The following is a 141,635-nucleotide window of genomic DNA, read 5'->3' as shown; positions in this document are numbered from 1 at the left end:
CAGGAACAGAAGAAATGAAGACAGTGTGGGGGTAGTGGTCTGTGGGTCATCTGACAAGTCCAGAATGCAACTGTCCTATTGCAAAGCACAATGTGTTTAATTCAAAACAAGGGGATAATCCAGAAATTCTATGTCTGAAAACAGGATAGTGGCAACGAAAGATAATTTCTAGGACACCCACAAAAGGTATCAAGTATTTTGCTTGTTCAAGTTTATTTAGTTCTCCATTTGCAGAGCAAGAGGTCTTCCTGGCCACTTCATTCAAACATCTTCAGAGAATGAAGATTATGATGTCTTTCTCTCTGTACTCAAGGCTGCTGACTTTGTCACCAGCTACGTGTCTAGCATTGCTCTAATGATGACTAAGGAAAGAGATAACCCTGCTGCAATTGAGGGAAAGTGAAATCAGACAAGTCTCATGAGGTCTGTAGCTGTACCCAAATGGTTTGTGTGTTATACAGTATTTTTTATTGCTGCATTTCTACAAGTCCTTATGTTTGGTTAACGTGTAATTCCATTAGCTGTAACTTCATGCCAATGCACATGGAAGGTGAAATCAGACCAGTCCCATCGATTTCTGAAATTCTATCCCGTTGCTGCTTATAGGGCATTTTCATAGTAGCAGTATTACCAGGTCTTCATCTGTCATGGATGAGCTTAATCACGCTTAGCGTTAATGTGACCTTCCTGGAAGCTTCCCTCTAATCCCTGCCAGTATATTTTTTTCATTACCTTTCTTGGAGTCACTAAACAACCTGCATCCACCTTTGTTGCACGGATGGATGGACGGCCACTTTATCTTGTCTGTTTTTACCTTTGTAGTTCTCTAGTATGGTCATGGTCATGCATAGTTTAACCTTTTGCTAGCTCCTAAGCTCTATGCAAATAGACTAATGAGTAGGATAATTGTAGGGTCAGCAGTATGCCTCCTAGTGCATTAACAAACTGCCTGCATGTGGGGGTATGATGTTATGGCATATCCCTTGTGCACCTCTATATAAAGCCCTTGCCTGCTGCCTTCCCTCTCATCATACCACTACACTAGGCATAATACTACAAGCTGTCCATCTCGGCATCCCTTCCTTCTCTCATTTGCCTTGCACCAAGCTTCTTCTTCATCAGACCATGAAGCTTGGAGGACAAAGGAGACAGATGGGGAGGCTCAACAGAGCCTTCAGGGAGAAGAGGGCTAGATTTTACATTTTCCGCCGCTGCGTAGTCATGTTGCTACGCTGGAGTGATTAGATGTTGATCTCCACGGGAGATACTATTTTCCCCTCCATTCTGGATGTTTTTTGGGCACTGCCATTTTGGTAGGGTTTAGAGTTTAGGCATAGTTGCCCTGTATAGGCTGGTCATGTGCTGGTTCTAGTGGCAATCTTTTTTTTTTCTTGCTTGCCTGTTGCTTCAGGCAAGGGTGAGAGATCCAGCTCTGTAATCTGAGATTGCCATATTTTGTACAACTGGAAGGTGGATATGGCAGTTTTTATTAAGGCGATGATAATTAACAATCTCTTCAAAAGTTGTATTATTTTAGACTGAATGATGAACTTTAGCTATGAAGCTATACTTCGTAACAGTTTGAACTGATCCGCATCATATGCTTTGTGCTTTGAACATTTTACGTAAATTAAAGTCGAGATCAGTTTGTGTGGTCATATATATATGCTCGTTTCCCTTCATGCTTTCCAGGCCGTTGCCCTTGATTCATATTTTGAATAATATCTTAGTGAAGATAGTTAAGATCTTGTGCATATGGAAGGGAGAAAAAAGAACTTTTTCCCTGCTTTTCATTTATCTCCTTTTATTTTCTCTTATTATGTGCAATTGGTGTTGACTAGGCACTAAATTGAAGAACGAAAACTGTGTAAATTTGAATTTCTTGATCTAGCACACACATACATATATGGAATCCACTAAAAACGCATTACAATCTTTTTTAGTGGAAGCTGATTAAAACAGTCTTTCTAAGTGGGAGCTGACTAAAACATAACACTGTCTTTTTTTTTTGAGTGGGAGCCTAATCAGAGCAGAGATATTGGCTGAATCGTGTCAGATGTCAATTAAATGTCTTACTAACTGTTGCTTGACTAGACGAATTGTTGCAAATTGCTATATCAATTATGCAAATTCTTTGTTTCTGTGCTGATCACTGCGAGAGTATTTGCTGCCAATTCTTGGTCACATGAAACTGTCAGGCTTCAGTTTGGCATGGGTAATAAAGGGACTGATGATCATGGCCTGCACGTGCCTGAGCGCCTTGGTACGTGCGTGCGCGTGTGCATGCGTTTGTCCTCTTGTTAGCTCGTGTGCTTCTGCTTGGTCACATCCGCTGCAGCTCTGCATATATCCTGCGTTGTTTTCTTCTGTTTCTGGCTCCTTAACCTTAAGAAATGCAGGGGGAGTTGCTCTTCCCGGAAGACAAGGGCCCTGTATTCCTGATGACTAATATTTTGCTCTGCATATCAGACTGCACCAGGTTGATCACAAACTTTGTCCTATCTGTGGCTGCAATATCTTACTGTTTGTAGCCGCTTAGGTATTTGGGAGAGCTGTGATGCGTCCATGCACTGGTACATAAGGACAGTCAAGGACTGCTAATAGGCTTTGGTAGGCTGCCGCCTTTCTGCTAAGACATATACAGCCAGTGCAGATTCCATTTAGCAAGTACCAGTAGTATGCTTAGACATTTGACTAATAATTGCCTTTTGGAAATTAATCCCTATGACAGCCAAGCAAATTAGTTATTTTTCTTATTAATGTAATGACAGGCAGCTGTCCTGCTGTTTGAAAAAAGTATTTAATTAGTTCCTTTGTGGACCTCCTGTCCATTCTTTGATATTGTGCAACCTAGAGGCTACTGCTTATGAGGGGTTCAATCAAGGTAAAGTAATTTTAGCTTTCCATCTTCTTGTCTGCTGGGATAATGTTTATGTTATATACCTGTTTGTAGGAAAATAGTGGTAGTACCAAGCATGATGAAAGGGCTACCTATTGAACTTATTAGGGTTAGCTTTTCTAGGTGGCTGCAGTTCTTTTGTTCATAACTGAAAAATACAGAGTTAACATATTCGTAAGCCATAAATTAAAGGGTCAATTAAAAGGACCCCTTGAATATTAGAGAGAGAGAAAAATGCAAGCGTTCCAGTGCACTGAAGAACAATTTGATTAACTATGTTTGAATTTACTGAATCATTTCTAAGTAGACATCGAGCTACAAAATATAGCATGTACAAAAAATGGTAAGCCACCATATCCCGCTGCTATCTGGATAGCAGAAGGTAAAAAGTGTGGAGAAAAAAGAGAGAGAGCAGAAGTTGCAAGTATTGAAACAAATGCTAGAATGTCTCGTCCTGCCGAGCTTGCTTAGTGCAAAACTGGCACAGCCATGAGAGTGCCTTCCTAGTTCTACTCCTGAGTCCTGACTAGCAGTTGCCTAGCTACAAGTGTGTAACCTCCCCATGGACCCTTGACAGATTCCATGGAGGAAAACGCTGGCCAGAGTTCATTCGTGCCAGCAGAGGAGCATGACGATGCACCGGCGGATGATGTAGAGCCTGGCTCTGTGCTCTTTCAGGGCTCTGGCCACCTTCCCCTTCTGCTTGCTCTGGCTCGCGGTCCTCATGGCTACAAGTTAACTTGATGAACTGGTGAGCTGTGATCAGAGCAGGCGGACACCTTGCTCTCTGATGATTTTGGCTGGAGCTTGCTGTGGTGCAGAACTCGGAAGGACGCTGGGGTCTTTATAGAGAGGAGGCAAGCATGTAGCTCCCCTCCTCCCATGCATGCAAGATGCAACTTTGCTGATATTTCTTTTGCCTCCTTTATCTAATCTCAGGGGACAAATCTCTGAACCTGAATGTAGCTTATTGTTCTTGTCGGCGACAAAAAGCTTAATCTCATTGACGGATAGGATTGTTTCAGATAACAGACAGCTCATCGTGCCTCTGCTCCCAGCATACGTGTCCAAATCTGCAGATTCAGCGGTTCAGCATGGTTGCAACGAAGGTTCAAGGTATCCGGCAGTGCTTCATGCGGCTGGTGTATTAATTTATCCCCTTACTGTCTTGCTTTTCTTCTCGATGTTACACTTGGAAGGCTCACACCACTGTAAACTGTCTGCTTGATCTACTTGTGAGAGTAGCCGTGATCTTCTTGCATTTCCCATATCTTCTTGGAGTTGGCAGTAGTTGAGGAATGTTGAGTACTCTATCCTGCTTGTGATGAGTGAATTGTCAACCGTGCGGTGTGATCGTGCGCTTGATCTTTGGATTACAGGTACACGGGCGTCGAGTGTCGACGGGGAGCTGTCGTGGAGGTGCTGTGGCCGATGGACCGTGCGGTGGACGGCGGTGAAGGGCAGCCGGGACCGGAGCTCGGACCGGGCGGCAGCTATGGCGTCCACTCCTGGATCGAGGGCGCAAGCGGCGACGGAAGGCGGGTTTCTTGATTTACGCCACAAAACCAAGGAGGCGGACGGCGGTTGAAGACGCCGAGTCGTGGAGGCACGAGCATCGGTCTAGGGACTGACGGAGGCGACGGGCGTCGACGGCGTCTAGGGCCTCACTGCGGGCGAGGAGGTGACGGGCGTCGGGCGGCGTCTAGGGCCGTCAGAAGGCCGAGGCGGGAACGGCGTCTAGGGCCACGGCGTGGAGGCGGGAATCTTCCCGCGCGTGAGGTTTTGGCGGTTTTCTCAAAACCGGCCATCTACCCGGGTTTCGCGGACCCTCCAAAACCGCGGACTGGATCTTCATCAAGACGGCGGCATCGCGGAGAAGACTTCGTTTCGAAGAAAGAACCTCGGCCGTCGGATGAGATCGTGTACAGGGGGTGCTGCAGGCCAACCGGTCTGACCAGTCCCTGGCACCGGTCTGACCGGTCTAACCAACCGGTCTGACCGGTCCAGCGTACCGGTCTGACCGGTCCCGCGGGTATAAATACCCCTTCACTTGTGTTAGGTCAAGTGCGGCTTTTGTATTGCGTACGTGAATTCTTTGTTTCCCCAGGCCACCGCCCCTGTGTTCCTTTTCCTCAGTTCATCTCTTTAGGGTAGATTTGAATGTTGTTTGTGTGAGAACTCTTGTGGATTTGATTGGGAAAGGAGGCCCTAACCTCCTCGTGGCCTCTGGGCGGTTTGAATCAATCTATCTCCTCATTTTGTGCCTTGTTTGATAAAATTTCGATTTCGTTTTTGGTGCACTTGGTTGCGAGGAGTCCATGAGTTCTTTGCTGTGATTCCCGTGCTTCTAACCCTGTCCTAAACCCTCTGGAATCACTGGCGTGTTCGAATTTGATTTCTTGAGTTCTTGAGAAAACCCCAATCCCTTTTGATCTCTCCCATAATTCTCACGATTCGTTGATCTTTAGGACGAGATCTTTTGGGGATATATTCACGGGGTAGGGGCGAAGCAATCACCCAAGTTTCATCGGTTTTCGTGGTCGTTTGGTCGAGATTCACCGTTTGAATCTAAGTTTTCGGGGGTTTTCTGGGTGCCACCGGTCAGACCGGTAGGCAAGACCGGTCAGACCGGTCCAGCGCACCGGTCAGACCGGTCCAGGTAGATCAGTTCTGCAATTTTCCCGATTCGCTTTCGATTTGCTTCGTGGTTTCGCTCGCTCGTTCGAGGCCTTTTGTGTTGGTTTAGCTTTTCCATAGCTATTCCAAACTTTGGCCAGAATGCTTGAGGGCTTGGGTGATTTTCGGGATTTAGGCCGACGGTTTGAATTTCGGAAGAAATTTTGATCGGCTCCCATTCACCCCCCCTCTGGTCGCCGTCTTCGGTCCCACAATTGGTATCAGAGCCTGGTTGAGGTTTTCAGTACCTTAACCGGTTCGAAAACCACTCGGCGACCATGGCGAGTCTTGGTAAGATCCTGGTGTTTTCCGGCGATGATTATGCCTACTGGAAGGTTCGCATGAGAGCCTTCCTGCAGAGCATGGGAGCCGATGTCTGGGAGATTACCACGAACCAGCTTTACGAGGTGCTTGCTGTTCGGACCACGCCTCTTCAGGTGACCCAGCACGAGGCTAACGCCAAGGCCGTCAATGCCTTGTTCGCTGGCATTTCTCGTGCGGAGTTCTCACGCGTCCAGGGTTTTCAGGAAGCCCACAAAATTTGGACGTGCCTTGAGAACTACCACGAGGGTACACCTAAGGTGAAGGCCAGACTGTTCGAGACTCACCGGCATGAGTACGAGAACTTCACACAGGAGCCGGGTGAGAGCATTGACCTAATGTTCAGTCGTTTTCAGTCGATTGTGAACAAGGTCAATGCGAACAGATCTGCTGGTGCCCTTGAGTACACAGAGCACGAGAAGGCTCTCAAGTTGCTCTACGCACTTGACCGCTCTATGTGGGATCTCAAGGTGAACACGATCATTGAGTCTGCAGGCTATGAGACTCTGACCGTGAACGAGCTTTTCAGCAAGCTCAAGGCCACGGAGGTGGATAACCAGACACGAACCAAGCTCAATGGTGCCCCTCCTTCCAAGAGCGTTGCTCTTGTGAGTCGCCCAGGTGGATCGAGCTCTAACGCTAACTCTGCTCTTGGCTTTTCTCTTGCCTCTTTGCCTTCTGTTTCAGAAGAGCAGCTAGAGACGCTGGGCGACGACGACTTGTGCCTTCTCATCAGCAAGTTCCAGCGAGTCTACCACAACAGGCAGAGGAAGAAGAACCCCGGGTGCTACAACTATGGCGATCTGAACCACTTCATCGCCGATTGCCCCAAGAAGTCCGGCGGTGGCCAGAACAACTCCTTCGACTACTACCGCCACCGCGACCGCGACGAGGGAGGCTCCAACAAGGAGCGTCGGCGCCATAAGCACTGCAGTCGTGACCGGGGAGGACGCTTCGACAAGGAGTCGCTCAAGAAGCGCTTCCAGTACAAGGCCAAGAAGCGGGAGAAGGCCTTCCTGGCGCAGCTCAGCGACCTCGACAAGAGCTCCGACACCGACCGCTCTTCTTCACCAAACTCCGACGACGACGACAAGAAGAAGAAGAAGCGGGACAAGGAAGCCATCGGCTTCATCGGCCTTTGCTTGGCGGCCGGTCGACGCAAGAGCTTCTGCACCATGGCGGGCGAAGCCGATGGTGCTCGTGCGTCTTCGGATGGACATGCTACACCGACGCACTCCGGCTCTTCTCCTGGATCCGAGAGCGATTCAAGGTAAACTCCATAATTGACCTACTTGATACAGAGGTTAGTGAGTTGCACACCGCTCTCGACAACCAGAAGAGGCTGCTTAAGGAAGCAGCTAGAGAGCGTAGAAAGCTTAGGGCTGAGCTGGCTTGTGCTAGGGAGAAATCTAGTGAGGATGAGTGCGCTGGCTGCATATCTCAGATGAATGATCTTGTTGCTCTCCGTGCCAAGCATGATGAGAACGTCACGAACTTAGATGTTGCTAAGACTTCGCTTTCTGACGTATCTCACGAGCTAGCCAAGGCCAAGCATGAGCTTGAACTTGTCAAGGATGCTCCCATTGTTAGTGATGTGCTTGAATGCGATGAGTGTTCCATTTTTAAGTCTGATCTAGCTTCTTTGCAGTCCAAGTTTGCTACTATTGTTTGTGAACTAGAGGAGCTTAGATCTAGGCCTGCTTTGCTTGGCGCTTGTAAACTTTGTCCCACGCTTAGGTTGGAGCTAGAGGAGAAGAACGCTTTGATCAAGTCTTTTGGAAAGACTAAGGTCATAGAGTCTAGCCCACCTATTGACTGCTCTGTTTGCCCTGGTTTGATTTTTGATTTGGATAATCTTGCGGTAGAGAAAGCCAACCTGGAGAATGAGAATACCTATCTTAGGGCGATTCTTAGTTGGGTTTCTGCTAGTGAGCCGCGGTTGGGCATGATGATCAAGCAGTTCAAGCGTGGTGATGGGTTTGGGGTCGGTTACACATACACGAAGTCATACTTTGACAGGTTGTATGGTAAGATCGGCAAGGCTGCTGGAAACACTACTAGCACGAGCACGCAGCCTTCGCTTGTTGACCCCGCGGATGGTGTGCTTAAAGAACCACCGAAAGCACCTCCGCAGAAGCAGGTTTGGGTTCCAAAGCCCAATGAGCTGAGGAATTTCCTGGACACGCTCCCTGCTGCCATAGCCCAGGTTGCCCAAAAGAAGAGGGCTGCTCCTCCCCGTCCGCAGGCTAGGCCTCCACCTCCTAAGCGTGAGGTGAGGTGCCACTGCGAGTTCTGTGACAGGGAAGGTCACCTGGAGGAGTTTTGCTTCAGGAGAAAGCGGGCTGTGAGGAGAGAGCAGGAGAGACGGAACGCGAACATGTACTCTGCTCGGGTGCATGGTCCTTCTCGGCATGGCGGTAGGCTAGATGCTAGGGCGCGCCGTGTAGGTGGAGGTCAGGGAGACGGTGGTGGTTACCGTGCTCCAGCGGGTGGTCGCTTTGCCGGTCGTGCTCCTGGTCGTTTTCAGTACGGCTATGGACCACGGGACCGAGGCTTTGGAGGAGGTTTTGAGGCTCCACGCTTTCCTCGCGGTGGTGATCGTCAGCCTTGCAGTAGACGGGACAGGGGATACGCTTTGCCTGACTTTGGTTACCCTTATGTAGAGCAAATGGCTCGTCACTGGTTTGCTTCTCACTTCGCTAACCCCAGTGTCGAGACGTTTGCTCCCCCTATGTCTTGTTGGTGATGCAGGTTGGTGGCTTGGAGAACAAGTGCTCCATGGATCTTGGTCTTATGCAGGTTTGATCAAGACTTGATTGTTCTCCAAGACTGATGGATAGCTCGTGGTGGTCTGTGTATCATATGTACATTTGAGTTTGCTCTTTGAGTTCTTTGTACACTTTCTGCTTGTGACTTGTTGTAGATTCTTTATCTCATTCTTGCTTTGCTTGCTAGGTCTGTACTTGTGCTTTGGTGGACTAGCCACTTTGTGTGCTAGTTTTTATGGTTTTATTTTTGTCATGACTCTTGCTAGCTCAGGGTGTGTGTTTTGTTCAGTTCCCCTCATGCTTGTGTAGCTTTTGCTCCTTAGGTCTGGTTGCTAGCTCAAGTATCTTCTTCATATAGTCTTGCTGCCTTGGTTCATGTTGTTGAGTGTCTTTAGACTTTTCTAGGAATATCTTTTGTCTTGATATGTTCTAGAGTGTCTTTTGGTATACTTTTGCATGTAGCTTGACTAACACCTAATCGTTTGCTTGAGTTTTGCTCTGGATTTTTGGAGTTTGCTATTTTCTTGTGTCCTAACTTCTCTTGTGCTAGGTATCACTTGTTGAGGGGGAGCTCTACCTCAGGTGCCGATGATGATCCGGAGTTACTGTGCCGGCTGCAGGCTCCGGCCCCCTCTGCTTCGACTACCTCAGCTCAGGAGGACGATCCAGTACCACTACTTCCACTTCAATCGTTCACCTCTACAAGAACCTGTTCGAGCAGAAGATGGATCCGCTGAGGACGCAGGGGAGGTGACCTCGAGCTTGCTATGCTCTAGGTCCAGCGGGATCTTCATCGAGGTATGAGAGCGTTCGGCTTGTACGTTTTCCTCTCATGATGGACTGGTGGTTTTCTGATTGTTGCCTTTTCCATGGTACTCAGTTGGATTCATTGGTCTAGTCCTGTGTGTCTTTGAGCCGTTGTATTTGCTGAATTCTTTAGTTGCTTAGCTTTTGGCTTTTCGGTGTCTTTCTCTTAAGTTTTAGCTAGGTTAGTTGCTTGTGCATATGCATTGTACATTTTGCATTTTGCATTGTCTCATTTGCACTAGCATTCTTGTATACATTGCTATGATCCTCTAGTGCCTGCTAGTGTGAGTTGATAAACTTGATCATGTATAGCTTGCTTCATTGTGTATATGACATGATCTGAGTTAAGCTATTTTGATTTGAAAATCTGAAAACATGATCACCCTGTCTTGGCTACTAGCATGTTAGGGCGTGTTGATGTGCTTTGCTATCTTATTCATGCTAGTGTGCCTTTTTCATTCAGCAATTCATACTTGAAATTATCTAAATCTGATAAAATTGCTTGAACTGTTCTTGAATTGGATTGAAAAGATCCATGTGGGATTGCTTGTCGCACTGATCGAGCTTTCGGGACGGCTCACTTTGCACTTGTGAGAACCCGGGCAAGGCTGTGCATGACTGAAACGAGTGCTTTAAGCTTCTGATTGTCTTTCGGCATAGGCTTGGCCTCGTTGCTAAGTAAAGCATGACAAGCTTTCAACCCCTGGCATTAAGAATTGCTTGATATAAATTTGATTGAAAAATGAATGTTGGCAACTTGTTTTGGCTGCTTTGGCTCACCTGTATGAGTTTGATTAGCACTGCTTTCCATTTTCTACTTGTTAGTGCTAGATCATGGGTGATGATTTTATTTCTCCTAAACTGAACTTGCCTAGCTCTAGACTGATTTGATATACCCTGTTGAGCTAGATGCAGGTCTAGTTTATGGATGCACACGTGCTTGAGACTAGATATTGCTCATATCTTTGTATCCCTGAATGCTTTCACTTACACCTCCTGCATTGCATTCATTGCATAGCATCTGTTCAGGGGGAGTTTCAGCTTCAGGGGGAGTTTTGGGTCTTGTTAGACTTGATGTGTGCATGTGCCAACAAGGGGGAGAATTTTGAGAGAAGTGATCGAACAAGGGGGAGACTTGTTTGATTTTTTAAAAAACTTGTTGTGCACAGGGCTTTGAGAGTGCATCATTTTGGGAGAGTTGCACGTGTGAGAGGGAAAAGCTTTGTTTGGTGAGTTTCTGCTTTGTTCTTGGCTTCTGGTTTTCCTTGTTTTCCCTCGGCTTCTTGCATGACTGCGTCGAGCGTTACCTCTGTTTTTGAGGAGTCATGTTTTGGATTTTGATTGATTGCGTCGAGCCGTTGCCCTTGTCTTAGGAGATCGATCTCTGCTTGAGTAAATGACTGTTTCTGCCTTTCTGAGCTTTGTGTCACTTGCTTGAGTTCTTCACTTTCTTGCTTCTCATTTTATCACTTCTCTGGTTTCAGGTGGTGAGTTGACAATGCACTCATCAAGGGGGAGATTGAGGAATGTTGAGTACTCTATCCTGCTTGTGATGAGTGAATTGTCAACCGTGCGGTGTGATCGTGCGCTTGGTCTTTGGATTGCAGGTACACGGGCGTCGAGTATCGACGGGGAGCTGCCGTGGAGGTGTTGTGGCCGATGGACCGTGCGGTGGACGGCGGTGAAGGGCAGCCGGGACCGGAGCTCGGACCGGGCGGCAGCTATGGCGTCCACTCCTGGATCGAGGGCGCAAGCGGCGATGGAAGGCGGGTTTCTTGGTTTGCGCCACAAAACTAAGGAGGCGGACGGCGGTTGAAGACGGCGAGTCGTGGAGGCACGGGCGTCAATCTCGGGCCTGACGGAGGCGACGGGCGTCGATGGCGTCTAGGGCCTCGCTGCGGGTGAGGAGGTGACGGGCGTCGAGCGGCGTCTAGGGCCGTCAGAAGGCCGAGGCGGGAACAGCGTCTAGGGCCACTGCGTGGAGGCGGGAATCTTCCCGCGCGTGAGGTTTTGGCGGTTTTCTCAAAACCGGCCATCTACCTGGGTTTCGTGGACCCTCCAAAACCGCGGACTGAATCTTCATCAAGACGGCGGCATCGCGGAGAAGACTTCGTTTCGAAAAAAGAACCTCGGCCGTCGGATGAGATCGTGTACAGGGGGTGCTGCAGGCCAACCGGTCTGACCGGTCTAACCAACCGGTCTGACCGGTCCCGCGGGTATAAATACCCCTTCACTTGTGTTAGGTCAAGTGCGGCTTTTGTATTGCGTCCGTGAATTCTTTGTTTCCCCAGGTCACCGCCCCTGTGTTCCTCTTCCTCAGTTCATCTCTTTAGGGTAGATTTGAATGTTGTTTTTGTGAGAACTCTTGTGGATTTGATTGGGAAAGGAGGCCCTAACCTCCTCGTGCCCTCTGGGCGGTTTGAATCAATCCATCTCCTCGTTTTGTTCCTTGTTTGATGAAATTTCGATTTCGTTTTTGGTGCACTTGGTTGCGAGGAGTCCATGAGTTCTTTGCTGTGATTCCCGTGCTTCTAACCCTGTCCTAAACCGTCTGGAATCACTGGCGTGTTCGAATTTGATTTCTTGAGTTCTTGAGAAAACTCCAATCCCTTTTGATCTCTCCCATAATTCTCACGATTCGTTGATCTTTAGGACGAGATCTTTTGGGGATATGTTCATGGGTAGGGGCGAAGCAATCCCCCAAGTTTCATCGGTTTTCGTGGTCGTTTGGTCGAGATTCACCGTTTGAATCTAAGTTTTCGGGGATTTTCTGGGTGCCACCGGTCAGACCGGTAGGCAAGACCGGTCAGACCGGTCCAGCGCACCGGTCAGACCGGTCCAGGCAGATCAGTTTTGCAGTTTTCCCGATTCGCTTCCGATTTGCTTCGTGGTTTCGCTCGCTCGTTCGAGACTTTTTGTGTTGGTTTAGTTTTTCTATAGCTATTCCAAACTTTGTCCAGAACGCTTGAGGTCTTGGGTGATTTTCGGGATATAGGCCGACGGTTTGAATTTCGGAAGAAATTTTGATCGGCTCCCATTCACCCCCCCTCTGGTCGCCGGTTTCGGTCCCACAGTAGTAACTAGTAACAATGCATACTACTGTACTTTATCCTGTTGTCGGTAGATTGTGTCGGCAAGGAGTTGGGAAACGTTCTTAGAGATGTAATGTTCAGAGTATCTTTGAGATTTCCTCATGTCATCTCGATCCGTTCGGAAGCTGCTAGGAAGGATGGAATGAGTATCCGGATCATCCATGCCCGCTGGCGTATCTTTTGACTGGAAAGTACTTTTGAGTGTACTTGTTTTGGATGATTAATTAAGACATAATCTTTTGTGTGTATTGGGTTTGGGGTGCTTGTCTGTGGAGGAGTGGGCATTTTAGCCGTTTGATGTTGTATTATTTATTAGTGTATTTTCATGCCTTTTGCCTAATTGCCGGTCAAAAGCAAGACATGTACTTGATATATATGTATTATGTATTGGGGTTTTCTGCCTCTTGCCACTAGATAAGTTCTCCATATGTTAATTTTTGTGATTATCTTTGTTAAGGACCTACCATGAATGATAATATTCAGCAGCATATGTTATGATTTTTTTTTCTTCAGCATATATGGATGTATTATGTTTGCTGGGCTTCAGTACTGAACTTGATTCTATGGAGTATGATTAGTGATAATAGGTGCATGCAACACTGGCTGACTTTGTGTTGAATCCTTTGGCTGAATGCTAGTCAAGCATGTGACATACCATGTCTCAATGCTGGTCATGTAGCACACAAGCACTGTCTCATGTTAACCAGCAATTAGGTCCTGGTCAATGGGTTGAATCTTAACCATGTGAGCATCTTTGGTTACTTTCCTTATATTCCCATCATTTGGCCTCCGGATTAACATAATAGTGCATATTCAACACATGCTAAGTAAGCTTTTATGTCTCCTGGGGAGCTTATTTCCAAAAGGGAAGGAAATGCATATGACCTGTCCTAATCTGATTTCTTTTACCTGTACTTCCAGGTATGTACAATTGTATTACTGCTTGATTTACCTGTAGCAGCTAATAACATGTACTAATTGATTCCTCCATTTTGTACACCATGGTTTGTATGCCAGTTTTGAAGATCTGCAAATGTTGTACTGGACCACAGTTACAGTTGGTCTTGGCCTTGTAGCTCAGTGCTTTTGATTCGTTGCCTAGTGCACCACTAGCGATTTGGTTAATAGGTGTTCACTTCATTAGTTTTGCTCTGTCTGCAGTGGTCCAATGATAAGCTGTTGCTAGTCTAGTTTAGGGGCCTCTAATATGCCGTTTCAGCCTGCTGAAAGGTTACGCTGAGTAGATTTACTGATGATCGATGAAGTTACTTCAACACTTTCTGCAATCAGTTCATCAATGTCGCCTGTGCGAACCGAAATGTTGTTGTTCTTTGTGGAATGCAAACATGCAGTGCCAAGAGTCGACTAAATATGATAATGACAAAAAAAATTATTGTAGAACTTTTCATGTCCATGTTTACCATTTCATGGTAGCTGGTTGACAGATGCATGCACTAGCATTCCTTGAATTGTGTTGACATGGATGATGCATCTCTGAATTCCTAACTAATTGTTGTCTCCTCACAATTCCCCAACCTGTTGTTTTCAACATATGAAAATATGAAATGGAAATACAAACTGACTCTACCTCTGCCTGGTGTGGGAGAAATTCTATTTTTATATTCTTCAGGAACGTCCAAGCATGGATCTGATTGGAGTTGTTGTATCCGGTATGAACAATGCACATGACATATCTGCAGGTAAGGAGCAGAAACAAATTCTGTTATCGAGTCCATTCTCGATCCGGTTGTTTTCACATCTTCCAGCCTACTCCTACAGCCTGTCAATGAGTGCCCGTTTAGCAGTGTAAAGGGTTAACTGCATCCCTGAGCAACCCCAGCAGCAGCATTTCAGGTAACCTTGAACGCTTGAGGGTCATGAACAGACCACACCTTGGTTTCATTAAACAATCCGCGAATCAATCTTGCTTGCAGGCAAGCATGGATGGCCACTTAATCCTGTCCGCGGCGCGGCGCGGCGCACGGTCCTCAATCATGGCGCTGCTCCTCAGCACCCATCAAGGGTCCATCCATGATCACATTGCGATGCAGGTAAGTAGCCTATCTGCCCCTAAACCCTTATCCTAAGCAATAGAAAAGGAGCTGGAGCATGCACTTGGACTCAGAAGTGTCCCCTCCAAGGCACAAGTGTTGACTGCATGTGGGGTGGCTGGTGGGTGTATGTGGAAGTCTTGAGATCCCTGGCACCGTCTATATAAAGAAGAGCTAAATCACTGCCCAGCATCTTCACCCCATCACTATCATCATCCCAAGGAGAGCACAGCTCAGCTCAGCTCTGCAACCTAAACCTTTGCATTGCTTCGCTGAACCCCTACTTGTTGGCAAACATGGAGAAAGGGAAGAAGCAGCAGCAGAGGGGGAAGCTGCAGAGGGTGCTGAGGGAGCAGAAGGCCAGGCTCTACATCATCCGCCGATGTGTCGTCATGCTCCTCTGCTGGAGTGACTGATCTTAAGGCTGAAGGAGCAATGCGACTTTCTGTTCTTTCTTTTTTTTTCACCTTTTCCACCTTGCAATGTTAGGTGGGTGGATCTCATGATATGAAGGCTCTTTGTTTTCTTGCCTCTTGTGGAAGGCAAGGCTACGTGCATATAGTGTTGTAAAGATGGAGAATGCTAGATGTTAATACAGACTAACAGATTCTTTTTTTTTTCTCTCTGGAAGTTGATCTGTCTGGCTTCTGAACTTTGAAATTACTTCAAAAAATGATTCAGAAATCAGAATCGGTATATCCATTTAGCGTCAATTTGTGTGCTTCTTCTGCAAGCAAGCAAGCATGGTGGACTGTATCGGTTCATTCAAAAAGGAAGTGCACCTAAGGTTGCTTCAGATTGAAAAATTAAAGTGCTGGCTTGTTTTACTACGATTAATAACCAGGACAGACCACACTACTACAAAAATGATTTGTAACAACACCTCAAATTTTTTTAGGGGCGGATTAGAAAATCACTCGTTCCAACAAATGAGGTGCGAGTACTGTAGTAATAGAGCCGCCCCTGAAAATGGGTGCCATTTTTAGGGGCAGTTGGGGGTGAGCCGCCCCTAAAAGTGGCATTTTCAAGGGTGGCTCATTCTCCGCCTGCTCCTAAAAATTGCCTCATTTTCAAGAGCGGGTGAGGCCCCCATCCGCCCCTACAAATAATTTTTCAAATTCCACTAAAAATTTGTTTAATTCAAATAAAACAGCAAAACATTTCAAAGAATTCGGGTCGCGTGTGGAGGCCCTACCTACAAATGAATTTTTAGCATTATTTGAAAAACGATTTGTAGGGGCGGTGGAGGCCTCACCCGCCCCTACAAATCCATTTTTAAGTTACAAATTTATTTTTAGGTGTGGCCGGGGCGCCACCCGCCTCAAAAAATAGATTTGTAGGGGTGGGTGACTCCTCTACCCCGCCCCTAAAAATATAGACGATTGGTTGTGTCAGACGATGATCCGTGAGCTTTAAAAGGTACAAGGCGATTGGCTGCAGAAGAATCGACTGACCCACCCTACCACGTCTCTTAGGGTGCCCCTCTTTCCCTCTCCCTTATCTCTTGCTTCACCCCACCTCTGCCTTATCTCTCTCACGCTCTCGTCCTTATCCCTCTTCCCTATCTCACTCTGGCAAAAGCCACACAGCAGCGGCGGCGCAAGGCCACGCGGCGAGGGGGCGCGCAGCCGGGGTGGCGGCGGCCCGCAGCGGCACAGGGCTGGGGCTGCAGGGGCACCCGCGCCAGGCCGCAGTGGACACGGCGGGGGCACATGGACGGCGGCCTCAGGCGGCGCCGGCGGGGCGCGGAGCAGACGCGGGTCGAGATGGCGAACTAAAGAGTGGTGAATAGTTCTTTTTAAAATAAAACTTAAAACGTCGCCGGCTATCCGAAACAAATACGGAATTTAAACTAATCGGACTAGCCAAGATTACACCCCTCTATCTATTACTCACACCTTAGAAAAGTATTCTAATTGAGCAACTAAGGTACCGGAGCTCACCTACACAATTCTAGTTTGCAAGGTCACACAAGCCTATACAACTAGTACTCAAACAACTAGGGAGCTCCTATACATACTAGTATGCAAAGCGCACAAAGCCTAAGCACAACTAGAACTTACTCAACTAGCAAAGCAACACAAGCTAAACTAAAGAGCTTAAATTACTTAACTACACAAACTAAGCAAAGTGGCTAACGAGGCTATTTAAGCCAATTAGTCACGCAAGGGGGCTATTTCTAAGCTACACAAGAAAAGAAGAAAACTAGCAAGCTACAAAAGCTAACTAATTATAAGAGCAACTACACAAGCACAATATGAGTAAGTAAATACAAGCTTGTGTATGTCTAGAAAAACTGGTACAACCGGTTTTGCAAATCTGGTGCCACCGGTTTTGCCCGAGTAGAGAACTCCCAAACTGAAGAGTGAGGCTAGAGAGCTCCGAATCAAGCCAAACTTGGAGATGATGATTGAATTGACTTCCTCAAGCATATCTTCAAGTTCATGTACTCAAAACACAAGCACCCAAGCACCGCTATATCGAGCAACTTCACCACAACTGTAAATTATGCATAAAGAAAAATCAAACTATCGAGGAGACACAAGATTTTATCCCGAGATTCACTTGGTTGCCACCAAGCTAGTCCCCATTGAGACAAGCTCCAAGGTTGCTGCCGATCCTCTTACTAGTGGTGAATCTCAAGTCACGCTCTCCCATGTGAAGTGCTCACACCGAGCTCTAGCACATGATTCAGCCGGACCACTTGTTGCTCTTCGCGTCTCGCTCAACTAGAGTTGCTCTTCACGGCTCCCGCGGGGTGAGCATAATACCCTTCACAATCACTTCTCCGGAGCACCACACAATCTTTTTGCGGGCTTCACGATGGTGACACACCACCAATCCATCTAGGAGGTGGCAACCTCCAAGAGTAACAAGCACCACGAGCTTGTAACTCGATAACTTAGTGCAATCTCTTGCAATCTCTCAATGCAACGCACTAGAATAGCTCTCTCACTTAGCGGAAATGATTTTCTCTAATCACAAGTGAGTTGGAGGGCTCCCAAGCACTCTCACACAAGGACACCAAGTCCCCAAGGTGCTCAACAGACGAAATGGCCGGCCACAACCTCTATTTATATAGGAAGGTCCCAAACTAGCCGTTACACTCAAATTCTGTGAAAATAGAGCTTTCGCGGGCTGTCCGCCTCAGAGAAACCAGACTGTCCACAATTCAAACCCAATGGCTAGAACTGCAATGATTGCGTGTCAGAGTCGATCATCAGAGCCCCGGGCAGACCGTCCGCCATTCAAAACCCTGAACGCCCAGAAACAAAAACATTTCTGACTAAAACTGGAAGTGACTTGCGGACTGTCTGCTCCCTAGGGGAGGACCGTCCACCGCACAACTTGGGACAACACCCAAAGTCCAGAACGGTTCCGTTCGTGTTCAAACCAGAATCCGGTGGACCGTCCGCCCCCAGCAGCGGACGGTTCATTGGTCTATTTTCACCAAAACCAATCATCGGTAAGATGCTCATAACTTTTAACTCCGTCAACCAAATTAGATGATTTTGGACTCTATGAAAAGTTTATTCAGAGGACTACACAATCCAACTGAATAAGTAATCCAAAACAAAATGGATTAAAGCAGTATTCCACTCCAAGAGCCATCCTAGTGTTCGAAGAACACCGAAACACCTTTCTTTCTTCCTCAAGTTGATCAACATCAACATCAACACCAACACCTTCTCCTTTGCAAATGTGCCAAGACCACCAAGTGTAAACCACCATGTGCATGTCTGTTAGCATTTTCATAAATATTTTTCAAATAATTTTCACTTGCTCTCACCACGCCACTCGATCCTAACACATCGTAAAAGTTAGATCTCTCCAAGTGGCACTAGATGATCAATATACAAACAAGTTTGCCCCTCTTAATAGTATGGCCATCTATCCTAAATATGGTAAGCACTCCTCCACTCAACCTTAGACCGGTGAACTGAAATGCCCTAGGTTATACCTTTGCCTTGCGCATTTCCATTCAACCTTCATTTTTATCTCCATCCTCCAATTGTTGATGCAACCAATGCACCAACACAATCATAATGATATAATCCACTCCATATCATCACATGACCTCTTTGGTCCATTGGTCTTGACCTTGCTTGCTCTTCATCATTGTCTCGGTCTAACGGTGCCAAGTCTTGCCCAAGCTTCAACGTCTCGCGGTTCGTCGCTTCAAAGCCTTGACTTGCCCTTCACCATTGCAACCGGTCCATCAAGTCCAGCCTTGTAATCTTCTCCACCTTGGTCACGTGACTCCATATCATGTCTCATATGCAATGAGCTCATTCTCATCATCACTTGTGGACTAATTACCAGTGTATATCCATATGCCACATTATTTGTCCATCTAATATTGTCACTCAAGCAAGGACCATTCAGCGGCGTGCTGCGCGCACTGCGGCCTCTGTCGATGTGGCGGCACATGGACGCAGCGGGCTGGGGCCGCGGGCCGTGCACAGCAGCCTCCGGCAGTGCCGGCGGGGCATGCGCGGCAGCCTCTGGCAGCGCGGCGGCACACGAACGCGGCAGGCTGGGGCCGCGGGCCGCGCACGGCGGCCTCCGACGGTGCCAGCGGGGTGGCGGGCTTTGGCCGCGGGCATGCGCAGGGCGGCCTCCGGCGATGCCGGCCGACCGTGGAGCAAAAGCATCGGGCTGCTGCTGCAGGGCGCGCGCGGCAGTCTCCGGAGACAGTGCGGCTCGCGGACGCGATGGACGGGGGCCACGGGACGCGAACGGCGGCCTCCGGCAGCACCGGCAGGGCGCAGAGTGGACGCGGCAGGTTGCGGCGTTGCGGCACGCATACGCGGCGGGCGGCGGCAGCGGGGCACGAGCGCAGCGGCCTCCGGTGGTGGGGCGGCGCCGGCGGGGCACGGAGCGGACATGGCAGGCGGCAGCAGCGAGGCGCGCATGGCGGCCTCCGGTGCCGAGGCGGACGACGTGGACATGCTCTCCAAGTCTCCATCGCGCTCGGCAGCGGCTCCTCCCCTGACTACCACGACAGCATGGCCATCGCGTCGTTCGGCGCATGCAGCGCGGCGGCGGCCCGTGCGCCAGCGCGTGGTTGCGGTGCCCGAGCAGGTGCGGCTCGGCAATTTTTTTGTTTTTTTTATTTTTTCTCCCCTAGAAACTCATTTCTAAGGGCAGGCCGCCCTACAAATGTATTTTCAGGGATGGATGAGAGCATGACCCGCCCCTAAAAATAGATTTGTAGAGGGGTGTCGCCTCTTGAAACAGATTTTATAGACGGCCGTGTTATCCACGCCTACAAATACTATTTTTAGCAGCGAAAACTAGAGGCGGGTGCGCCGTCCGTCCCTAGAAATATAGTTTTGCCCGTCCCAACAAACCTTTGTTGCAGTAGTGCCACACAACCATAGTTTGATACACCACTGCCAAAATTTTCCAGTAAAGGACAACTGTTGCCTGTATTGCGTACTGTCAATACAAGTACCGATAACTATTTATATGCCAATTCCAATGTAGGAATTTGTCGTTTTGTTATTCATCATGAATGTATTTCCATCATCAGCTCATCTGTCTAATTTCGGGTATTGTTATATTTTTCGCATATTGAGAGTTTGCATGTGAAAACTACAGAGTACTTTGTGGTGGAAAGTATTATAGCAGATTACAGGATTGCTACATACAAACAAAGCTATGTTATAGGGTTGCCTCCGGGAGAGCTCTTGATTTTTTTTTTCTTTTGGGGAATGACTCGTACATTTTTGGGGTTTCCAAACATTAGCTCACACAGTGTATTCTACACTCTTAGAAGCATTTGCCTTCAAATTTACTGCATTTTTCCTTACAGAGTATAAATAGTTATTATATTATCATTCCTATAAGATTTTGCTACTCATAACATTATTCCTATTTTTGTTACTGCTTTATCACTGGAAGCTAGCAAGGTGAAAATGCCTTGGGCAGCATTAGGTAGCCGGTAGGCAACCCTTTGTAAGTTGACTTTATGTTGAATGTATTTCTCCTTTTGGGGCAGGTGTAATTTCTCTTCGTCATGTCTATATCTGTTCTCCGTGAAATGAACTAGTGTTCATACAATTCTTTTTTCTTAAAGCTAAAAGACTTGTTCGTAGAAAAATATTCAGATTTCGTTGTTAGAGAAAAAAACAGATTTTAATGTACGTCTAGAACTTCATAGTATTCAGCGGTTGCATGTCCAAGGAATCATCAATTTTGATCTTTGACGTGCATGTTGCACCTACCATATGTCCATGTCATTATGCTCCCACCATGCGCTATTTAAAACATAGATTGTTTTGAACTTGATGGATCAATAGAAGAATATGAGAATAGGAGGGCGAAAGGCCCAATAGTAGTCTAATGGTTACAAGAGTCTTGGTAGTATTTTAGGTCCAAGGTTCGACTTCCCGTAGAAGGGAATATGTTAGGATTTAACGACGCTGTGCATTCAGTGATAGGGACCGTTCCCGTCAACAGTGAGGCACCTGTGGTGAATTCGTCAATCTTGACGATTTGCTAGTTCAATCTTTAAAAATGGTCATAGGAGTAGGGTTTGCATTCTTATGTTAATAGGGGTGTGAATATGTGTGCATTGTGAGTGTCTGCTATATAATCTTAAAAAATACGAGTTGCAATGATATTCTTTTTTGAATGGTATCGATTTCAGTGAACCCTTTCTGCAATGTCGTAGATAACATACTTTCTGAAATACCATGTAAATTAAATATTAAGTAATGGAAAATAGTACAATAGTTTGCATTATGTATTAAGCACATATCAGGACCACTTTTTTTCTCTCTTTTTTTTTAGAAAAGAAGAGACATATGCTGATGTGTAGCTTTTCGTGCATTTCGAAATTTTAAGTAGCTTTTGGTAAACATTTTTAGATTAAAGCTTTTGGTAAACATGAATATAGCAAATCCTATTTCCTCTGTACTTTGTTCGAGATATTCCAACTTGATGATCCTCCCAAGCAATCTATATTTATTTTTCACCGATACTCCATCCAAACAATTCCCACTATGGGAGCGTGGATCATTGGACAGTCATAAATCGCACCTGAAAACATTGTATCCACTGTTTAGGGCTTCATTAATCGCCTTCGGCTACAAACCAAACCAACCAGTTCCCAATGCAAGCAAGTTAAGATCAGACCAGCACCGTGGGCTCAGTGCTCCTTGTCACCTCCATATCCCCATTGTTGTTGCCTTGCTGTGCAGCAGCATTCTTACACGAACCATGGAGGTGGTCCGTGCAGGCACTGGGCATGAATTCTGCTCCATTTTTTTTAGCTTTTAACCCTCTGAAGAATTCTGAAAACATAGCAGCTGCAGAATCAGAAACATATGCCGCATCTTGTGTATTCTTGTGTCTGGTAGAGCAGTAGCATCTGTCTTCATCATTCCTCTGGGTTCTGTCGCATCTCCTTTGTCTTTATCGTTTCCCGTCTTACAGACAGCTGAATGCAAAATCCTCTTACCGGTGCCTCAAATTTCACATTTTAGAGTCGTTTTGTCTCTTTCGTCAACAAGAATGTGCTTTATTTAATGAATGCGAAATCCTCTTACTGGTGCTTCCATTATTCATTTGTTTGTGCTTTTTTTTTGTCTTTAATAGTCTCTTTATACCAATAGCGTGCTTTTACTTTCAAAAAAGAACTCTAACATTAAATATTGGTTTACACGTCGAGGAGGCAAAATTCCTTATGATCACTGATTATAAGATCATTCTGCTGCACCCTTGAAACTGTACATCCTTTGGAAACTGAACAAGCAAGCCCTGAAAACACTACATTCTTTTCTTTTGAGGAGAATACATTCTTTCGTTTTCTTTCACTTATTTGATCAAACGATCTAGTTTATCTTTTCATAAGTGCCACAAATTCATAGTGTTGTCTGAATACGGGGTAACTAGCTGCACCCTTGATGCGGCACACGACATCCTGAGGACAAGCAAACAGTTACTTTTGTGTCTGGTTGGTAACAGGAGAGCTACAAAAGTCAGTCAAATGATTTCGTTGGTCCAGGCAGACTAAGCACTTGTTAAGCACCGGTTTTGGGAACGATGAATATGCTTTATTGGATATCTAAACAAAGTCATTTTGTGAACATCTCTGAAGAACATGGCTAGATTCATGCTTTTTTGTCTGACAAATCTATATTTGCAAGTGGACCTGAAGCTCAACAATAAATGTATGCCAACTTTGCTTACAGCTTTGGCAGATGGCAGACAATGTGATTACCTCTTGTCGATTAAGCATAACTGCATTGGGTAGTGATGCAGTGTTCCACTCTCTGTACTGCAATTTTTTTTTTTGTGCCTTTTATAGTGTTGCTGGTTTTAGCTCATAATCCACGGTTTTTATCTTATCTTTTTTTTTCTTTCTTTCTTCAGAACTTCAGTATTCAGGATCGCCGTTGCTCTCACGTACTTTCTTTTTGGAAGGGTGTTTTTCTCTTTTTTAATCCCTTTTTTTACTTCAAGAAATGACTAACCACATAAACATCTTATTCATACATTTAGCTAGCCATCATGGTTAATTTATTGTATGCCTTCGTTCTCCATGTTTCATACAAACAGCAGCTGCTCTCCTAGATTGTATTTAAGATTCGTTTCATCAATACAATCATACATCAGAACCAAAAAGGTGAGCAGGATCTAACCATTCCTTCAACGGAGGTCCATTTCTCATTTCTCAAATGCTTTTGTTTAGAGCTTGTCTTTGCTTGTCTGCTTGGTTGCAGCTGACGTCAGCTTGAAATAGTGATAGCTAAAATATGCTCTGACTTTCTATACATTCTTGTTTATTAGGCACTGTCTTAGCAGACCGACCTTAGCCCTTACCCACCGTGTTGACTTTGCAATAAATATTCACTTTCTCAACCTCTGCTAATAAATCAAGAATGATTACTGTATCGAATCGAATCCAGTAGAAATTTGCCATTCAATAGCAGCACAATAGTAAGAGAAATCTATAGAGGATCAGAATTGTTTATGGTGATTATGACTATAAAGAAGTGAATTCTCCATGCATTTTTCCCGAACGTTAGTATGCTGCTTTTGTTAAGAAGATACATGTGGCGATCGAGAGGCAAACGACGCCCTGAATTAGTTTATGGCACTCTGCATTTCTATCAGAACATTAGGTTCTCTACTAGATTGTGGTTAAGATTTTTTTCATCAATCCAAGCGTACAACAGAACCAAAAAAGAAGAGAAGCAGCACGTACGCATCCAACCATAATTCTTTTTTTGCGGGGGATCATCCAACCATAATTCCTTCGAAATAAAGTCCAAATGCAGGTACATTGCACATATCCTGAGTTTACCAAGTGCTTGTGGTCAAATGATTTTGTTTGAAGCTTACATGTCTGCCGGGCAAACCTTTTGGGAGCAGGATTTGAGTTGATGTCAACTGGAGTGCAATTAATAATTGCTGACTTCGCACGAGTAATAACAAAGTGAGGAGCCGCGGTGTGAAGTTGATGATGCTGGTGGTGCAATGGAGCTAGGTTGGTGTGATGCCAACAACAAGGGTGCAGCAAAGCTGCTACGAGATGCACATGGTGATGATCCAAGCCAAGTTGTGCGATGCTGCTAGGTTGGTGTCACGTGAGCAGGTGCGTCGTCGGCAAAATTCCTTATGATCACTGAATAAAAGACCATTCTGTTGCACCACCGAAACAATACATCCTGTGGACAGGCACAAAGCAAGCACCAAACATGCAACATGTCGATGATGCCACTGGACAAACAACATCTTAAACAAAATCTAGGAGAACGGCGAAACGTATAGTTCCATTCTCATTTTGTCAAATGCCTATATCTAGAGTTTGCTTGTCGGCCGGGCCTGCGTTTTGGGAGAAGGGTTTCAGTTGACTTCAACAAGAACTCGTAGTACTTAACAAATACTCTGACTTTCTACAGGTGTTTTGTTTAGCGTTCAATGTCTTCACTTCAATCTAGTTCTTACCCTCTGAATTGACTTGGGAAGCAAAATTTCACATCCTACGTCTGCTAGTGAGTATATACTGTTTGCGTTTGCTAACTTGCCAGTAGAAAAATTCCATTCCACATCAGCATAATAATTAAAGAGTAGTCTATAATTATCATAATTGTTTGCATGATTGTGGGTTCCGGAAATGGCCAACAAACAATTCTACTGATAGTGTATGCCGTGCATTGTGATAGGAGGTGGCCTAGCACACAATGACTTAGGTTTATACTGGTTCAGGTGTGAATGCTCTACTTCCAGTCGGGAGTCAGCCAGATGTATTGCTTGAGCCGAGGTGCTTGAGAAGGTTGGGGAGTTACAAGCTCACAAGTGAGAGTGGTTGTGAATGCTACTGGCTTGATCTAGTTCCGCTTTTCCTTTTTCTCTATCACGCTATGAGGAGGGCCTTCCCTTTTATATACCAAGGGTGGTCTCCTTATAGAGAAACTAATGATGGGTTAAGGAGGAAGAGTGCCTTGCTCCGACGATCGAAGCTTACTACTCTGCCAGTCGAGGCCGTCAACTCTATCAGTTGGAGCCCACGAGCGGCCACCGCCCTCGTCCTCCATTATGGGGCGATCGCCTCTGTACGTCATGCTCCATCAGCCCGAGTGGTCGACCCTTTGATAGGTACGGCATGACGGTCATTCAAGTCGCGTCCTGTCACTCCACCCTGACAGTGGCATGTCCGTGGTATGGCGATGGCGACGCCATGCTGGTGGCATCGAGATGATGACTCCCTGCTCCATCTACTCGCGAGGACGGGCAGGTGGAATATTGTTCCCCTGCTGCAACGACGAGGAGCAATGTTACCCAGGGAGGAGTGGTTGGCCCGTACGGCAAGTTGACCGGGGTGCCTGCCCTTATTTGCCGCTCCTTTTTGTGGGGCCCGTCTACATGTAGTCCGGCCAACCCATCCCTTTGTTTAGGGATGGGGACGCGTAAAATACTAAAATGGGGTCTAGTCGGAAACTAAGGTCAGGAGCTTGGTACAGGTTCGTCGCTCGATTGCCTTCTAGGTTGAGGACGTAATCCCGCTCTTTCCAACTGGCGGATAGATTAGGCCTATGGGCCCATGCAGACTTGTGGCACATAAGAGCGAGTGCACCGCTCAGGCGTTGTCTTGACCTTAACGGATCATTCTTGGCGAGAAGTAGACCCGCTGGGACCCTGGATTGACGTCAAAGGCCTCCATGTTAGAATGGCAATTGGCAACGGGGCAGGGCCTCCGAACCTCGTTAACAAACATCGTGCCTCGGTGTCATTCTCGTTTGTGTGATCTTGTGATTTGGTTTTGCGTTCTTGGGTGAAGTTTGTGCGATGGCGGAGGTGGTGAATTTGAATCCCATGGACCGCGCACACGCATATTACGCATGACTTGGGACTTGGGACGATGCGCGTGTGTGGTGGCCTCCTGGCTGTACCAGTCGGTGTTATCGTCATCTTGTAGGTGCAGAGTTCCATCGACCGTACGGTGGCAAGAGTCCAGCAGCCACCCCTAACAACCGGGGCGCATCTAGGGTCCACCGCAGTGGACCTGGAACCATGGTGGCCGCCCGACCTGCCCTGAAGTCGCACCAGCAGCAGAAGAGCGCCATGGGAGGCGAACTTCCTAGCGCGGGCCAAAAGCGACTCGTGCCACCAACCCACAGCCAGCTCAGCGGCAACCACGATGCTCGTGGCACCATTAGCGCCAAAAGGAACGATCGTGAGGGACCGTCCTGGCACGTCTCAGGCTGCCCCCCCCCCCCCCCCCCCCAACACACACACACACACCGTCAACTACTCTAGGGACTCGAATCCCAGCATGTGTCTCAAGGGCTTCTGCCTTGTGTGCAAGAGAGGCGGCGAGGGCGACCACCTTTTCATCATCCACTGCATGCTCCACTTCCACACATAGAGTGCGGGGGCATGGATCCAGCACCTCCCCGCCTATGGCATTCACAACTAGGCTGACCTCGAGCGCATCTTCGTTGGCAACTTTCAAGGCACCTATGTGCGCCCGAATAACTCATGGGACCTCAAGAACTGTAGGCAAAACGCTAGTGAGGCTCTCTGGGACTACATCTGGCATTTCTCCGAACAGTGCTGTTGACGCAAATCTCGGTCAACACACGAATGCACTAGATCGTGCGGCGCGAGAAAGAGCTCGATGCAGCTCTCCCTGTGTGGAGCGGTCAGACCGGTCTAAGGAACCGGTCAGACCGGTCGCCGGTGAGAATCAACGATGGCCCACGAACGCGAACCCGGGAGGAACCCCGTCAGGGTAGGCGCATGTAGGGTTGTTTTAGGATCGGCAGGCCACCTAGGACACCTTCAGATATCGCGGAGACGAAGGAAGAACAGCAGATGGGGTTGGAAAAGCTAGGGTTTGGAGAAGAAGATAAAAAGTAGAGTTTGTATTGATTTTGTTCGATTGTATTTTTTAATCGGCCGTGACCTTTTATATTTATAGGATGGGGTGGACTTATCCCGCAAGAAATCCTGTTTACAGATCTAAATCTATGAAAAACCCTAATTGTACTCGGACTCTACCTGGACCGGTCAGACCGGTCGGTCCCTGCCGGACAGGCCATAGTGCCTCGACCGGTCAGACCGGTTGGTGCCAATTTTGGCTGTCAACATATGCCCCCCTGTTTTTTGGTAAAGCTTGCTTGCCAAAAACATTCTTCTGAGCCAAAATTGTCTAAGGGCGATGATTAACACTACATCGGCCATTTTTTTACTAAAGGCGATAAACAATTATCGGCCATGTTTTGCTCAAGTCAATGTTGAAACAACTTGTTTGGGCTGCCACACCTTCTTCATTGTCGCTGACGTCTTTGGCACGGCCTCCACTTGTTGTTCCATTGCCTCCTTGCGCATACGTTGCAGCATTCGCTTCTGAGTATGAGACAAGCCTGAGGGACACCACCTCGGCTGTAAATACTTTGAATCTTGCTCCTTGCTCTTCTCATTCTCTTTGCTGCAATCAACATCTTGCTTGACCGGATTATTGCTAGCAACAATCGGTCTTTGTAGTAATGCATGATTTGGATACATATGAGGATATTGAATATAATATGATTGCATATGCATCCTACTATAATCCATAGGTGTATAAAAGTAAGGATACCAGCAATACCATGGAGCAATCGGTCCACTAGATGAAGTATAATTACCTTGACTCGATTGCTCTTGATGTCTTGACGATGATCCCGTATCCTTGACTTCGTTTGGTGGCCCCTTCTGTCTCTGAGCACTCCCTTCCTTCTCATATTTCGCCAAGAGTTCCTTAAAACTCAGCCTTGTCTTGATTTTGGAGGAGTTCCCAGATTTACTGGGCGCACCGGTCAGACCGGTCCCACGACCGGTCAAACCGGTCGAATTGGTCAGACCGCCGCTATGGCCGGTCAGACCGGTCGACTTGTTGTCGGCCTTCTTCTTCTTGTCTTGCCCCCCGAGTATTTTTGCGCCTTGAGGGATCTTCTATGTCAGCTTCTTTTCAGGTCTTTCACACCAATAACTACATTCTTCCCCTTGGTTGATTCGGCTTGACTCGGCCGAACTAGCACTTTAGGATTATTCAATTCCAACACATGCACTGGGAAAGGATTCTGATCAACCTGCATATTAGGAATAGCCAATCGTCCTTCATTAATGGCCGATTGAATTTGTCTACGTAACACATTGCAATCATTAGTAGCATATGAAAAAGTATTATGAAATTTACAATATGCTCGCCGCTTCAACTCTTCAAGCGGCAGTGGAGTATGTGACATCTTGACATATCCAATCCTATATAACTCATTAAATATCCTCTCGCACTTGGATACATCAAAAGTAAATCGTTCATCTTGCCGATTTTTCTGAATCGGCTTAAGAGCAGAACAAGTAAATGGTTTAGCTTGAGATGGCCAAGCAAACTCAGCAGCATACACATCATTAGACTCATCGTCCGAACAATTTGAATTGCATTATAAAATATGCACACTAGAACGATGATGCCTATGAGATTCTTGAGAATCTTTGCTTCGGCTTTCTACAACCAAAGCTCTTTGATGCACCTGAGTAACAGTAAAGAAATCATAGCCCTCTAATCTTTCTTTAATATGAGAGCGCAAGCCAAATCAGCTAAATCCTTTTCTGCAATATTCACACTAAAGCATCAGTTTTTTGTATCGCGGAATCGTCTTATATAATCATTGACAGATTCATCACGCTATTGTCTAACCGATGTCAAGTGAGACAATTTAAGCTCATCATGCCCACAGAAAAAGTGCTCATGGAACTTCTGCTCTAATTGTTCCCATGAGCCAATAGAATTAGGTGCCAAAGATGAAAACCATGATAAAGTGGTTCTAGTTAGAGACAAAGAAAATAAAAGCACTTTTAACTTGTTTATTGAACCAGCTTCTCCTAATTGGGCAAGATACTGACTAATATGCTCAAAAGTACTCCTAGTATCTTCCCCCACTGAATTTAACAAACTCAAGCAACCTAAAACCAGCAGGGTATGCAACCGAATCAAACGAAGTAGGATACGGCTTTTGGTATGTGCGGGTTTTACTTCTAACATCCACTCCAAAACTTTCTCTAAGCAGATTAGCCAAATCATTCTTATAATCAGTAAGCATTTTATCGAAATTACTCGAAGAATTTGGCTGTGTGGATGTAGATACCTCACGCTGGTCTGCAATAAACTGACCGGATGGACCGGTCGGACCGATCGGTACGACCGGTCGGACCGGTTGGGGGAACCAGTCTGACCGGACTGACATACCGGTCTGACCGGTCTCTGCCGGTTTTGCCAACGCTGCACATATCGGTCGAACATCTCGTCGGAGATAGAACCGGTGTGTGGCACTGAATTCCTGGAGATTTCTGGTCGTGTGTACTGAACAATCTCGTTTATTCGGCTAATATTGGACGAACCAGGAATACTCATAATAGGATCAGTGTACGTGGGTGTAACAGTTTGACCACTGAAATAATTTATCGGCATCCCATATTGAGGTTGACTCGTAGGAGATGCTGCCGATGGTTGAGGAACATAAAATTCAGAAGTAGAAACAGATGGAGGTTCATCGGCTGATTCTGGTTTCTTACCAGCCGATTCCCTTTCCTTAGAGCTAAGCCAATTAACCCAATAAACATCACGCTCAGCTAGCAATTTCTGAATTTGTTCCATAGTAACACCAGAAGGTGGAGTAGTTGCAGCAGGTATTACCTCAATAGATGCATCTGAGGTGGTAGAAGCAAAGTCGATCTCCTTGATCTTGGTGACTTTGCCATGTCGATTGACTTTGATGCTCGCAAGCGCCGCTTGTAGATCTTCTTCATCGCGCTTCTTCTTGCGCTCCTCCAGCAGCAGACGAACGTCCTCCGGAAGATGCTCATATGTCGAATGGATGATGTTCTCTTTGTCGATTTCTGTGTTGGAGCACATCTTCTTTGGAGTAGATTAGATCGGTTTTATTAACCAAGATCTTTCTTCCCCAGCGGAGTCGCCAAAAAGTATGTTGACGCAAATCTCGGTCAACACACGAACACACTAGATCGTGCGGCGCGAGAAAGAGCTCGATGCAGCTCTCCCTGCGTGGAGCGGTCAGACCGGTCTAAGGAACCGGTCAGACCGGTCGCAGGTGAGAATTAGCGATGGCCCACGAACGCGAACCCGGGAGGGACCCGTCAGGGTAGGCGCATGTAGGGTTGTTCTAGGATCGGCAGGCCACCTAGAACGCCTTCAGACGTCACAGAGACGAAGGAAGAACAACAGAGGGGGTTGGAAAAGCTAGGGTTTGGAGAAGAAGATAAAAAGTAGAGTTTGTATTGATTTTGTTCGATTGTATTTTTTGATCGGCTGTAACCCTTTATATTTATAGGGTGGAGTGGACTTATCCCGCAAGAAATCCTGTTTACAGATCTAAATCTATGAAAAAACCCTAGTTGTACTCGGACTCTACCTGGACCGGTCAGACCGGTCGGTCCCTGCCGGATAGGCCACAGTGCCTCGACCGGTCAGACCGCTCGGTCAGACCGGTTGGTGCCAATTTTAGCTGTCAACAAGTGCAACAAGCTTCCGGATGTCGTCAACGCAGATGTCATCAAGGCGTTCATGTAACCAGTCAGCTTTTCCTTACTTGCCTTTCATGTCATATTATTTCTAGCACTTGGCAAGTACTAATCATAAGTATATTCACTATTGCTATAACTGATGCTTATAAGAGAAAGTTATTGTAAAATCTTATGAAGATGATACTAAGTTCTAGAGCAATTCCTAGTCGATTGCCGGTAAAATTTGGAGCCTTCATTTCTAGAATACACTGTATATCTCTGATAGACTCTAAAGTCATTGTTTTTCTCTTTGTTGTGATATTGTTACTGATTATTTACTAATGAAGTCGCTATACGTAGGAAACTTGATCCTAGCGTAGTTATGCATTCAGCTTTATCTAAAAAATGGTGGATGCAAAAATACAGGTCAAAAATTAAAACTGACTGCCACTTTATTATCTAGAAAAAAGCTCAAAAGCCGTATGGTTTCCCAGAACACACGGAAGAAACCTTTCCGCCTCCTTGATGGAATTATATACCGCACTCAGCAGAAAAAAAATGAATCTCACTTCTAGTCTGTATGATCTTTCAAAAGCCTAGCTTAATTAATATGCGATTCACAAAATTTCACGCTTTGCATTATCGCTTGGCATGTATAAATGTATTTTCTTGGTGAATCGGAGTGAGGACATCTTATAGTTTTCTTGCCGTTCATTTTTGCATTCTGCAAAAACAAGCTAACAATTTTAAAGGAAGTATCCAACCATTCCATTAACCTGGATAAGACCCGTGTTATTTAGAGTTTACCTATCTGCGTTTGTCTGCCTGCTATCCATGCCTAGCAATGAGGAGAAGGTTCAGTTGACCTGTAACTGCTCACCTAGGACCTTTGATTAACAATGTGCTGACCGTGCAGAAGTAGTTTGACTATAGATACTTTACTTTCACTTCTCACCCATCTTGTTGACTTGGAAGTTGTGCGTACTTTGTATACCCATCAGAAGCTAAGTAGGAAAAGTGAGCACAGAATATAATCAGTTCATCATCTCCCTGTATATTTCATTCCAAACAGATGAACATAAAGCATTCATAAATAAACTCGTATTCAATAGAGATAAAAAGTTTGGGTAAATTTTCTCTGGACTGACACTATTAGTAATTACCAGCAATGTTCCACCAAAACATCTCCTTAGTTATTTATTTGTAATGAAAACATTCCATAGTAAATGGAGAAAATGATTTCCTCAATCCTCAATGATGTATGAGTTCAGTCCTATATATTTAGTTTACAAGATCGATTTATTTGTTTGCATGTAAGGTTTTTTTCTTTAGTTCAACTCATATTGAATAAACGTTGACATTGCGCATACCATTGCAAACTACAGTGGCTGTTTTTTTTTGCCATCCCTTAGAAAACTGTAGCCTTTGACTTTGCTTCAATTGGCATTGGCTTATGACTGTAGCCCAGGTTTACCTTTTTTAATAATTTTCATAAAAATTACTGAAAAATATATAGTTTCTGGACCAACAATTTCATTTGTACACATGGCAGTCTGTGGTGTTACCCTGCAAATAATGCTAGTAAGCTATTAATATAATGTGGCCATCAAGTCAAATAGAGCAACAGCAAATCGGACTATACATTACTCCAAGATAACATAAAAAATTCTTTTTTAATAATTGTATCACCCCGTTGATTTGTTAATTAAGGTAGCTGTGCATAAGCATAGAATAAAAAACGGCCATCAGCTGACGTAGCCCACATGACACCTGCCTATATAAACCATACAACTCTGAGACCAGACCAAACCAACATCTAAAAAATCCAATCCCAACCGGAAATTTGTCTCATCATCCTCAACCAACTTTTCACATCTCAAGATGAAGATGAGGATGGTTGCTCATGATCTGAAGCTCAAGGGCCTAAAGAGGGCACTGGGCCAGCAGAAGACCAGACTCTACATCATCCGCCGATGCATAGCGATGCTCATAACCTGGCATGATTGATCTAGCAATCAGGAGCAAATTTTCCACTTGTATCCTACTTTCTAATTGTTGGTTCGTTGATAGGGGATTCTGTAGCTAGACTGCATCTTTTACCTGAATCCGTGATATATGTAGCTGTATATATTTTGACAAAGGATCCAGAATCAGGAATGAATGACAGCTTTTGTTAAAATTCGAGAATTGATTTCGCCACTTATTTTCAGATTGATTTCTGAAGTGTAAGCGTTCATGATGACGAATTGTTGGCATGCAAGATGCAACTTAATGATGCCAAAATTTGGTCACTGAAGAGTAATCAGGCACCATATTCAACAAAAAGGCCGAAACTTTGGTCAACGAACCAGTTGTATCGTTTCCAGAGGTTAATTAGCTCATGGTCAACTCTTTTGTCCAAAGTTTATTTGTTGATTGATCCTGCCATTATGGAGCACCATGTCAGTTCAAAAATAAACTTCCAACTGTAATTGCTTAACAATGTGCTGACTGCTGACTTTGCGCAAGTAGTTGACAAGTTGCATTTCTTAGTTTTTACTGTTACTAACCTTGGAGATTTGGGAAGATAGAATAATCTATCCATTAGGGACAGGACATATATAAGGTCCTCATGGGCCTACAATAGTGATGGGCCTTCATATACTTAACCCCCCCCCCCCCGCCCTCTAACTCAAGGGTGGAAGCGGAGGATCTGAAGCATTGAGTTTTAGCAAGTGAAGCCGATGTTGCTCTCGAGTTTGTACTTTAGCGAAAAAATATGCTACTTGCAGTTCAGAGGGCACATACTGAAAGAGCAATAGTTTTCTGATGACAATGTGACCGAGTAAAGGAGGCATCGACACCGATATGTTGTCAACTCATGCTTGACTGGATCATTAGCAATCTGTATAGCTCTAGTGTTGTCACATAGGAGAGGTGTAGGAGCATCACAGGAGACACCAAAATCAGCCAACAACCATCAAAGCCACACAATCTCTGAAGTGGTGGTTGCTAGTGCTCGAAGTTCTACCTCTGTACTAGATTGAGATATGGCTGCTTGCTTCTTGGACTTCCATGTAAGAGGAGAAGAGCCAAGAAGAATACAATAGCCTGTGATTGATCGACGATCTGTTGGATCACTCGCCCAAGTGGAGTCCGAGTAAGCGTGAAACTGAAGCGGACTATCACTAGCATAGAACAAACACTGGGATGATATTCCTCTCAAGTATCTCCGCACACGAAGCAAGTGACCAAAATGAACAGAAGTAGGAGCACTCATGAACTGACTCCATATATGAACCACATGAGTAATATCAGGCCTTGTAACAGTGAGATAATGAACAAGACTGCCCACAATATGCCTATATCGAGATGGATCCTCGAGAACTGTACCATCAGTAGGACGAAGCTGCAAGTGAAGATCCATTGGTGTTGCAGTAGTCCTATTGTCAGTGATTCCAGACGAGCAATGAGGTCTTGAATGTATTTGGATTGAGAAATATAATATCCCTTTGCAGAGTGCAAAACCTCAATCCCTAAGAAGTAACTGAGGGGGCCCAAATCAGACATCTGAAATTCCTTACCAAGCTGCTATTTGACATGAGAAATGTAATCCAAATATCTCCAGTAATCAGCATGTCGTCAACATAGAGAAGTAAGGTACGTCCACGTGGAGAGGTGAATAAATAAAGCAGGATCATGATCACTCGGTGCAAAACCAGCAACCTGTATTACGGAGACAAAGCGCTCAAACCAAGCACGAGGGGCCTGTTTAAGGCCATAAAGAGCACAGCGGAGACGACAAACATGTCCCGAAGGAACATCAACACTGGGGTGGTTGCATATAAACTTCCTCATGCAAATTTCCATGAAAAAAAACATTTTGGACATCCATTTGAGAGATAGACCAAGAAAATGCAGCAGCCACTGCAATCAAAGTACGAACAGTGATCATATGAGCAACAGGAGCAAAAGTCTCATCATAATCTCTTCCCTGAGTTTATTGAAAACTCCGAGCAACAAGACGAGCTTTATATCGCTCAATAGAACCATCTGACTTGGTCTTAATTTTGAATACCCACTTGCATGTAATAGGAACGGCATGTGATGGTAACGGAACAATATCCCAAGTGCCTGTACAATCAAGGGCAGCAAATTCCTCAGACATAGCAAGTTGCCATTCCAGAACACCAGAAGCTTCCTAATAAGTGGATGGCTCATGAACAACAACATTCACATGTGAAAAACATACTTGTCGCCGGGCCCATTAGTCGCACAATCACAGAGATTATACCGCAGACCTACCTGTAACTCATCAGAAATAACATGTGACTCATCAAATATTGTTAGAATCATCAAAAACCAGAGTGTCAGGACTAGCCGAGGAGAGTGGAGTAGGTGGAGGCTCTCTGGGTAGACGTGTGTAGACTTTTGTGATAGGAGGTTTAGAAGGCGAAAGTGGGGGTGGGGCTGAGGGGGCTCAACAGGGGCAGTGGTTATGGAAGGAATAGAATCAGGAATGGATATAACAGGTAGTGGTGGTGGTGGCGGCGGCGAAGTAGCATCAACATTGGATGGAGAATGAGGCATACTAAGAAATGATGTGGACTCTGTAGGAGAATATGAAGGTTGAGTAGAGGGGTTGTAGAAGAAAGGACGATCCTCTACAAAATTCACATCACGGGAAATCCGTACGCGACGAGCTGTAGGATCATAACACCGATAACCCTTATGCTCAGGACTATATCCTAGAAAAATACACTCAACCGACTGGGCAATCAACTTAGTTCACTCACGGGGTGCTAACAGAACATAGCACGTACATCAAAAAACCCGAAGATGATCATAGCTAGGCGTAGTACCAAAAAGTACTTCACCTGGGCATTTTCCTGACAATTTGGATAAAGGTTGCCTATTTATGAGATATACCGCAGTAGAAACAGCTTCTCCCCAAAAATGAGTGGGAACAAAAGAGGAAATGAGAAGCGTTTGAGCGGTCTCTATGAGATGACGATGTTTGTGTTCAGCAACACCATTCTGAGCATGAGCACTAGGACATGAGAGTTGAGCAAGAGTACCCTGAGATGTCAAAAACTGGCGAAAAGCATCAAATAAATACTCCCCACCAGAGTCGGAATGGAAGACTTTAATAGGAGTGGAAAACTGAGTATGAATCATGCGAGTAAATGACTGATATATGGAGCACAATTGGGAACGATGTTTCATAAAATAAATCCATGTATATCGGGAATGATCATCAATAAAAATGACATAGTATTTGTGACCGCCCTTTGTAGCAAAATGCGTAGGACCCCATACATATGAGTGAATAAGATCAAAAGGTCTAGTTGAATGAGAAACACTAGAGGAATATGGAAGTTGTATATGTTTTCCAAGCTTGCATCTCTTACAATGAAAACTAGACTCAATAGATATATGCCCTAAACAACCTTTATTTATTAATGTAGACAAGCGAGACCCACATAGATGACCAAGACGATGATGCCACTTGGTGAAGGATGAGGTGGAGGGTGATGCAGCGGCTGACACACGAGCGGAAGACCGAGTGGAAGATGGAGGAAGACGCAAGGTGTCGAGAACATAGAGGCTAGGAGAACCTCTATGGCGATGGCCACTCCCAATCACAGTCCCGGTGCGACGATCCCGAATAAAGCAAGATGAGCCATCAAATCCAACAAAACAATTATGATCTGTGACTTGACCAACTAAAAGAAGGTTCATAGACAACTGAGGTACAAAAGAGACATCAGATACAGAAAAGTGAGAAGTGCAAAGAGAACCCTCATGAGTGATGTAATAAGGTGTACCATCTGCTGTCTGAATAGAAGCACCATCAGCAACTGGTGTGCAATTAGCAAGCTGAGACCGATCTGATGTCACATGAAAAGAGGCCCTTGAATCAAGTACCCAAGATGATGGAGCAGCACTGACAAGTGAAGCAACAACTGATCCTCGAGAAGTAGGTGCTGTACCGCAACCACGAGCAATACGAGTAACCCAACGTGCACAAAAATCAGCCAACTTCTCCGTATGCGCAGAAAAATAATTTTCTGCAATATGAGTAGTCTTTCCATAATGGTTACATGGCTCTGAAGAGGCGCCTCTAGGAGTGTTGTAATTTTGAGAAGCTGCCAACACACTGTGAGATGCTGATATAGGAGCAGCAGACATAGACTTAAGGCGAGTCTCTTCAGCAAGTAAATTAGACAACGCCTTAGCCATGGTTAGATCAGAACTATCATGAAGTAACCATTTACAAATCGAGTCAAAATCTTCTCTTACACCCATGACAAAATGATATGTAAGGAACTTGGCAATAAATTTGTGTGCTGGACATTCATCTGCTGTACAGCTAGGCACCATGGAAGTCAATGAGCCCATCAAACGATCAAAGGCAGTGAAGTACTCATCAATAGACATATCATTCTGCTCAATAACATGAGTTTGCTGCATAAGACTATATAAAAGAGCACCATTGTCCTGAACATAACGTTGTTTCAGAGAAGACCATATTGCTTCGGCTGTTTGAAACTTAAAGAGACTCATAATCATAGACTGCTTAACACTATTGACCATAGCAGCCATAACTTTCCCATCATTAATCTGCCATTCTTTTACAGCTGTTGCATTAGTGTTATCAGTCTTAAGCACAATAGGTTCATCAGTCAAATGAAAGAGTAAACCATGGCCCTTCAATGCAGTCTCTACACAAAAAGCTCACTATGGATAATTCTGACCATCTAGGGTGATATTGATAACAATTGCATTGACCGACATAGTGGAGAACTTGCTACTGTTACTAATTTCAGCCGTATATAGAGAAGGCACAGAGAGTAGGAACTATACAAATCACCAGCAAATCAAAGCAGCAGATTTCAGCAAAACAGAGCACACATAGAGTGATAGCAGAACTAGGAACGGGCTGCTCCCTCAGGCTAGTGAAACAAGGACGGGCTGACCTCTTCCTCCTGCGACGGATGAATCAAAGAGCAGCAGGAGCTCCAGCAGCAGCAGCAGCAGCCGTAGAGTAGCAGGGCCGGCAACAGGCGGTGAGCGGGACGGTCGCGACGAGCGACGAAGACAGGCTGCGACGACGGCGGGGATGCAGCAGCGACAGCAAATGGAACAGGGGCGGGGACGAGCGCCGCGACGGGCGGGCGGGCGGATCCGTGACGGGCGGAGGTGACGCCGATGAGGACGGGGACGACGCGGACAGGGACCGCCCAACTGGGCGGCGGACCGAGCAGAGGAGGCCGCAACGAGCGGTGGCTGCGGCCCTCCTGGCCGCACGCACAGCGACGGGCTGCGAGCAGCAAATGCTGGCGGGCAGGAAACATTACCCTAACCCTAACCCTTGCTTTGATCGCACGTTATTAACCTTGGAGATTTGGGAAGATAGAATAATCTGTTCATTACGGACAGGACATATATAAGGTCCTCATGGGCCATATGGGCCTACAATAGTGATGGGCCTTCATATCCTTAACATTTACAATTCATATGTTGGCCTTGCACTAAGAGCTGACAAAATGATGGTCGTCATGACTAAATATGTGGCATGATAAGAAAATATATACGCAATTTAATTAATGAATAATACTTGAACCATCAAAATTTGCTACATGTAGGTTCAAAAAGGGAAAAAAAGATTTTGCTACCAAATTATTCATGGTAATGTTCTCATGCAACCAACATAAAGCCAAATACATAAAGACTCAGAACAGTGTCACATTCCTGCATATCGTATTATCTCTCTACCACTGAGTGATTTAGAATTTTCATCACATTTGCAAATCTACCCATGGAACCTAAGATCACTTCAATAAAGTATTTGATGCATCACATTGCTTCTCACAACAAGGCTTAAATATGATACTTCGAAAATCTCATGGATACTAGCCACTTCACCCTAGCAATTTGCACATGGTAAGCCGTTGCTTCACCGAAGCTTGTTTAGTCCCTCGTACTAGTCATCTCAGTTGGTTTCTTCACTACTTATCTTCACCTTATTGAGTTAAGGTTTGCACATCAATAATAAATTCCACTTTTCATTCTCAAATCTTCGATTGCTTGATCTTGATTGATAAACACATTCCAAGCATTTCAAGCTTCCAATGATAGATCAATAAATATGTCATTCCATTATGACTCCATGAAGCCTTGCAATCATTCTTTCTACAATATTTTCCTTTCATTTGATTCTTCATTACATGAGCCAATGACAACAATTGTTTTACAAATGAATCCCTGCTCACAATATTTTTAACAAAAAATATTAGTTTTTTAATCGTGTTGTCATTTAATTCACTAAAACCCATTAGGGGCATAGATGCATTTTCAGCCTCCACCACCAGCGAAGAAGCACCGAGAGGGGGCGAGCGTCGCGGATCCTATATATCTTTCGAAAGATTTTTTCTTCTCCACCTTCCACTGTTTGAGATCTGTGCAAAACAACCATAGCCCTTGGATCTACTTCAAACCCTAGCTTCCTCTCTCCCAACCACAGCTCCTGTGCGCGCCCCGCCCACATTCACCGCCGCTAATTGCTCCGCGCGAAGAAGGTTGGGTAATGTTGATGTTCAATATTTTTAAAATATTGGTTCAATATTTTTGAAAAGCTAGTTCAACATTTTTAAAATTCTGGTTCAACATTTTTTTTCAATAAAATTTTGAATGGACTATCTATTGGGCTTTAATGGGCTTTACAGGTGAGTTGCTTAACCATCTTCCTAAAGATATATAGGAGCCCCCTGCAAGTGCCGCCACGTCTGTTTCTTTCTCCCGTTCACCTGATTACCCCCTCTCCTCCTTCATGGTCTTTGTTTCCGGGCGGCGACGATTGACGAGCAACGGTGCGCTTCGTCCGTCTTCGCTGGGGCCCTTCACCATTGACGAGCACCCACCAGGTACGCCCACCCCTCCTCTTCGCTTCCGAAAAAATTGTAATTATAGGACTCCAAACATTGACTTTGCTAAAATGATCTTTAAAATATTGACACTTTGTTATGCATAACATTTGGGGTCTTTTAATCAATCTAATATCCTAAAATACATGTATGTTTCCTCATGTGACCGTCATGCCCTTGTGCCTTTTGGGCTTCGCACCCTGGCCGCCGCTGGCTGCCCAAGCCTGGTCACCAGGTGTCGCATGCTAGCCTTGCATTGGCTGGCTGGCCGGCCGCCGCCCAAGTCTGGCCGACGCAACGGCCTGGCTGGGCATGCTGGCTGCCGCCTAGGCATGTTGGTCGTGGCCTGGCATGGCGGGCCAACGGCCGGCGCAGCTAGGCTAGTGGCCGACGCGTCGCGGCCTGCAGCGATCCGCGCTGCCAGGCCAGCGCCCGGTGAGGCATCCATGGGCGGCGTTAGGAGGACAAGAAGAAGGATCGGCGGCGTCGGTGTCGACCTAGAAGAAATATCGCTTGCCAGGAAGATGAATGACGATGGCTGATAGGGTTTCGGCTGAGGGCAAAAAGGTCATATAGGGCAAAATACATGTATTTTAGGGTATTAGATTGATTAAAAGACCATAAATGTCATGCATAACAAAATATTAATGTTTCAAAAATTATTTTAACAAAGTCAATGTTTGTAGTCCTATAATTGAGAAACCTATTGTTTAGAGTCGCATTTTCTCTTATCTCTTCCCTTCCTGGCGTGTGAAACCTGAAACGAAGAACCCTAACCCCAAGGGAAACAAATCCTCTGCAGTAACTGCAGGAGGACTGAGCCGCTGTCACGCGGGCCAGGAGATCACCTGGGCCACACGGCAGTGGTCGAGTCCCTCTGCAGTTACTGCAGAGGAGACTCATCCAACCCCAAGGCCTCATTCGGTTGCATCGGAATGGCCCGTTCCAGGGCCTATTCCAGGTGGATTGCTGCGGCCCGTTTTTAATTCTGATGTGAATTGGAATGATCGTTCGTTTTGGCCTGGCCTGGAAACAAAACTGGCCCGTTTTGACATTTCCCCACACTCCACGGCCCGGATTGGAGCCCGTGTCTTGCCTTCCGGATCGGATCCTGAGCCCTCGTGAGCGGCGGCTGGGAACGAGGCGACGGCGCGGCGTGAGGGGAGGTGACGGCGCAGCACAAGGCGACGGCGACCGCTCCGCCGCTTTCTCGCCGGTAACGCATCGCTCTCGTCTTCCTTGCCCTCATCTCTCCCCGTTGCTAGGGTTCTTGATTTGGTAGGGTCCGATTATGGTAGAGTTCTCCGGCGCTGTGCCCGGCCGCCGCGTTGCTGCCGGCTTCGCCTTGGCCTGCTGCGCCGCGGGCGGGGTGGAGGCGCGGATCTGGGCCAGCGGTTGCCGAGTGAGCACGCGGTGCGGCGCGAGCGCTTGTGCGGGCGGTGCACCGGCGTGAGCTGGACGTGGTGGGCTGAGGGGAGGTGAGCTGGGGTTATGGAAGCAGGCGGCGGGGCCCGCCTTTGCGACGATGTGATCCTGCGAACCAGCTGAGCCTGAGCTCACCGAGAAGCTAGTACTCCTTAGCCTACACAGTAGGCAGTACACGCCACGCCATCTGGTTGCCATCAGTCTACAGGCAAATTTCTGAACACACTGAAATTTTCTGAGCTACAGCACATTGGAATTGGATTGGCCCTATCCATTCTTGCGATTGTATCTGCAGGGCTTGTTGAGTTGAAGCGTTTAGATGTTGCTAGGGATGACCTGAACGAAGGCCATCTCGACTGGTTCTTTTCATTGATTGCAGCGACAGGCTTTGTTAATTTTGTGGTTTTTCGTTGGTTGTGCTTCAAGATACAGATATAAGAAAGCCCAGTAACTAAATTATAATGTATAGTCAATTCCAGTAGTTTATGTCTGCTTTTTTTTAATCAAGCTCTGGAGTTCTTGCAGTGTAGTTTATGCCTGCTTTTTTTTTATCAAGCTCTGGAGTTCCTGCAGTACTTTGGGCACTTGTTCTGTTTAGTGCTGCAATATTAATTACTTCTTGTTACTTGATATTAATATGATATTTGTTTTGAGAGCTTCGGTTCAGTTCAAATTTTAAATTTCAACAGCTCATTGTGGGTTTAATCCCCTGGTCCTTGAAGTGTCACTTTCATGCTCTGGTGATGCTACTGTTGATTCCGTTATCTAATCATTGCTTGCTCGCTTTGGCTGGCCAATTGAGTAGTTGATTAGCTTGATGTGAAATTGAACTTGAGCTCCTGTGTTTAGCTCGATCATAACTATTTAGCCTGGCTAGTTTGCTTGCTGTTTGTTTCATGCATGTGCTGTGCTGGTTACCTGCGGTAACTAAGAACATATCTATTTTTTACTTGTAGATCCCTCCAGCACCGGTTAGAGTTGGAGAAGGTGAAGCTCCACCTTCTTGGGATCCGGTACCAACTCCAAAAGGTACAGAATTCTGTCTATGTATACATGGTCTGCTTTTGTTCTTGTTACTCATCTGCTTTAGTTCTATGGTTACAACATGGTTCATAATATTATATGAACCAGATTGCTTGTGAATTGTAAAAAGGAAGTCCTGACTGTGTAGTTGTGTTACAGGTAAGTGAAGGAACATATTTAGCTATTTACAAATTCTTCTGAATTTGCAACAGCTACATTTATGTAGATATGCCATGCAACATGTGTTACTGTTGTCCAACCCATAGTCACAAAGTTCCTGGGTCGACCGGGTCGAGGAACGGGGTCGAGGGTCGAGGGTCGTCACTTTATAAAATTATGGTACGAAGGGGGTATACATCTATGGAACGATAAATTATTATGTGGGACGCAACCCCGATTCATCGGGGTCGATATCTTCGGGTCGATAAAGACAAAAACTATATATATGCTACTAATGAAGAAACTAATCTGCACAAGCATATAAGAAACATATAAAAGAGTACATTTAGACCATGCTACACGTACTCAGCTCATTGTCTAACAAAAACCACACCAATCCACTGTCCTTAACCTCCTTATCCCAATTAAATCTGCTAGCAATGGGGCTGTGACCCCTTTCAATCCGGGACACGATCCAACCTTGAATGGGACACTGACCCTCTTCGACCCCGACCCTCGAATCGGAACGACGTTCCCGGGTCGAGGGACGAGGCATCGACCCCGAATTCTGTGACTATGGTCCAACCTTTGTGCTATTATTAACACTTTCCCCACCTCTCGTTGTCGTCGTCTCCCCCCACCTCTCTCCGCAGGTTTCGCCCCAACGGACATCAACCGACCGCTCCGTCAGCTGGTAAGGATGTCCTGGCTCGATTGATGTCGATGTTCCTTCTCTTCCATAATCTGTTCCCCGCTGCGAGTTCTCGAATTCAAACCTTCGATCCCGCCAAATTTGTTGCGGATTTATGTGCTGCGTCGCGGAATGCCCAGTTTAATCGGTCTATTTTCCAGGAATTTTGATCAAGGTTTTTCTAGGGTTTATCTGATGCTCGTTCATTCCTGCATGTCATGCACGAATGGAATCTAACTGCGTGATTTGATCTCAGTTTACTGTGCACTTTCAACTCAGGTACGGGCCTCAGGATGCAATCTTTGCTCCGGAATGTCTGCCGAGCTGGAAGCCGTGGAGCTGCTGCGAGGCTCCTGGAATTTGCTGCTCCTGTAGCCACACAGCCAGCAGCTACACAGTCATCCTCAGCCATCCAATACCTAAGGCCTTATGGATTCAGTCGTCCAATTGGGGTAGGATTCTGATTAGAGATACACGCTGTGGGGATTCCCCTCTCCCCCTGTTCGTCTAATTTGTCAGTATCCATTATATGTGTTCAATTTGCCTGTGTGCAGAGTCAGATCATTCCCAGTGATGGTGTTCCTGCTGCCTCTGGTTTCTGTGCGAGAGCTCTTCCGATGAGGGGTTTCTCCACAGTGGGAAATGCTGAGGTTGCTTCAGACGATGAGGATTCCAGCTCTCCAGCGGTTGTGCACCCCCCACGGATTAAGTTCAAGAGGCTCGACAAGACTGCCAGGCACATCATGAATGTAAGCTTAGTGTTACTTGCAGGAACTACATAACATCCAGTGACAGTAATGTTACCACAAAAACGTAAATCATCTTATTAGTATTTGTTTTTTGAATTTGCAGATCTTGAACAAAGAGGCAGTTGAAAAGGTCCGCTCTGACAGGGAGATTCCTGACGTACAACCTGGATGTATCATTCAAATGAGATTGGTATAGCAACGTGCATTCCTGCTTTAGTGCTATCTGGACATGCTTGTGGTACTGATCCTGTGCATTAAACAGCAAGTTCCTGAGAACAAACGGCGAGAATCTACATTGAAAGGGATTGTGATAGGAAGGCGTAATGCTGGGATCAATACAACTTTCAGACTTCGTAGATTGGTAGCTGGTATTGGAGTTGAGTCTGTCTTTCCACTGTAAGTGAAACCACACATGTCCTCCTCTACTCCATTTTGATTTAGGGAAAATTGGATGTGTACCACTAAAAGGTCTCATCTTTTGCTATATACCATTAAAAGAATCATCTCTAGCTATGTAGCATTGAAAGATCACATTTCTTTGAAATTTACCACTCCCGTTAGTTCCGTTAGTTTTTCTAACGGTTGACTGGCTTCTAAGCCAAGCGACGTTCAGCGCACGCCAGAGGTGAGCACCGCAATGGTTTCAGCGCCGCAGCCCAACGCAGCGCCGAGCCGCCCAAGCTTCTTCGATCTCCATGGCCGTTGGGGTGGACCGCATCAGCAACCTCCCGGAGTGCATCCTCCACATCTCACGCTGCTGCCGGCGCAGGACACGGTGCGCACATCCTTGCTTGCCAGGAGCAGCTGGCGCCACCGCGGGTTGTCCGCGCCCGGCGTCCGCTTCCTCGCACCGGCGGCTGGGCCGGCGGCGTCGAGAGCTTCGACTCCTTCGTCAACGCCCTGCTGGCGCGTCGACGCCGTGGCGCGCCGCCCATAGAATCGTGCGACTTCGAATCTTCAACCTCCGTCTCCATCTGGATCTCGACTGGTCGTCCGACGAGGCCGCTGGGTCCGGGAGCTCCGGTTCCGGGCTCGCATCACGCCGAGCGGGTTCCTCTTCATGCTGGAGTAGGCCCGGCCCCTCTCCTCCCACTCTCCCAGCACCTCATGAGGCTGGAGCTCCTCGGCGTCCAGGGCAACGCCGCCGTTCTTGATCTCTCCGGATGCCCGGCGCTGGAGCATCTCAAGATGGAGAAATGCCATGTCTGCTCGTCGGAGACGCGGTCCTGTCATTGGAGTACCTGAGCATCAGACGCTGCAACTTCCATTCCAATTCCTGCACCGCCATGTCCTTCCCGAGCCTGATCACGTTCGATTTCGTCAACAGTGTAAGGGCTCACTTTCTCGGCACCAAAATCCAATTGGATGTTGGATAATGTCAAATCCAATCCCAGGAGTACTCACTTGGCCGCCCGTGGTGAAGCACGCCTACCCGCAGGTGCGCACTGGAGCTCGCCCGACTGGCCACGGCCGAGCCAGCAGGGGCGCGGCGGAGCTCTCTGCCGGCCGGCCGCGGCGGAGATCGAGTGGCTGCCCGCAGCGGAGCTCGCCGCCCGCCTGCACGGGCATCACCTTGCCCAAACTCGCTGCGCCTGCGGGCGGGTGTGCTCCACCACGGGCGGCCAGGTGAGCTCCGTCGCGGTCTAACGTCGCTTGGCTTAGAAGGCAGAGTCAGCTGTTAGAAAAACTAACGGGAGTGGTAAATTTCAAAGAAACGTGATCTTTCAATGCTACATAACTAGAGATGATTCTTTTAATGGTATATAGCAAAAGATATGATCTTTTAGTGGTACACATCCAATTTTCCCTTTGATTTATGATGAGCAGCTCCATTTTGAAGGGCAGGCCTGGTGCAGTTGGTTGAGCGCTTGCTCACCGAAGTGCCAGGTCGTTGGTTCGAGCGGCCTCTCCGCAGATTACTGTGGGGGTAAGGCTTGCCTGTATATTCCCTTCCCCAGACCCCACTCGAGTGGGAGCCTCTGGCATTGAGTCTGCCCTTTTTTATGAGCAGCTCCATTTTAATGTATGCTGCCTCGTTTTAGAACTTATCATGGTGAGGACTGAGATTGATGTACTTTCTGATTCTGTAATATCATTGTGCTGCCAGAATTAACTACTTGTTCATCAAATCTGACAGTCATTCAACAAACACTGAATGCCATGTTTTTAGCGGGCCATTTCACCATGTCTGTTAGGATGGTGGAAAAGGAAGTTCTTATTCTTTGTTTGTGCATAACCTTACAATTTTGTTACATACCTGATAAATTAAGGCCAGTGAAATATCTCTGTAATTCCTTCATGAGAGAGATAGCTGGATGTTTGCAAAACTTGAAAAACTGTACTCAGGTAGTGGCATGCTGGTATTTGCTGACTTCATAATATTCCTCATAGTTTCTCATTCACTGATGAGAATAAAGGAACTAACTTAATTGTGGTCCTTCCTTTTGTTTTGAATTTGTGAATACTATGTTCTGAACCATACTATGATACACACTGAGTTAATGTCTCTTATGTGAATGATTGTCTAGCAAAGAGCAGTAGGCACATATTGTTCCTTTTTCCAACTTGCAGAATGATTGACACAACTGCTTGTTCCATATTAGGTATTATCTTATTATAAATGGAGTCTGTAGTTTCATAAAAAAGCCATCCAGTTATGTTCAAATGTCAATTGTTCTGATTTCATAGCATCATCATTCTTCGCTCTATGGTTACTGCAGAAATAAATACATTGGAAGAATGATATCAGTAGTACCTGCTGTTGTAGCAAATAAGCAGCAAGGTCACTGGGGCCACTAAAGAATACTATTAACCGTATGCAAATATAGTATAGATACATTCAAAATACTTTTGGAGACAAATGGAGACATACTATTTTCAAAAGTTCATTTGAAATCATTCCAATAGATTGACACGCAATGTTTAAAGGTGTTCACTGTGCATAACCCAAACTGACAGTTATTTGTGACTAGAGGGAGTAGTTTCTGTGCCTTTTCTTCATTTATTCACAGGATCTTCAATTTGTAATATTCATAATAAGCACCAGTTGAAGGTAAACATGAAAGAATACAGTGCCATGAAGCTTTGCCAGCATATAGAAATTCTAGATCCTCGTCTGCTTGTATTAAATTCATTTTCCATTGTTTGAAGGGCAACCGACTTTATTACATTTCATAGCTTGAAGGGCAACCTGCCTTCGTTATGTATTGCTGTTTGAGTGTCTACCTGCCTTTCTCCTAAATAGCTATGAACTATTTTGCTTAGACTCTTTTCTTGATGCAACTTCTCTTTTTATTTCAGCTACTCACCAAACATCAAAGAAATCAAGATCTTGGACAGGAAGAAAGTCAGGAGAGCTAAGCTGTATTACCTGAGGGACAGGATGAACGCACTTAGAAAATGAGACAGATTTTAACTTGTTTTTAGGATTTTGTGCTGTGGATTTGCCTGGTTTCTGAAGATGCAGAAAATTGCAGTTTGAGAATCACACTTTTTTAGTCCAATTTTGGATGTGACAATTTGTAGTTCCCAAGAAGAAGTGCTAGTAGAGATAAGGCTTTGCGATTCAGAATTAACATATGTGGATCAGTCCTATCTTAGTTGCAGATGCTACTGTAGCCTCAGAGCAGAAATAATCTCGCCCAGATCTATACCTTCGCTTTATCTTCAAAAAAATGTAATTCTCTACCCTTTTCTTTTGCTCTGACATTCTTGTTACTACCAGTTTGTGGTTGATACAGCTCACCTTGTTGATGTCACTATCAGCAATTCTTTATCAATTCTGGAGTATTTGTTTCGCAAGGAAACTCAGTAGGTCTTGTATGCTCCTCTACCCCCACCCCCCAAACAAAGTGCAATTGTCCTCATCTAGTAGTACAGTACTCCCTTCCTTCCAAATTGTAGGTCGTTTGATTTTTTTCAACCCCAAGTTTGACCACTCGTCTTATTCAAAAATTTGTACAAAACATCGTTTTTTTTGTTGTGGCTTGCTTTATTAATACAAGTTCTTGAAGAATGGTTTAAATTTGACTAAGTTTGCATAAATTTTTTGAATAAGACGAGTGGTCAAATTTGGTGTCAAAAAAGTCAAACGACTTATAATTTGGAACGGAGGGAGTACAATTTTTTTCTGGTGAAGAAGTTCTTCAATTAGTGCCCATTTTTCTCCGTGGGTATTGCGCCAAGAGTCCATATAAGAATCTAATCTAAGGTGTCTCCTCAAAAGTCTGGATGTGGTTAGATCAAAACTGATAAATTCCATTGCTTTGTGCTCATGTTTTATCGTTCTAGCTCACATAGCCCTGAAATTGATAGTACTAATACACAAGGATTTTTTTTTTTTTGCAAAAAATACACAAGGTTCTTGCTCCCAAATTCTATCATTTTGTAATAGATCACCTCTAATAAAGCTTGGATTTGTGCTACGTGGGACATTCGGCAAACCTTGAAGTGATCTTTGTTTTAATAGAAAGATTGATCGATTCAGTTCTCTGGAAAGGCAAGGTACGAAGTCTAATGTGGAGGAAACATCTAAGGCGACTAGCACTAACCAAAACTTTCTTGCTGCTCCAGGGATGCTTTTTTCAGATGTCAAAAATGGGCTGGTCTTGTGATTCAAATTTGCGATGCCTCTTCTGGTCTAATCCCTTGGTCATTACATGGCCTAACGCCAAACTCGCGATCTCACTTGTTCTGCGTGATTTGATCTCAGTTTACTGTGCACCTTCAACTCAGGTATGGGCCTCAGGATGCAATCTTTGCTTCGGAATGTCTGCCGAGCCGGAAGCCGTGGAGCTGCCGCGAGGCACCTAGAATTTGCTGCTCCTGTAGCCACACAGCTTGCAGCTACAGTCATCCTCAGCCATCCAATACCTAAGGCCTTATGGATTCAGCCGTCCAATCGGGGTAGGATTCTGATTAAGAGATACACGCCCCTGTTAGTCTAATTTGTCAGTGTCCATTATGGTCTTGTTTGGCATGGCTCCAGCTCAGCTCCACTCTAAAACTCCAGCTGAAGCTAGTTTTGGCTGGAGTTGGAGCAGGCTGAATGGCATGTTTGGCATGAAGGGTGCCTCCAGCTTCAAAAAAGAGCATTGTGAGGGTGGATTGTCCTTTTTGCTCTTAGTTTGCGGGACCCACATGTCATACTCTACCCTTCCCTCTGTCTTCTTTCTCCTAAATCCACGCAGCCGCTGTCGCTCGGTGCCGGCGAGGAAGGAGGCGGCTGCTGCTCCGGCGAGCCCGCGAGGGGAGCGACGCTGAGGCGGCCTCCGCACGAGCGCCGTCCGGATTGCTCGCCGTGGCGGCCTCCGCACGCGCACTGTCTGCACGCGAGGAGGGAGGGCGGTGGCGTGATGGGGCTAGCGGGATCGACGGGGAGGGAAACGAGGGCGCCACCAGTGAGGAGGGCGCCGTTGGTGAAGGTGGAGCGCGCCACCAGCGACAGACGGTGGTGCCTGCGGGGAGGTCGGGGCCGGTGGGAAGGGAGGGGAGGGCAGGGGCCGGCGGTGAGGGCGGGTCTGGCGGGGAGGGCTCCATCGCGCGGGGACTCGAGACCGAGGGGAGGCCGCCGTGGGCGACGGCGGAGCGGGCCACCAGCAGCCGAGGGCGGCACCTACGGGGAGGGGAGGGCGGCGGCGGCGGCCCAGAGGAGATCCGCGAGAGTGGAGGTGCGACCGTGCGAGGGAGAAAGAAAAGAACGAACCATTTTTTGTGGAATGGGTGACATTGGTGGGTAATTTCAACCGAACTCCACGTGTAGGTCTATAATAGAAGTTTCTGGAGCTGCAAAAGACGTACTCCAAAACTTCAAGAAAAAATGAACTACAACTCCAGAGTTTTGGAGCTCTATGGAGTTTTGGAGTTGACCTGTTTGGCAAGAAAATTGTTTGGAGCTGCTGGAGTTTAGCTCCAGAGCCATGCCAAACAGGCCTATGTTCAATTTGTCTGTGTGCAGAGTCAGATCATTCCCGGTGATGGTGTTCCTGACGCCTCTGGTTTCTGTGCGAGAGCTCTTCTGATGAGGGGTTTCTCCACGGTGGAAAATGCTGAGGTTGCTTCAGAAGATGAGGGTTTTAGCTCTCTAGTGGTTGCGCACCGCCCACGAATTAAGTTCAAGAGGCTCGACAAGACTTCCAGGCACATCATGAATGTAAGCTTAGTGTTACTTGCAGGAACTATATAACATTCAGTGACAGTAATGTTACCACGAAAACGTAAAGCATCTTATTAGTATTTGTTTTTTTGAATTTGCAGATCTTGGACAAAGAGGCAGTTGAAAAGGTCTGCTCTGAGAGGGAGATTCCTAATGTATGACCTGGATGTATCATTAATTGTTGGTATATTTTGAGCTTCACGAAAGAATCCGCAAGCGCATGGATACCGTTGCAACTTTCACCTCAGAGTATTCCAAGGATTATCGAATCCTAGGGAACGTGAGGACACTATCTAAGGTTCGGGCTCATCCAAGGACACAACACCGGTAGAATCAAGGATAGAGAGGATTATTCAGAATCGGGATTTTAAGACAAGAAAACTCTACCTTAATTGTTTTCTTCGGGCTATCAACTTCGCCTGGATAAAACCAGAAGCTATGATAATAAGGCTACTATCGTGCACCCGAACATGGAGGATTACGATGGCACAAAACAGGGCTATCACTGGTGAAAGGGTAAATTCTAGTCTAGGCACCATACCTACACTGTCTGTTGAAGTTCAAAGTACTATTTACACCTTTCAAAGTACTATTTACACCTTTCTTTCTCTTTTGATGTGGCCTTGCCACAAATTCTGAACTTTTAGGCCTCCTTGACATGTTGACGATTTGGCATGAAGTAAAAGGTACCAGATTTTTCTTAGTGCACAAGTAAGCATCCACATAGGCCACAAGAGAGAGGTCAGACCAGCAGGATGACAGGATTGATGTCACAATGTAATTTGGCCAGCATTTGGTGCCATTTCCATGTCATGCCTATGGTTCGATGTCGTGTAGTCATATTGTGACTCCCATTTTCGACAACACAGTTGCTGTGCTTTTGATCATCGACGGCTCAATATGCCAACTACAGCGAGTGTCTCACTTCGACTGGATCACGTTTCTCAAAGGTTACATGATTTATAAAGAGAGGTTGTCAGTTTGATCTCTACAAGGAGCTCAGGTTGCTTCTAGTAGTTTGCTCAAGATTCTAAAACTAAAGGAATCGTTTACTTAATTCGGTTGATATGGTGTCTAATTATCTAGCATGAGAAATTACAAAAGTTAATCCAAGTGCTAGTGCTTGTAGGAGCACATAGCTTTTGGGAGAGCACAAACAGTGCCTACCTCGTTCGTGAAATAAAGGAGGATGTATAGAGAAATGCCACATGATCCCACTTTGCAAAAGTTGATAAGTGCTCCCACTGTTCTGTAGTTCCTACCAAGACACTGAGCTCTCCATCTTTTTGGCCTGTCTTCTAGATCTTTTCTACTTCTCATGGCTGATATTGGCAGCCATAATAACTGCTAGTTTTTTCTGAAAGTAGGTGTCTGTTTTCTTTTGTCTGAGAGTTGTTAAAGATCTGTTCTCCTTTAGGTTTCCAGATCTGTGGAAGGGTGGCCACACTACACTATGGTAAATTTATCCAAATGAATTATCCATTCAGATAAGATCTGTTAGTGTAAATGTGGTGCCATTTTTACTATTTATTTATATATATAAATGTTCACACTTGAAAGCTTATTTGGTAAAAAAAAAGGGAATGACAAAAGCTTCAAAATGGCGCTGCATAAGTTCATAGGTTGCATCATACTTACTATTTTCCCCTTATTCCTTAGATTATTATCGTTTGTTTTCTTTGTGAACAAACGTTTCCCTGTCATACCTTTTTTAAAGTTAAGATGTCCTTGCTCTTGTGTACTGCTATGGAAACAGAGATACACTTTACAACTACATGTTTATTTCATTTTGATTCAGCTCTTTGCAACACAATATAATTGACATTGACTTGCTATGGATAGAAAATTCTTAATATGCAATATTTCCACAAGCCTTACTTTTTTTAAAACTCTATATGGCACAAGAGAAGATGAAACTCATATGGCGCTATGGGAATCTAAAACTTATGGTAAAATTAAACCAAACCTGGCAAATTCAAAAGGAACTTAATGGAGGCTCAAGTCTGACCTAACTCTTAACTCCATTTTTGATATTCAGGAGCTGAAAGTTTATAAGACAATGAAAGTGGCAACTTGATCAAAATGCTTTCTTTTACATAAACAAAGCATAGAAGTTTCTGCGAGAACAAGCAAGTGAGAACCAGTTCTAAAATTTCTCATTTCTTGTTTCAAAATACTAATATATTCCAATTCAAAAGACAATCGTCACTTTTAGTGCTTGTTTGATTATAACTTAATATTTAGGATTTCTTTTGGATCATTACTTTTATAAAAAAATTGTTAAATCAACTTTAGATTTTAGGTGTGCTATACCGAAGAAAAATATGCTTCTAGTTAATTATGAAACATCTGGAACATAGACACGCATTGAGACCCTTAAGGGCCGTCAAACCTAACCCTAGTCAACATTATCACCACAATCAAATATAGATGAAAAATAAATTAGAAGTCCACCCCTAGGAAGTTAACTGCTGCAGGAGCAGAGATATGATTGACATGTATAGTCTATTTCATTTTAATTCGGCTTATTGCAACAGAGTGAAATTGTAATTTTCACTGGCTTGCTTTCTTTTTTTTAGATAAGGGACTGGCTTGCTTTCTAGGACTAGAAAATTCCTAGTCTTCCTGATTTTCGTAAGGCACAGGTGAAGTTTTTTTTTTGAAAGCTACAGGCCAAGTTAAACTCATGATCTCAATCTCATGGATATACTAAACCTAGACTTATTCATATAGCTCTAAACACTATCTTTCAATATCTTAGGTGTCGTCAGTATAGATAGTAGCAGAAGTTTGTGCGGAAATTAGGAGAGTCAAGCTGACAAAGAAATGCCTTCTACAGTTCAACAGAAATAGTTTGTATAAGTTTTTGTCAGACAAGCAGATGAGAACCAATTGTCATTCGTCGTTTCAAAAAGAATCCTTGTCATTCCAATTAAAAATTTAAACAACAGCCATAACCAATATATTTTGTTATAATTTGACGTCTTGGAGTGTTTGGACCTTTATTTTTAGAAACAACTATATTTTGTTGATTCACTTTTATAATTGAGGTCTTTTACGGTGTACAATACCACCACTTAGTCGTATATTGTATAGAGAAGATCTAACCCTTTGTTAGTAAGGGTAATCTAGTAATTAATACCTAATTATAATTGAGAGACAATTTTTTATATAATTTAGCAACCTAAAGCAAAGAGAATCTTCTTCTAGACAATTTATCATACAACACGAGCATAGACAAGCATTCAGAGTCTCAAGAGCCGTCAATCCAAATCTTAGTAAACATTATCACCAAACACATTAGAAAGTCCACCCCTAGGGGTTATAAAGAGGCACAAAGGATATCAGGAGCCATCAAATCGACATCTTAATAAACATCATCATCATCATTACGCATTTATGCATTAGTTTGAGCCAGTACAAAATCCCCTGCCTTTCTCTTTCACAGTCTGGCCCAATATTATTTCCCCTCTACCCTCAACTACCGGAGTACAACACCCTCCACCTCACACAATGCCAAGCACAACTTCGCTATTTCCCCATCCTTTAGGCTCTACCACCAGCAACAAGAAAACCAAAACATCTCTATCTCCTCCAAAATACACAATTAAGAGAGAGGCATCAAGCATACATCAATAGTGACACAAAGACCCTACATGATTGAAAAGAGCTTGATGCCTGTCTGCCTCCTTTCCTTCTGGCCCTACCACTATGTCATGTAACAACCACTTCTCTCTTGTAGAGCTAGAAGCACTGGTACATGTCTATTGGCTGCTGGTTCCATGTGCAGCTGGCACCAAGAAGATCATAGGAGCTGCTGGATGTGATGTTGTTCGCCATGGCTGGATTTGCAGGAGCACTTGCATTGGTGCAAGTGATGGTGTTCATGTAACAGAGGATCTCAGTCAGGGCACTCAGCCTGCTGTCCAGCTCCATCTTCTGGGTCTGCAGAACAGAGTTTTGTGCTTGCACTGCCACAAGGTTTTGGCTGGTTATGCTTAGTGCCAAGCTGAGCTGTTTGTTCTGGTCCTTCAGGTGTTTTACCTATTTTACCACACAATACCATACCTCTTAGCGATATGAATTTGACCTTTTCCTCTTTTTTAAGCAGGTACAATTTTGATGAAAAAATCGAAATATGGTTAGAGAAAATCATGATCTTAGATTTATTTATTTGTTGCTTTATTCTGTGAATTGGCTAGCAAGCAACAGATGATTTTGTGGGGCCTTTGGGGAAAGGCAGCACAATTATTGAGCTTGTTTGGCCAGATATTTCAAGTGGCCTTTGTTCACATCTGTTTTGCTTTTTCACCTGCACATGAGTGCAAGCCTACATGAATAAAAAAAAGAGTAATTACGACAATAGAACAAAATTGTTGGATCTATGCTTTCATCATGAACTACAAATAGACTTATGCTACAACATAAATAGCGCATGTATACCTGTGAGGTGAGGTCGTCAAGATGCTGCTGCTTTCGCAGCCTAGACCTCCGAGCCGACTCCCGGTTGGACTCCTTCCTGCGCTTCCTCCTCCTCTCCATCTGGGCCTGGAGGTCCAGGTCATCCTCCGACTTGGAGCTCCGGGTCCCTAAACTCGACCCAGACAAGGTCCCACTTGACATGGTCACGTCTCACCACCTCTTGTGTACTCTCAACTATTTCAGCTCTTATGTGTCACGTATACGTACCCCTTTGTTACTATCTTAATTATATCCTATAGAGAAAACTTAGTTAGTTGCAAAATTACAACTAACTACAGGGATGCTACTGAGAAGACATAGAACCAGTAGAGGAAGACGACGGAGAAGGACTGCACAAGGCGGGTGATGGTGGAGCCGACCATAAAACCAGAAAGGGGGAGCTCGGACAGGACGAGCAACAACATCTAATCAGATGCTGCGCGGCTTCTTTGCAAGTCTATCATCAAGAACAAGGATCAAAGTACTCTTCTTCAGTTAAAATTAGAATTTGTTTGTGTGTATATATATGTATGTGCGCGTCAAGAAAGGGCAGGTTCTTGCTCAAAATTTTTTTTTGGCAGAACTTCCCCTTGGAGAACTGATGGTGAGAGAGGAAAATTTTGTCAGAACCTCCCCTTGAAAATTGATGGTCAGCTCAGAAAATTTTGGCAGAACCTCCCCTTGGAAAAGTGAGTGGTCAGTGCAGAAAATTTCGGCAGAACCTCCCCTGGGAAATCTACGTTCACAAGAGGAAAATTTGACAGAACCTCCCCTTGAAAATCGATCTTTGGGACCAGAAATTCTGGCAGAACCTCTCCTTGGAACCAGGAAGTTTCAGAGAGAAAGGTTGGAATTTCAAGGAAAGGCTGGGCTGAGCTCGCAGCAGGTCAAGAGACTGAGGTGTGTCAGCAACAAGCCTTGCTGTTACTGAGCAGACTAGGGGAGCTGAAGGGCAGAACGTAGTGGTGGAAGGAAACCTAGCAAGGGAGGTGGGGAAGAGGGGAAAAGGGAATTGAAGCCTGGAGGAGGGGGCCATTTATAGCTGAAAATTGGGTGGTTTCAGAGAAGAAAAAAAATGGCAAAATGGACAGTTCTGGTGGAGGAGAAAAGGAGAAGGTAAAGTAGAGAGAGAGAGAGAGAGAGAGAGGTGTTTGGAATCTTCAGTGGCATGTGCTGGCAGTGGAAAGAATAAAAATTGTGGGCTGATATTCGTCGTCACTGGTTCGATTGATTGCTTGCGACATCTGTGGTTTCTGAATAGCCCATGGTAGTCCTGTACTTATTTTGAGCAGAAAGATTTGAAAATGATAAGTAATTGCGAGAGGGGTTATCTTGACTCTTCATCAGGGGTGGGAATACCCCCTAGCTAAAAGATTGCATCATCAAGTGTGAACATGGAGAAAACAAAGCTCCTCCTTCCATTTCATATTACGATTCCAAGAAGCCGTCTGATTCCTGAACTCGTTAGTGGGATCAGAGACCTCTAGTTGCGATTAATGAACTGAATCTGATCGGCAAGTGAAATTATGAGCGTCCTTTCTTCCCTTTTAAGTGCGCGCACGATCTACGCAAGCGATAATTCCTTTGAATTTGGGTTAGTACCTTAACAGTTTGTGCAAGATTTTTGTTTCAAGAGCGTGCCAGAAACGAAAGTAAGGAGGAAAAAAAATAGTCACTCAAAAAAACTGACAACGATTGAGATGCCTTCTATTCGTTCTTTGTAACGTGTTGTGCTACCAGCAGGTGATCAAAGTGAGCTTTTTGAGTGTGCTATGATACATAAATTTTTGAGAATATATTCTCGATGTTGGGATGGCTATCCTTATTGCCAGAAATATCACTCGCTAGTATTTCCAGAGTAGTTTTGTGTGAATTAATTAATACATAAATTCATAGAAACTATAATAAGAAACAACATAATAAGAGTTAACACTTGCCTGCATCTTCTTGTAATTGTAACTAATGGAAAATGGCTCTGAGCTATACAGTTTGTTGGACTTGAATTGACCTGGCGCCACTCCATGATGGCACCCAGCCATCAATTATTGTGTTGTGTTGACAACAACAGCATCAGCATGGCGTGTAGTCTCAACTAGAATCCAAGCAAAGAGTTCAGGAGAACTTTCGGTGAAGGATCGCTGAAAAGTCTGAGCTCAAACAAACCCATCCTCTTCGCGGACCATTTGCTGATAGCTGAACTTGCATCTGTGCGTTCTGATTAGCAGACTTTTGCGGCAGTGTTCAGTTAACTGCATCTTCGCATTCTTGAATGCTCCGGTAGTAGCTGCTTCTCCCCCCTTCTTGTTGCTACAGGAGTGAGAGGGCGAAAAGCAGGCGAGCGCCTTTTCCCCGCCGATCTGCCGGCTCCCTCCCCTCCGGCGGCCTTCGGCCGGCGGAGGCCGCCGGAGCGGGTAGGGGAGCCCGGCATTTTGGCGCGTGGAACTGTATAGCTGTAGATATTCTCTACTAGCTCGTTTATCGGCGATGGCGTGCGAGTTGTCGGCTTCGGTGTCCTTTCTCCTGTGCTTCTCCGGAGGTGGCAACGTCGGCGTCGTTTCCGGCAAGGGTCGCAGGAGCCTTTTGCTCCTCCTTGCAGTCTCCGCTGATGTCGCTGGTGGCGAAGTCATCCACGGTGTGCTGCTTGTGAGATCTGATCTTCTCTACCTTCTAGCGTGCGGGGTAGAGCTATGGCCTTTCCCCTTGTTGGGGTACTTGTCTGGTTGGCCGGCGACCTCGTCGTCATCCTTCCTGGACTTCTTTCCGGCGTGGCGGCGGCGGATTTGCTTCCTCCGTTGGATTGGTGTCTTTCTTTTTCTTCGATGACAGAAAGAAGAAGACGGAAGACACAAGAAGAAAGCAGTTTCTCCACTTCGCCTGCAGGAGTGTTGGCCGCCATTCTCTGGGCTTCTGTTCTCGAGTTTGTTGCCGGGTGTTTGCCTGTGCACGCCGAGTGTTTGCCTGTGCGGCCTTCTATACGAAGCGTCATATAGGTCCGGAGTTGAGAATTTAGACTATACAAGACCTTTAGATGATCAAGTTGTATTTCAATATGCTTGTAACCTGATGACGTACTCAACTATGGTCTAATGTATTCCTTCTTTCGTCTAAAAAAGAATGCTCCGGTAGTAGGATGCTGCAAACACCGTTTCAGCCACACCTACCAGTCCAGAACCAAGTCAGTTCATTCTGCTGACAGATCTTGATCTGGCAGCAAATAGACGTGGGCCTGTCTAGAAGGATCGTCAACCTTTTGCGCACACATTTCAAGTACCATAGGCAGTTGTTGCTAGTCGCCTATATTGTCCGCAGCACTTGTTTGGCGGCAACAGGTTTTATGTTACTACCTGCCTACTCTATCTCCATGTAGCATGCCTGCAATATATACTCCTTCCACTTTTATAAGGATGGTATAACATGATATGATTTTTTAAATAACACTTTGACCATTCATTTATTATATATTATATCACTTATGGTTATAAATTTATATTTATAGTAAAATATATTTGATTATTCCAATTCAATCATATAAAGTTTAAATTATATAAAAAAATAATAGTCAAATATTGTAAAGTTTGAATTTTAATACACGCGCACCTTATAAAAGGAGATGTCGTCCATGTGCCAAAAAATTCTTTTTATTTTAGGGGAAATGGGCCAAAAAATGCTGATGTTGAATTATAGAAGGCTAACAAACGAGGCCGTGCAAGTAAAGAGTGGAGCCGCAGGATGCCATGCATGGGGTCGGCAACAAGCCAATAACATGTTTAATTTCAGATCACTTAGCTTTAAATTGCTAGCTTACAGCGTACGCAATTAAATATATTGTACTACTACTGCTGCTGCCTCTGCCTCTCTCACTACTAGAAATCGAGGCCATGTTTGGTTTTCTGTACTAGAGAGTACTAGAAAACTTTGACTGCTAATTACGGTATTAAATAAAGTCAATTTACAAAACTAACTCCAGAACCCTGCGCTATGAACCCTGAAGAATTTAATGAGGCCTTTGACCGCGTAATTAGAGGATAGTTACTGTAGCGTCACTGTAACCAATTATGGATTAATTAACGTCATTAGATTTGTCGCGAAAAGTTACACTCATCCCTGAAAATATTTTGCAAATAGACTTCATTTAGCACTCCATGCATGCGAGAGTCTTTTCTCGAATTATGTGCACTAGGAAACCAAACATGGCCCGAAATTTCCTTGTGTGCCAGAAACCGTCAAAGATATAGAGGAAAACCGAAATTATTTCTAACGGTGTACCGACAGACAAATCCATGGCGGATCTAATTAAGCTTTCCATCTCTAGGACCATCGATCCATGGCTTTGTTTATTGATTAATTAGCTAGTGACATGTTTAATTACGCATACAGAAAAGGAAAAGTAATCGGATCGGAGCAAGCATATATGCCGTGCGTCCCTGCTTTCCATGTGGCACTGGCGGCTCCATCGATCGCACGGACCAGCAGGTCAAAAGCCGTGGTTTACGTGGCGTCGCCTTGTGGTCAATCAACACGTACTTAGTACGTCTCTATATGCTCGTTGCATAATCAAACATCACACTAGCTAGCTTAGGTAAAGTAATTGATAAAGCAACTAGCTAGTGGAATCTGCAATAATGATGTATGCCAAGGACAGGATGCATGATGTTGCCCAGATGGAGATTGGAGACGGTAGACAGACAGGTACTCCATACCGTAGAGGAAGTCATTTAGCACATCCACACGATTTCTAAAAATTATTTTGACCACTAACTTTTTATTATAAAAAATTTGTAAAATATAGTCAACATATGTTTTTACGAAACTACATTTCAAAATGAATCTACTTATTTTGTATTTCCAAACTCAACCTAAAAGAATTTATTTATAGTCAAAGTTTAAAATATTTAACTTAAGAAAAACTCAAAACAATTTTCTTTAGAATATGGAGGGAGTACTCTCTCCTAGAGTGCTGCTTGGATGCAGTTAAAATCACTAATAAGTTGTTACAGATCGAGGTTTCTATTCTTTCTCCACACTAATAAAAAATAATTTGTAGCAATACCTCTAAAGTAGGAGGGGATAGTGCACCCGTCTCTACAAATACAATTTTATCAGCCTCTATAAACTGTTTATATAGATGTGCCAGTTAATTAATTTCGATGAGCCTTAGAGCTCATGCTTGAGAGCAAGTGTTATAGCAAGCTACAAAAAGGCTAAATGCTGAGGTAGAGGAGAGAGAAGATGAGAGATAGGAGAGGTGGGCTACAAACTTGCAGCCAGTTTAGACACAAAAACTAAAAAATCTTGTGAGAGAGACATGTGGGCCTTATATAATTATTTTAACGATGAATGACTAAATTACTATACTAATTGGCTGAAAGATAGACTATAAGAATCCTTACCGTCAATAGCTGGCTGTATTATTAGCCTTGCTCTTAAGCTTTGTTCTCTTCGTTCATGCGCCTTCCTATCCTACTATAGTACTTGCTCCTCTTTATGATCAACTGATGGGCTACCTAGCTACGACGTTGGAAAGCCCGAAGAGATAGAGGATGGGCATGCATGGTCTTGCGAGATTCTTCTTGCTTACGTCCTAGACTCCTGGCTACACTACATCCTCCTAGAATGAGGCAACAACCGCACATGGCTCGCCACAACCGATCGAGATGCCTTTGAGGCTTTTGATTTGTTTATCCTCCAGTCTACTATATAATTTGAATCTTGATTTGTATGTCTCAAATTATAATTCATTTATTTATCTTGTCGTAACCCAATACTCCGTACAATCTAAAAAAATTTGCTGGACCTGTATGTATGTCGTATCGAGGGACGAGAGAACCTTGTAATATCTAAAATGTCACACCGTCTGTCACAAGAAAAAAGAACACGTTGTTCAAGGACACCTCTTTTGTAGTCTAGAAACATATACTCCATTCGTTCTAAAATGTAAGGCAATTAAGATTGTTCTAAGCCAAACTGTTCTAAATTTGATCAAATTTATAGAAAATATAATTTCTTTTTGAAAGCTGCCAAGAGCACTGGTCCGTCATTTAAGAGAGAGGAGAGTGGCACCCGCGTCCAACCGCAGGTGGGCTGCCGAGCCCCAGCTGGACAGCCTACCGAGCCCCCAAGCTCAGTCCCAAGTGCGGGAACCGGGGATCGAACCCCGGTTGGCCAGCTCCCAGACTGGAGCTCACAACGTCGTCCGCATAGAAAATATAATAATATTTTAAATATCAAATGATAATAATTAGATCCATTATGAAATATATTTTTTACAATTTACTTATTTGACGTGTTACATGCTAATATTCTTCTCTCTAAATTTGACCAAACTTAGACTATTTTAACTTAGAATAAACAAAGTAACTTACATTACGGAGGGAGTATTACCCGTTCCGCTGTAGAAAACACATGGCGTTAGCATCATGCAGTTGTGAACCTTAATTACCATGAGATATAGTATTGAACAGTTAAATGCGCATGTTGTAATAATAAGTAGACACACTAGTAATACAAACCATACATATACTAATCGATTGTGCAAGATGCAACCTCGATGACTAACGAGGATAATATTTCAAGGCATTGACAACAAGAGGATGATGACCCACAGATAACCTATCTTTTTTTCCCATATGCTGTGAAAATCTTGTCCTAAAAGTCATTCAAAATACTGTATACTCGAGCTAGGATAGAGTGCTTCTTTTGAAACAGAGGGAGTAACAAAAGTATCATGGCGCTATAACTTTTGGGGCGGCCGGAAAAGTAGTAAAGCTTGTGCGTGTGGGACGCGTCACCATAGTAATCGTCGTTGATGATCAAGCAAAGCATCACTACGACCCTGCTGTCCTCTACCTGCTAGTGGTAACTACCTAGTGGTAGAGTTTTAATTTTCTCATTGGCTTGTTGGTGATGATCTCACCCCCACAAAAAGATGCAAAATAAAGGCGATTATTGAACGAGTGGTATTATCCGTGGGCGTGTGTAGACGTGCGTGGACCAATATAATGCACGCAGCCCGGCCATCTATTCATCTGTAGAACCGAAGAGCCAGCTATGTGGATACGTTGTTGCTCTAGAGTACTGGCACGTAAAAAGTGGGGAGAAAAGGGTTAAGAAGATAAAGAAGACGACGAACAAGATAAAAAGAGAGTGCACCGATCGATGATGTGTGCTTCTGGATGCTTTGCATGTCCCTTACCTGAATGGCTGGATGATGCTTCTTCACCGGCAGGTGTGTACGTACGTACTACGAGGTGAACACTTGCTCAGACGTAAAAGAAGGTCGGTGACGTGGCACAGCCCTGGTCCCAGAACGTGGGATGGAACATGATCTTCGGCCTTGGGCCCAAACTGCTCATACATTTACACGGCCCGTACTATTCATCGACCATAATTATGTAGAACGAATTTTTTTTAATTATTCTAGCAATATATAGCAAAATATTATATCTGGTTTGGCTGCTAGTTAAACATGTGACTTCTAATAATTTCAGAAAATACTAGTAGATATTTGTAATCTTAGGCATTTTGGGCCGTGGCTGATCGAGCCAGGCCCGGCATGACCCAAGGAAAAAATTTTCGGACGGAAAACACCAGTTTCCGGTAAAATTTACCGTTTCCGGTCGGTTCCGGGAAACGTTTTCCGGTCAAATTTCGGATTTTCTGTTTTCAAAATTTGAAAATTCAAAAAAATTTATAAAAAATAGGTAAAAAATATGATAAAAAACTAGAGATTTTTATGAGTTATTTTCACCAGTTGTCATTGAAATCTAACATCAAATACCTCACGAAAAAAATTAATAAACGCCTGACCCATTAGTTAATGAGTAAACCTGTTAAGATTTTGGGTCACCCGTTAACCCGTAAAGAGTTTTTAACCCCCACCCCATTCCCCCACCGGTCTGGACACGCCGTGGCCGTCTTATCCACTCACACCGAGCACTCTCAGCTCCTCCCCCCACGCAGCTCACCTTGGAAGGTCTCCGCGCAGGAGATTTCGGCCTGTTAGTGCCGGAATCCGGTCAGCGCGCGCCGAGTTTCGACCGGTAGGAGCGGATTCCGCCTCCCGCGCGCGCCGAGGCTGCGGGCCGTGCGGATTCCGGTGTTTTCCGCCCGGTTTCCGGAGATTTTCGAGCGAGAAACCGAGTTTCCCGAGTGGAAGCCGCTGCGGGCCGACCGGATCCGTGGGTTTGGTGAGTTGATTTTGTGTTTAGATGATTGTTCTTGTGGATCCAAGTAGTTAATGACCTGTAGTGTTTATTTGATATGTACTCAGTTCATATTTGTTCATAGTTTATGAGATATATTATTTTTCCCATGTATTTGGTATGAGTGCAAACATGCATAGGTAAATCTCATGTGCCGAATGCTTCTGACAATACCAACTGTGAGCATTGAATTGTTTTGCACCGTTGCAGGTAAATGGTTGACCCTGTTTGGGAGCATGGAGAAAAAAGGGGATCGGGTTTCAAGTGCAAGTATTGTGGCACATCAAAGAGCGGAGGAGGGGCAACACGGTTCAAGGACCACTTGGCACATAGAGGTCATGATGTTATTGATTGCCCTTCGGTTCCCCCCGCGGTGAAGAACTTTTTCATTAGCGAGTTGGACAAGATAAAGGCGAAGAAGTATGAAAGACAGCAAGATAGACGTAGGAGAGATGCTGCAGCTCGAAGTACTCAATATGTTGACTTGGAAGGTGAGGAAGAAGAAGAAGAGCAGGATGATGAGTTGCAGCAAGCTTTGAGACATTCACGGGAAGAGTATGAGTTTAGGCAAAGGGCTGGTCCAAGGTATGAGAGGGGTGGTGGTTCTGGATCAGGCTAGGCACGGGATCCAGGTGGTGGCTCTAGACCAATTGGGAGGATGTTTTCTAGGAGTCGGTCACATATCCCCGAGCGGGCAAGGGACTATAACCTTGCTACTGCTTCCGGACCGAGGCAGCAGAGGATTGATACGGGGCCTTGGACGTCTAAGGGGAGGACTGCGAGAGAGTTGCTGGGTAGGGCGTGGTCAAAGGCTTGCCACTCCGTTGGTATTCCTGGACGGAAGGTAGATGACCCTTACTTTAGGGCGGCCATCATAGAGACACAGAAACAAGGTAAATAATCATTTATTATTGCATGCCAATTTGTATTCTACATCCCGGATCATATGTGATTATTGCATGCAGGTACTGGGGTAACGATCCCAACTGGGAGGGACATTGATGGAAAATATCTTTCAGAGAACGTGGAGGAGATAAAGAAGGAGATCAACAAGTGGAAGCAAGAGTTCCCTGAGTATGGTGCCACTATCATATGTGATTCATGGACCGGTATTTCTCGCAATAGCGTAATCAACTTCTTGGTATATTGCAATGGAATGATGTACTTTTGGAAGTATATTGATGTAATTGGAAAAATACAAGATCATCAGCTCATACTTAAGGTAATCATTTGTATTTTTCTAATGGATCATGACATTTGTATGAATTTGTAGTTTTCTAATGGATTTCAACAACTTGCAGGAGATAACAATTGTTCTGAACGATATAGGGCCAGAAGATGTGATTCAGATAGTCACTGATAATGGCAGCAACTTTAAGAAGGCTTGCAAGCTGTTTGCAGAGGAGTACCCTCACATTGTGTGGCAGCCATGCCTTGCCCACACGATCAACCTCATTCTCAAAGATATTGGAAAGTGGGATGATCACAAGGCCATGATTCAGAGTGCCCAATATATTTGTCAATGGTTATACAATTCTAATAGTGTGCACTCCATGTTTAAGAGTGCCACTGGTGGGGAGCTAGTTAAATGGAATGCAACAAGATTTGGCACTAACTATATGTTTCTGGAGAGTTTTATGAAGAAGAAAGATCAATTTATGGTATGGATGATGTCAACTGAATATAGATCATCACGCCACTACAAGACTGAAGCAGGCAAGTATGCATTCAAATGCATGACCTCTGTTCAGTGGTGGGCAAACATGCAGTATGTTATTAATGATGTGGAGCCTCTCTATTCTTTTTTGCGATTTGCTGATCAAGACAAGACTCCAACTTTGGGTGAAGTTCTTATGGAGTACGACAGCCTCAAGCGTACATATCATACCCGGTTCCATTCAGATATGGCAAGGTGTGACAGGATCATGGAAATTGTTGACAGAAGGTTGGCTAGTGTGTTCGAAGGTACGTATGCGCACACTGCTTGTGTCGTACACCCATATGCTTGTTATGCGTTTGGAATATCAGAAAATGTCTTTGGAGACCTTCGGAAAGGGCTGGAGAGACTTTTTGACATCGGCAGAGCAGCACGTGCACTACAAGAGTATGAGCTCTTTCGTCGAAAACTTGGAGAATTCTCATCTGACCTTGCTGCGAGGATGGCAAAAGATAGAGGCACTTCTCCAACTAGTTGGTGGGCTATGTTTGGTTCAGAAACACCACATCTTCAGATAGCAGCTAAGCGACTACTCTCTCAATGCGCATCATCAAGTGGATGTGAAAGGAATTGGAGTTCCTTTGCTTTTATTCACACAAAGCTTCGCAACAGGTTAAGCAGCATGAAGCTCTATAATTTGGTATATGTGCACTACAACCTTCGGCTTCGTATTCAGCGTGCAATAGCTACGGTTGAGGCAAGTGAATTCGATCCTGCTACTAGCTTCATGGATCTCTCATTGTATCGGCAGACCAGGCCAATTGAAGAATGGATGCAGCATGGTAGATCAAATAGAGCACCAACCTTAGATGAAGATTCTGATTTTGCTGACCCTCCTGTGCCTGCTCAGATCTTGACTGACCTCGCACGTAGGGTGGGTGAGCCAGTAAATGTTGATGATTGGGCCAGAGAGAATATTGGTGACACCCACCTGGGGAAAAGAAAGACCAAAATTCCTCCAAATCAGTCTAAACGAAAAAAACAAAGAAAGGGTGACGTTGAGGAGGAAAGCATTGGCACTGACGATACCACACCAGAGCCTAGTGATGATGGACATGGTGGTAGTGGTGGTGATGATGATGATGACGACGACAATGACGATGATGATGATGGCAATGAGGGTGGTGATGACAATGACGATGATGATGGGGATGATCGTGGTGGTGCTTCTACTAGTGGTGCTGTTACTGGTGCTATGAGATTTACGGGAGAGACTGCCTTCACCCATGCCACACAAGATCAAGATCATGGAGCACCCAGCTCTCAACGTCGCACAAGAAGCAATACTCGTCCATTAGGCCCGTACGATGGTGAGGATGATGGTAGCTCTACCTCTGTCAGTTCCACCTACAGCTACCCGTCGGCACCCTCCTTTGTGTGGCCACCACAACCACATCCGATGGCAGTCCCTCCGCGTCCTCTATATGGATATCCCCATATGTACTATCAAGGATACCTCCCATATGGAAATCCTCACATGTACTATCAGGAATATCCCCCAGAGCAAGATTCCTCCGAATGAGTACCTAAGTATGTAGGTAACACATCTTATTTTCTCACTTGCATTCATTTCTTTTACATCTTCTCACCCATTTTATTTATTCCTTTTTATAGGATTCGACGTTACAATGGGAGTCATCAACAATTTCCGGTCGGTCGTAAGGTTTTCCTATGGGAAAACACCGAAATAAAAATTTTAGAGTATATTTTGTGTTAACTATTTGAGACTTGTATTATTTGAACCTATATTTTATTTGAACCTATAAATTGTGTTAACAAGTTGAACCTATATTTTATTGCATTTGGATTGTGGTTTGTATTGATATACATATGTTTCACGTCAATTCTATTAATATTTGCTTTGTAAGAAAATCATTATGCATATTGAACTATTATATATAAGAATTAGATATAATTCTCTGAAAATATTACACTTCTCTTAACACAATTTGTTGTTTTCTACCGTGGTCAACATTTTTCGGTAATTATGCAGCGAATTCCACCGAAATTACAACGGAAACCAGTCGAAAAATACGAAATTCGGTGGTTTCAAATTTGAATTGGTTTACCGACCGGTAAATCCGGTAAACCAGAGGTTTTCGGTATTTTTCCATTACCGGTGAGGTCCGGTAAATGGCTTACCGCCGGTAAGTTTTTCCTTGGCATGACCAGACAAACAGGTCGTGCCGTGCCGCCCGTCATGCCATGTCCTTAGCCCAAGGACAAGCCCACGGCCCATTTTATGTCGTGCCGGCTCGAAAAGCATGGGGACTCTGTTGTGCCAGTGCATGTCCGCCGCCCGCATGCTCGATGGAGCCGGCCGCACCGTCGACCGCTGCGCATGCAGCCGCCACCGCGCCACCCAGCTGGCGCCTGCGCTTGCCACTGCCACCGCGCCCGCTGGCAGCCGCACGCGCCTCCCGCTGCAGCACCGACTGGCGGCCACCCGTGCCTGCCGGGGCGAGCGGTGGCCAACGACGAGAGCAGTGGCGGACCCAGGATTTGAACCTTAGGTAGTCCTAGCAAAAAAAATTTAAATGCAATATGGTACAAACCAAACATAATCCATCAGTTCGGTACTTCGGAATGTCTCCAAACAATTCGGAAATAACCAAAAGTGCATTAATACATTAAAAATATCTCCAAATAACAACTTAAATTGGACATAACAGCCCTTGATTTAACCCTCTCCCACTTTTCTGACAAATGACAACACATAACAGTAGCAAAGAAAACATATCAACCTCTGATTTTAAGGCTAAATTATTGCAATTTGTAAATCAAGTGCTATAATGACTAAATCCCTAAATGGCTCTACTACTAATTCACTACCACTAACATATCCTAGTCCCAAATTCAATCTAAAATGGAAAAAAAATTTAACTCCTTGGAGACACCCTAACCTTTACTGAAGGGCTAGACGGTCGGGCGGCGGAGCTTCCAAGGTCCTGGCACCCCATCGCCGCGTGCCCGCGCTGGACGGCAGGCGCCGCCAGGGGCCGGCCAAGCCGCAGCCTACAGGCAGGGGCGCGGTGCTGTGAGTCGCTAGGGTCGGGGCCTGGGGACGAGGGCGTGGGGCTGGATGGGTGGCAGTGCTCCAGTAAGCCCCCGCGGGCCGCGCTGCTGTAGCGTTGCTAGTCGGCGATGACCACTCGAGCCGCGCTGCCGAGCCGGGAGATGGGGGAGAGGTGAGACCGAGACCGCAGGTTGGGACTCGCGAGAGGAGATGCGGTGCGGGCGGTGGCGGCGGAACCTTGCGGAGTGTGGACTGCGGAGACGGGAGACGGGAGACGAGGGCACGAGGTTGGGAGTGTGCGGACTGGACTGGGCCTCCGATCGGGTAAAAAGAACCGTTAAAATTTGTTTGTGCCAAAACATCGGGTAGGCCCAGGCCTACCTGGACTACCTGCTGGGTCCGCCACTGGACGAGAGGCGGGGCAAGCACTAACTCTGGCATCGGGGAGGGGCGTGGTGAGCGGCGGTCGACAGCGAGGGGGTGGGGTGAGCGGTGGATGAGGGCGTCACAAGAGAGGAGCCGAAGGCTGCAGGGTGGCGGCGTCGACGGCTTGACCGAGTGAGGGAGGCGGATGTGGATGGCAGCTAGGGTTTGAAGTATTTTATACTCCAGTGAAAGAAAGGTGATCGTGAGGAGAGGGTTAAATGGGCCCTTAACGAGCCTATTCTTTTTACCAAGCCGTGTCGTGCTGCCCGACGGAAGGAAGTGGCAGCCCACTGCCAGCATGCCCACCGGGCCGGGCCAACACCGGCATGGAGGCCACCATGCTGTGCTGGGTTTGGGCCGGGCAAAAAAAAAGCGCTTTCGAGCGGACTGGCGGGCCCATTCTGGGTGTTTTTTTTATTTTTATATTTTTTAAAATCGTTTTTTACAAAAAAATATATTTTCGATTTCATAATTTACAGATTTATACCCCTACCGCCCGGCTGCGGGGCGGCCGGCCCCTGCCGCCCTCCTGCCAGGAGTAGTAATGGTCTTATTGCCAGGCCGCATTTTGGCGATTAAAAATAAATTTTATTTATATTAAGGTCCCTACTGCCCGGCAGGAGGGCGGCAAGGGCCGGCCGCCACGCAGCCGGGCGGTAGGGTATAAATCTGTAAATTATGAAACCGAATATATATTTTAAAAAAAAGATTTAAAAAAATAAAAAAACGCCCATTCTGCGCCCTGAATAAGACCATTACTACTCCTGGTTCTGGAGGCCCGCCGCCGCCGCCTACCCTGCCTACTAGGGTTTGTTCCTTCCTTCCGTCGCCCCACGGCCGTGTCCCGGCGACGGCGACGGCAACGGCAACGGCAACGGCAACGCAAGGTGAGCTTCCCCGCTGCCTTGGTTCCCCCCTTCAACTGTTCCATATCGTGCTGCTGCATGTAGGCCCGCGCGAGATTCTGGAGCCCCGTCTCTTGGCGTGGAGCCATAGGTTGGTTCTTCACGCCCGCGCAAGTCGACGGGCGCAGATCTGCATCGTGCGGTGCGGGGGGAGTTAGGGGTTCGTGGGACTCTCGGCCAGCGTCACGTCTTCACACCCACAACACGCGCCCCAGTTGGGGGATTTGACTAGGCACCTGTATCCCTATCGATCTGTGTACGGTTGCGTTGTTCTGAGATACGATGTGACTTGCTACTGTTCATGTTCTGTTGGCAGATTTCACTTGACACCGTCTGGTTTCCAATGTTTTAGTAGTGTTATATACATCAGGACCCTGGTACTGCTGTTAATGAGTGTGACCCATACTGTGCAATTTTGATTTAAGCATATGCAGCAATACCTGAGGTTTCTTACCCGGCGCCGCCAGTTCATAATTATTCCCCTCATCTGTTTTGTCTGCTATCCAAATCGAATTCTTCAAATGTTTGTGTAAAATGTCATTTAGAAAGTAGGTCATGCATGGCGGGTTAGTATATTGATGGCTGGTAGGTTGCTGAATCATGAATGAAATGTCGATCTACAAAGTATAATAGGGGCAGATCTCCTGTATAATTGATTGAACCCTGCAGCATTTCACTCGATGCTGCTGATAAGTCGTCTATTGTGCTCCTGCATGCTGACTTACTGTGTTAATAGCGCTTTGTGTGTTCAGCACTCGGCATCTGAAATAGATAATTTTTCATCTCCCTTAACATCTGACAACATTGCAACATGACTGCAATGCATAGTAACATTTTCAATTGTCTTCTGAATGGAAACATGAAGTGCATTGATCTGCTTTTTAAATTTTGTTGCTCCCTTGTTATGTTTGGTTTCATTGTTTTTCTTTCAGGGCCCATATTATTCTGTAGAAATAGGTTTTGCTATATAAAATTAATATATTTTTTCTGGCCACAACCTCTATCATTACAAATCAGGAAATAATGTGTATTAACTGAGAATGTTACACCTAAAATTATCCTAGAGCTCATTTTTAGGTTTATCAAAGATCTTCTACGGCTAAAACATCCCGCATCAGTGTATTTCAAATTTTACGCCATGCTTCTTTTGTCTGTTTGTAGTCCCTGTACTATTGTTTTTGTTTGTAGTCATTGCACTGTCCTGATGTTTGTAGCCCAAACTACAACATTGTGTATCCATATATTTGAATATTTGTTTGTGTGTAGCCCCTCTACCTTTTCTGAAGCAAAACAATTTAAAATAATGATACTGGTGGTGTGCTACAGATGGCGGGATATATGTCAAGAGGGCCCCCAAACGGTTCAGTTTATGTGTGCAACCTGCCTCCTGGAACTGATGAGACTATGCTGGCTGAATATTTTGGCAGCATAGGGTTGCTAAAGGTATGGGTCTTATCAGGTAACATTTTTGCAACCACTACCAAGTTCGCCAAGATCCCTTACATTTTTCAAATTTCGTTTCATGATAAATTTGTCTCCTCTGTTGTCATACCACACAGAAGGACAAGAGGACTGGGCGTCCAAAAATTTGGATATATAGGGACAAGGTTACCAATGAACCAAAGGGTGATGCAACGGTCACCTATGAGGATCCACATGCAGCTTCAGCTGCGGTGGACTGGTTCAATAACAAAGATTTCCATGGGAGTATTATCCAGGTTCACATAGCTGAGTCAAAAAGTAAAGATGCATTTGATGATTCCACGAATATGGCCATCACTGCTGACCTTGGTGGACAAGATGAATTGGATAACGGTATTGGCAGAGGTAGAGGATGTGGTGATGGTCCAGGAAAGGCCTGGCAGCAAGATGGGGATTGGATGTGTCCAAATACAAGGTCTGTTATGATTGGTGAGCAACTTCTCTATCGCTTCAGTTTTCAAGTTGACTTCTATAGTCTTCATTGTGTATTCCATTCTTTCTGATATGATTTATTCTCTCAGTTGTGGCAATGTAAATTTTGCCTTCCGTGGTGTTTGTAATCGCTGTGGAGCTGCTCGCCCTGCTGGTGTCGGTGGAGCTGGTGGTGGTGGTGGTGGTAGGGGTAGAGGCCGTGGTAGCACTGATGCAAGAGGAAGCAGCCGTGCTGGTGCTGGTGCTGGTGCTGTTGGTGGTCCACCTGGATTGTTTGGTCCAAATGATTGGCCATGTCCAATGTAAGAGACTAAGAGCTTAAGTTTTCCTATTTCATAGATTTGATACATCTTTTGAGCTGTGTCTTTGCATTCATTTTTTGTATCACCTGATTGCTACCTCATGAAACCAACAAGATAGTGCTTTCCAAGCCTCGATATTGTATGCTTGTTTATGCTTAAACTGAACTGCTGCCCTCTATATCTGTTGTGATTTTGTACTTTACTATAAACCTGCTGTCTGAGATGATGTTATGAAACCCAACTTCATTTGTGTTCCAGGTGCGGTAACATAAACTGGGCTAAGCGGACCAAATGTAATATATGTAACACTTCCAAGCCTGGTACGAATGAAGGCGGTGTAAGGTAAGTACAAGGTTTACTATTTGCATTTGGCTGGTTCATAACCGTGTTATTTAATAAGTTGAATGTAAAATGTACTCGAGCAGGTATAGTTTAGTTTGTGTTATTGGGCCCATACAGCTGGCAGGCTGACCTGCTGTGGCGAAACATCTTGTAGATTATAATACCAATTTATCCAAAGAGCCGTATTTGTTATATGTGGTGAATGATACATGAGGGTTGTTTCATTAATCATTAGTTGCTAAACATCATGCTTTTCCACCTGGTACACTCACTGTCAGGTGAAATGTGTCCTTGCATCAACATAGGATAGCCTTAGAAAAATAGCAGGTCAACTGCAGTGATATAGTGGCCTTCTTGTCACCATGTTTTGGCTTTTCGGGCTCAAAACTGGACTCGAAGGATGTTCAGTGCAGTACCGTGACACTTTGGCCCATGGGCCATGGACAATAGTGAGTGGCTAGTTGTGAATCTTGCACAATATTTTGTGAAATGTGTTGTAAAAACCCGGCACATGTATGTATACAACAGCACAACTTGGTGTTGCATGTTTTTGTTATGTCCATGAGTGAGCAATCATGCATTTAATTATTTATAACTAGAAGGTCTTTATTCAAATATTGAGGTTTGTGTCACCAATTAATTTATCAATTTTAGGGGTGGCCGTGGTGGTGGGTACAAAGAGCTTGACGAAGAAGAACTAGAGGAAGTTAAAAAGCGTCGGAAAGAGGCTGAGGAGGTACATACTGAACATTATTTGTATATATTGTAACAGTTACTTTCCATGTCTAAATGTGGCTTGTATCATAGGATGATGGAGAGATATATGATGAGTTTGGCAATCTCAAAAAGAAATTCCGTGCCAAAGCACAGCATACTGAAAGTGCACAGATTCTTCCTGGGTCTGGACGTGCTGGATGGGAAGTTGAGCATCGTGGTATTCCTCTCGACACACTGACTTCGATAAGCCCATATTCCAGGCTGTTGTAGGATTACTTATCATCCAGTCTGTTGGTATTTGTCGTATGTGTCCTGCCTGTGCTTTGAATTTTTGAATATCTGTTGCATCTAGGGAAGAAAAAGGGGATAATTACTGTTATAAATCTGTTGCTTTGTCAGTGCTGAACATGACCTGGTGTTAATTCGCATTTGAAGGTTCAAGTGAAAGGGAAGGCAGGGAGAGGAGCAGGGATCGTGGTAGGGATGATTATGATGACAAGGAAATCAGGAGCAGGGAACATGGAAGAGAGCGGCGCCGGAGCCGGAGCGGAGACCGTGACAGGGAAAGGGGGAGGAGGGACAGAGGAAGGGACCATGACCACAAGAGGAGTCGGGAGCGTGACCCTGATCGCCGCCACAGGTGAAGAGAGAAACGACAGGGCTTTCTGATCCTCCCTTACATTGCTTTTACCAATTTTTGTAGCCATGGAGATGTGGTGGTGTTGTTATTGGCATCTTGGCGTTGATTTTTCCTGTCGACCTGATGTTGCTTTGAATTATTTGCTGCACTGGCACGCTATTCTGATATCTTGATGTTTGTAAAATCGAGTGTGACACCGGGCCAATGTTGGGCCGCCACAAGCTCGAAGCAGCTTTGGATTTCTGAGCAACAAACTCCTCTGGGCTGTTGCTTTGTCGTCATTGAGTTTTGGACTTGAGCTTCGTTACTTTCTGGTCTAAAATCATAGCAAAGTACATCAGCTGCAAAATGAAGGAAAGCCTTAATTTTTTTTCCCCAATGTGCGCGGGCTCTGTCATTCGACTGAGAAGATGGAAGAAAGTATGTTCCATGGAACAAGACAAATCAGTTCTTTTGTTTAACAAGTGGTGTCCGCGAACCTGCCATTAGCTGCCTGCATTATCTTATCCGCGAATAACCATTTCTAAATCAACGGAATATGAGAATTAGAGAAAAAGTTCATACTACCTCTTTTTTATTTATATACGTCCCATTAGGGTTATCCTAAATCAAATTTGGCTAATTTTAACCAAATTTATCTTTACAGGGTTGGTTGCTCAACTGCACAAGGAAAGATATATCCGATAATAAATGCACGTGCTGTCGCCATCACCGCCGTAGCGTGTGCGAAGCTGCTCCAGCGAATCATGGCACACTGCTGCATAATCATTCTAGTTAAGCTAATTATTCTAAACTAATTATTCCTCTCGCTGCTTAAACAATGGGAGCAAGGAACGAACGCATGGCGGATGAGCTGTCGCGTGTGTGCGCTGGGCACTGGGCAGGCAGCCAATTTGGCGAAACACCCGCCGGATTGTTGGGATGGCAAATGAGATGGTCGATGAAGCGACTGAAATTTAATTTAATTTGTACTATATATAGTTGTATTTTTTTAAAAAAAATTGGTACAGATGTAGGTGCTCACACGTATGGAACCATACAAGGGTCATTCGTGTAAACATTAAAACGCATACCTAGAGCAAGTATAATAATAAATTGCAAGCTGAGGTGAAGAAGAGAAAAGATGAGAGAGGTCAAGGAGCTCATGGTGCGGAGGCTCCCGCCCAAGGTTCGAACCCTGAGTGCAATGCCTTAAACTTCAGGAGTTCCCTTGGGGTATCTTTTTGGAAAAAAAAGGAGTGGAGAGATAAGAGAAACGGATTGTAAGCTTACTGCCGGTTTTGATAAAAAACAATAAAAATTTTGTGCGTGAGACAAGTAGGTCATGTATTAATGATGAAGAGTTAACTATTTTACGACTGGGCTGAGAAATAGACTACAAATATCCTTGCAGCCAGCAGCCAGATGTATTATTAACATTGCTCTTACTCATCATATATGTTTGACTGGGCCAACAAGTCTACATCAATTGAGTACTGTGCTCCTCTGTTCCCAAAATGTTGGGAATAATCTACAATCTGACCTTGACTTTTCACCCTATACACAATTGCCTACTGGCTGATTGACTTGTCCTGGGCATCTGCAGGACAGAGGAGAGGAAAAGGGGCCTGCCCATTCCTATTTTTTCCTTCAAGTCAAATGCACCACCGGTCTTTGAAATTGTCAGTGGATGTCATCCCGGTCCCCAAATTCCCAAAATGTACATCTGCGATCCCGAACTTGTTAATTGATTCACGTGAGGTCCAAATCACCGTTACCCTTCTTAAAGAGTAAAATACACCAGCGGCCCTCGAACTTGTCTCCAGGTGTCACTTCGGTCCACGAACTCGCAAAATCGAAATCTGGCACCCTGAACTTGTTAAGTTGTGCCGCTTAGGTCCATACCCCTTCAAGGGCATGAATATATGCAAAAAAGCTCTTAAGTTTTATCATCTTCCCTTCCATGCCCCCTCCGCCGCCCCTCCCCTGCGCCATCTCTTTCCCTGCACCCTCTGCCGCGCTCTCCCTCTCCCAGCTCTGTCTGCCGCCCCCTCTCCCTTCCTGCTCCCTCCGCCGCCCACCCCCCTTCCTGCTCCCTCTGCCGCCCATCCCCCTTCCTGCGTCGGTTGCTCCGCCGCCGAGCGCGTGTGCCGCCCCCGCCAACTCGGCTCCTCCGCTCGATGCCGCGATGCGCCAAGGACAGGGCGGATCCAGGCAGCGGAAAGGAGGCGGGAGCATGCGCACCACACGGTCCAGGGAGCGGTGAGGCTCACCGGCGAGTGCCTGCGATGGGATGAGGCGGCGGCAGGGGTCTTCCATGGCAAGGATGGCGGCAACGGAGCCACGAGGCGTCGAGGATGCAGGCGAAGCCGGCGATGGCAAGGAAGGAGACCTCGCTTCCTTGACGTGGAGGCCTCGCTGCCCCGCCGTTCTTTGTCGGGCACATTGCAGTGGGGCAACGACCCTGTCCTCCCGCTCGTCCGAGACCAGCACCGGCGCACGCGGCGCGTCATACGCCGCCTTCACCTTCGCAGCGGCCGCCATCCCTAGAGTGGACCACCTCTTGGCGCAAGAACCCACCCTCCTCCTGCTCGCCGTCCTCGGCGGCGCCCTCCCCGCCGCCAGTGTCTTCTTGGATAAGACGGGAATATGGGGCGAGCTAAAGCCGCACTTCTTGGCCGTCTTGCTGCCGGCGCCAAGAACTGGCTCCTCATGCGCCAGTTGATTCTCCGCCCGTGACGGCGGCGGCGGCGACATCGCCACCGGCGCGAACGGCCGCCGCGCTCCTCCTCCATCTCCTCCTCCTCTGGCCCTCCTCGGAGGACGCCGCGGAGGCCGCCAGGGGCGGCGGCGAGCACGGAGTCCGCGAGCTCCAGGGATGGGGGCGGGCGAGTCCGCGAGCTCCAAGGACGGCGGCGAGAGGGGAGTCTACAAGATCTAGGGGCAGCGGCCACGAGCTCCAGGGGGCGGCGGCGTCCGTGAGCTCCAGGGCGGCAGAGAGCTCCATGCACTGGCGGAGGAAGCAGGGGAGGCGTGGGTAGAGAGAAAGAGATATAATGGGAGGGGGTGAATGTAGAAGATAACAACTTTGGAGGGTTTTTTTGCATATATTCATGCCACGTGGCGCCATATCAAGGGTTATGGACCTAAGTGCCACAACTTAACAAGTTCAGGGTGCCAGATTTCGATTTTGCGAGTTCGTGGATCTAAGTGGCACCTGGGGACAAGTTCGAGGGCCGCTGGTGTATTTAACTCCTCCTTAAACAACCAGCGTGTCAAGCTGACTAGACACCTAACATGTGGGCCCCACATGTCAGATCACCTCCCTCCTTCCTCTGCCTTCCACAGCCATGGCCGGCACTGGGGCAGAGCGGCGGCCTAGGCGGTGCTGGGTGGTCGGTGGGCGGCGGTTTCAACGCATGGCTGGCTGGGATGAGTTAGGGAGGAGGTCGGGGAGGCTGTGAGGAAGCTCCACACACGAGTAATTGGAAGAGGGCAAGGTAGTTCGGGTTAATGTGGCCAGATGGCGGGGGGGGGGGGGGGGAGGGGGAGGGGGGTTTGCGATTTTGGCGCCGGCAGCGGCGCTCGCATGCGTGTGTCGGGTGGAGCGAGGTGATTAGGCTTCCTCCGCCACCTCCAAGTGCGGGCCGGAGCACGCACGGTGCAGCCGTGGGCAAGAAACGGCGGCCTACAGCAGGCACCTCCACATCGCACCGGCGGAGCGCAGCATAACCGTGGGCAGCAGCGCAGCGGCGGCGGGCGAGGGTGGCAGCCCAGCAGCCGCCCCTGCGCGGGCCTGCGCCACGCCACGCCGTGCGCACCAGCTCCCCCGGGCTGCCCTGGACGATAGAGGAAGGATGGATCAAGTGGATCTGACATGTGGGCCCCACATGTCAGGTAATGGCGGAGCTCTCGGTATGGCTAGGTATGGCCGCCGCCATACCTTGTTTTACTGGCAGTACCTTGTTATATACCACATGCAACTTTCTATCTGTGTATTTTTACTTCACTGTCACCATCAGTTGAGGTTTGGAGCTTGATCAGCATAGCTCAGCCATATCTTAGCTTTGATTTGTCCTCTGCCACTGATGTCAGGTGTCCAATGACAGTTTAAGAAGGGTAATGGTGATTTGGACCCCACATGAACTAATTAACAAGTTCGAAGATCTAGATGCGCATTTTGAGAATTTGAGGACCGGAATGACACCTACTACCAAACTCAAGGGCCGACGGTGCACCGTGCTGAGCTGAGGTATATCACGGTGGCGTGGTCGGTGGTGGTGAGCTCGGCTGTGCCAGCTTCCTCTTGCATCTCAAATCAGCTTCTGGTGGGGTCGGTGGGGTCAAGATGAAAGTCCAGATGGTAACATTTGCGGACACCGCTGCCTCCTTGGAGACGTACTCTCTTGGTGCATTGTACTATCATGCCGAGCTGTGGTTAATGGGGTGAAAATCCAATTTCCTTGGGCTAGCATTGATGGCGACGTTAACGTCGTATCCTTGTTGGAGGCAGCGCTAGGCATTTTCAGCGTGGTTACTCGACAGCTTTTGGTTGGCTGTGCAGTGGAGCTTCTATTTTTTTTCTTGTTTTCTTTCTTTTCTGAAAATAGAAAAAATGAAAAGAGTGAGGATGGATGTCGGGCAGTATGCTGGTGCAGTAGCAGTGGATGCAGCTGTTGAGGTGACGCGGCGGTTGTGGTGGAGTTGCCAAGCGCTGGCGTTGCGAGGCATGAGTTGATGTTTCAATCCAACAAGCCGATTGATGTAATTTTGGGTAGTGCAACATGCTTAACATTCCAATCCAACCGATTCGTGTTGTTGTTAAATTGAACTTGAGAGTTGTGTTGTGCTGACTGTGTTGTGTGGTTTACTAGAAGTGGAAAAGTTACACAAAGTTCTTGAAATGATCACAAGAGTTTATGCACTAAGGCCGTGTTTAGTTCGCGAAAAGTTTGAGTTTTGGTACTGTAGTACATTTCGTTGTTATTTGACAATTAATATTCAATCATGAACTAATTAGTCTTAAAAGATTCATCTCGTATGAAACAGTTATACTATATAATTAGTTATTTTTTTAACTATATTTAATGTTTCATGCATGTGTCCAAAGATTCGATGTGATGAGTATTGTAGAAAAAATTTTGGGAACTAAATGTGGCCTAAGAACATGCGTGCCTTTTTGGGTTGTATCCGAATACATTGAAAGGGATGTCTTCGGATACAACCCAAAAAGGCTAATCCGTGAACATTTCCCAAGGGAAGAGTTTATGAATCGTGAACAACCATGGTAATGTAAAAATATGATAGATTCGATCTATGGTCATTGAGGGCCTCCTAAAAAGAGCTACTAAATTCATAGTTTTCCAACTAAGAGGATTATTCGGAATCATGCATGAATTGAGCTAAGCTAAAAAAAACTATTTTAAAAATAAGTCGATATAATATGACTTTCCATGGATTCACCTATGTAGACTGTGGCTAACGCTGAAAAAAAAGAGAGCTCGAGTACCACATGTAAATAATAAACAAGATTGGTGTAGAGACTAATAAAGAGACAAAAGAAACAATAACAACAACGACTAATTCATTTGCCAATATATTTCCGAAAATTAAGTGGAAAACTAAGCAATAATAGTTCTGTGAACTCTTTAATAGGTAAAAGGTTTAGGGTTGGTTTAATATATTTTTTTGAAATAACTCAATCTTTTTTTGCTAAGACTCGCCCAATCCAACCATTTGGAGTTGTTTTTGTTATTGCCTATTCCGTCTTTGGATCTATTTGTTAATATAATCAGTAGCTCTCTGCTAGATTCATTTAAAACAAAAGTGTTGCAGTGCTTGGCTGGGGCGAGCTTGAGTCTTCTCTTTGCTGTGCGTTATCTTTTTCCCCTCCTCAATTCAATTCGTTGACACGTAAAAACACCCATGTCCAAGTTTGGGTGGTGGGTTATTAATGAAGACTAAGTGATATTCCGCGCGTTGTTGCGGAAATTTTTTAAACAAAATTTTAAGCTGAATTTTAAAAATAGAAATACTAAAGTGATTGTATGGCAACATTCTTTTGCTAATGACATTATATATGAAAACATGAGAACGGCTCTCAAATGATTGATCCTCCATGTAGAAATTTGGTACCGTGGTACTCACAAAGACTAATAAATTGTATGCATGGATGCTATTAGTCACAGAAAATCAGTGTAAGAAATAAATAGATGGTCTTAGTGGATGGTAACGTGGCTTCTAATGTAGTGAATTTCTATATGACGTGGATAGCTTGTATGTTGAAAAAAATAGAGTTAATGAATTTTAGTGGGGTGCATCTATATAAGTTATATAGATTACAAATATCTGTTAAATATGTTAATAGCGGCTGGAGTGAATTTTACGAAAAGCAACGGTTTGTGGCTAAAACTATATTTCCTTTTTCCGAAGTGATGATGGCTTTGCTGGTAATAAGGTTTATTGTAATAGAGTATACTTTTATCTCTACTTAGATTCAGTAAGTCTTTATATTATTTTTCTAGTGCTAAATGACATTTGAGTCAATAGTAAGAATAGCAAGAGGCTTATGCTGACTCCCTCGAGCTCAAAATGGATGGTCCCATCTTACTTGCTCTTTCCCATGAGTGAGATTGACGGTCGTTAAGTATCAATTTAAACACTTAATAAAACCTGTATAAAAAGTTTGAAAGTTGAAGCGCCAGCCTTAGTAATTTTAGTAATAGGGTTTATATCTAACAATTTTCACAAGTACTGGTCTAAAAATGTTTGCAAGTGCATTTAGGCATAAAATGATGAGAAACAAATCAAATCAGGATCAAGCATGAGGATTCAAAAGCCTATAAATAGGGATTAAAGCGACTTAATTTTGCATGAAACATCCGTAACCGCCATAAAGGCTCACAGGCCAGTCATCCAGACCACCAGTATGGCCGAACTAGCCATGGGCCCGCTCATCTCCAGCTTCCATCGTGTCAATTGCTGGTGTTGTCCTAAAGTTTGTCACGTGTGTCCCTATCTGAATTACCAGCCGAAACTGACCTCAACAAGGTTATAAATACAAAAAAAAGAGGCCCACTTTCAAGACATACCATGCACACTTCACACATTCCTCACACATCAACACATCATAGAGGCTTAGGGCTACTCTTGTAGTGCTTAGAAGATATGAAAAGTACTGGGGGAGTTCGGGGGAAGTGCCAGATCTGTCGCCACTATCCTCTAGTTTATATCTCGATGGATGCATATCAATCAAAGTGAGTATTTGTAATTTTGTATGCGCTTTAAGTTTCCAAGTTAAGTTAGTTCTATCCCTTAGTTGCTTATAGGATCATTGTTCACTGGTTTAGCGGATGTCCTAGTGTAAGACATGTGAGAGAGATGGTTGGTTTGAATAATAATCAATAGTGTAGATGTAGTGTTTAGACTAGAAGTTCTATTTGGTTGTTGTGTACTTCACGATTTATAGTCCCTTTTTCGTAATCCTCCTCGTCTGGGTATGTCGTCGCACCGAAGTGCTGAAACAGCTAGGTTTTTACCAGGAAGAAGTCAGTAGCCCAAAGTAAGTAATTAAGATTGTTCTTTCTTACCTTTAGATTTTTAGCGGTACAAATTCTCTTTACCCCTTACATCTACTTTTGTGTGGTGTCCTTGAACAAACCTGATTCTTAGATAATACATTCACGTTTTCCAGTGGAAATACGATACTCCGAAATATTCTTGGAGAAAGCTACAACAATATATGTACCCTTGCGAATTTATTTATGATTGTTAAAAATACCAACATATGGCTAGTTATAAAATTTTGTAGATAGATTGAGAAGGGTGACGAAGGTTCAAATTGCCTGCCCTGTCTCGCACATGTGCAATTAAAGGTCCTCGTCAAATGTATTTTCATTTAATCAACTTATATACTCTGTATTTTGAGATAATTGGAATGCTAAAATTAGACATATTTCTAGCATGGCTGAAGTATATTTCATTTCTCGAATAAATCTGTGAAAATACAAACCCCATGGTGAGTTTCGAATTGGAACCTAGGTTCACATTTTGTACCGTAAGAAAAGAAACGCTAACTAATCAGTGGTTGGTGTTCTTACATATCTAGAGTATAGTTGGTAATAGAAGAAAAGATGTCATCCGTAATACTATTGTTTTCTAAACAACACTTGTATGAAACATCACGAAATTTGTGTATGGCATTAAAAATTACAGTGGATCTTAATCATCATACGGATCATACAGTATATGTGGATCTATACCACGGAAGTTCTACAGTAACACATTTTTCTGCGTTAAACCTGATGGACTGGTGGGATAAGTGAAGTTAGGTGTCAATGTATTAGGACAAATCACTACTTTAGATTCTAAGAATTTTATAAGAAATCGGTACAGTTGCGCGGAAATCTTGTCATCTTCATTTGGAATGTTTTGTGGCACCCAGCCGAGGGTGATCTGATCTGAGCTCCTCTAATCCCAATAGTTAATTCCTTTTATTTTAGAGAACCAAAAATAAATAAAGGGGGGAAAAGAAAAGAGGGAAAAAAAAAAGAAGGGGATTCGCCGTCGTCAAAGCAGACTAGAAGACAACCACATCAGCCTGCTTCCGCCGCGCCATCTTCTCCTCCCCCACCGCCGCCGCGCGGGCCATCGTCTCCTTGCTCATCCGGTCATCCCTCCTCCTCATTCCTCAATCCGTCCGCCCCGCCGCGTCCCGGCGGACTGGACCCAGGAATCGGTGGCATCCGACCCCCGTCCCACCCCCTCTCGCTGCTGAACCTGAATCCCAGGAACGCTCCCCCCTGCGCGGCGGCATGGACACGGAGCCGCTGCTGCCGGCGCAAATGCTCCGCCCGTTGCCGGAGCACTCGGAGGTCTCCCACTTCTCCGCCCCGCCACCCTCCTCCCCGGCGTCCTCCTACAAGGACCGCATCATCTTCGGCGCCCACCCGCCGCCGCCCCCTCCTCCCCCGCCGCCCCCGCCGCCGCCGCACGGCGCCCACTACCGCCGCGGCTCCATCGACGGGCTCCGCGACCTCGACCTGCCGTCCTGCTCCTCGGCCCCGCCCTCGCCGCCGCCGGACCCGGAGGACCCCTCCTCCGCCTCTGCCGCCTCGCCCTCGCTCTTCGACTTCATCGCCGTCGCCACCGGCGGCCGCACCAACCTCCACCGCTCCCGCACCGCGCCGGCCATGGCGCCGCTCAGCGCCGTGGCGTTCGCGGCCGGGGACCAGCCGCCGGCGCCGCCCAAGCGCCCGGCCATCGTGCTGCACGCTTTCCTCTTCCTGCTCGCCTACCTCGCCCTCGGCGTCACCTTCTACGCCGCCGCGCCGGCCAACTTCACCTCCTCGGCAGGGCCCACGCACCCCGTTGCAGACGCCCTCTACTTCTGCATCGTCACGCTCTGCACCATCGGGTACGGGGACATCACGCCGGCGACCCCCGCCGCCAAGCTCTTCTCCATCTCCTTCGTCCTCGTCGGATTTGGCTTCGTTGACATCCTCCTCTCCGGGATGGTCTCCTATGTGCTCGACCTGCAGGAGCACCTCCTCATCACCACGCTCAAGAACCCAAGCTCCGCGCGCAAGCACCGCCACAACTACATCTTTGACGTCAAGAAGGGCAGGATGCGCATTCGTATGAAGGTGGCACTCGCACTGGGCGTCGTCGCCATCTGCGTGGGTGTCGGAGCGGCAGTTCTTAGGAAGGTGGAGAGCCTGGGGTGGCTCGACTCGGTCTATCTCTCGGTGATGTCAGTGACCACAGTCGGTTATGGGGACCATGCGTTCCGAACACTAGCTGGGCGGCTTTTTGCATCTGCTTGGCTGCTCGTGTCCACCCTGGCTGTGGCGAGGGCGTTCCTCTACTTGGCGGAGATGAGGATTGACAAGAGGCACCGTGCAATGGCCAACTGGGTGCTGTCGAGAAATATGACTGTTTCTGAATTTCTTGCTGCTGATATTGACAACAATGGATATGTCACGTAAGTACATGGGGCCTTATTTCACCTCTTGCATTTACTACTAAGCAGATTGAAAGAGTGTTGATTCTCAATGAATAAGGATTACAGGGAGATTACATATATATAGGCCTAAGAGACCAAGGGTCCATGGTGTGAACACACTACCAGGAGAGGTCTGGCCGGGAATTAAACTAGCACAAGGAACTAGGGGGCTGCACAGGGAACAGGGAGAGACCCATTCACACACACGTATTCTAACACGCCCCCGCAGTCGAAGCGTCTGGTGTCCAGACATTGAGACTGGAGCGAAACTCTGTGAATACTGAAGTGGGCAGCCCCTTGGTGAAAATGTCAGCAAATTGGGAGGTCGTCGGGACGTGAAGAACACGAACATCGCCAAGGGCAACGTGCTCCCGAACGAAGTGTAGATCAATCTCCACATGTTTGGTGCGCTGATGCTGAATAGGGTTCGAAGACATGTAGACTGTGCTGATGTTGTCGCAGTAAACCAGAGTTGTCTTGCGCAATGGGGTGTGCAGCTCGGACAACAACTGTCGCAACCAGGAAGCTTCAGCAACTGCATTTGCAACGGCCCTGTATTCTGCTTCAGCGCTAGAACGAGAGACTGTGTTCTGGCGCTTAGACGACCAAGAGACGAGACTGTCACCAAGGAATACAGCATATCCGGAAGTGGATCTTGTATCTGGACATCCTGCCCAGTCCGCATCTGAGTAGACGATCAGCTCAGTATGGGATGATGGTCGAATCAGCAAGCCCAGATGCAGTGTGCCACTGATATAGCGCAGGATGCGCTTTAGGGCGGCAAGATGGGGTTCTCGCGGATCGTGCATATGAAGGCAGATCTGCTGCACTGCATAGATGTCTGGTCGCGTGAATGTCAGGTACTGAAGAGCGCCTGCTAGACTGCGGAAGTCTGTCGGATCAGAGACGGGAGGGCCATCAGCAGGGAGTTTTGGATTCATATCCACAGGAGTGGAGCAAGGCTTGCAGTTGGACATCCCGGCGCGGTCAAGAATGTCTGTCATATATTGACGCTGGGAGAGAAACAAACCAGAGGGAGTGTGCTGGACTTGCATGCCGAGAAAGTGATGAAGCTGACCAAGATCCTTCATGGAGAACTCGTGCTGGAGAGTACTGATGGTCCATTGCAGAAGTCCCATGGAGGAAGCTGTGAGGACAATATCATCAACGTACAGCAAGAGATAGACTGTGTCTGGACCTGAGTGGTAAACAAACAGAGAAGGATCTGTCTTGGCTGCAACAAAACCAAGCTGAAGAAGGAAGGAGGCAAACCGACTGAACCAAGCTCGTGGTGCTTGCTTGAGGCCGTAGAGGGAGCGGTTGAGTCGACAGACATGACCTGGGCGAGCTGAATCCTCAAATCCTGCCGGCTGAGCACAATACACAGTCTCAGACAGATTACCTTGGAGAAAGGCGTTGTTGACGTTCAGCTTGTGGATTGGCCAAGAACGCGAAAGGGCCAAGGAGAGGACTGTCCTGACTGTTGCTGGCTTAACCACTGGGCTGAATGTCTCGTCAAAATCTACTCCAGGTCGTTGTGAAAAGCCACGGAGCACCCAACGCGCCTTGTAGCGCTCAAGAGACCCATCAGCCTTGAATTTGTGCTTGAACACCCACTTGCCAGTGACTACATTAGAGCTGATGGATAAGTCTTTGCTGTTGGTCTTTGTGGTCCCTTGTACCCCTGCAGCATCTTGTAGTCCTTATCATCTTGGACTGCAGCATCTTGGACTGCAGGACAGCAGTTAGTGTCCTCTCTAGGACAGCAGTTAGTGTCCTCTCTAGGACAGCAGTTAGACTAGTGTTAGACTAGCATTATTGGCTTCGTTTGCTGCCCAGCAGCCTGCTGTATATATATGTGGCCACCCCTCCCGTTGGAAGGCATGGCATTGTGAGTGTGAATGAAGAAAAACCCAGAAAAACTTCTCCAACTTGAGTGTCATCCTCTCAGCTCAATGAGAGTGAAAATTGAGCTTCTAACAAGAGCTGGGTGGTCGTGGGATGAGATCCCATGTGTTGTTGGCGAGAAGAGCAGAGTATTCGTCCTCCATGGCAGCACGCCAGTTTGGGTCAGCGAGAGCAGCCCGATATGTCCGAGGAACTGGGGACAGAGGTGCCACTTGATAGAGAGCAGGAACACGAAAACCATGCTTAGCTCGTGTTGTCATGGCGTGCTGATTTGTCACCGGAACAGTGGGGACGGCACCGGCAGGGAGGCGCTGGGCGGGTGTCGCAGGTGGAGCAGCGCTTGCGCCAGATAGGGAAGCTGTAGGCGCCACAGCTTCAGCACCGGCTGCGGCAGTACTGGGGGCCGTAGAGGCCGCGGCGTCGACTGTTGCAGCGTTGGGAGCCGTGGATGCCGCTTCCTCGGCGCCGGCTGCTGCAGCGTTGGGGGCCGTAGTGACCCCTGAGGCAGGAGCGCCGCGTCGGGTGTACACGGCCCCGAAGCGTCCGCGCGGTGGAGGAGCGGGCGCCTGGAGAGCGACGGTGGAGCGGCCGGAGGCGGAGGGAGGAGCCGCGGCGGATGGGATGGGGCGGCGGCGGTAGCAGGGGACGCCCTACTGGGCGTCGAGGCCTCGGGAGGAAGGCAGCCGCTTGGGGGCGGCGCACTCTGTGGGCCGAAGGGGGCCGCCGGCCGGCAGGCGGAGGACGGCCCAATGGATGGAGGGGCAGCCCACGCAAGAGCCGGACCAGAGTCCAGCAGGCCAAAGCCCCAGGATGGCGCGGCCGGTACCGGTCCTGTTACCTGGGAGGAGGCCGCACGTGGCAGTGCGGGCGGTGTACCTGCAGGGACAACACGGGGAGACGGTGGAAATGGCACCAGCGAGAGGTTAGTGTCCTCTAAAAAATCAAAAGCTTCATGTGGAGTTGGTGAGGAATCTTCGGCAAAGGGAAAGGTGTACTCGTCGAAAACAATGTGTCGGGAAATGATGACCCGATTTGTGTTACGATCAAGACAGAGGTACCCTTTGTGATGTGAAGAGTATCCAAGAAAAACACATAGGGAGGAGCGAGGGGCAAGTTTGTGGGGGGTTGTGGCGGAAAGGTTGGGATAGCATTTGCAGCCAAAAACCCGAAGATGCTCGTAGGAGGGCTGAATGCCAAAAAGGGCAAAGTGGGGTGTGGAGAACTGGAGAGTTTTGGTTGGTAAGATGTTAAGGAGGTAGGTGGCTGTCCCGAGGGCAGCGGCCTAGAAGTGGGGGGGGGGGGGGACGCGCGCATGGAACAGCAAGGAGCGAACAACATTGTTTGTAGTACGGATGATGCGTTCAGCTTTACCGTTTTGCGCGGAGGTGTAAGGGCATGACATACGAAGGTGAATGCCATGGGACAGGAAGAACGAGCGGGCGCGGAGGTTGTCGAACTCGCGGCCATTGTCGCATTGAACTCCTTGGATGGTGGCACCGAACTGTGTGCGCACATAAGCAAAGAAATTAGACAAGGTGGAAAAGGTGTCAGATTTCAGACGCAATGGGAACATCCATAGGTAATGCGAACAATCGTCGAGAATAACCAGATAATATTTGTGACCAGAGACACTAACAACGGGAGAAGTCCATAAATCACAATGTATTAACTGGAAATTATGAGTGGCATGGGAGGGGGATGCATGAAATGGGAGACGGATATGTCGTCCTAATTGACATGCATGACAGAGACCATCATTTGTGGTAGCATTACACTTAATGACAGAGGAGATGGCGAGTTTGGAAAGAGCTTCAGATCCCGGGTGTCCGAGACGTTGATGCCAAAGCGAGGAAGGTGACGAAGCGAGGAGTGCCGAGGCCGGGAGATGCAAGGGGTAAAGAGGCCCGGAGCTGTCACATCTGACGATCTTGCTCCGAGTGGGAAGATCCTTCACAGAACAACCAAAAGGGTCAAATTCCACGGTGCAATTGTTGTCAATGGTGAACTGGCGAACGGAAATTAGATTCTTAATAAGGTTCGGGGCAACAAGAACGTTATTAAGATGAAGGTTGTCCGAAAGATGGGCAGTGCCAGTGGAGGGTAACTGGTACAAGGTTTCCGTTACCGACAACAATGCTAGAAGGAGAATGAACAGAAGAAGTGGTAGGTGAAAGAATACCAGCGTTGGAGGCCACGTGATTGGTGGCTCCAGTGTTGAAATACCAATTCTGCTGGGCGGGCTGTTGGAGCTGGAGGGTCTAAAATTGGGCTGCCAGAGCCTGTTGATCCCAGCCAGCATTGTTGTAGAGGGCCGACGAGGAGTAGGCAGCGGGGCCTGGTGCTGGCGCTGGAACGCCCCACTGGTCGGCCCACTGGCCAGGGAAGCCAGCAAGAAGAGCCTGAGGTTGCTGGGCCGGTCCAGCAAGGTGTGGGGCAGAGGGACCCCGGGGTCCGGGCCACATGTGAATGGACCCGGCCCACGGGTTCTGGAAGCTGGGCCAGCCGGGCCCTCCTGGCGCAGGGGAAGAACCAGCGCCGAGAGCAGGGGGCGCCGAGCCGCCGCCGCTGGCACCGTGGTGGCCGGGAAGACCGCCGCCGCCGGAAGGGCCACCCCCACCGCCCCCGCCTTTGCCATTGCCGCGCCTGCCACCGCGCTTGCCGCTCTTGGACGACCCCCCATGCGTGGAACCAGGGGGGACCTGCTGATGCGGCGGTGGCTGTGGGGCGGGTGCGGGCGAGTGGGTGGTGGTGAAGCTTTTCCCGCCGGAGCTGGTGAAGAGGGCGGTGGCTGGGGGCGCTTTCTCCATGGTTAGTTCCTCGATGCGCAGATCGTCTCGAACTTGCAGGAAGCTGGGCAGAGGGTTGGTACGCCGGAGGTGAAGACCAATGGCAGTGAACCGCTCGTTGAGACCCCGGATGATGTTGAGGACGAGGGTGCGGTCGGAGATGGGTTCACCGAGATCGCGCAGGTCCTCCGCCTTGCGTTTGTAGAGGCGGCAGTACTCGGCGACGGGGAGGTCGCCCTGAGAGAAGGCGCGGAAGTCGGCGTCGGCGTAGAAGGCGCGCGTCGCCTGGTTGCCAAGGAATTGGGATTCGATGGCGAGCCACATCCGTCGGGCGGTGGTGTTGCGCTCGGAGACGGTGTCGGCAAGGTCGTCGGAGATGGTGCCGAGAAGCCAGGTCCGGACGACGCAATCCATGCGTACCCAGTCGGCGGAGGTGGGGACGGCGATGTCGGAGAGGACATGGCGGTTCAGGGAGTACTTTCCAACTGTGAGGAGGAAAGACTCGCGCCAGCGGGGGTAGAAGGTGGACGTCACGTCGAGGAGGAGCGGGACGAGGGCGCGAATGTTTTGCACCGAGACGGCCTGCGCGTGAAGGTTGAGAAGCGCAGCGGCCTCATTGTGGGCGATGGCGTCGTAGTCCGGAGCATCGGCGTCCTCGGCGTGGTCGGACAGGTTGTCGCCGTCGTCCGGGGGAGGAAGGTTGGCAGCGGCGCGCTCACGCGCGGCCCGCTCGCGCGCGGCGCGGATGCGAGCGTCGGCCGCGTCACGATCGGCCTGAGCGAGGAGGGCTTCTTGCTCGGCGTCGGCTGCACGAGCGAGGGCAGCATCACGCGCGGCCTGGGCGCGGGCGCTTCTCGGCGGCGGCGGCGGCCTCGTCGTCTTGCAGACCCGCCATGGGACGCGCTGGAGCAGCGTCAGGTGGGCGCGCTAGGAGCGGCGATGAAGAGGCACAGCGGAGCAGCACCAAGCGGCGCGCGTGGAGCTGTGTGGGGGCGCGCTTGATAGCAGCGCCAGGAAGAGCGGAAGAAAGGGGAAGGGCCAAGGCTGTAGAACCTAGGCGAATGATATCATGAAAGAGTGTTGATTCTCAATGAATAAGGATTACAGGGAGATTACATATATATAGGCCTAAGAGACCAAGGGTCCATGGTGTGAACACACTACCAGGAGAGGTCTGGCCGGGAATTAAACTAGCACAAGGAACTAGGGGGCTGCACAGGGAACAAGGAGAGACCCATTCACACACACGTATTCTAACACAGATGATTACATTCAGACTATTTCTTACGTTTTGGCTAAATAAATATCATTGATCCACCGTTAACCATGCAAATAGGTGGTACAAAATTGATTATCCTCCAGAGAGGCTTATTGGTTATAGATCCACATCCACAAATAAAACGGATTTATAATTGGAGGTCACTGATTAAGCATTATGGAACTATCAACCCATCGCCAATCGGGCAAAGTAAAATTTCAAAATTCTCAGTTAAGGATGAACTTGCCAGATAGGCACTAGCCAGCAATAATGTATCATTAACATTTGGTTGTTCACTTGGCGCTGTTTAGTTCTGCTGATGTTCCTGTGCTAGATGGGATCTGGCGTCTGTTCAAAATTTGAAAAAAAAGGCTGAGCATGCTACATCTTAATAAGCTTTGGTAAAGTTAATGGGCTTGTGTGTGCTTATTCATCACCTTGGGGTATTCAAGAGACTTATTCTTGAAAATTCAGCATAGAAGAATAAATCAAAATGGAGAAAGAACTCAGCTTACTTATTCCCATATGGTTTCAATCATACACCCTATTAAAAGGGATGAAGACTGTTCTGTTTGGAGACTTGTTAAGTATTATTCCTCTACCAGTCTGTCACACTTGCCAGAATATACCAAAATACAAACCTATAAAAGAAGTATTTTGATACATTGCATGTGGAGGAATGTATAACGATATATACAAATCATGGTGCGTAGATTGGGCCAAACTTTTTGCCAAGAAACTTCTTTTCTGTTGACAAAAAGCAGTTGAATGCAATTAACAAATTCATCTTGCAGTCGTGTTCACTGAATGAACTGTTATTGTCTTGCAATTGCTGTAGAAGAATAGTTCGTGACTGAAAATAATATAGTATGGCATTATGGCTGTTAATAATACGACATATAAAACAAATGGAGTGAGCTTGACAGTTTGTCAACTATTTTGGGTGACTGGATAAATTAAGAATAAACAAATAACATTTGAAGGGAAGATTTTTTAAAGTAAAAATATTGATTTATTTTGACATTCTCCTGGTTTCTAACAATAATAAATGTTCCATGATGTTTTTCATTTCTACATTGTGTCATCTTTGGAAGACCCATAGAACTGTCCTTTTATGTTCATCAACGATTGCGGAATTCTCAATTTTTTAAACTGGTGGTATGATGGTGCTATCGCAAGTATCGGTTGAATGAATGGCTTATGTAGTGCAGTTTTGCTCATTTACATGTTCATTCAGTTATTGACAAATATACATAGATTGCTTATTCCTGTGCAGCTGTTCTAAAAAATATGTATGGTAATTTTGAAACTTTGAATATTCAAAATTTATAGATGATTCATACAAGACTTTGTCCAATTAGAATTTATGCCCATTTTATTTATTTGTTCAACAATGCCGGTTCATGGATGAGATCACGGGTGCATCACTGTACTTGGTGCAATCTTCATCTGCTACCCTACTTTCAAGATGTAATAACTGAGTACTACATGTACTTCAATTAATAAAGGTGGACTCGTCCAGCCATAATTCTCATGATTGTATATCCTGTTGGTTTTAGGCCAGGATATAGTTATGGACTAATATTGAATGTCGCGAAACACAGGAAGCAAATGATAAGCTTTGACATACCTTTTCATCTTTTACCAACATATAGAAAGTATTATCAGTCAGTTGTGAATTCTCTACAATATTAAATTGCTTCTCCTTAGCTCAAGTTGGTTTTATGTTGGAATTAGTTTATACTTTGAGTTCTTGTTTTATCTATGCTTTTATAGTCCACCCACTTTTCTAGTGTTTACATGATGACTTCCCTGAATTCTCAAGAACACACTCAAGGTTTCTTCAGTACCAGAAAAGAAAATATTCATGATCTTTCTATATGTTGATTTTTGAAATATGAATGCGAATTGTTTTTTCATCCATTGCTGGCTCATTGATTTGAACATCGTGCTTAACTTCGTTGGTGTTTGATGTGTCAAATTGATGTATGGAGGACATAGGCACGCCATTTGCACTTAGCAGCAATCAAGCACCATATACCATAGCCACACTGAAGAGTTGGAAACTGCCCCCAGATAGATCAATTTTCATTCAGCATATGTGAACTTCAGTAGTAAAACAGTAGCCTGGGAGACTGAGACCTATACATTAGCAGATTCCACTGATTTTGCCAGCCTGTACAGTGGTCTTCCAAATTTTCAAGTTTCTGCTTCCATTTGATATAAACAATTTACATCCTGTACTTGTGATTTGGTCACAGTACAAGAGGAATATCCTGGACTGCTTATAAAGTTATCTATCTCTTCAATAATGCTTCCACCCTTCTGTTCTAGTTATATGCTATCAGATATGGGAATACAAAAAACACAAGACAACCCTGACACAGAATGTTTCATTTTTGCTCTATTTTTTTAACCATACACATGTTAGCTATAGGTATTCATCACAACAAGGAAAACAAAAGGTTAGCATAATGACAATCATGCTATAATAGCAAGGATTGTTTGCAATCTCTTCCTGGAAGATGATCTATTTACTTCTGCCTAGTACAGCTTGATTCTTTAAATTGTAATTGTCACATTGAAAAAGGGTACCCCCACCTTGCCTGGTGGCTAAATAGCTATGTTTTTTTGTTGTTGCATTGGACAGTTGTTGATCATTACTTGTGTTATTCAGGAAATCAGAATTCGCGGTTTACAAGCTCAAGGAGATGGGGAAGATTTCTGAGAAAGATATCCTGATGGTCTGCGATCAATTCCAAAGGCTAGACACCGGAAACTGTGGCAAGATTACACTTTCGGATCTTCTGGAGAGCCATCACTTGGTCACAGAACCCCGAGACAAGAAAAAGGGGAAGAAATCATAACACATATCTTGGTACGCACAAAAAACGTAGAGCAACAATAGAATTTTGGGGCCTGGAACTATGCAAGGCTAGAATCAGGATGCATTCTCCTGCAACGAATGGAGTGGCCTGAATCCATTTAAGGTAGAAGTTGAAGTTGCTCTCCAGATATGATTCTACCTATAAATGGTGGGAAGATCATTAGTGTTAATAGGAAGTGGTTGTAAATCTGAACAATTATACAGGGCGGTCTATTCAGATTCTTTTATGATCACATATATGTGGGTGTAAGAGAGAGAATAGGAGAGAATAATGACGTGTATTCTTCCAAACCCTAGAAGGGTGGGATATATAGATCCTATACATGGTCTTCTAAATGGGCCTCTATACATGGGCTCACATATACACCAACACCCCCCGCAGTCTGAACCACCGGCGCAGCGGTGTTCAAGACTGGACAACAAGAAAGCCAACACCCCCTCGCAGTCTGAACTACCGGCGCAGCGGTGTTCAAGACTGGACAAGAAGAGAGTACAAAGGGCAAATACACCCCCCCAGCCACAACTAGCCACTGGCTACATTGAGGCTGGAGCGAAACTCCGAGAAGATTGAGGAGTATAGTCTTTTGGTGAAGATGTCGGCAAACTGGGAGGTAGTCGGGACATGGAGTACCCGAACATCGCCGATGGCGACTCTGTCGCGCACGAAGTGTAGGTCGATCTCCACATGCTTCGTCCGCTGATGCTGGACGAGGTTGGTGGAGAGATACACGGTGCTGACATTGTCGCAGTAGACGAGCGTGCTCTTGGCGAGCGGGCTGTGGAGCTCCGCCAAGAGCTGTCGTAACCAGGACGTCTCCGCCACGCCGTTAGCGACAGCACGGTACTCCGCCTTGGCACTGGAGCGGAAGACAACCGGCTGCCGATTGGACGACCAGGAGACCAGGTTGCTGCCCAGGAAGACGACGTAGCCGGAAGTGAAGCGGCGAGTGTCCGGACAGCCAGCCCAGTCAGCGTCGGTGTAGACAACCAGCTCAGCAGAGGACGAGCGGTGAAGAACCAGGCCGAGGTCCACAGTGCCACGGACGTAGCGGAGGAGACGCTTCAGCGCAGCAAGGTGACTCCCGAGGATCATGCATATGGAGACAGACCTGCTGAACAGCGTAGGTGAGATCCGGCCTGGTAAAGGTGAGGTACCGCAAGGCGCCGGCCAGACTCCGGTAGGCAGTAGGATCAGCCACATGATCACCCAGATCAGCAGACAGCTTCGCCTGAGTGTCGACAGGAGTGGAGCAGGGCTTGCAATCAGTCATCCCAGCCCGCTCCAGAATATCAAGTGCGTAATGCCGCTGGTGAAGGAGAAGGCCAGACGGGTGAGGCTCAACAGTGACGACCAAGAAGTGGTGGAGCTGACCAAGATCCTTCATAGCAAACTCCTGCTGCAGAGAGTAGATGAGACTCTGAAGCAACTGCTGACTAGAGGCTGTGAGCACAATATCATCGACATAGAGCAGCAGATAGGCAGTCTCATCCCCACGGCGGTAGATGAAGAGAGACGTGTCAGACTTGGCCTCGGTGAACCCCAATGTCAGTAAGAACGTGGCGAACTGAGAATACCAAGCCCGAGGAGCCTGCTTCAGACCATAGAGGGACTTGTTGAGCCGGCAGACCATATCCGGATGACTCAAGTCCACAAATCCCGCTGGCTGAGAGCAGTAGACAGTCTCTGACAGAGTGCCGTGAAGAAACGCATTCTTCACATCCAGCTGGTGCACAGGGCAGGAGCGAGAGGGCGCAAGCGCGAGGACCGTGCGCACCGTAGCGGGCTTCACCACTGGACAGAGGGTCTCATCATAGTCCACACTAGGCCGCTGGGTGAAATTCCGGAGAACCCAACGAGCCTTGTAGCGCTCCAGTGTGCCGTCAGCCCGACGCTTATGCGTCCAGATCCACTTGTCTGTGACCACATTGCAACCAGACGGACGCGGCACGAGGTCCCACATCTGGTTGGCAAGAAGAGCCGCGTACTCCTCTTCCATCGCACGACGCCAGTGAGGATCCGCCAAGGCGTCGCGGACAGAGGAGGGTACCGGAGAGACCCGCGGCTCCCTCTCGGTAGCAGAGAGAGTCGCGGCCTGAGACGCCATCCGCCGAGTCACCATGGAATGGATATGCCAAGGATCCCGATGGATGACTGGCGGGTGGTACACCGCCGGCTCGACTCGAGAGCGAGTCGACGGCGGCGGCGGCGGCGACGGCTCCGGTGTAGGCGCCGCAGGAGTCTCCGGAGCCGGAGGCGGCGCCGGTGTCGGCGCCGAACGACGCCGTTACACCTGCACCGGCTGAGCGTACCGCGGCGGCGCCGGTGTCGGCGCCGAGCGGCGCTGGTACACCTGCACCAGCTGAACGTATCGCGCAGGTGCAGGGAGAGGCACCGGGGCTGCGCGTGGCGCAGCAGGAGACACCGGATCCGCGCGCAGCAGGACCGGAGGTCCGGGGGGCCGTGTGGCGCGACCGCAGGCACCGGGTCCACGCGCGGCACGATCGGAGGTCCGGAGGCCGCGCGTGGCGCAACAGGGATCACCGGAGGCGGCGTCGGTGTGCCGGGATAACCTGCAGGGTAAGGACAGACAGGAAAAAGTGGCTGGACCACCGGGTCAGTCGGAAACAGAGACTCCAGCTCGGGGTCAGGAGAAGGTTTGGAAGAGGTAGAGTAGGGAAAATCCGACTCGTCAAAGACGATGTGTCGGGAGATCAGGACGCGGCGAGAGGTGAGGTCAAAGCATCGGTACCCCTTGTGGACAGAGGAGTACCCAAGGAACACACAACTAGTCGAGCGGGGCGCCAGCTTGTGAAAAGTGGTGGCGGAGGTGTTAGGGTAACACGCACACCCGAAGGTGGTTGTAGCGAGGAGGGGTACCGAAAAGAGCGTGGTGTGGAGTGGGAGCAGGAGAAGCAGTGGACGGAAGACGGTTGAGCAAGTAGGTGGCGGTGTGGAGGCTCTCAGCCCAGAAGCGCGGGGGCAGAGAGGCCTGGATCAGAAGGGTGCGCACGACGTCATTCGTCGTGCGAATCATCCGCTCAACCTTGCCGTTCTGAGGAGAGGTATACGGACAAGACATGCGCAGCTGAACACCCCGAGAGAGGAAGAATGAACGGGAGGTGGAGTTATCAAACTCATGCCCGTTGTCACACTGGACGGTCTTAATAGTGAGGCCGAACTGAGTGGACACCCAGGCAAAGAAGTGGAGGAGGGTGGGGAAGGTCTCAAACTTTGCGCACAAAGGAAAAGTCCAAGAGTAGTGTGAGAAATCATCGACCACCACCAGATAGTATCTATAGCCTGAAAGGCTAAGAACAGGAGAAGTCCACAGATACAGTGAACAAGATCAAAGGCATGCGTCACGTGCGAAGAAGAAGAAGAAAAAGAGAGTCGAACATGACGATCAAACTGGTACGCATGGCAAAGGTGCTCAGCAGGAGCCCTAGTACCAGGAACATTGGTACTGCGACTGAGCTGAGCCAGAACGTCGCGACTAGGGTGACCAAGACGGCGACGCGGCAAAAGCGGCAGACGAAGAAGAAGGCGAAAGTGGTGCAGCGGAAGACGAAAGGCGAAGGGTGTAAAGGGGCCCCGTGCTGTCACACCGGAGGAGCGGACGCCGGAAGGCCGAATCCTTTACAGTGAGGCCAGAAGAGTCAAATTCGATGGAACAAGAATTGTCAGCAGTAAACTGACGAATGGAAAGAAGGTTATGAACCATCTGAGGAGCAACAAGGACATTGGGAAGACGAAAAGAATAAGGAGCAGAACCCACGGCGGTGACAGGAAAGCAAGACCCATCACCAACCATGATGGAAGAAGGACAAGAGGGGTGTGGGGGTCGGACAGAAGACAGGATACCGGCATTTGGGGTGGTGCGGAAGGAGGCACCCGAGTCGGTGATCCACTCGGTGCTGACCGGCGGCGTCAGCCACATGGCGCTGAAGGACTGCACTAGTGCAGTCTGGTCCCACCCTCCAGGCCAGGTCGCCTGCTGGCTGGGCTGAGCGGGCGGGGTCCAGAGCGGCGCGAACAGGGGAGCAGCGCCGGTGAACATGGCCGCCGGCTGGGGCTGAGGACGAGGGGCCCCCCTGACCCTGGAACGGCCAAATCGAGAGGTGCCCTGACCAGGGCGTACCTCCAGGGCCAGGAGCAGGAGTGGGAGCCGGAGTCGGATCCGGAGTGCCCCGACGGCCTCCACTACGTCCCCTCCGTCGACGACACCCGCGACCTCCCCCACTACGGAGTAGCATAAAGGAGGGGGTCAGTCGGGTCGGTCCGGAGTCTAGATCCAGAGAGCGGAGCCTGATGGAAGGACGAAGCGCCGGGCTCGGTGAAGGGAACGACGGGCTTCACCGCGGCGACCCGACGAGTGAGGGCCACAGACTTGGCAGCGAGGAGGGCCGCTGCGAGAGCGGCGTCGGCTGTAGCAGCTCCGGCGGCGAGCGGCTGCCCACGGAAGGCAGCGGCGGCGAACGGCGCGTCCGCAGTGGGCATACAAAGCCAAGGCCATGGAGGAGAGGGGCCAGAGGCGGCGGCGGCGGCAGGGACCGCGCCCGCGCCCACGGTGGCCAGGGGCTCGGCCACACGCGCCATGTGGCCACACGCGCGCAGAGGAGGCAGCGCCCGCGGCCACGGCCCACGCACGCATAGAGGAGGCAGTGGCGGCGAGCTGGGCGGCGGCGGCGGCGACTCCCAAGGCCGGCCAGCCCGCAGCAGCGGCAAGCGCGGGGGGCAGCACTCCCGCTATGACGGCACTGGGGGCCGGCGCGCCCGCGCCGAGCTCAGGATGGTGCCGCGCAGGGGCGCCGACCAGGGCGGCTGCAGGGACGACAGCCACCGCGTGCAGCAGCTCTGAGGTGGAGCCGCACAGCTGCTGCTGGAGTGCGCCCGCGCCGTGGGCGCCCGGGGCCAGCGCGCCCAGGATGGCCGCACCCGGGCCCGCGGCGGGGCGGCGGCAGCAGCGGATAGGGCAGCACGCGCCAGCGCGCCCAGGATGGCCGCGCCCGGGCCCGCGCCAGCCACGCCAGCGGCGGGGGCGGCGGCAGCAGCGGCGGGGGCGAGCGGACCGGGCAGCGCTCGAGCAGGGGCGTTCGCGCCCGCGGCCGGACAGGGCAGGGCAGCGGTGGCGGCTGGGGCGCTAGAGGATGCGCCGCCAGATCCAGAAGCTGGGGAGAGAGGAGGGAAGGAGGACAGGGAAGGGAAGGCCGGCGGCCGGCCATGGAGGCGGCGGCGGCCATGGAGCTAGTCTGATACCATGTAAGAGAGAGAATCAGAGAGAATAATGTCTTGTATTCTTCTAAACCCTAGAAGGGTGGGATATATAGATTCTATACATGGGCATTTAGATTGGCCTCTATACATGGGTTCACATATACACCAACGGTGGGCGGGGGATTAGGCATTTTTTATCGAGCATTTCTGGGATTTGCAAAAAGAAGAAGATATATCTGGCCACAATTGAGCTGGGTGGAATGAGTTCAGTCAGATGTGGACCCTGTGGTGGTCCATATAGCTGAGAGGCTGGTGAGGTAGATTCGGCGGCTCCTTTTTGGTTACATGTCTACGTACGTTGGATACCACAAATTTTATTCATGATGTAACGATGCCGTTCCGTGATTCATGCTAGCAAGGCAGCACCAGTCGCTGTCACGAAATTTTATTTGTTCGGTGGCGCTGTTTCAAGAGAGATACTGAAACGTCTTCCCGGCAATAATGATGCCACATACAGACAGAGGCGTTGCAATCGTTACGAGCCAACGATACAGGCAACTGGCCTCGACGAAAGCAACACACGGTATAGGTGTACAGGTAGACCCTTGAAACCTGTATGCATGGCAACTGTACAAGGACAGCAACACTATTGCTCAGATTACCTACTAGGATGTGTACACGCCAAGGGAGCTTCAATTATTTTCTCTCTCTCCTTTTCTAATAATTTTCGTTTTTGGGTAACTGCGAGATTGATGCATCGCCTCTATTCTCTAAAGCATAGGGTCAAAGTTTAGAAGCGACACGCACCCAACGGAGTTACGGAGGCAGCATCAGTTTGGTTGAATTGCTGTCACTGCTACCTCAGCTCTGGCTACAGGTTCCTCGCAAAAAAAAAAAAAAACCTCTCTTGCTACAGCTAAAGCATAGGGGACAAGTTTGAGAACAAGTTGAACCATAAGAAACTCAATTCTATCCAACCAAAAGTGCACTTCATCTAAACTTTAGAAAGTGGATGGAAGGTAGTGGGATGTGAAATTCTAAGCCAAATAACCTAGTTTATTAAGTAGATTCCAATTTCTCCAAAATGAGAGGATCCAAATGGACCCTTAACAGCGGCGGAGCCAGGATTGAGGGCTAGGGGAGGCTCCTTTTTCTCCTTCCTTAAAATTTTCTCATTCCTTCTTCTTCCTCCACAAAATTTGGAGGGGAGGGGAGGGGCTTCCATGGAAGCCAAGTGGTAGGGGGCTCCAGCACCCCCGGCTCCACCACTAACCCTTGATGAACTGTGTGCTCAGACACTGTCAGTACAAAAAGTGCACATCCATTTTGTTATTACTTAGATTTCTTACCTGGACTTGTAGCAGAACAAACTAGAACGAGTTAGTGTGTACCTATTGACTGGTCCACTTGCATCGCTAGTCCGTCCTGAGACAGTGAGACTAGATCGGAAAAGATGAGGATAGAGATGACCGCCCACAGCAGATATGATGTTTCCCTAAAGTTTTTCAATACCATAAGACGGGGATGGTTTACGACAAGGGATTGGCGCACAAATGTGTGTTTTGAAACAGTGTTGAATGTTTTTTTAATTACGCAGTACAATTTAAACACTCACAATGTACGCACACTCATTCCTATGAATACATACACAAACTCTACTTCTATGAACATCTTCGAAGACTGAGTCGGCAAATCCTCAAAATTGACAAAGTCACCACAGCCGTCTCGCTATCGACGGGTTCATCTTTTTGTTCACCATAGGGGGACTCACTGGAATAGGTCGCATACCACTGAAAGCACAACACAGTCAAATCTTAGAAAATTCGCTCCCACGGGGAGTCGAACCCAGAATCTGAGGTACTACTGAGATTCTTGTAACCACTAGGCAACAGGCCCTTTCGCGAAACAGTGTTGAATGTTAAAACTGCAGCAACAATTAACAGAAACCAGCAGTGAAGAGGATAAATGTATAATGATATCCTAAACAATGACCCGACAAACCTGATCTGACTAAAAAACCTGACCCACCGGCCACAATTAAAAGAACCTTGGTTTTATTTTTGTTTAATATATAATCAGCAGGGGGAACTCTCCTATTTTATAAAAAAACCCTCTTATTCCGGCCACATGTCGAGTCAAGTTTGCGCCTAGATTTGGAGTCAAGTTTGCACCGAGATTTGCAACCAACGATAAAACCGAGCCAGGTACGGATCAATTGTTTGACCCAAAATTTGGGAAAACCCGATATGAAAAGTGTAAAGGATCAAGTTTTTAACCGACTGTTAGATCGAATTCGGATCAAAGAAAAATATAATGGGTATTTTTTAGCCCGATACGTAGGGATGTAAATGGTATGGATATATATCAATTCGGATAGTTTTTTTAATATCTGGATACTGTTTCAGATATCGGATCGGATTTCTTATATTTAAATTGGATATTAGATTGGAATACAATATACCAATATCCGTCCGATATTAGATATTTGTTGTTTTTTCAAGATATATCTAAATATTATCGAAGGTGTATCCGACAATTAAACAGAGCCCAGGCAGCCCACGGCCCGCGACAGATCCGACAGCGCCCCCACACCGGCCCATTCGCACGGTCGCCCCCCTCGCAACTAGGCGCCGCAAAGGTCGCAGCCGCAGCCCCGCCCGTCCGGCCCCAGGCGCCCAGGCCCAGCCCTCGGCCTCGGCCGCGCGTCGGCCGGCTGGGCCTGGCCACTCCAGAGTCCAGACCAGGAAGCCAGACCCTTCTAGACAACCAAGTGAACCGGGCGGTGCCTCCGGCGGCGGCGGCTTGCTCCGAGGTTCACCGCGAGCACAGCGCCACCCCCGGTCCTCACAGCCCGTGTCTTCCTCTCAATCCGTGCTTACGGTTCTGCCCCTATGACCACGGCTCTGCGCCAGTTCCCGAGCGCCGGCAGGGCGGCGGGAAGCGACCCACCATCAGGTAGCCTCCCCTTTCCTCTCCTTGAATAATCAAGCTTGATTTCTCTTCTGATTTGGGGATTAGGGAGTACGGATGTTCGTCTTTTATTTGCTACGATCCACTGAGTAGTTTATAATATTCTGTTAGTGTAACCAAATCACTTCGAAGGTATATGGAACAGCATTGTGCGATGCTGTAATTTTCCTTCGATAACTCCAAATCTTTTATACATGTAAGACCGCTCGATGCTTAGTACTGCAATTGACTTGATCTTGGACTTACTTCTTTTAATATATGATGCAGCTGTACTATAAACCGAATTTGTTCACGGCCGTGGAATGTGCACGCCTATGGGATTTTTTCGTGATCTGCCACTGCTGACATGCCCAATCATCTCATCTCCCATTTCAACAACCGTGCTGTTCAGCCAGCATTGGCGGCAATTCATCTAGTCGTGGCAAAATTTGGTACATCCTCAGCACTTGAGAGATCAGGAAAACAAGGGCGTGGCAACATCCACAATGTATTGAGGGTCTTGGACCTTGTGCCAACCAAGCAACATTATGGCAAAAATGAAGTTCCGTCCCATCACCGCCTTATCAATGATTGTATGTCGGACGTCCTGGGAGTTCAATCGAAACGGAATATTGTGCGTAAGAGAAAAGAGGACTTTGTTAACTCAAGCACAAATCAATCACGACCTAAAGGCTGTAATGTTGGCCGTGTTTGGTTTTTTTCGCACACATTTCTCGAGAAGAGAATCTCGCATGCATAGAGTATTAAATGTAGTCTATTTGCAAAACCTTTTCAGGGATGAGTGTAACTTTTCGCGATGAATCTAATGACGGTAATTAATTGATGATTTGCTACAGTGATGCTACAATAACCATCCTCTAATCACGCGGTCAAAAGTCTCATTAGATTCGTCTCGCGATTTACACGAGGGGTTGTGGAGGTAGTTTTGTAATTAGACTTCATTTGATACTCTAAATTAGCGGTCAAAAGTACTACAGTAATTCCACGGAATCTAACCAAACAGGGCCGTTGTCTCAAGTAGTATCTCAGTTTGCCCTTCCATTACAGACTCACAAAGGATGTGATTGTGCAGATAGTGGAGCTGCATAGGAGAGGGGGCATCAGTTCAGATGCATCTATTTTGGCATCTGCGGTGGCAGCTCCTAGGCAAGCTTGCCCAGGGCGGGATCAGGACGGGCCTGCGCAGCTGTGCCTCCTTATTGCACGGCATATATGCTACCAAAAATAATCATAGTAATAATATAGTACAACCGAAGACAACCGAACCAGCAGAGAGAAGCATCCAGTACTGTCCTGTGTCTTCCACTCTTCCCACAATCTTAAACTTCAGTTTCTGATCAAGCTCAGACTTTGGCTATAGTTGAGAGGAGTAAATTGATTTTTTTCCTAAAAAAAAGCAGTAGTGAAGAGGACAAATGTATAATGTTTGTGCTTGATCTGACAAACCTAATCCGACCCACCAAAAGGCATATATCAAATTTTTAACTTGAAATCCGAGAAAAACCGACACAAAAAGTGTAAAAGAAAATTCAAGTTTCTACCTGACAAGTTCGAGCCAAAAAATATGGTCCAGTGGTCGGGTTAGATCGGATTTGGATCAAAAGAAAAAAAACATACAAGTATTTTTTAGCTTGATCCGAACCTGACGTGTAAGGATAAAAATGGGTACGGATATTTCCTGACCGACCCAACCGAGAAAGATAGATATTAATTGGGTCAGATTTTTGATATCCAAGAACTATTTTGGATATTGGATATTGAATATTTAAATATTTTATCAGATTCAAATACAATATAGGCATATCTAGGCATGTACGTTTACGGTCGGATACCTATGAATACAAATACAGATAGTTTTTTTCTTATTGGATTTCGGGTCGGGTATGGATAATGTCAAATGTGTTAGATAAGATATAAACGGATATTGGCATCATAAAGTTTCAGTAGTCGGATTTGGATACCGCGTTGGATACTGAATATCCAAACTCGGATACAGATGAATATATTCTCTCTAAATGAATCCAAACTCAAATACGAACCGATACTATCTGTACTATTTACACCTCTATTTTTTTTCCCGGATATATGCTAATATTATTCGAAGATGTATTCCACAGTTAAACAGTCAGGCAGCCCACGGCCCGACAGGTCCGACTGCGCCCCACCCACCGGCCCACCGTTCCACCCCTCCGCGACCTTTCCCCCTTCTTCAGTTCTTCGCTCCTTGAGCACACCTCGCGAGACGCCGCAGCCGGCCCGCACTGCCGCCGCCGGCCGCAGTCCTCGGGCGCTCGCGCCGCCCGTCCTGCGCAGCCCCCAGGCACCCAGCCCTCCGCCTCGGCCGCGCGTCTTCCGGTCCTCGCCGGTCGCCCGGTCGCGCAGCGCGCCGTCCTCGCGGCATCCCGCAGCGCTCGTCGCCGTCAGCCCACCCTGTCGCGGTTGCGGCCAGGTAGCCTCCCCCTACCTCTCCTTGAAATAAAAATCAAGGCTTGGTTTCTCTTCTGATTTGGGGATTAGGGAGCACGGATGTTCGTCTTTTGTTTGCTATGATCCACTGAATTTGTGGAGCGATCGACGCATTTTACAAGAATAGTTTATAATATTCTGTTAGTGTAACCAAACAAATCACTTCGAAGGATGTCGTAATTTTCCTCCGATAACTCCAAATCTTTTATACGTGTAAGACCGCCTGATGCTTAGTATTGCAATTGACTTAATCTTGGACTTAATTCTTTTAATATATGATGCAGCCGTACAATAAACCGAACTAGTTCACGGCTGTGGAATGTGCACGCCCATGGGATTTTTTCGTGATCTGCTACTGCTGACATGCCCAGTCATCTCATCTCCCATTTGGACAACCGTGCTGTTCAGCCAGCATTGGCGGCAAGTCGTCTAGTCGTTGTGAAATTTTGTACATCCTCAGCACTTGAGAGATCAGGAAAGCAAGGGCGTGGCAACATTCACAATGCATTGAGGGTCTTGGACCTTGTTCCAACCAAGCAACATTATGGCGAAAAGGAAGTTCCATCCCATCACCGCCTTATCAATGATTGTATGTCTGACATCCTGGGAGTTCAATCAAAATGGAATATTGTGCTTAAGAGAAAAGAAGACTTCATTAACTCAAGCTCAAATCAATCACGACCTAAAGGCCGTAATGTTGTCTCAAGTAGTATCTCAGTTTGCCCTTCCATTACTAGACTCACAAAGGATGTGCTTGTGCAGATAGTGGAGCTGCATAGGAGAGGGGGCATCAGTTCAGATGCATCTATTTTGGCATCTGCGCTGAGTGCCTGTGCTGATAGGAAAACTCTTACTGGAGGTTCACAGCTTCAGGCTTTACTAGTGAAAGTAGGATATGACTCTGTCCTCGTTGGCAGCTCACTGATCAGCTTTTATTCAAGATGTGGCCACTTGGAAAATGCTCACCGGGTTTTCCAGAGCATGACAGCGAAAAATACAGTGTCATGGACAGCGCTTATTTCTGGTTATGCCCAGGATAATCAGGTGGAGCCATGTCTCCATTTATTTGCACTGATGAGGCAGTCAATGTGCAAGCAAAATGATGTCACATTTGCAACTATATTCAGAGTGTGCACTAACCATGCATTTCTTGCACTTGGTAAAAGTGTTCAAGGCCTACAAATGAAAATGGGTTTCGATTCTTATGTGCATGTATCCAACGCATTGATATCAATGTATGCGAAGTGTGGGAGTATTGTTGAAGCTCAAGCCATATTTGAGAGCATTGCCTGCAAAGATGTTGTCTCTTGGAACTCCATGATTTTTGGATATTCACAGCATGGACATGCTGAGCATTGCCTAGACTTGCTGAAAGAAATGGAAGGGCACATAATGCCGGATGCGATATCCTTCCTAGATGTGCTTTCGTCATGCCGTCATGCATGCCTTGTAACGGAAGGCCGACGCTGCTTCAGGGCAATGATTGAACATGGAATAAAACCGGAGCTGGATCATTACTCATGTATGGTTGATCTCCTTGGCCGTGCAGGGCTGCTGGATGAAGCTTGGGATCTGATCCAGACTATGTCCATGCCTCCAAATGGTGTCATATGGAGCTCCCTGCTAGCTTCCTGTAGGCTGCACGGAAGCGTTTTGATTGGCATACAGGCTGCAGAGCACCGTCTCAAGCTTGAACCTGGTTGTGCCGCAACTCATGTGCAGCTAGCGAATTTGTATGCAAGCATTGGCTGCTGGAGTGATGTGGCAAGAGTAAGAAAGGTGATGAAGGAGAGAGGGCTGAAAACGAACATTGGGTGCAGTTGGATAGAAGTTGGCAATAAAGTTTATACTTTTACAGCAGAAAACAGATCAAAGGGCCAGGTCAACGATGTTCTGGCTATTCTTGATTGCTTGCAGTCCCATATGGATCACAAGTATGATGTATTGATTGATGGTCTGGATTGGGATGATCCTGAGCGTATCATGCTGAACTTTAACAATATATAAATTTAAAAGATCATGGCTTTGCCATGTTCAACTGCATATGAAGAGGAGGCACTCTATAGGAAATGTCAAGTGTCACTCGCACAAATGTCTGGTCAACAATCCTCGATGTAACATGTAAGTAAAGCACCTGTGTGTGAGCATTTTGGAAGGTTTTGATTTTCTCTGTTTACTTTTTATTGATGACTGTTGATATCCATATATATTTCGAACTAATATATTTTAACAATCAAAACCTTTACGTGCAACAATGAATGATCAGTCACTCAATCTTAGTCTGAGTTATGTGCAGTGCTGCGTAGAAGATGATGGGTGATAACTGGGTGTTTTTGATACAGTTTGTTGTGCAATGCTTTGCTTGCAAGAGAGCGTCTGTTGCAGTGTAGGTGGTTAGAATATGTAGGTTTTGGGAAACTCTAGAACATCTCATTTCTCCAATATACATTTACATATATAGTTATGTACATGGGCTTTTGGCCCATGGACTTCATATCACTCAACACTCCCCCTCAAGATGGATGATAGATATCTATCATTCCCATCTTGTTACATGCTATATTACACTCTTTTATTCCTAATCCCTTGGTTAAACTGTCTGCTATTTGACCTGTAGAATTTACATGGCCTAACTGTAGAGTACCATAATCTAACTTCTCCTTGATGAAGAAGCGATCTATCTCCACATGCTTTGTTCTGTCATTTTGAACTGGATTATTAGCTATGCTAATAGCGGATTTGTTATCGCACCAAAGCTTCAAAGGGCCTTTTCTTAGCACATTTAGTTCTGATAGGAGATTTCTTACCCACAACATTTCGCTCACCGCAAGTGACATAGCTCTGTACTCCGCTTCTGCAGTTGAGCGAGACACAACTGATTGCTTCTTGCTTCTCCAAGACACCAAGTTTCCTCCAACAAAGACACAATAGCCTGAAGTCGATCTCCTATCATCAAGACAACTAGCCCAATCAGCATCACAGTAACCCTCTACATTTAGATGACCATGGCTCTTGAACATAAGCCCCTTTCCAGGACTATTCTTCAAATATCTTAAGATTCGGTAAACGGCATCCAAGTGTCCACTCCTAGGATCATGCATATATCTACTCACAATACTCACGGCATACGATATATCAGGCCTTGTATGACATAAATAGATCAGTTTCCCCACAAGCCTCTGGTAGCACTCGGCTCACTGGATCACCTGACTCGGCACATAACTTATGGTGTGTATCAATAGGCGTTGATACAGGGCGACACCCAAGCATGCCAGTCTCACTAAGTAAATCTAGTGCATACTTTCTCTGTGAGAGAACTATACCTTTAGGAGATCGAGCAATTTCAATGCCAAGGAAATACCTGAGTTGACCTAAATCTTTTACCTCAAACTCCTTACTCAAATTCTCCTATGATTTTGAATCTCTATTTCATCATCACCTGTTATGATGATATCATCCACATACACAGCCAAGATTGCAATCTGCCATCCAGAATGTCAATAGAACACAGTGTGATCCCCATTGCACTGCTTATAACCCGTACCACATAATGCACGTCTGAATCTATCAAACCCTGCTCGTGGATACTGCTTGAGGCCATACAAATATTTCTTCAGTCTACAAACCTTCCCAACTGCCTTAGGTTTTGAAAAACCAGGAGGAATCTCCATTACACCTCCTCCTGAAGATCACCATGCAAGAAGGCATTCTTAACATCCAGTTGGTGCAATGGCCAACCAAAGTTTGCAGCACAAGAGATCAATGTTCTAACAGTGCTCATCTTTGCAACCGGTGCAAATGTCTCATCATAGTCAATTTCATATGTCTGACTATATCCTTTTGCAACTAACCTTGCTTTATATCTCTCCACCTTTCCTTCTGGGTTTTGCTTCACAGTGAAAACCCACTTGCAGCTAACAGCTTTCTTCCCCTCGGGCAGTTTTACAAACTCCCATGTTTTATTCTTTTCAAGAGCTCTCAGCTCCTCCGACATAGCTTCTCGCCATTTAGGATCTTGCTTTGCTTCTTTCCAGTCCTTAGGGATTACTACAGACTGTAATGATGCAACAAATACTCTATATGTAGGAGACAATGATGCATAAGAGACATAGTTACTGATGTCATGCTCAAATCCATACCTTGGTGGAGGCATACCAGCCTTAGCTCGTGGTTCTTTCCGTAATGCAATGGGCAAATCATCCAAACCAGATTCTTCAATCTCAGTCAAAGAAGTTGGTGACACATCAACAATCTCTTGAGGGGTTGCTGATTCAGGAGTTATTCCTGGAACTTCTTCTCGAGATGTACGCATCCTCCTCCTATACACTCTCAATTTGCCCTTATATCGGGGATCATCACCTACAGAACTGTCCTCTTGACAAGGAGTTGGATCCAAGTCACTCGTCATTGTCTCCATTATTGGTTGAGGAATAGAGCCAGTAATCACTGCTTCCATTCTCCTTTGATTTTGCTCAATTGGACTACTTATGACATCATGGTTCTCCCCCTCTCGATCATCCTGATTTATGCTCAGATCATCAAGTTCAAACAAGGAGCTTAAATCAGTCTTCTCACCGTAATAAGGTTTCGATTCCCTAAATGTCACATCCATACTTATAAAGAGACGACGTTCAGTGGGACACCAACACTTATACCCCTTTTGACTTGATGAATAACCCACAAATATGCATTTCACTGCTCGAGGATCCAACTTACCCACCGAAGGTCTATGGTCCCGGACAAAGCAAGTGCACCCAAATACCTTAGGTGGAACAATGAACTCATTCACTCTTAACATCTCATAAGGAGTTTTCCACCCCAAGCAATCTTGAAGGCGTACGATTGATCAAATAAACTGCTATCATCACTGCTTCACTCCATAAAAACTTTGGCACATTCATAATATACATGAGTGAACGCGCAACCTCCAAGATATGACGATTTTTCCTTTCAGGTACTCCATTTTGTGGAGGTGTACCAGGACATGTGGTTTGATGCAATATTCCCTGAGCTGATAAATAACTTTTAAACTCATTGTTCACATACTCTGTTCCATTGTCTGTCCTTAGTACCTTAACCCGAGCATCAAATTGATTCCCAATAAGTGTGCAGAAATCACGAAAACATTTAAGAACCTCATTCTTCTGCTTCATAAGATATATCCAAGTCATACGAGAATAGCAATCAATAAATGTTACGAAATACTTCATTCCACTAATTGAGATGACTGGGCATGTCCAAACATCGGAGTGGATAAGCATAAAAGGAGATATGCTCCGAAGCCCCTTGCTTACATATACCGATCTTGTATGCTTTCCATACTCACATGCATCGCAAACAAGTTTTCTTTTATCCACCTTGCTCATGATCTCTGGGGATACTTTGGCCATGGTATCAAATGACAAATATCCTAGTCGACAATGTTCTAGTATCACCATAGCCTCATTTTCGCCCATAGCAACTGTCAAAGCAGTGCATGAGATATCTTCTCTCCTATCCAGGAACCATCGACCGTTACGCCTTACACCACTACCGAGCATTCTCCCCGTCTTTCTATCCTCAATTAAACAATTCTCTCGATCGAGAGTAACACGACAATCCATATGATCCACCAAAGCACTTAGGGATACTAGATTAACAGGAAAGGAGGGAACATATAGAACCGACGATAATGTAATTGATGGAGTGCATTGAACTGTGCCCACACCTTTAATAGGTTGAGCAGTTCCATAGGCGGTTTGAATAGTTTCATTTTGCATAGGAGCAAATGGATTATATGATGCAAATTCACTTAATGTACACGTAACATGCTTGGATGCTCCTGAATCTAGTATCCAATTTGCAAGAGATGTACCTTTATCAGGATGAGCAAGGTTGACAAGGTTGCCAAGGATTGTCTTGGTCGCTTTCAATTCCTTTGTATTTGATATTTGTTCTGAACTCGCCATACCTTGCTTGGTACAGGATGGCATCTCCTCTGTCCGCATAATGAGCAAGCTGACCAATTTCTCTAGTCTAGCCAATTTCTCAAGAATTTGTTCAATTCTTTGATTTTCCCCCTCCTTCCTTGAAGCAGGCATCTCCATCTTCATTTCATCGACCGCCGACTCCAACTCGCTGCTCCCAGCAATGGCCGCCAAGAGCGCCACCTCTAGAGAACCAACCTTCGCCTCCATGTCCGTCTTCCTGGATTACAGAACTTCCAATTTCCTCAGTGTCTCCTGGAGCTTCTCCTCCATCCCTTGTTTGTCTATCTCTGAATTCCTCTTGAATTTGTTGAAGCTTGATTCCACTTCTGCCATCTGACACTGGAAATCACGAGCCGCCGGCCTCACCGCCTCCAACTGCTCCTCCAATCGGCCCCTCTCCATGCGCAGCTAAGAGCACTCCACCTCGCGCACCACGTCGAGCCGGAGCAGCAGCCGCATCAGCGCCTCGGTAGCGGCGACGGCCGGTGCAACTTCCTCTGTCTCCTCTGCCTTCAACTTCTCCGCCACCTTGGCCTTCTTCGCCTCGTCCGCCGCAGGTTTCGGCGCCTCCGCCACCTTCTCCGGCGTCTCCACAGCGGCCGCCTCCTTCACCTCAGCCACCTTCTCCAGCGCCGGCGCCTCGCCCCACGCCCGCGCCTCGCGCGCCGCCTCCACCTCGGCGCGCTCGAGCGCCTCCCGCGCTACCACGAGGCGGACCCCAGCGCCGCGCGCTCCTCCTCGGCGTCCTTGAGCGGCGGCGCGAGCGCCGCGAGCAGCACCCCGCGCTCCCCTTCGTCCCACTCCGCCGCCGCCTCCGCCCGAATCGCCATCGGCTCTGACACCATGTAGGTTTTGGGAAACTCTAGAACATCTCATTTCTCCAATATACATTTACATATATAGTTATGTACATGATCTTTTGGCCCATGGACTTCATATCACTCAACAGAATACTTGTTCCTTGGTTCTCACCCAGGAGACCGAGGTCTGACTTCTGGCAAGGCAGCAACATTATCTTTTCTTCTAAATTCGATACTGCAGCATGCACATGTGTACTGCATAATGTATTTCCCATTTTTATTGTGAATAGTCATTCCATAATGCTTACCAGTTGAATTTCACTTCTTTATTGACACATAAAATGTGTTTTCATCCTGTTGATTTGTTGCCTAGAATATTGAATTCTTATTTTCAGCTCTAGTGAATTTTATTCTAGAGTGTGTTATAATCAGGAAAACTTAAGAAAGGAATTGATTCTAGTTTCCCGTATCCCTGCTTCTCGTCTACCTCCCTCTCCCCGTGTTCATCCACGTCCTGTCGACTGCGCCCAAGCGCCGAGGTTTGGGACCTCGTCCGACTACCTCGCACAGCTACGATCTTCGTAGTGTTCCAGCAACCAACATCCCACCACGTGACAATCTGGTATCAAATTGCTCAGGTTCCTCTTCCATGGCAACTATGGACTCCCTGCTCAAGGCAATGGAAGACATGAAAGACACGATGACCAAGATGAACTCCACCATGGAGACTTTGGCACCACTAGCCCCAAGTGTGGCTGATCTAGCGGCCCTCCCAAGCAAGGTCTTGGACCTGCAGAAGAGCGACTGTTCCTTAGGCTCTAACAGTCTGAATTATCATACGCCACCGCTTCGCGAGCCGAAGCCAAAGGGATCACCGAAGACGATGGCGTCCTGGGGTCACCGCCGCCGCCGCCGCCGCCGTTCTCGCCACCACCACCAGGTCCACCACCGCTGTTCTCCTCGCCACCATTCCAACCTGTGCATCAGCAGCGCACGGAGCAGTATGGGGATGATCATTTCCTCAAACCCAAGATGGTGTTTCCATCATTCCATGGCACGGAAGACTCACTTCCATGGCTGAACCGCTGCGAACTGTACTTCCGAGGCCACAATATGCCGGAGCATCACAGAGTTTGGGTGGCATCTCTCCATATGACAGATGCCGCGCAACTTTGGTACTATCACCTGGAGACGGTCAGTGGCGAACCCGAGTGGAGACGTTTCAAGCAGCTGCTGCATAGGCGATTTGGCCCTAGCCTCACAGAGTCGTTGCTAGGTGAGATGGCCTTGCTACGCCGGACAGGGGCCATGGAACAGTACTCCAAGCAATTCAGGTCGCTGGCATGCCACGACGCAAAGCTCTCTGAGAAGAAACAGGTTCAACTCTTCATCGCTGGCCTAACCAACCCATTGAAGACTGATGTGGCGATCCACTCGCCGCCGACGTTGGACGAGGCCATCCATTTGGCCAGGGCATACGAGCAGCGCCTCGCTATCGAACCACCGGGCCTGCAAGGGGCTGTGCCCGCCCATGGAGCCGCACCAGCGCTAGCCGCTCCGTTGGCCTTGCGTACCCCAGCTGCAGCTTGCATCGCCGCCCTACCACGCTGGCAACTCACACCAACTGAGATGGCGCAGCGCCGAGCTGAGGGCCTCTGCTTCAATTGCCCAGAGAAGTATTTCGTTGGGCACAAATGCATGCAGCTGGTTGTCATCAAAATTGTGCCGGATACCGCCGATTTGGAGGACTAGGAAGACGAGGTTGCGGACACAGAACTGCACTTCATGTTCCGCCGGCTCCGTAGCCAACGGATGGACAGACGGCGTCCATCTCCCTCCATGCATTGATGGGCATTGAGCCGCCTGATGTCCCAACCATGAAGGTTTTGGTGTTTCTGGGCTCCCAATGCCTCAGGGCCTTGCTTGACTCAGGGTTGTCCAAGACATTCATTAACACTCATGTGGCGGAAGAATTACACATCCCCTTGTACCCTGACCAAGCTCTGCAGGTCACGGTTGGCAATGGAGACCAGGTGCGCAGCCCTGGGCGATTGGCGGACATCAGTGGCATGGTAGGAGGTGACTACTTTTGGTTCGATTCACACTCATTGCCCATGGGTTTGTTAGACATGGTCATTGGCGTGAGCTGGATGAGTCAACTTGGGGACATCAGTTGGAATTTTAATGAGCAGACCTTTGGCTTTCGTGTGGCTGACAAGAGGATCATGTGGTGCGGCATCAACAGACGTGGACCTGCATCCTTTTGGTCCCTATCCGCCAAGGCCGGCCAGCTTCTGCTGGAGTTACTCCTGCAATTTTAGGTGCTTTTTTGTGAGCCGCATGGCATGCTGCCACAACCCAAGATCGAGCACAAGTTTCGTTTGAAACCAGGCACTGAGGTAGTGGCAGTCCGGCCCTATCGCTATGCTCATCTTCAGAAGGACGAGCTGGAAAAACAGTGTGCTGATCTTCTCAAGCAAGGCATTATCCGGCCCAGCTCAACATTTTCTTCGCTAGCCCAGGTAGTCCAGAAGCCAGACAATTCCTGGCCACCCTGCATTGATTACCGGGCCCTCAATGCTTGTACGGTGAGAGATAAATTTTCAATTCCGGTCCTCGAAGAGCTCTTGGATGAACTAAGGGGTGCCAAATATTTCACCAAGCTCGATCTTCGGTCAAGTTACTACCAGGTGCATATGTGCCCTGCGTATGTTGATAAGACCGCGTTCCGAACGCACCAAGGCCTGTTTGAATTCTTACAAATGCCCCGGCGACTTTCCAGGCTTTGATGAACACTGTCCTGAAAGGCTGAAACCGTTCTTGCGCTGTTTCGTGTTGGTTTTCTTTGATGACATTCTGATTTATAGTCAATCATGAGCTGAGCACCTTCTCCATATCCGGGCAGTGTTTGAAGCGTTACAGCAGCATGCTCTATTTTTGAAAGAATCTAAGTGCTCATTTGGGGAACAGTCTGTTGGTTATTTGGGGCACGTAATATCTGCTCAAGGCGTAGCTATGGATGAAAGCAAGGTCAGAGCGGTACTCACATGGCCAATTCCCAAGTCAGTTAGGGCAGTCAGGATTCCTGGGCCTCGCTGGCTATTACAGGCGCTTCATCAAGGATTATGGCCTCATTGCAGCACCGCTCACTCGCTTGTTGAAGGAGGGTTTTTCATGGGATCAAGCCGCCCTCGCAGCATTCAGGGCACTCCAAACGGCGCTGTCCACTGGTCCTTCATCTACCAGATTTCAGTGCCCCCTTTGTTGTGGAGTGTGACGCCTCCGGCTTGGGGTGCTGCACCAAGGCAGCAGACCCATAGCTTTCTTAAGCCGTCCCATCGCCCCGCGACACGCTAAGCTCGCTGCGTACGATTGAGAGTTAATTGGATTGGTGCAGGCCGTGAAACATTGGCGGCCTTATCTCTGGGGCCGGGAATTCCTCGTTGGTACAGATCATAGCTTGAAGTTCTTGCTGGATCAACGTCTGTCCACTATTCCTCAGCATCATTGGGCCACCAAGCTGCTCGGGTATGATTTTCGTGTCGAATATAAGCCAGGCACAGCCAATATTGTGGCCGACGCGTTGTCCAGGCGGGAGGAGGGCCAGACCGCGGAGATCACAGCGCTGTCCAAGCCGGCGTTCTCATTCTTTGACGACCTGCGTAAACAGATAAAGGACAACGCTGCCCTACCGGCATCCGGGACAAGGTGGCTCGGGGTGGGGGGGGGGGATGGCTAGTCCATCGTTGATCAGCTACTACTAAAGGATGGGAAGGTTTTTGTGCCGGCATCATATACTGCTGCTTCATCGTTGCTGGAATTTGCTCATGGCATGGGCCATGAAGGTATTCAAAAGATGCTTCATCGCTTTCGTTCAGACTTCCATATTCCAGGTGACCGTCGTTTGGTTCTCAAATTTGTGAAGTTTGTCAGCAAAACAAGAGTGAACTCCTGTGGCCTGGAGGTTTGCTGCAGCCGCTCGACATTCCATCAGCCTTGTGGGCTGATGTAGCTATGGATTTCATTGAAGCTCTCCCTCCGGTTAACGGCAAAACCGTCATACTCACGGTGGTGGACATATTTTCAATGTATGCGCACTTTATTCCATTGAGTCATCCGTATACTGCCGCCTCGGTGGCCAAAGCATTCTTCCAAGATATTGTGCACCTCCATGGTATGCCCTCTTCCATCGTGAGTGATAGAGACCCGTTTTTCACCAGCGCATTCTAGAAAGAGCTGTTTGCTTTGGCGGGTGTTCACCTTCACTTCACATCGGCTTTTCATCCGCAGTCAGACGGTCAGTTGGAGGCCACTAACAAGATCATTGCTATGTACTTCCGCTGTCTGACTGGGGATCGGCCACATCAATGGGTCTGCTGGTTACCTTGGGCAGAATTTTGCTACAATTCATCCTATCAGCCCTCCCTAAAGACATCTTCTTTCCGCGTGGTTTATCGGAGGGATCCACCAATTCTTAGGGCATATGAACAAGGCGAAGCTCGCCTTCCGGGAGTGGAACAACAATTACTTGAGAGGGATGAGTCCTTGGCCGAGGTGAGGGATCGGCTTGAACAAGCACAGCAGTATGCCAAGGTGCAGTATGATCGGAAGCATCGTGAGTTGTCCTTTGAAGTGGGACAGTGGGTCTGGCTCTGGCTTTTACATAGGCCGATTGCATCTCTTGGAGTACAGGGCCGTGGCAAGTTGGGGCCTCGTTATTTCGGTCCTAAGGTGGCTGAAAGGGTTGATGAGGTCGCATATAGATTGGACCTGCCGGCAGGGGCTCGCTTACACAATGTCTTCCACGTGGGATTACTGAAGCAATTCAGGGGTACGCCGCCTGATGCTCCACCACCCCTTCCGCTAGTTCAGAATGGCTGTGCGTGTCCACTTCCAACAAAGGTGCTTCGGGAACGCCTTGCTTGAGGCCATTATGAAGTGTTGGTCCAGTGGCTTAATCAGGATGCTGCATCTGTGTCTTGGGTCTCTTTGGATGAATTTAGACGTTATTAACCTGATGACGAGCTGTTGCTCTGTGGGGGGGGGGGGGGGTCATGTTATGACCGGAAAGTATTACCAAAGGCACAAGAAGAAGGAAAGGAAGGATGCAGGGGCGCACTGTGGAGGGGATTAGTTCCCTTGTAATCTGATTGCTTAGCAATTTCCTTAGCAGAGATTTCGTTTAGCTTAAATAGAAGATGGATGTAATCAGGAAAAGTTAAGAAAGGAATTGATTCTAGTTTCCCCTATCCCTGCTTCTCGTCTATCTCCCTCTCCCTGTGTTCATCCACGTCCTACCGACGGCGCCCAAGTGCCGAGGTCCGGGACCTCGTCCGACTACCTCACACAGCTACGATCTTCGTAGTGTTCCAGCAACCAACATCCCACCACGTGACAGAGTGGCTGGTGGATTTGATATTTTTTATGTGTTATCTATATCTTATAATCATCCATTTTATTCTTTGTTATTCATATGGTCTTGTTTACAATAACTGCAGGGTCTGAGTCCATAATTCCATGAAAAGCCAATGTAAAGTACATCTGTTGCCAATTGCCATTCCAAGATGACATTTTAGACCCCAAGAATAAAATAATATTGTTGAGGTGATATGAATGGTATGTTGTTGTTTTTCAGTACATTACTTTCACCAGCCGGATTTGTAAAGTTGTGAATCTTTCAGCATATTAAGGACCAACATACTTTTAATTAATTACATGAAAATGGACGAGGAAATTGACCCAAATTACTTATAAAGTTAATGCAAAGTCTCCTCTATTGCCCTCTCAATTGGTTAACTATTGAAGGCTTATTATGTTGTGGTCTAACAATCCTGATATGCAGAACATTTTATTTTCCTGCATCCTGTAACCATGCAAAAGCTACAATACCAAATTTACACTCAACTTCAAATGCAGTTGTGATGATGTCAGGTTTTTTCCATACCATGTAATCATCGTCAGACAACATTTACCACAACAGTGCGTGCTGTCTTCCTATGATAACATGAGTTATTTTCGCCATATTTATAACTCTTCCTGAAAGACGATTTGTTTGCTTCCTCAGGTTTTTGCAATTGATTGATCTTTGACCATTGTTTCTTTATTACCAGCTCATGGAGGTACAGAGATTTCTGAAAAGGATGTCATGGTGATCTGCAACCAGGGTTGAAGGCTTGACACATAAAACTGAGGAAATATAATGCTTTTGGACCTTTTCGAGACTCGTCAATGTGCCAAAGAACCCCAGGGACAAGGGGAAGAAATCATCACAGACGCCTAGAGAATTTTGGATCATGAAATATGCCGAATCAGTTGGATGTAGGATGGCTCTATAGAAGTTATGATTCTGCAAGGTGGAATGATCATTGCTGTGAGTAGGAAGATGTGAATATGAAGAATTATGCACCTGGATCTGCATCTCCGCCGCTTCTGCTTACCCTTCCCATTTTCCCCTCGTGTGTTTTGTTTCGCCCATGCCAAAACTGCAATAGTCAACAGAAAACCATTTTGTTTATACACGTGGGTGCTTTTGCGTGAAGCACTTAGTGTTAGGTTGTTTTACCTTCAGATATAAAATAACAAAAAAAATCACATTTTCTTCTAAGCGAAAATTATATAAAAAATAATTCTTAAATTTGTTCATAAGTCGCTCCTTCACTTTTGTTGATTAGACTGCTCTACGACCATTGTGTCATACTTGATGATACTATACTGTATTGTGTATCCAAGATTTTGAAAGCAATTATTATTGCGTTTGTTGTGATCAATTACTTCGTACAAGTGGCATCTTATATTGCTTTTTATGAAGTGCTATCTCATTTCAACTCAGGGAAGTATGAAGAAATAGAGACATCATGGGCAGACAATAAAAGACTGGAATGAGCGCAAGGATATAATTAGAGCACAGAGTTCAGATTACTACTCCTTGGTTGCAACAAGCATAAAGTGCCGTTCACAACTCATGAACGGAAATCACAGAGCTAAGGCTACTACTGCTTATGAATTTCACCAAACATCGATTACTCTTTCTATTTCATTTCATGGTGCAACACAACAACATCCAGCACCTCCGGCTTCTCGAGTTTTCTATGGCACGCTCTCTCCCAATCGGTTTCTTTGCTTCTTGCTTGCACATCACAAGCATATTGTCGACTTGTCGAGCTCTTATTTTGATCTCTCCTACATGTGCGCACAGTCTCGGTTGGTTTTTCAGAGTCCTTGACCAATGAGCCAGCGTGAAAGGATTTCCCATCTCGTCTATGACTTCGATGCCTCATCCATAGTTTGATCGTTTGACGCCATTGAAATGGCTGATTGATGATTTAAAGATGGATGGCACCGATGACTTAAAGGAGGTCACTCTTCAACATTCAAATGGGGTGTTGCTATTCTACACATCAATAACATCACCCCCAAAATTTGTCGTACTTCTCGTGCTTGATTGGTCATTAGAATTATTAAACTAAGCACTGGCCTACAAAATTGAAAAGCAGCAAATTGTTAGCACAGACCACAGTTTTAAGACAAATTTATAGTTTTAAATAGTCCCATTTAATTAAGAAAAGGTTAGGAAGCTGATTAATACCTATTTGACTGTCAGTTTCTTAATAGGAGCAAGGTTTCGCTGGAAATTTCTATGCTTGAACCTGATTTTGGTCCATGCATTCTTGAAGAACCAGAGAGATGCAATAAATCTTGTTCAGCCTCAAGTCAGATGAGCACAAGTCATTTCTTGTGATGATGATTGTGATCTTCATGAGAAGCATCGGCATAAATTCCTAATAGCCAGATTACCAACAAAGCGGTAAAAAACTTGATCGATATCTCTGTAGAGAAAATAATATTTGCAATACACAACCAGCATCAAAACAGAACCAGGGCAAAATGCTGCACTCACCTTAGCGTGAGGATCAGCAAATGCATGTGTGCCCACTCTGATGAACTAGAAGAGGGCATTCTGAAGGAGCGTCCAGTCCAAAGTTGCTTAGGATGGCGACTTGTGCAAATAGACAACATCTTCTGCTCAGCAGGTAGATCATAGGACGAGTAGAGGGCATGACTGCCAGTTAGCGCGCCCCACCTAGCCAACCCGACCATAAAACCCAGGTGTTATAGTGGGAGGGGTGGGGGCTTTTATCCATAGTCCATCATTCCCCCTACGGCGTGCGAGCCCGGCGTAGCCCGCAGTAGGTTCTAGTGCCCGGCGTAGCCCGCAGCAGGTCTCAGCACACGAGAGGCGCAGGGGAAATCGCACAGCGGAAATGCGTGGCCGGGTGGGTTCGAACCCGGGACCTCGGCTCTGGTACCATGTTAGCGCGCCCCACCTAGCCAATCCGACCATAAAACCCAGGTGTTATAGTGGGAGGGGTGGGGCTTTTATCCATAGTCCATCATTCCCCCTACGGCGTGCGAGCCCGGCGTAGCCCGCAGCAGGTTCTAGTGCCCGGCGTAGCCCGCAGCAGGTCTCAGCACACGAGAGGCGCAGGGGAAATCGCGCAGCGGAAATGCGTGGCCGAGTGGGTTCGAACCCGGGACCTCGGCTCTGGTACCATGTTAGCGCGCCCCACCTAGCCAACCCGACCATAAAACCCAGGTGTTATAGTGGGAGGGGTGGGGGCTTTTATCCATAGTCCATCTAGGGTAGCGTGCATTTGGAGTATATTGAGCCCATGTATAGAGGCCCATCCAGAGATCCATGTATAGGAACTATATATCCCACCCTTCTAGGGTTTGGAGGAATACAAGCCACTATTCTCTCCTATCCTCTCATTTACATGGTATCAGCTAGCTTCTCCTTCCTCTAGCCGCCGCCGCCGCCCCATGGCTGGCTGGCCACCGGCGCCTCCTTCCCTTCCTCCCCTTGCTGCTGCTCCCTTTCCCGGCGCCGCCGCTGGCCCCATGGCCGGCTGGCCGGCGGCCCTTCCCCTCTCCCCTTCCCTCCCTCTACCTGCTGCTTCCGCCATGGGAGCTGGTGCCGCGCGCGCAAGTGCCGCGGGCGCCGCCGCCGCGGGCACCGCGGCCCACCTCGCGCCGCTGGCTGGCATGGCCGGCCGCCGGCCGCCGGCGCCGCCCCTCCCGGCGCCGTCCCTCCTCTCCCCTTAATCCTTCCCTCCCCTTCCCTCCCATTCCTCTGCTGCCGCGCCGAGCTCTGCTGGCGCCGCCGCCTCCCCTGCATGGACTGCTGCGACTTCCTGGCCGCAGATCCAGCCCGCTGCCGTCCTGCAGCCCGCCGCCGCCGGCGCTGCAGTAGCTGGCGTGGACGTGGGTGCCGGGAGCCGCGCCGTCGCCCTCGTCGCCTCACAGCCGCTGCCGGATGGTGCGCCCCTGCCGGATCCTGCAGCTGTTGCTCCTGCCGCCGCCGTCGGGGGTGCCGGCGTGGGGGGGTCTGCGGGCGCGGGGGGGAGCGCCGCCGCCCAGGCACCTCCCCTCGGCGCGGAGGGGAGCGCCCCTCTCCTGCAGCCTAGCGCTGCCGCGCAGGCACCTCCCCTGCAGCAGGACACTGCCTCGTAGGCGCTGCAGCTGCAGCCTGGGATGCAGCGGCCCACGGCCGAGGCTGCCACAGCTACGGCCGCCGCCCAGAGCGCCCTTGCTGCTACCCAGCGCGCCGCCTCTCTACCCTGGCACGCCTCTGGCGCTGCCGGGCTGATCTCTGGCGCTCCTCCAGCCGTCCTGGGCGGACCCACGGGGGCGTGGTGCGGCGCAGACCTAGCAACCCCTGCGGCTGCTGTGCTGCGAGCTGGGCCTGCCCCTGCCGCTGGATCCACGGCCCACGCCGCCGCCGCGCATGCCGCGCGGGCCGTCGCGCCCGCAGACCTGGCCGCCGTCGCGCCCGCCGCGCACACCGCGCAGGCCGCGGCGGCCGCCGCCTCCCTCGCCGCTGCACACGCCGCGCAGGCCGTCGCGCCGAGGGACTCCGCGCGGGCCACTGCCTCCCTTGCCGCCGCGTGGCCTGCGTTCGGGATGCCCCCCGCGGCCACGCCGTTCGGCGGTGCTGCTACTGCCGGAGCTGCTCCCCTGTTCGCGCAGTCCTTAAGCGCCATGGGGCGGACGCCGTCGGTCAGCACCGAGTGGATCACCGACTCGGGTGCCTCCTTCCACACCACCCCACATGCCGGTATTCTCTCTTCTGTCCGACCCCCACACCCCTCTTGTCCTTCTTCCATCATGGTTGGTGACGGATCTTGTCTTCCTGTCACCGCCGTGGGTTCTGCTCCTGGCTCTTTTCGTCTTCCCAATGTCCTTGTTGCTCCTCAGATGATTCATAACCTTCTTTCCATTCGTCAGTTTACAGCTGACAATTCTTGTTCCATCGAGTTTGATTCTTCTGGCCTCACTGTAAAGGATTCGGCCTCCCGGCGTCCACTACTCCGGTGTGACAGCACGGGGCCCATTTACACCCTTCGCCTTCCTTCTTCCGCTGCACCACTCTCGTCTTCCTCTTCGCCCTGGCCGTCTTGGTCTGCCGCTTTTGCCGCGACCCCGTCTTCCACCACTTGGCACCGTCGTCTTGGTCACCCTGGCCGCGACGTTCTGGCTCAGCTCGGTCGTAGTACCGATGTTCCTGGTACTAGGGCTCCTGCTCAGCCCCTCTGCCATGCGTGCCAGCTCGGTCGTCATGTTCGACTTCCTTTTTCCTCTTCTTCGCATGCGACGCATGCATTCGACCTTGTTCACTGTGACCTGTGGACCTCCCCTGTACTCAGCCTCTCTGGCTACAAGTACTATCTGGTGGTGGTCGACGACTTCTCGCACTACTCTTGGACGTTTCCTTTGCGTGCCAAGTCTGAGACCTTCCCCACCCTCCTCCACTTCTTTGCCTGGGTGTCCACTCAGTTCGGCCTCACCGTTAAGGCCGTCCAGTGCGACAACGGGCGGGAGTTTGATAACTCCACTTCCCGGTCTTTCTTCCTGTCTCGGGGTGTTCAGCTGCGTATGTCTTGTCCTTATACCTCTCCTCAGAACGGCAAGGCTGAGCGGATGATTCGCACGACGAGCGACGTCGTGCGCACCCATCTGATCCAGGCTTCTCTCCCCCTGCGCTTCTGGGCTGAGAGCCTCCACACCGCCACCTACCTGCTCAACCGCCTTCCGTCCACTGCTTCTCCTGCTCCCACTCCACACCACGCTCTCTTCGGTACCCCTCCTCGCTACGACCACCTTCGGGTCTTCGGGTGTGCGTGTTACCCTAACACCTCCGCCACAGCTCCTCACAAGCTGGCGCCCCGCTCGACTCGTTGTGTGTTCCTCGGGTACTCCCCTGACTACAAGGGGTACCGATGCTTTGACCTCACCTCTCGCCGCGTCCTGATCTCCCGACACGTCGTCTTCGACGAGTCGGATTGCCCCTACTCCAGCTCCTCTACACCTTCTCCTGACCCCGAGCTGGAGTCTCTGTTTCCGACTGACCCGGTGGTTCAGCCACCGTTACCTGTCTGTCCTTTTCCTGCAGGTTTTCCCGGCGCGCCGACACCGTTTCCGGTGATCCCTGCTGCACCGAGCGCGGCCCTGGTGCCCGCGGTCGCGCCACGCGCGGTCCCCGGACCTCCGGTCGTGCCGCGCGCGGACCCGGTGTCACCCGCTGCGCCACGCGTGGCCCTGGTGCCTTCCCCTGCACCTTCGCGGTACGCTCAGCCGGTGCAGGTGCCAACATTTTGAGGATTGGAAACAGAGTGGCATGGAAGGCATTTACCGAAAGTGGGGACGGTGCCACGGGCACCGGAGGCAAGCCTACCCATGCAGCCGCCGTCAGCCTCTTGGCTGTCCTGGTTAGGTGGCGGCGTCGATGAGATCCTTGCACATGGCCAAGCTGCCCTGCAGAGGACCCCTCGGCTTGCATCTTGTTCTTCTTCATCAGCTTGATCATGGTCAGCAGAGCCGCCGGAGCACTTGGAGAAGCCAAGCATCTTCTTGATGTTTCTTGCGGTGTGGCGAGCATTCAGAGCGTGGTTGCGGAGGCAGCCCCCGGCATGCTCATCCGCCGCATGGTAGGTGCCGTCGAGCTCGTCCTGGATGCGGAAGTAGTCGAGCTCGTCCAGCACGTCGTCGGCCCGGTACGCCTGGTCCCGGAGCTCCCGGAGCAGCTCTCCCAGGGCCGGGTTTTTGATCTCCGGGCCATGGCCGTAGCCGCGGCCACGGGCGTTGCTGAGCATCCCCTGTGCGTAGAGCAGCTCCATCCTGAGAGCCCGGATGTTGGGACCGAGCTCGGAGCTGGCCGCCCACGCCTCCAGCAGCCCACTCGAGGCGGGGCCTAGCGCCTTCCCGACCACCCAGCGCGCCGCCTCGATGCCGACCTCCGCCATGGCCGTACGTCGTCAAAGGAAAGGCACCGGGCCTGGACCCTGGAGTAGCAGAGCAAAGCAAGCGCCCTTTTCAGATGAGTTCTTGTCATGGTTTCAACTAAGGAAGACGGCAGACGGTACTGCGGCACATCGGACAGGGGTACGTACCAGATGGAGCGAAACCGTCGCTCCTGTTTGGAGAAGGATCTCAAGTGGCGAACGGAAAACTTGAGGCTGGAGTGGCGAGAGCACCGCACTGATCAGGAGAGCCAAAAATGCGAGTCGATGCGCTGCAACCTTGTGGGCTGGCTGCTTTATAGCATAGACAGACAGACAGAGAACAAGGGCCGGCAATGGTCGCTAAGCGTCTCTGATCCAACGGGCAACGGGCCGGATGAAGATGAAGGGGCCGGCTATAAACAAAACGCTTGCGCGTAGAACGATTGCGCGTAGAGGGTAGCTTTACTGGCGGCCGGCGCGTGAACGATTGCGCGTAGAGGGTAACTTTATCCTTTCTTTCTGATATAAGGGCAACTTTAGCCTTGAGGAGGCATTGAGCTTTGAACCTCTGCTCATGACCCTCCCATGCGGGCCTTGGTGGCAGCTTCTACGATGGCGTCTGCTTGTTTTAATACGGTTGCCTCAAATTGGGAACCAAAAGCCAAGACCTCGGTAACATGCATCCTATATGAGCCAGTTGCCAAATTGTAATATGACAGTGTTGCAGATTCGCAACTGTCCAAGATCAACTCCCTGAAGCAAAAGAAGAGTATTTAATTGGATAAGAAAAAAACTGAAACTGGATGCTGAATCACGACATGGAGCTTCTAATCAAGGACGCCGTTTCACATTCATCTTGCAGGTCCCCAAAGAACACTGTTATATTATGCGGGAGCTCTAATCTAATGATTTATCGGCACCTTATTATTTCTTTATCCAGGTGATCTGGGAATTAGATCACCTAACGTCGCTCCTTTTAACGTTACAGCGCAGTCACGCATCTCCCACATCCGTTGCTGATCCAACCGCGATGCCAAGCACCACGTCCTGCAGCTCCACGGCGACCCACTCCGGGCACGACGACTCGCCGCACCCGCACCGCACGTGGATCTGCGTCTCCGCCGCTTCTGCTTACCATTCCCTCCCGTTGGACGGCCTTGAGAGGGGAAGGGAGAAGAAACGAGGCGAGATCTTTGCACGTTGGCGGGTTGGCGCCAAATTGCTGCTTTCTTTTTGGAACTTTGCTTCTTCAATGATTAAATAGTGTCATTACAAGCATTTCTAGCACACAAGTGGGCAGCAACATTGGCTGTCCTCCTCACATGAACAATCACGAAAGAGGTAAACACCGCCGATAGCTCCGGACATCATGAAGGATTGTAGCTATCTCAGACCTGTCTGTTCCGCGTGATCGCCAGAGAGACACCAGCTCCTCAGAGTCTGCAATCACTCGGTCCAAAGTCCCTTGAGTTATTAACCAGCACTACGGGAAATCCCCTAGTTGCCGAGTGCTAGAAGTTTGCCGAGTGCAATCCTTCGAGCACTCGGCAAACAACCTATTTGCTGAGTGTTGCCTAAAAAAACACTCGGCAAACTTACTTGTTTGCCAAATGTTTTTTCTGACACTCAGCAAACCAGCTCTTTGCCGAGTGTTTTTTTTTTCTGACACTCGGCAAAGAAGTGAGTTTGCCTAGTGCTCGGCAAATAAATAATTTTTTTTCTTTTCTACCTCTCAAACTTTTTCTACTCACCATATACAATATGTGGTACTCCATGTTAAATTTTGGTAAATTTTTGTATTTGTTTGCTATATTTAATTAATTAATTGCATTTGAAGCAATTTTTTGAATCAAGTCAAATTTGAGCCGCAAGTTATTTAAATAATAGAACAAAATCTGTAGAAAAATGATATTCATGATATTCATCCCAGTTTGAGGTCTTACCTGTGAAATGAAAAGGAATTGCAAACATCTTGTTCAGGAAATATGATCACGAATGTGTGACCAAATAGTTTTAATTTTTTTAAAAAACAAATAAAGTCTAAAAATTATGAGATTTGTCATGATGCAATGATATCATAATTGGAGCCTATGGTAAAAAATTGAGAAGATTTCGAATATTTTGTCACATACGATCATTACGAATCAAACCATCTCAAAGTAAGAATCGTAGCATTGAGAAAGACTCCCTCAGTCCAGTAAAATTTGTAATTGTAGAGTTCAATTTTGTCCAAAATTTTTTGCAACTATAGCAGTAGTAGGTCCTACACAGGCTATCATATCAAGTGGGACCCACAAAAGACCATGTGCCCTTCCTCACGCTGGCCACTACCCTTCCTCACGGATGTCTCTCGAACAAGAACAAAAAAGAGATAGCGCAGACCATTTTGGTATGTTCCAGAGTGTTCTGGCCAAAACATATGCCAATGTGGGTACTGACACGTGTATTACCTCCCTCCGAAACCAGCTGCAATGCAAAGTTCTGTGCAATGATTACAAACATGTCAAATCAATTTATAGGGGTATTATGGTAATTTGCCATGTTTCATTGGTATCCTCTTTAGTCCTACAATTGCAGATTTTAGTGGACGGAGGGAGGATTTGACAAAATTTGGAGTCAAAGTGACGGTCAAATTGTGGTTTGACTACAAAACTTTTTGTGTATGCAATAGAGAGCATAGAACTATTAATGTAAAATTTTGGCAATTTTTTGAAATTGTTTGATAATTTTAATGTATTAAGTGCTATTATAGAACTTTAATTGATATAAATTAAATTTGAGGTATAACCACATAAAATAATATAATTATATGAGCAAAAATATCAAATATATATTGTTAAGGAAATTTGACAAGATAGTGTTGAGGTAAGTGATATAAATTTACTAGAATACATGTGGAAAAGAAGGACAAGAAGAGAAAAATGAAAAAAAATATTTGCCGAGTGTTTTATATAGCACTCGGCAAAAAAAAATGTTTGCCGAGTGTTTTTCTAGGCACTCGGCAAAGTGTGCCATGTCATCGATTCAAACTCATGCCAAAATGCTCTCCTATTAGTCCCCTCCTCCCCCATCGGATAAGACCCTCCCTCCCTCCGCGCCCTCTCTCTCCCTTCATACTCCTCCTGAAAAAACGCCGCGGCCTCTCTCCAGCCGCGCCGCCGGTCTCGGCCCTTCTCCAGCCGCGCCCTCCCCTCCTTCTCCCGCCGCCGGTGCCCGCCCTCCCCTCCTTCTCCAGTCGCGCCACCGGTCCCCGTCGTCCCCTCCTTCTCCAGCCGCGGCTGCGACCGCCGGTCCCGGCCCCCTCCCCTCCTTCTCCCGCCGCCGGTGCCCGTCCCATACCCCCGCGGCCGCGGTGCCCATCCCCGGCCCCCTCCCCGCCGGATCAAGCGCCGCCGGATCGAACGGGGGGCGCGCGGCCGGCCCGCACAGCGGCCACGACGAGAGGGCATAGCAGAAGCGGCGAGGGGGTGCACGGCCGGCCTGCGCAGCAGCAGCGGCGACAAGCGTGGTGGCGGTGGCGGCGGCGGTCAAGGTGAGGTGACGGCGGCGGCGTCGTGGTGGTGGTGTTGGTGGCAGCAGCAGCGGCAGTGACGTGGGGCTGCCGGCCTAGCGTCGGTGTTTTTTTTATATTTTTCGAACATCTTCGCCGAGTGTCGGGTACCATCATTAGGGGCACCCTAATCAGGGGACTAAAACCACCCTAAAAATGCAAACGCATGCTGCGCAACCAGGCCCACGAAGGCCTACAGCCTCCTTCCAACCTAGAAGAAAGCAAAAGACTCAAAGAAGCCCAACACACGGCCCACGTACGCAGTGAGGCCCATCCGCACCCCCCTCTCGGACCCGCGGGGTGAGCTCCGCCTCGCTTGAGGGCTCCCCGTCGAAGCCCTTGACCGTGCCCCGCGTCTCCGCCTCGCTCGAGGGTAGCGAGCCTACCCTCGAGAGAGCGGATCGTCTCCGCCTCGCTCGAGGCCACCCTTCGGCGGAAGGGACAAACAGCCCTTCCGCTCACCCGCCCGCTGTACGGAGGCATTAATGCCAACCACTCCTTCAAAGAGCCTGGGTCAGATGGCGTCAGGCCGCCGTTCCCCACAGTGGCTGTGACCGAAGTCTCGTCTGCCAACTCCGGTCACTGCTCTGCCATTTCGGACGCTGTGGCGACACTGTGGGAACCTGCGACGTGGTGCAAGACGTGCTCGGCACTGCTCCAGCTAATATACTGCCAACTCCCCATACCTCCTTCATACTTTCCCTTCTGTGGAGCCCTCGAACGGCATGGGCACGACCCTCGGAAGTGGCTCCGGCCTTGACCGGGACAAGACCCTGGCATGTAGGACCCTCGAAACGCCGCCACGCCACACCTGGAGGATGGTACCCCCCATCGCAACGACCATGCCGCCCGCTGGAGCCAGGACGCCGGCGCGATCTTCGCCCGCGCCCGCGTCTGCGTGACTCGTGGCGGCTCCGGACCCCTCCCGAGCTGCTAGCTGAGCCGAGAGCTCGCGGGAGTTCGGATGGCATGTGGAGGTCCCGGACACACTCGCGGGGGTCCGGGTCCACGGCCACAGGTGCTGAGCATCTTCCACCTCTGGGACACGTGGTGATACCGGACCTGTCCCCGAGCGGGAAGCCGGTCCGGGACCGTTGGTCCGGTGAGATGGAGTCAAGGACGATGCCTAGGACGACTGCCACGACCGGCGCCATACCCCACAGTGTACTTCCCACAGTACTCGGTCACTGCACCCCCGCGATTCGGGGAGAAGACGACAACTTTTATGATCCCCTGTGCATGTACTTCGTCCCTTCTTGTGTCTTTAAAAGGAGGGTCGGCCCACTCGGTAGAAAACAACGCTTCGCACTACTAGCAGAGCACATACGCTCCTCTGAACCCCGATATTGGCACTCGCCTCAATCAACTCCTCCTCTAGCGGAGACTTGGGAGCTTCCCTCCCTCTCTCACCTCGCTTGTACCCCCTACTACAAGCACCCCTGGTGCAAGATAGTACAGTGCTCTCGCACACCCCTTTGCTGGACGTACGGCCCCACGGCCGGAACCAGGATAAACCCGTGCGTTACTGTATTGCCTCTTGCATCAACATCTGGGACGAGGAACACGCAGCATCATCACTGGTTGGGTCCGGACCGTCGGGTCAGGGCACCGACAATTGGCGCGCTAGGTAGGGAACACTACGTGACATTTTCTCTTTTGTTCCCATTTGATCTCCAGGGATGGCGAGCAGATCCAACCCATTCCCCATGGGCACCTTGGATCCGCTCCCAGCGGGATACGTGATCTGGTTCGGGAGTCTTGAGTTCAGAGCAACCGGCAACAGTTACCTCATGGAGTTCCTCTCGCCCAGACGCCCAGACGCAGCCCTGACACTCCGACTTCACCAGCCCGGCGCAACAGGCGCTCGGACCAGCACTCGCGACCAGCGCACGTGGAGCGGCGCCGGGCGGCACGCCTCAGCTCCCCCACGTGGGTTGAGGTTGCCATGTCACAGCTCAACGTCGCGGCGGACGGGGCCACCGCTTCGTCATCACGTGCCTCGGCGTCACCCACGCCGGCACCATCATCGACTGCAGCCCCAGTGCCTCCCAGGGGGGGCGCGACTGCGCCGTCGCCCTTCCCCTTCGGGATGCACAACGCTGCCACCTACGCCTCTTCGTCCAGCACCAACTTCGTCGAGTACGAGGATCTGCCGGGTCATCACCTCCTGTCGATCCGCAACCTCATCGCATCGTCTCCTGATGACTCCTACCCCGAGACAGCGAGCTCAATCGCCGATGACATCAGCTTCTTCATGGACAACTTCTTGGCCGAGGAGGCCGAGGAATACTCCGGGGTCCGCGACCCCGACGCTTTCCGCTCGTTCCAGCTCGCGGCGGCTTACTGCCTCACTTGCTTCGAGGGCTCCAGCGAGGGGATTACGATCCCATCCGGGAGTGCTTCATGGTCCATCTCGCGGACGGCAACAGCGGGGCAGACGCGCAAGCAAACCAACCGGTGGCACCGGCTGCGGCCCCTTCTTCTTCGTCAAGCTCGGCGGCACGGTAGGCATAGCTGGTGCAGCTCAAGGAGCTTCAAGCCAAGCTCGACGAGCAGCGTCGGCAGACTCAGGAGCTGCGCATCGCACTCGAGCAGCAGCGCACCACGCGTGGCGCACATGCCCAGGCGGCAGCACGCATTGCCCGGGAGCGGATCCTAGTCGACGACAACATCGACAAACCTCCAGAACTGAAAACGGCCGGCGAAAAACTCGTCGCTGCGGCCTACTTACTCCAAGCAATGTCCGAGCCATCGACGACTTTGGGTCGCAACCTGCGCCGCGAGGCACAGGCGCTCATCGAGCAAGCTGCTGTACAGCAGGCCAAGAGCTCTGCGTCTCGCATGCGCTTGATAGTCCCGAAGCAGCCCGGTGGGACTGCACGGCAGGACCACGAGGTTTCGGTGCACACTCCACCAGGAGGGAAGGGAAAGGCAGCCGCAGCGCATGATGCGAAGGCACCCTCGGTGCACGACCGCATCGGAAAGACTCCCGCAAGGGAGCGACTCCACGACACTCGCGGACATGCCGGCGACGGCGACGCCCGCTACATCATCAACGGTAGGAAGTACAGCCCTCGACGGGGTGGATGCTTCGACCCCGAGCACGACATGGGCGAGTCACCGGAGCCTCCGGGCACCCGTGTGTTCAGCCGGGAGATTCGTACCGCTCCTTTTCCCCCGCGCTTTCGACAGCCTACCACCCTCGTCAAGTACTCAGGCGAGACCGATCCCGCAGTCTGGCTCAACGACTACCGCCTAGCATGCCAGCTGGGCGGTGCGACGGACGGCACAGTCATCATCCGCAACCTTCCCCTTCACCTTGCTGACGCCACACGAACGTGGCTCGAGCACTTGCCCACGGACCGGATCCACGACTGGGCCGACTTAGTCCAGATCTTCGTGGGCAACTTCCAGGGCCCGTACGTGCGCCCTGGGAACTCCTGGGTCCTCAAAGGGTGCCGGCAGAAGCCCAACGAGTCCCTGCGTGACTACGTGCGGCGCTTCTCCAAGCAATACACCGAGCTCCCCAGCATCACCCACGTCGAGGTCATCAACGCCTTCCTCGAGGGCACGACGTGCAAGAACCTGGTGCACGAGCTTGCGCGAAGCCGTCCCGCCAACACCAACGAGTTGTTCGACACTGCCACCAACTACGCAGCCGGCGAAGAGGCCGTTGGTGCTATTTTCGATGACAAGCCGAACAAGCACAAGGAAGATGCGCCCACAGAGGGCAGCACCGCCAAGACCAACGCCCCCGCAAAGAAACAAAAGCGGGGGAAGAAAGGGAAGAAGCCGGACCCACCAAACCAGCGTGGACCGGGGCAGGCGGAAGACTCCGACGAGGCCTTTGTCGCCGCCCCGGACCGTAAAGGACCTCGAGGCCCCCCTCGAGGCGGTGGTGGCCTATTCGACGACATGCTCAAGAAGCCATGCCCTTACCACAAGGGCTCGGTCAACCACACCCTCGAGCAGTGCGAGATGCTCAGGAAGTACTACAACTGCGTCGCGCATCGCAATAAGGACAAGAAGAAGGAGGCTGGCGACAAAGGTGGAGACGACGAGTTCCCCCCGGTGGAGAACGCCTTCTTCATCTTCGGAGGACCGACGACGAACATGACCTCTCGGCAACGCAAGTGTGAGCGCCGAGAAGTCTTCTCCGTCACCAAGGCCATGCCATCCTTCCTCGACTGGTCGAAGGACACCATTTCCTTCGGCCGCGAGGGCCACCCCGACTACGTCCCACACCCGGGACGGTACCCACTCGTTGTCTACCCCATCATCAGCAACACCCGCTTCACTAAGGTGCTCATGGACGGAGGCAACAGCCTCAACATCATGTACGCCCACACCTTGGAGCTCATGGGGATCGATTGAACAAGCTCCGCCCCAGCAAGTCACCATTCCATGGCATTGCGCCGGGGAAGCGAGTCCAACCCCTCGGCCAGATCAACCTACCCGTTTGTTTCGGCACGACAGCCAACTTCCGCAAGGAAGTGCTCGCCTTCGAGGTGGTGGGGTTTCGGGGATCCTACCACGCCATCCTTGGCCGTCCCTGCTATGCCAAGCTCATGGCCATCCCCAACTACACCTACCTCAAGCTGAAGATGCCGGGTCCAAAGGGTGTCATCACCGTTGGCTCCTCGTTTGAGCACGCCTACAAGTGCGATGTTGAATGCATCGAGCACGCGGAGGCTCAAGCAGAGGACGGGGCCCTCGCAGCCACTCTCGACAAGATGGCAAGCGAGGACTTGGACTCCACGCACCGGCAAGCGGGCAGCTTCGAACCCGCCGAAGGTATCAAGAAGGTGCCCCTCGACACAAATCACCCCCGACGACAAGGCGTTGCAGGTCAGCGCCACCCTCGCCAGCAAATAGGAAGTGGTGCTCGTCGACTTTCTCCGCGCCAACGCAGACATCTTTGTGTGGAGCCCCTCAGACATGCCTGGCATACCGAGGGAGGTCGCCGAGCACTCCCTTGATATCCGACCCAACTCCAAGCCGGTGAAGTAGCGCCTGCAATGCTTCGACAAGCTCAAGTGCCGGGCGATCGGCGAGGAGCTGCAGAAACTTCTGGCGGCTGGATTCATCAAGGAAGTATTCCATCCCGAGTGGCTAGCTAATCCTGTATTAGTGAAGAAAGAGAATGGGAGTTGGAGGATGTGCGTAGACTACACTAGTTTAAATAAAGCATGTCCGAAGGTTCCCTTTTCTTTGCCACGCATTGATCAAATCGTAGATTCAACTGCGGGATGTGAACTTTTGTCCTTTCTTGATGCTTATTCCGGTTACCACCAAATCAAGATGAAAGAGTCCGACCAAATCGCGACCTCTTTTATCACACATTTCGGCATGTACTGCTACGTCACGATGCCCTTTGGCCTCAGAAACGCCGGATCTACATATCAGCCCCTCGCAAGGCGATCAAGTCCCAAGTCTTGGCCGACTTCGTCGCTGAGTGGACGGACACTCAGCTACCCCCACCACAAATCCAAGCTGAATGCTAGACCATGTACTTCGACGGGTCGGTGATGAAAACTGGCGCCGGCGCTGGCCTCCTCTTCATCTCACCCCTCGGAGATCACTTGCGCAACGTAATATGCCTACACTTCCCTGCATCTAACAATTTGGCGGAGTACGAGGCCATCCTCAGTGGCCTCCGCATTGCCATCGAGCTTGGCGTCAAGCGCCTCGACGTACGCGGTGACTCTCAGCTCGTCATCGACCAAGTGATGAAGGAGTCTAGCTGTTACGACTTGAAGATGGAGGCATACTGCAATGCAGTACGCCGCCTCGAAAACAAGTTCGACGGCCTAGAATTCAATCATGTCCCACGCAAGTACAACGAGGATGCCGACGAACTAGCCAAGATCGTGTCAGGGCGGACCACCGTCCCCCCGAACATCTTCGCTCGCGACATCACCAAGCCCTCCGTCGAATTCAAGGATCCGGCGGAACCGGGCCCCTAGAACGCCGGGCCCTCCGGCGGGAACCCCCCGGCGGACGAGGCCGAGCCCATGGACATTGACTTCGAGACCTCCTCCATGGACGAGGCCGAAGCAATGGAGATCGACGAGGCCCCAACTTCACAAAATTGGCGCACCCAGTACCTCGACTGGATGATTCGAGGGATCCTACCCACGGACTATGCTCAGGCGCGGCGCCTCGCTAGGCGGGCCAAGTCCTTTGTCCTAATCGATGACGAACTGTACAAACGCAGTCCCTCGGGCGTCTTGCAGCGATGCATCCCCATCCCCGAGGGCAAGGAGCTGATCCGTGACATCCACGCTGGCACCTGCGGTCATCACGCCACGCCGCGCACCCTCGTGGGTAACGCATTTCGACAAGGCTTTTACTAGCCCACCGCGGTCGCCGACGCCACCGACGTCGTGTGGACCTGCGAGGTTGCCAGTTCTACGCTCGAAAGACGCACCTCCTAGCCCACGCTCTGCAGACCATCCCCATCACGTGGCCATTTGCCGTGTGGGGGCTGGACCTCGTCGGCCCGCTGCAGAAGGCGTCCGGGGGCTTTACCCACTTGTTGGTGGCAATCGACAAATTCTCCAAGTGGATCGAGGCTCGACCCATCGGCAAGATTAGATCCGAGCAAGCCGTTCTGTTCTTTACTGACATTATCTTCAGGTTCGTGGTCCTGAAATCGATCATCACCGACAACGGCACCCAGTCCACAGGCAAGAAATTCTTGGCATTCTGCGACAGATACCACATACGCGTGGACTGGTCAGCTGTGGCGCACCCACAGATGAATGGGAAAGTGGAGCGTGCCAATGGCATGATCCTCCAAGGACTGAAGCCAAGGATCTTCAACAAGCTGAACAAGTTTGGCCGAAGGTGTCTCACAGAGCTATCCTCGGTTATTTGGAGCCTGAGGACGACCCCAAGCAGAGCCACGGGCTTTACCCCGTTCTTCCTCGTCGATGGCGCCGAGGCCATGCTACCCACGGACCTGGAGTACGGGTCACCGAGGCTCAAGGCTTATCAAGAGAAGCAGAACCAGCAAGCCCGCGAGGACTCGCTGAATCAAGTGGACGAGGCTCGAGACGTGGCGCTCCTACACTCTGCGCGTTATCAGCAGTCCCTGCGAAGATATCAAGCGCAGAGAGTTCGGCGCCGAGACCTCAACAAAGGGGACTTGGTGCTGAAGCTTCGACGGGACAACAGGGGCCGCCATAAGCTCTCACCACCGTGGGAAGGCCCATACATCATCGCCGAGGTGATCAAGCCCGGCACGTACAAGCTGGCGAATGAAAATGGCGAAGTCCTCACCAATGCTTGGAACATACAGCAGCTACGTCGCTTCTATCCTTAGAGTTCCAAGCTATTTGTACATTGTTTGTACTCGCATTTACGATTTCCGAAAACAATAAAGGAGTATGCTGTACTTGTTTATTTTTTGAGAACTTTCCGGACCCTCGGGGGCTCGGAGGCGCACGAACACTGAGGTACGCCTGACTTTACCCTCGGCAAAGCCAAGCCTCCCTCGGGGGCTATTACGGGGGGGACCCCCGAACGTCCCCAAAAAATCTCCAATGTTTTTTCGAAAAATTTCCGTATCTAAGTTTCTCGTATACTTGGGAAAAACGGACGCGAGGTATAAGCAACTACGGTACGAGGCCGGCCGAGTCGTGGGGCCGCCTACGCCTCCGGGATACTGCAGCCCCCTCACCACCTCATGCCTAAATCGCTTATGAACGCGAAATTCCTCGCAGAAGTTTACCAAAGTCGCATACGAGAACACGGAAAAGGAGTAAAGAAAACGAGGGCTCGAACGTATAAGGCCTCGATGGGCCACACTGTCTATTTACAATTACCAATGTCTTACATCTACAAGTACTATTACGATAAAGTACTAACTCATTACATGGGCTCCGAGGCCCAGACCACCTACAGGTTATCATCCCCTCCTTGCGGATCTTCTGCAGCATCGAATTCGGCTATGGGGGGATGTCGGCTTCCAGCTTCACGGCCAGGATGGTGGCGAACTCCTCGGCGGCGGCGGCGGCGTCATCCATGATGGTCGACGCAGCATCCGCATCGGCGTCGGTTGGGACGACGTACCTCGACGACACCCTCTGGAGGTCCATGATGTAGTGCGTCGAGGCCACGGCAAGGGCTCACAGGACACTAAGACGGAAGGTGCTCTTAGCATGCTCGGTGATCCGACCACCTAGCGCTCGCAGGCGGCTGATCACCGAGCTACCAGACACGGCGCCCTCCCCCTCGAGCTCCTGGCACATGCTCACAGCGGTTCGTTCCAGGTCCGTATATTCAGCCTGCGCCGCCATGAGTACCTTGTTGACTACCTCCTTCGCCGCAGTCTCGTTCGCCACTCTCTGCCTCAGCTCTAGTCAAAGGAAACAAGATAAGCTGCGATGAATTAGGATCCTACAATAGCGAAATCTCGAGCACTCACCCGCGATATTCTAAATCGCTTCCTCCTGCTGGGCTCGGGCGGCCTCTTCGAGCGAGGACAAGGAGTCCTCCTTCTCCTTGAGGGCGGCCTCCGTGTTCCGGATGGCCACCTCCTTTTCCTCGAGGGTTTGCCCTTTTCCTCGAGGGTCCCGGAGAGCGTGGCGACAGTCGCCTTCTCGCATTGGAGCTCGGCCTCCTTGTGCTGGAGCTCGACCTCCTTCTGCTCGAGTGCCGCCCTCACACGCTGCAGCTCGGTAGTCCACACCTCAGCCTCCTGAGCCTTCTGCACCGCCGCGGCCCTTTGGACGTCGTGTTCGCTGGCGGTCCGTGCGAACTCTTCCTCTAGGGCCTGCTGACGCGCCCCCAGATCTGTCATCTTGGTGTTGGCATCGATGTTCTTCAGCACCAAGTCGGCATTGTACTGCCCAAGCCAGCGCATTTGGGAGTACAGCCGGTTTAGCACGTCGCTCTTTTTGCGCGAGATGTCCCTCAACCGCTGCAAGTGGAAGAGCGTGAATGAAACGAACAAAATCAAGGCCAAATACTAACGATTCCAGGGAGAGAGCCACCTACTTGGCAGATCTGGAAATCCGTCATTCTATGAAGCTCTACGGTGCGGTCGAGGTGGCCCAGAATCTGAGAGACGGCCTCGAATTGCGCCTTCCAGATGGCTTTCTCCTCCTAATCGCTGCGGAGAAACTCAAGAGGGACCCCGGATTGGACGATCGCCCCGGGACGGGGCCCCTCGGACGTCCCCACATTGAGTACCTCCTCGGAGCCGACGTGAACTCGGCAATCTGGTCGGCGGCGCTGGCAACAGCAGCAGAGTCGATGTCCCTCAAGTCCCTGTACTCCTCGCTGCTCTCCGGTAGTTGTACCACCGGCACCACGTTCTCCGGCGCCGCTTGCGCCGTCACCACCGCAACAACCCCGTCGTCCCGGGCCCCCACAGGCTCTGGGACGCAAGTTTCCTCCTCTGCCAGCGCCCCTGGCACCGACTCCTCCGCGACACCCTCGGCCCCAGCCCTCGGGGGTTCGAGGACGAGGGTCTCCACCCCTATTTGGCTGGCGGAGCGTTCCTTCGTGCCCCTGCCAGTTTCCCCTTCTCCTGCGACCGGCCGAGCGGCACTATCCGCGTCGCCCCGACCGGCCCCGACTTCGACGTCCGGCCGGGTGGCGTCATTTGCGCCGCCCCGATCGACCTCCCCCTCGGCATCAGCCTGAACGGCTGTTACAATGCCGCCCTGGCCAGCGTCGCCCCTGCTCTTCGGCGCTCAAGCCTGTTGGGCCTTCTGGGCCCCTAGAGCCATCGCCTCCTGGAGCTTTGCGGCCTCGACCACAAAATCCATGACGGGCAAGGCTGCGGTGCTGTGTGCGGTGTGGCACGCGCCCCGGTCTTGAGGGCCTAGGTCGGCGCAAGCAGGGCTGCATCCCTGGAGATGGCCCCGGAGCTGGTAATCGGGGAAGAAGCGCTGAAGTTAGCAGGATTGGAGGGCCAATTAAACAAATGCGAAGAATAAGATCAAAATCACTTACCCTGATCGGGCGCTCATGCTGCTCTTGCCCGAGCCGCTCCTTCGGGCCTGTGGCACACTGACACCTCTCGACGACTGACCCGAGGGCGTTGTCCTCGGATCGGCCTCGAGCCTCGAGGCTGTCTGTGCGGACGTCTCCGCGCTCGCCGCGGACTCGTCGCCACCCATCGACAGCGCGGGCACGGGTGTCCTCCTACCCGTCGCTGGTGGAGACGACCTCTGTCCTGTCGTGGGTGTAGACGACCTCCCGCCCACTGCCGGCGTGGGCGACCTTCGTCCTGCCGCTGGCGTGGGCGATCTCCGCTCCGCCCCTACGAGGGGCGGATTCACCAACGACCCTGGCGTGAGCCTCGCCTCACCCAGCATCACAGGCACATCCTCATCGCCAGCCCCTCGATAGACCGGCGGGGAACCCACGCCTGTCGCCGCCTCGTCATCGTCCGAGAAGTTGATCTCGGCATCCGAGGAGCCCTCCTCCTCCTCAATGGACTCGGGCGTAGTGGGCCGTGGCTTCCCCTCCGCGTGCGCAATTTTGCACGCCTTATCGTGCTTTTCCTTCCTCTTCCTCTTCCTGGCGGCGGCCGCCTCCACCACGTCCTTCTGCTTCTTCACCGCCTCTGCGTGCAGGCGGTAGACTTCTTGTTCCTCCGGGACCGGAGGCCTCGAGGTGTAGCCCCTGTGTAACACCCGGATTTAAAATTTGTTTGAAATTGAAAAAAAAATAATTTTGTTCAAATTTGAAATGTTTTTATTTCAAAAAGATCTTTGCTTTTGTAAAAAAAACATCTCGTTCTCTTCTTCCCCTTCCATCCCAGCCCACTCCTCTCTTCCTCCTTTCTTCCTTTTCTGCGCAGCCCAACCGGGCCTTCCAGCCCAAACCGCCTCTACTCCCTCTCTGTCACTGCCAGCCGGGCCCCGCCCGTCAGCTCCATCTCCTACCTCCCGCAGCCTCGCCTCCCAGCAGTGCAAGCGCCGTCGGCCACCCAAGTGCCACGGCCGCACGCCTCCCTCCCCTCCCCCTCCACTTCGGCGCGCCTTTAATGCCGCCCCCACCCCTTTGCCTCCCCCCTCCTTCCTCTTTTGAAACGGCTGCCACCACCGAGGCCTTTAATGGCCGGCCGTAAAGCTTTGCCGCCCCTTTCCCTCCCCGCCGACCTCTCCTCTCCCTCCCTCGGCCTATAAATGGCAAGCTTAGCCCGCGTGCTCTCCCCTTCCCCGCTCCTCGCCCTCGCCCTCCCTCTCTCTCTCTCTCTCTCTCTCTCTCTCTCTCTCTCTCTCTCTCTCTCTCTCTCTCTCTCTCTCTCGCGCGCGCGCGCGCGCGTAGCGCCGCCGCCGTGCTCGGAGCACCACCGCCGTGCCGTCGATCTCCCTCTCCGCCGCCTTTCCTTGCTCACCAAGCACAGCCGGAGCTCCGCCTTGAGGTGAGCAAGGTAGCCACCTCGTTTCCCTCTCGTTCCCCCTCTCCTGCACTGAGGATTGCTCGCCAGAGCACCACATCCGCCCCTCGCCGCTGTGCGCCCCCTCCAACCACCGCAGCACCTCCCCGAGCCCTCCATCGTCTTCCCCGTGCTCTCCTCTCCCTCCTAGGCATCTCCGCGCGCGAAACTGAGCCCTGGAGCGCTGATTCCGGCCGATTCCGATGACCCGCCGCCGCAGATCGGTCGCCCCCAGCGACCAACAGCGCCGCCCGCCTGAGCCGCCAGCAGCAGAGCCGCGCAGCCAAGCCGTTGCTCCGCAAGCCGAGCTGAGCCGCGCCCGAGCCGGCCAAACCCGATCTATGCCATTGGATCGAGATCCATCGATCCAGAATCAATCTAACACAAGTCAATACTGGTCAACCTTGGTCTTTTTGCAAAAGAGCCCCTGCACTTTCTGGTAATCAACCCGCACTCCACCTCAGTTCAATAATAATTCCAAAAAGGCCTTTTTTCTTTTTCAGCCCCTGAACTTTCTAAAATTTGTACCCACCGTCCAGGACCTATTCTTTTGCACACTAGTCCCTGTATCTAATGTTTATTTGCACTCTAGTCCCTGGTTTCTTCGGACCTAACCCCAGGAAGTTCTGTTTCTTCGCAAATAAGCCCTCTGAAACCTTGTTTCCTCGTTTCAACTCCGATTTCAGCAATTCTTGCGCTCACGCAATCCTTGCAATGCGTACAACATCTTTGTCACCATATCTTTCTCTATTTTATCTATTTTATGTCTTGTTTCTTATTTTATTGTATGTTTTGCTTGTGTGATCGTGAAGACGACACGCCGTTCAAGGGAAATCAAGAGCATTAATACGAGGAAGAGAATCAGCAGTTTGGCAAGGAAGGCAAGTGGACTTCTCCCCACTGCATATTCCGTTTTGTCCCAATAATAGAATGATAATTCACTTTACTTTATTGTTGAATTGCATAAACTTGACGGGACTCCTATTAAGGACTTTACATAGTCTTTTACCCCAAAACCATGAACACTGGGTTTAGTATATCTGTTGGGTAGAAATGCTTAGTTGCTTAACTTTGGGAATGGTTATATCATAATCTTTTGATAAATATTAATCATGATTTATATTGTTATGATGTGGTTAATTACAAGATCATATGATTTTAATTGGAACATGGAGAACCACCCAGGAAAACAGTACAACCACAAGGACCACATGGCTCTGGTCTTGGCTGATTAATTAGAAGCTCTAGCTTGTGACAGTCTTACCTAAAGGGCAAGAGGGGAAGCATCGATGGGGTATAGCCCGGTCCTCTTGGGGTAGCATCCTTTGCTAAGGTGCTGACCATTAGGGAGGATTATGCTCTGCTTTGACTTGAAACCTTAGCGGGTTGTCACTTATTAGGGAATCTTTGTAAAGGCCTCGTAGCATCCCTATGCAATCACACCTCGGAAGTGTGGTATGGTGCCTGATCAGCATAGCGTGGTTGGGTCCAAAGTTCTTTTGAACTTTTACGCGACTTGTGGGTAAAGTGTACAACCTCTGCAGAGTGTTTAAAACTGATATATCAGCCGTGCTCACGGTCAAGAGCGGCCTGGACCCTCACATGATAATTGAACTTGAAGAATAAATTAAATTGGTTCTTTGGTGTGTGTTGGATCTTTTATGGTTATATGTTTAAGTGGGTTGGCATAAACTTACATCTAGTAAATAGGTGCCTGCTAATAAAATTTGACCAACTAAAATGCTACCTGCTATAAACCTCGGCATTTCCTTGATAGCCTTGCATCCCCCCCACCACTTGCTGTGTACCAACCATAAGTGTACTCACCCTTGCCTAATTGCTGCTCAGAAGAGAACATCGGAATGGAGAACTACAACAATTTCAAGGAGTTCTAGGCGTGCGTTCACTAGTCAATTGCCTGTGGGATTGGATGAAGCTTTGTTGAAGATCTCGTTTAGGATATCGGTGGAACGTCTAAAGACCTTCGTGTCTATTTATCGGAGTGTAATAATGTTATTTACTCTCTCTTGCTTACGTTTTGGACATTGTCTTTGATATATTTCACTTATGACGTCTATCATATGTGTGTAAACTTGATCCTGGCGCACATATGAGATGCATCTGGTTTCTTTCTGAAATTGGGTGTGACAGAAGTGGTATCATAGCTATGTTGATTGTAGGACGCTAGCCTAGTTAGAAATGGTCGAGTTAAGGACTTAAATTCTTAGCAAGCCCTTCTGCTCGAAAATATCTTACTTTACTTCAAAAAAATCTATTTTTTCCTTTTGTCTTGGTCAATCTCGTTGATTTAAAATGAGTTCTGAGTTTTGGTTCTTGCTCTATCAGTTGACCAAAACATCGAAGGTCCCCAGGTTCGTCTGCCCCCGCTCAGCCCGTGGAAGAAGAAGAATTGGAAGAAGTCTACTTCTACGTTAAGTTGGAAAACTGTCATATCATGGAACTTGGTAGCAGCAGCAGCAACAACAACAACAACAGCAACACGGATGGAAACTAGGAGAATGGTCCTCCTGTGATGAATGGAACTTGTGAATTTCTTTCCTCCACAGATGAGTCTGGCTATTTCCCCACTCTGTTCCAGGATGTTCTATTGGAGTTGGGAAACACTATGAAGCCCCTCTACGTCACCAGCCTCTACTCCGAGCCTGGTCGTGACGACTACTATCGCACTCAGGTCCACATCAGGGAACGCTTAGAGACTTCCAAAGGCATGAAGACCCGCTCGACACACAACTCCACCGCGCCCCACGCTACCTACGCCCCCTCAGTCAGCGACGCTGCCAGGAGAGCTTTGTGGTCCCTCTGCTACACTCATCGCCAGGAACTGAGCTTCACCGAGTATCGTCACCTTCCTCATCGTACCAGTGGAACTGAGGACACAGTAGTACCACTGGGTGAAGCTGGAGAAGATCGTCTCAATGTTCTTCCTCGAGTTATTGCAGCTCTCAACATGGATCTCGAGGTTGCGACCGCCGAGCTGGACAACACTCGCAAGAAGCTACAAGAAGCTCAAGCCAAGATCGCACAGCTAGAGGGACAGCTTGCTGGAGAAGACCCTCCTGAGGATGCAGAAGAGCCCCTCTATCCTTCAATGTCACCGCCCCGCAAGAGACTCCGCTATGGCGCACCAGGATCCGTCACCGGTCTTCTGCCCTAGGCTTCTAGGTTCTTAGGCTGGTTACCCTTTAAGGTTTTGTTTCACTAGAACCGTTCTGGTGAGGATGTTGATGTAATAATGCTTGCTTTGTGAACAAGTGTTTGCTTTGGAGTTTTGTTTTTGCTTCTTTAAATAAAATGTTTAAAACCTGTTTTGGGTTCATATCTTGGCTCTCTTCTACCTCATCCACCTTTACCTGTTCACCGTTCCTATCCAAGACTCGTTCCTCTAACGAATCAGATGGCAAACACTAGGTCAGGAGGAGGTCAAGACGTCCCAAGCACGAGATGTGCTCATATAATTAACCAACAGAACCAAGTGCCACCTCCACCTCCAAACCCAGAAATGGAACAGTTCCTAGCAGCTCAAATGCAACTCTTGCAAAACCTCACAGCTACTATTCAGAACCTACAAGCTCAGCGAAACTAGCAACCACATCAGATGCATCAGCAACCTAGAGATAAGCATCGAGAGTTCATGAGCCATCATCCCCCAACATACTCCCACTCTGTGGATCCACTTGATGCAGATGATTGGCTGAAGGTCATTACTAAGAAACTGGATATCACTCAGTGCAACGATCATGAGAAGGTCTTGTATGCCTCAGGTCATCTGGAAGGACCTGCAGCCGACTGGTGGGATGCTTACACTACTGCACATGTTGATGCCAACACCATCACTTGGGATGAATTCAAGAATAGTTTCCGTGAGCACCATGTCCCAGCAGGTGTGATAAAGCTCAAACAGAAGGAATTCTTAGCTCTGAAGCAAGGCAACATGTTAGTAAGTGAGTATAGAGATAAGTTCACTCAGTTGTCTCGCTACGCACCCAACGACGTCGATACAGATGCAAAGAGACAAGATCGTTTTCTGGACGGTCTAATAGGTCCACTCAACTATCAACTGCAGAGTCACACATTCCCGAATTTCCAGGCACTGTTGGACAAGGCTATAGGCTTGGAAAGCAAGCGTAATAAACTTGGTGAACAAAAGAGAAAGTTCCAATCTCAGGGACAGTCCAGCAGCAATACTCGTCCCCGTTACAACTCATCGCAAAGAATCCAGTCTCATTCCAGAGGACAAAGTGAAGGCTATCAACAGAATCAGCAATCTCCCCCATACACCTCAACAGTCCCAATACTCCAACCAGCAAACACAACACACCCTGAACCAGCAGCAGAATCGTTCGGGCAATACAATTGGAGCACCAGTATGGCCTAACAATCCAATTACGCCAGTTCATCCCAATGGTTGTTTCAGATGTGGTGAATTGGGGTATTATGCCAACATCTGCCTCACCCGCAACATGCAGACTCCTCAGATTCAGAAGAATAATGGTCAGAGAATTGGACAACAATTGACACAAGTATGCAATGGGAATCCCAACTCTCAAGGCAACAAGGGTCAACAGAACTACATGCATGGCCGAGTGAACCATGTGACAACTGATATAACTCAAGAAGCTCCTGATGTTGTGCTCGGTATGTTTCTCGTTAATTCTGCACCTGCTTTAGATTTATGAAGATGAAGTTACTTGAGAAAGAGAAAGTGAGCTTATTGTAGAATTCTCTCAGTTGTTCTCTAATCTTTCCGAATCTCAAGGACGAGATTCTCTTTAAGGGGGTAGAGTTTGTAACACCCGGATTTAAAATTTGTTTGAAATTGAAAAAAAATAATTTTTTTCAAATTTGAAATATTTTATTTCAAAAAGATCTTTGCTTTTGTAAAAAAAAGCATCTCTTAAACTTCTTCCCCTTCCAGCCCAGCCCACTCCTCTCTCCCTCCTTTCTTCCTTTTCTGTGCAGCCCAACCGGCCCATCCAGCCCAAACCGCCTCCTCTCCCTCTCTATCACTGCCAGCCGGGCCGCGCCTGTCAGCTCCATCTCCTACCTCCCGCCGCCTCGCTCCCCGCAGTGCAAGCGCCGTCGGCCGCCCAAGCCCCACGGCCGCACGCCTCCCTCCCCTCCCCGTCCCCTTCGGCGCACCTTTAATGCCGCCACCACCCCTTCACCTCCCCCTCCTTCCTCTTTTGAAACGGCTGCCACCACCGAGGCGTTTAATGGCTGGCCGTCAAGCTTCGTCGCCCCTTTCCTTCCCCGCCGACCTCTCCTCTCCCTCCCTCGGCCTATAAAGGACAAGCCTAGCCCGCGTGCTCTCCCCTTCCCCGCTCCTCGCCCTCGCCCTCCCTCTCTCTCTCTCTCTCTCTCTCTCTCTCTCTCTCTCTCTCTCTCTCTCTCTCTCTCTCTCTCTCTCTCGCGCGCGCGCGCAGTGCCGCCGCCGTGATCGGAGCACCACCGCCGCGCCGTCGATCTCCCTCTCCGCCGCCTTTCCTCGCTAACCAAGCGCAGCCGGAGGTCCGCCTTGAGATGAGCAAGGTAGCCTCCTCGTTTCCCTCTCGTTCTCCCTCTCCTGAGCTGAGGATTGCTCGCCAGAGCACCACATCTGCCCCTCGCCGCTGTGCGCCCTCTCCGACCAACGCAGCACCTCCCCGACCCCTCCATCGTCTTCCCCGTGCTCTCCTCTCCCTCCTAGGCATCTCCGCGCGTGAAACTGAGCCTCGGAGCGCTGATTCCGGCCGATTCTGGCGACCCACAGCCACAGATCGCTCGCC

The 141,635-nt window shown here is 48.5% G+C and overlaps 7 protein-coding genes and 2 long non-coding RNA genes across 22 annotated transcripts; 7 read left to right on the top strand and 2 right to left on the bottom strand.

Moving 5' to 3' along the window:
* The first annotated feature begins 14,830 nt into the window (after positions 1-14,830).
* On the top strand, positions 14,831-15,232 carry LOC120696020. Its single transcript, XM_039979190.1, has one exon. It carries the CDS (start codon positions 14,911-14,913, stop codon positions 15,028-15,030), a length of 120 nt encoding a protein of 39 aa, XP_039835124.1. The 5' UTR covers positions 14,831-14,910; the 3' UTR covers positions 15,031-15,232.
* Positions 15,233-40,597: 25,365 nt separating this feature from the next.
* LOC120675248 (50S ribosomal protein L19, chloroplastic-like) lies at positions 40,598-47,363 on the top strand. 6 transcript variants are annotated; one of them, XR_005675280.1, is made up of 9 exons: positions 40,598-40,753; positions 41,919-41,991; positions 42,798-42,838; positions 43,115-43,287; positions 43,390-43,584; positions 43,688-43,774; positions 43,847-43,980; positions 45,430-45,511; positions 46,885-46,979. XR_005675280.1 is itself a non-coding variant. In XM_039956365.1 (8 exons), the coding sequence occupies exons 4-8, from the start codon at positions 43,129-43,131 to the stop codon at positions 46,985-46,987; spliced, it is 678 nt and encodes a 225-aa protein (XP_039812299.1). In that variant the 5' UTR covers positions 40,599-40,753; positions 41,919-41,991; positions 42,798-42,838; positions 43,115-43,128; the 3' UTR covers positions 46,988-47,363. The 6 variants fall into 6 exon arrangements, 4 of the variants coding, with proteins under 4 accessions (XP_039812299.1, XP_039812314.1, XP_039812322.1 ...); XR_005675279.1 differs by having other exon boundaries at positions 45,412-45,511; XM_039956365.1 differs by lacking the exon at positions 45,430-45,511 and having other exon boundaries at positions 40,599-40,753; positions 46,885-47,363.
* Positions 47,364-53,084: 5,721 nt separating this feature from the next.
* LOC120675236 (bZIP transcription factor 44-like) lies at positions 53,085-55,234 on the bottom strand. 2 transcript variants are annotated; one of them, XM_039956353.1, is made up of 2 exons: positions 54,182-55,230; positions 53,085-53,782 (listed from the first exon to the last, which is right to left on the bottom strand). In XM_039956353.1, exons 1-2 carry the CDS (start codon positions 54,359-54,361, stop codon positions 53,483-53,485), a joined length of 480 nt encoding a protein of 159 aa, XP_039812287.1. In that variant the 5' UTR covers positions 54,362-55,230; the 3' UTR covers positions 53,085-53,482. The 2 variants fall into 2 exon arrangements, 1 of the variants encoding a protein (XP_039812287.1); XR_005675273.1 differs by having other exon boundaries at positions 53,086-54,068; positions 54,182-55,234.
* A 7,021-nt stretch (positions 55,235-62,255) lies between these two features.
* Positions 62,256-65,918, top strand: LOC120675227. 2 transcript variants are annotated; one of them, XR_005675271.1, is made up of 3 exons: positions 62,256-63,293; positions 65,459-65,647; positions 65,732-65,918. It is a non-coding gene; the product is annotated as an uncharacterized LOC120675227 (long non-coding RNA). The 2 variants fall into 2 exon arrangements; XR_005675270.1 differs by having other exon boundaries at positions 65,459-65,655.
* A 2,431-nt stretch (positions 65,919-68,349) lies between these two features.
* Positions 68,350-72,701, top strand: LOC120675214 (transcription initiation factor TFIID subunit 15-like). Of its 2 annotated transcripts, none has more exons than XM_039956324.1 (8): positions 68,350-68,446; positions 69,791-69,907; positions 70,024-70,361; positions 70,468-70,680; positions 70,939-71,022; positions 71,677-71,758; positions 71,830-71,956; positions 72,175-72,701. In XM_039956324.1, exons 2-8 carry the CDS (start codon positions 69,791-69,793, stop codon positions 72,381-72,383), a joined length of 1,170 nt encoding a protein of 389 aa, XP_039812258.1. In that variant the 5' UTR covers positions 68,350-68,446; the 3' UTR covers positions 72,384-72,701. The 2 variants fall into 2 exon arrangements, with proteins under 2 accessions (XP_039812258.1, XP_039812265.1); XM_039956331.1 differs by having other exon boundaries at positions 68,425-68,446; positions 69,791-69,923.
* Positions 72,702-80,911: 8,210 nt separating this feature from the next.
* On the top strand, positions 80,912-91,513 carry LOC120675199 (two pore potassium channel c-like). Of its 2 annotated transcripts, none has more exons than XM_039956316.1 (2): positions 80,912-82,388; positions 88,318-89,653. In XM_039956316.1, the coding sequence occupies exon 1, from the start codon at positions 81,172-81,174 to the stop codon at positions 82,342-82,344; it is 1,173 nt and encodes a 390-aa protein (XP_039812250.1). In that variant the 5' UTR covers positions 80,912-81,171; the 3' UTR covers positions 82,345-82,388; positions 88,318-89,653. The 2 variants fall into 2 exon arrangements, with proteins under 2 accessions (XP_039812250.1, XP_039812241.1); XM_039956307.1 differs by lacking the exon at positions 88,318-89,653 and adding an exon at positions 90,991-91,513 and having other exon boundaries at positions 80,921-82,340.
* Positions 91,514-99,177: 7,664 nt separating this feature from the next.
* Positions 99,178-99,949, top strand: LOC120675192. Its single transcript, XR_005675261.1, has 2 exons — positions 99,178-99,370; positions 99,653-99,949. It is a non-coding gene; the product is annotated as an uncharacterized LOC120675192 (long non-coding RNA).
* A 1,663-nt stretch (positions 99,950-101,612) lies between these two features.
* Positions 101,613-115,372, top strand: LOC120675126 (pentatricopeptide repeat-containing protein At2g37320-like). Of its 5 annotated transcripts, XR_005675215.1 has the most exons (5): positions 101,613-101,834; positions 102,136-103,972; positions 114,119-114,236; positions 114,537-114,599; positions 114,731-115,313. XR_005675215.1 is itself a non-coding variant. In XM_039956219.1 (2 exons), exon 2 carries the CDS (start codon positions 102,215-102,217, stop codon positions 103,856-103,858), a length of 1,644 nt encoding a protein of 547 aa, XP_039812153.1. In that variant the 5' UTR covers positions 101,613-101,834; positions 102,136-102,214; the 3' UTR covers positions 103,859-104,106. The 5 variants fall into 5 exon arrangements, 1 of the variants encoding a protein (XP_039812153.1); XR_005675214.1 differs by lacking the exon at positions 114,537-114,599 and having other exon boundaries at positions 114,731-115,372; XR_005675217.1 differs by lacking the exons at positions 114,119-114,236; positions 114,537-114,599 and having other exon boundaries at positions 114,731-115,312.
* A 4,875-nt stretch (positions 115,373-120,247) lies between these two features.
* Positions 120,248-121,340, bottom strand: LOC120695269. The gene is made up of 2 exons (XM_039978558.1): positions 121,067-121,340; positions 120,248-120,958 (listed from the first exon to the last, which is right to left on the bottom strand). The coding sequence occupies exon 2, from the start codon at positions 120,917-120,919 to the stop codon at positions 120,248-120,250; it is 672 nt and encodes a 223-aa protein (XP_039834492.1). The 5' UTR covers positions 120,920-120,958; positions 121,067-121,340.
* Positions 121,341-141,635: the final 20,295 nt, after the last annotated feature.

This window comes from Panicum virgatum, chromosome 2K (assembly GCF_016808335.1).
Source record: "Panicum virgatum strain AP13 chromosome 2K, P.virgatum_v5, whole genome shotgun sequence".
Lineage (NCBI taxonomy): Eukaryota > Viridiplantae > Streptophyta > Magnoliopsida > Poales > Poaceae > Panicum > Panicum virgatum.
This window is presented reverse-complemented; position numbering and strand designations above follow the sequence as displayed.

Excerpts from the sequence above, each read along its gene's own strand:
- LOC120675248 (XM_039956365.1), top strand. The coding sequence starts at position 43,129 with ATGCAATCTTTGCTCCGGAATGTCTGCCGAGCTGGAAGCCGTGGAGCT. Across the intron at positions 43,585-43,687 it reads CTGCCAGGCACATCATGAAT|ATCTTGAACAAAGAGGCAGT; the intron begins GTAAGCTTAGTG and ends TTGAATTTGCAG. Across the intron at positions 43,981-46,884 it reads GTTGAGTCTGTCTTTCCACT|CTACTCACCAAACATCAAAG; the intron begins GTAAGTGAAACC and ends TTTTTATTTCAG.
- LOC120675126 (XM_039956219.1), top strand. The coding sequence starts at position 102,215 with ATGCCCAGTCATCTCATCTCCCATTTGGACAACCGTGCTGTTCAGCCA.
- LOC120695269 (XM_039978558.1), bottom strand. The coding sequence starts at position 120,919 with ATGGCGGAGGTCGGCATCGAGGCGGCGCGCTGGGTGGTCGGGAAGGCG.
- LOC120675236 (XM_039956353.1), bottom strand. The coding sequence starts at position 54,361 with ATGTCAAGTGGGACCTTGTCTGGGTCGAGTTTAGGGACCCGGAGCTCC. Across the intron at positions 53,783-54,181 it reads TTGACGACCTCACCTCACAG|GTAAAACACCTGAAGGACCA; the intron begins GTATACATGCGC and ends GTGGTAAAATAG.
- LOC120675199 (XM_039956307.1), top strand. The coding sequence starts at position 81,172 with ATGGACACGGAGCCGCTGCTGCCGGCGCAAATGCTCCGCCCGTTGCCG. Across the intron at positions 82,341-90,990 it reads GACAACAATGGATATGTCAC|GAAATCAGAATTCGCGGTTT; the intron begins GTAAGTACATGG and ends TGTGTTATTCAG.
- LOC120696020 (XM_039979190.1), top strand. The coding sequence starts at position 14,911 with ATGGAGAAAGGGAAGAAGCAGCAGCAGAGGGGGAAGCTGCAGAGGGTG.
- LOC120675214 (XM_039956324.1), top strand. The coding sequence starts at position 69,791 with ATGGCGGGATATATGTCAAGAGGGCCCCCAAACGGTTCAGTTTATGTG. Across the intron at positions 69,908-70,023 it reads GCAGCATAGGGTTGCTAAAG|AAGGACAAGAGGACTGGGCG; the intron begins GTATGGGTCTTA and ends CATACCACACAG. Across the intron at positions 71,759-71,829 it reads GTCGGAAAGAGGCTGAGGAG|GATGATGGAGAGATATATGA; the intron begins GTACATACTGAA and ends CTTGTATCATAG.